Source organism: Salvelinus alpinus, chromosome 7, assembly GCF_045679555.1.
Source record: "Salvelinus alpinus chromosome 7, SLU_Salpinus.1, whole genome shotgun sequence".
NCBI lineage: Eukaryota > Metazoa > Chordata > Actinopteri > Salmoniformes > Salmonidae > Salvelinus > Salvelinus alpinus.
The window spans coordinates 74,586,626-74,730,804 of record NC_092092.1 but is presented as its reverse complement, the minus strand read 5'-3'; the positions used below and the strand labels follow the sequence as shown (position 1 = coordinate 74,730,804).

At 38.7% G+C, this 144,179-nt stretch overlaps 4 protein-coding genes across 12 annotated transcripts in view; 1 reads left to right on the top strand and 3 right to left on the bottom strand.

Moving 5' to 3' along the window:
* LOC139581658 (uncharacterized) overlaps nucleotides 1-2,961 on the bottom strand; it is a 16,764-nt gene extending 13,803 nt beyond the window's left edge. Inside the window, exon 1 of the mRNA XM_071411651.1 lies at nucleotides 1-2,961. This exon is cut by the window's left edge and continues 6,866 nt beyond it. The gene's annotated coding sequence lies outside the window, so the exon portion shown is untranslated.
* LOC139581656 (transcription factor COE1-A-like) overlaps nucleotides 1-19,140 on the bottom strand; it is a 123,907-nt gene extending 104,767 nt beyond the window's left edge. For all 3 annotated transcript variants that reach the window (XM_071411647.1, XM_071411648.1, XM_071411649.1), the window contains exons 1-6: nucleotides 18,202-19,140; nucleotides 17,231-17,387; nucleotides 16,428-16,491; nucleotides 15,503-15,558; nucleotides 14,511-14,584; nucleotides 2,969-3,037 (exon numbers count right to left, since the gene is read on the bottom strand). In XM_071411647.1, the coding sequence (XP_071267748.1) occupies nucleotides 2,969-3,037; nucleotides 14,511-14,584; nucleotides 15,503-15,558; nucleotides 16,428-16,491; nucleotides 17,231-17,387; nucleotides 18,202-18,335 (554 nt within the window). In that variant the 5' untranslated portion in view covers nucleotides 18,336-19,140. The remainder of the gene's footprint in view (nucleotides 1-2,968; nucleotides 3,038-14,510; nucleotides 14,585-15,502; nucleotides 15,559-16,427; nucleotides 16,492-17,230; nucleotides 17,388-18,201) is intronic.
* Nucleotides 19,141-26,914: 7,774 nt separating this feature from the next.
* LOC139581655 (C4b-binding protein alpha chain-like) lies at nucleotides 26,915-90,455 on the top strand. Of its 7 annotated transcripts, none has more exons than XM_071411645.1 (8): nucleotides 26,916-27,189; nucleotides 27,322-27,501; nucleotides 33,939-34,038; nucleotides 34,408-34,481; nucleotides 34,739-34,921; nucleotides 35,161-35,340; nucleotides 85,468-85,485; nucleotides 88,427-90,455. In XM_071411645.1, exons 1-8 carry the CDS (start codon nucleotides 27,114-27,116, stop codon nucleotides 88,519-88,521), a joined length of 906 nt encoding a protein of 301 aa, XP_071267746.1. In that variant the 5' UTR covers nucleotides 26,916-27,113; the 3' UTR covers nucleotides 88,522-90,455. The 7 variants fall into 7 exon arrangements, 4 of the variants coding, with proteins under 4 accessions (XP_071267743.1, XP_071267746.1, XP_071267745.1 ...); XR_011676263.1 differs by lacking the exons at nucleotides 85,468-85,485; nucleotides 88,427-90,455 and adding exons at nucleotides 83,773-84,086; nucleotides 84,928-85,119 and having other exon boundaries at nucleotides 26,917-27,189; XR_011676262.1 differs by lacking the exons at nucleotides 85,468-85,485; nucleotides 88,427-90,455 and adding exons at nucleotides 83,773-84,337; nucleotides 84,377-85,119 and having other exon boundaries at nucleotides 26,917-27,189.
* A 6,129-nt stretch (nucleotides 90,456-96,584) lies between these two features.
* On the bottom strand, nucleotides 96,585-104,384 carry LOC139581928 (interleukin-12 subunit beta-like). The gene is made up of 8 exons (XM_071412121.1): nucleotides 104,346-104,384; nucleotides 103,804-103,918; nucleotides 101,747-102,064; nucleotides 101,523-101,625; nucleotides 98,786-99,033; nucleotides 97,506-97,675; nucleotides 97,113-97,222; nucleotides 96,585-96,687 (listed from the first exon to the last, which is right to left on the bottom strand). Exons 1-8 carry the CDS (start codon nucleotides 104,382-104,384, stop codon nucleotides 96,585-96,587), a joined length of 1,206 nt encoding a protein of 401 aa, XP_071268222.1.
* Between the last annotated feature and the right edge of the window lie 39,795 nt (nucleotides 104,385-144,179).

The window sequence follows — 144,179 nt, the reverse complement described above, 5'->3', positions numbered from 1 at the left end:
AAATACGTTTGAGCCAATCAGTTGTGTTGTGACAAGGTAGGGGTGGTATACAGAAGATAGCTCTATTTGGTAAAAGACCAAGTCCATATTATGGCAAGAACAGCTCAAATAAGCAAGAGGTAACCACAGTTACGTATTCTGCAGAGGATAAGTTCATTAGAGTTACCAGCCTCAGAAATTGCAGCCCAAATAAATGCTTCACAGAGTTCAAGTAACAGACACATCTCAACATCAACTGTTCAGAGGCGACTGCGTGAATCAGGCATTTGTGGTTGAATTGCTACAAAGAAAGCACTACTAAAGGACACCAAAAAGAAGAAGAGACTTGCTTGGGCCAAGAAACACGAGCAATGGACATTAGACAGGTGGAAATCTGTACTTTGGTCTGATGAGTCCAAATATGAGATTTTTGTCTTTGTGAGACACAGAGTAGGTGAACGGATGATTTCCGTATGTGTGGTTCCCACCGTGAAGCATGGAGGAGGAGGTGTGATGGTGTGGTGGTGCTTTGCTGGTGAGACTGTCGGTGATTTATTTAGAATTCAAGGCACACTTAACCACCATGGCTACCACAGCATTCTGCAGCAATACACCATCCCATCTGGTTTGCGCTTAGTGTGACAATCATTTGTTTTTCAACAAGACAATGACCCAACACACCTCCAGGTGCTGCATCAGATGATCTGCCCTCCACAATCACCCAACCTCAAGATGGTTTGGGTTGAGTTGGACCGCAGAGTAAAGGAAAAGCAGCCAACAAGTGCCCAGCATATGTGGGAACTCCTTCAAGACTATTGGGAAATAATTCCAGAAGCTGGTTGAGAGAATACCAAGAGTGTGCAAAGCTGTCAACAAGGCAAAGGGTGGCTACTTTAAAGAATCTGAAATATAAAATATATTTTGATTTGTTTAACACCTTTTTGGTTACTACATGATTCTATATGTGTTATTTCATATAGTGTTGATGTCTTCACTATTATTCTACAATGTAGAAATATAAAATAATACAAAATAATCCTTGAATGAGTAGGGTAGTGAATGAGTAGTGTTCAAACTTTTGACTTGTACTGTACCATGGCAACTTCCCCTTTTTCAACTTCTTTAAGAAACAGTCTTATAACCACTTCTCCAATGCTGTACACCAGCCCCTCTCCTCTCACCTCTCTCCTCTCTCTCCCCTCCCCTCTCTCTCCTCTGCTCTCTTTCCTCTCTCTCTCTCCTCTCTCTCCACTCTTCTCTCTTCTCTCTCTGCTCTCTCCTTTCTCCTTTCTCCTCTCCTCTCCCCCCTCTCCTCTCTCTCCTCTGCTCTCTTTCCTCTCCTCTCTCCCCTCTCTCCTCTCTCCTCTCCTCTCCTCTCTCTCCACTCTTCTCTCATCTCTCTCCTCTCTCTCCTCTCTTCTCTTCTCTCTCCTCTTCTCTCTCCTCTCTCTCTCCTCTCTCTCTTCTCTCTCCTCTCTCTCCTCTCTTACTCTCCTCTCTCTCCTCTCTTCTCTCCTCTCTTCTTTCCTCACTCTCCTCTCTCTTCTCTCTCCTGTCTCTCCTCTCTCTCCTGTCTCTCTCTTCTCTCTATTCTCTCTCTCTTCTCTCTCCCCTCTCTTCTCTCTCCTCTCCCTTCTCTCTCCTATCCCTCCTCTCTCCTGTCTCTCCCCTCTCTCTCCTCTCTCTCTTCTCTCTCTCCTCTCTCCTATTTCTTCTATTTTCTCTCCTCTCTCTTCTCTCTCTCCAACTGTTCTTAAACGCTAGTAAAACTAAATGCATGCTTTTCAACTGATTGCTGCCCGCATCTGCCTGACTAGCATCACTACTCTGGACGGTTCTGACTTAGAATATGTGGACAACTACAAATACCTAGGTGTCTGGTTAGACTGTAAACTCTCCATCCAGACTCATATTAAACATCTCCAATCCAAAATTAAATCTAGAATCGGCTTCCTATTTCGAATCAGAGCCTCCTTCACTCACGCTGCCAAACATACCCTCGTAAAACTGACTATCCTACCGATCCTCGACATCGGCGATGTCATTTACAAAATAGCCCCCAACACTCTACTCAGCAAACTGGATGCAGTCTATCACAGTGCCATCCGTTTTGTCACCAAAGCCCCATATACCACCCACCACTGCGACCTGTATGCTCTCGTCGGCTGGCCCTCGCTACATATTCGTTATCAGACCTACTGGCTCCAGGTCATCTATAAGTCTTTGCTAGGTAAAGCTCCGCCTTATCTCAGCTCACTGGTCACCATAACAACACCCACCCGTAGCATGCGCTCCAGCAGGTATATCTCACTGGTCATCCCCAAAGCCAACACCTGCTTTGGCCACCTTTCCTTCCAGTTCTCTGCTGCCAATGACTGGAATGAATTGCAAAAATCGCTGCAGTTGGAGACTTATATCTCCCACACTAACTTTAAGCCTCATCTATCTGAGAAGCTAACCGATCGCTGCAGCTGTACACAACCCATCTGTAAATAGCCCATCCAACTACCTACCTCATCCCCATATTGTTTTTATTTACTTTTCTGCTCTTTTGCACACCAGTATTTCTACTTGCACATCATCCTCTGCCCATCTATCACTCCCGTGTTAATTTGCTAAATTGTAATTACTTCGCTACTATGGTCTATTTACTGCCTTACCTCCCTACTCTTCTACATTTGCACACACTGTATATAGACTTTTTACTGTACGTTTGTTTATTCAATTTGTAACTCTGTGTTGTTGTTTGTATTGCACTGCTTTGCTTTTTTTAAGTACAGTACAGGCTGGAGGTTCAACTTGTTTCACTGAGACAACTCCACATAACATCTAAGACTTGACAGAAGCAACGCTGAGCTGCTCAATGCTCATCACACACCCCACACATCTCACACCCTGGCACACCTTCCTCCTCTGTACAAATCACTGGCAGCACAGTGGTACATCACCATGACAACCTGGACCGGTGAAAGGGGTGGAGCCTGCTTACCTGTCAATGATGACGGGGTCAGAGGGCGTCTCGTTTCTGTTGCCACAGCTCTTCTTATCACAACACCGACTGAGAGAGGGATGGAAGGAGAGAGAGAGAGAGAGAGAGAGAGAGAGATGAGAGATGGGAGAGAGAGAGAGATGGGAGAGAGAGAGAGAGAGATGGGGAGAGGGAGAGAGAGAGGGGAGAGAGAGGGGAGAGAGAGAGATTACGGAGAGGAGAGAGAGAGATACAGAGAGGGGAGAGAAAGAGGGAGACAGAGAGAGAGAGAATTAATGAGAGGTGAGAGAGAGATAGGGAGAGGGGGATGAGAGAGATTGGAAGAGGGGAGAGAGAAATATAGACAGGGAGAGGGGAGGGAGAGAGATGGGGAGAGAGAGCGATAGGGAGAGGGGAGAGAGAGATAGGGAGAGGGGAGAGAGAGAGACAGAGAGATAGGAAGAGGAGAGAGAGTGTGTGTTCATTCAAAAAGGGTGACTGAGGTTATTAGGAGATGCTGGGACAGTGACAGCTTCAGGTTCAGAACTCTCTGAAGCCTCCGGGCTCTATTCTCAGTTAGCACCATGTCTCTATTCTCAGTTAGCACCATGTCTCTATTCTCAGTTAGCACCATGTCTCTATTCTCAGTTAGCACCATGTCTCTATTCTCAGTTAGCACCATGTCTCTATTCTGACATCATTAGAAAACCAGACATTCTATCTTCTCTATTTCTCACAAGGACTCTTTCTCCACCTCCCTCCTTTTCTCCCTCCCTTCCTACCTTTCTGTCTGCCCCTCTCTTTCTCTTTCTCTTTCTCAATTCAATTCAATTTAAGGGCTTTATTGGCATGGGAAACATAGGTTAACATTGTCAAAGCAAGTGAAGTAGATAATAAACAAAAGTGAAATAAACAATAAAAATAAACAGTTAACATTACACCCACAAAAGTTCCAGAAGAATAAAGACATATCAAATGTCACATTATGTACAAATAGTACAAACTGGAAAATAAATAAACATAAATATGGGTTGTATTTACAATGGTGTTTGTTCTTCACTGGTTGCCCTTTTCTTGTGGCAACAGGTCACACATCTTGCTGCTGTGATGGCACACTGTGGTATTTCACCCAATAGATATGGGAGTTTATCAAAATTGTGTTTGTTTTCGAATTCTTTGTGGGTCTGTGTAATCTGAGGGAAATATGTGTCTCTAATATGGACATACATTTGGCAGATTAGGAAGTGCAGCTCAGTTTCCACCTCATTTTGTGGGCAGTGTGCACATAGCCTGTCTTCTCTTGAGAGCCAGGTCTGCCTATGGAGGCCTTTCTCAATAGCAAGGTTTTGCTCACTGAGTCTGTACATAGTCAAAGCCTTCCTTCATTTTTAGTCAGTCACAATGGTCAGTTATTCTGCCACTGTATACTCACTGTTTTTTAAAAGTCTTCCCAGTGTGTCAAGTATTAAGTAAAAATGGCGCCAGAGAAGAAGGCAGACATTTTACGTGTCTCCAACCGATTGTAGTTTTTTGTTCGTTTTTTGCGTTGTTTGTAACTTATTTTTTAAACTTATTTTGTACATAATGTTGCTGCTACCATCCCTTATGACCGAAAATAACTTCTGGACATCAGGACTGTGATTACTCACCACGGACTGGCAGAATCCTTTTTTTCCTTTAACGAGTCTGACGAGCCCGAGGCGAACGATATACTGTTTTCTTGGGAACAGGCTCAGATCCCATTGATTTGTAGGGGATCAAATAAACCCCACTTCCTTCCATTTTGATAGCAAACGTGCAATCTTCAGAGAATAATATCGATGACCTACGTGCAAGATTAAACTGCCAACGGGGACATTCAAAACTGTAATATCTAATGCCTTTCGGAGTCGTGGGTGAACGACGGCACTATCAACATACAGCTGGCTGGTTATACGCTGTACCGGCAGGATAGAACAGCGGAGTCTGGTAAGACAAGGGGCGGTGGACTATGTATTTTTGTAAATAACAGCTGGTGCACAATATCTAAGGAAGTCTCGAGCTATTGGTCGCCTGAGGTAGAGTATCTCATGATAAGCTGTAGACCACACTATCTACCTAGAGAGTTTTCATCTGTATTTTTCATAGCTTTTTACATACCACCACAGTCAGAGGCTGGCACTAAGACAGCATTGAATGAGCTGTATTCCGCCATTTGCAAAAAAGAAAACGCTCACCCAGAGGCGGCGCTCCTAGTAGCTGGGGACTTTAATGCAGGTAAACTTAAATCAGTTTTACCAAAATTCTATCAACATGTTAAATGTGCAACCAGAGGGAAAAAACTCTGGACCACCTTTACTCCACACACAGAGACGGCTACAAAGCTCTCCCTCGCCCTCCATTTGGCAAATCTGACCATAATTCTATCCTCCTGATTCCTGCTTACAAGCTAAAATTAAAGCAGGAAGCACCAGTGACTAGATCAATAAAAAAGTGGTAAGATGAAGCAGATGCTAAGCTACAGGACTGTTTTGCTAACACAGACTGGAATATGTTCTGGGATTCTTCAGATTGCATTGAGGAGTAGACCACATCAGTCATTGGCTTCATCAATAAGTGCATCGATGACATCATCCCCACAGTGACCGTACGTACATACCCAAACCAGAAGCCATGGATTACAGGCAACATCCGCACTGAGCTAAAGGCTAGAGCTGCCGCTTTCAAGGAGTGGGACTCTAACCCGGAAGCTTATAATAAATCCCGCTATGCCCTCCAATGAACCATGAAACAGGCAAAGCATCAATACAGGACTAAGATCGACTAAGAATGAATCGTATTCTGATGCTCGTCGGATGTGGCAAACCATTACAGACTACAAAGGGACGCATAGACGAGGGTTGATGTTTGAAAAACTTAAACGCCGGCATGGAGTAAAGATTCCTGCTGCGGCAGGGTGTTCGGTGGAAGAATGTAGCTTAGCAGTTGGCGCTATCATTGGGTATGAGAGCATAAAATCAGCCTCAAGGACGAATAGCGCTGTGGTGATATTCTTAGATTCCATTGAAAAGGTGAATACGATAGTTGAGAATGGTGTTGTATTGCACGTTCGTTCTAGGGACAATAACGTACCAAACACACAGACGTCAGTATTTCCTCTTATGAATCCGGCAAAGAAAGTAATACTTTCTAAAGTGCCACCATTTGTTGGAGATGAAGTGTTGGAGGGAGAGTTCTCTCCTCATGGTCAACTTGTATCTATGAAGTGTTGGAGGGAGAGTTCTCTCCTCAGGGTCAACTTGTATCTATGAAGTGTTGGAGGGAGAGTTCTCTCCTCATGGTCAACTTGTATCTATGAAGTGTTGGAGGAAGAGTTCTCTCCTCAGGGTCAACTTGTATCTATGAAGTGTTGGAGGGAGAGTTCTCTCCTCAGGGTCAACTTGTATCTATGAAGTGTTGGAGGGAGAGTTCTCTCCTCAGGGTCAACTTGTATCTATGAAGTGTTGGAGGGAGAGTTCTCTCCTCAGGGTCAACTTGTATCTATGAAGTGTTGGAGGGAGAGTTCTCTCCTCATGGTCAACTTATATCTATGAAGTGTTGGAGGGAGAGTTCTCTCCTCATGGTCAACTTGTATCTATGAAGTGTTGGAGGGAGAGTTCTCTCCTCAGGGTCAACTTGTATCTATGAAGTGTTGAAGGGAGAGTTCTCTCCCCATGGTCAACTTGTATCTATGAAGTGTTGGAGAGAGAGTTCTCTCCTCATGGTCAACTTGTATCTATGAAGTGTTGGAGGGAGAGTTCTCTCCTCATGGTCAACTTGTATCTATGAAGTGTTGGAGGGAGAGTTATCTCCTCATGGTCAACTTGTATCTATGAAGTGTTGGACGGAGAGTTCTCTCCTCAGGGTCAACTTGTATCTATGAAGTGTTGGAGGGAGAGTTCTCTCCTCAGGGTCAACTTGTATCTATGAAGTGTTGGAGGGAGAGTTCTCTCCTCATGGTCAACTTGTATCTATGAAGTGTTGGAGAGAGAGTTCTCTCCTCATGGTCAACTTGTATCTATGAAGTGTTGGAGGGAGAGTTCTCTCCTCATGGTCAACTTGTATCTACAATAAAAAAGGTTATTTTTGGATGCAAATCTCCTTTCCTGAAACATGTCGTGTCTCATAAGTGCACATGATTTTAAAGAAGGATACTGACGAACTGAAGTTAGCATTCAGTTTTAAGATTGACGGATTTAATTGTGCTCTATGCTTTTACTGAATCAATTAAATACTTTGGCTGTGGGAAGAGAGGGACATTTGGTATGTTACTGTCCCGAGAACGAGCGTGCAGACCCCGGAAGCAGTTCTAGCGTTGGTGCAACTAATGCACCACCGCGAAGGGATGAACATGCTAAGGGTTCAGTGGAAGGGAGAAGGTGGGCAGATGTGGTTGGAAAAGTAGGAAAGGAGAGTTGTGTAGCTACAGGGGCTTTTACGGTGGATCAGAGCAAAGAGGGAGGGGAAACAGCCGGTGAGACTGGGGAAACAGCCGGTGAGACTGGGGAAACAGCCGGTGAGACTGGGGAAACAGCCGGTGAGACTGGGGAAACAGCCGGTGAGACTGGGGAAACAGCCAGTGAGACTGGGGAAACAGCCGGTGAGACTGGGGAAACAGCCGGTGAGACTGGGGAAACAGCCGGTGAGACTGGGGAAACAGCCGGTGAGACTGGGGAAACAGCCGGTGAGACTCGGGAAACAGCCGGTGAGACTGGGGAAACAGCCAGTGAGACTGGGGAAACAGCCGGTGAGACTGGGGAAACAGCCGGTGAGACTGGGGAAACAGCCGGTGAGACTGGGGAAACAGCCAGTGAGACTGGGGAAACAGCCAGTGAGACTGGGGAAACAGCCAGTGAGACTGGGGAAACAGCCGGTGAGACTGGGGAAACAGCCGGTGAGACTGGGGAAACAGCCGGTGAGACTGGGGAAACAGCCGGTGAGACTGGGGAAACAGCCGGTGAGACTGGGGAAACAGCCGGTGAGACTGGGGAAACAGCCGGTGAGACTGGGGAAACAGCCGGTGAGACTGGGGAAACAGCCGGTGAGACTGGGGAAACAGCCGGTGAGACTGGGGAAACAGCCGGTGAGACTGGGGAAACAGCCGGTGAGACTGGGGAAACAGCCGGTGAGACTGGGGAAACAGCCGGTGAGACTGGGGAAACAGCCGGTGAGACTGGGGAAACAGCCAGTGAGACTGGGGAAACAGCCAGTGAGACTGGGGAAACAGCCGGTGAGACTGGGGAAACAGCCGGTGAGACTGGGGAAACAGCCGGTGAGACTGGGGAAACAGCCGGTGAGACTGGGGAAACAGCCGGTGAGAATTGGAGTTCAACTGGAGATTGAAATTAAGGTTCTCATTCTAAGAGAGATTGATAAATCAGTTGAGGATAAACAGGAAGTAGAGATTGATAAATCAGTTGAGGATAAACAGGCTGAAGTGATGGTGCTATTTCCCTCTGGGGAGGACAGCGAGAGCGAGTCATCTGACGTATCATAACAAAATAGCGAGAGAAATGGGGTGGAAGGGAGGTATGGGATTGAGAAGGTACGTCAATTTCTAAAATTGACAAAAGGGAAGAAATATATGCAGGATTATGTAACAGATGTTTTTCCTGAAAGTGATTTGTTTATTGAATATGCAAAGGTTCTGATGTCAAAAATAACACGGGGAGGTTTGACAAGCCCTGAAATCGCTAGACTGAAGAAATTTGTCACGAGAGTAACAGGTGATTTAAATTCTAAAGGAAATTAAAGAGTTCAGTCACAGCCTGTAAAGTGAAGTGTTTTCTGTCTCTTACTCTGTATTTTTTTATTTGTAATATTGAAAATTAAGTTGTGGCAACAGGAGTGTGGGGGGGGGGGGGGGGGCAGTGGTGTGTAGTTCTCAAAAGGGTTTTTGCCTTTGTCATATAAGGTTGAAGAGGTAGTTGAGCATCAGAGCGAGATATGAAAACACCACTATGTGTTTAATACATGTATTTGCCCCAGGGTGGTAGTTGAGAGGGTATGTTTTTTACAGACATTATCAAATACCATTGAGAAATGTCACACTGAGGCTTATTTATTTATTGCTGGGGATTTTAACTGCACAGTCAGCGATTTATATAGAAACCACAAAGAACCTCATATAGCCTCAAGGACTTTTTAAAATGCCTTATTGTAACACATGAACTGTGTGATATTTGGCGGAGCCAACATTGAGGCACGAGACAGTACACACGGGCCCTTGTGAGAGAGAACACCATCTCTCTGACCAGGTTAGATAGGTTTCATTGTTTTGAGCATCAATCCTCAGTGGGATTTTCTGATCATTTTTTAATAACAGAGGTGGTGTTCATTAACGCTGTAGAACCCACAAGCGCATACTGGCATTATAATATAACTTTATTGAGTGATGCTCATTTCAGGAACTGTTTTAGTTTTCTCTGGGAGAGGTGAAGGTCTGAAAAGGCCAGTGTTGTATCCCTTCAACAGTGGTGGGATTTAGGGAAAATCCAGATTCAACAATTCTGTACACGATGAATGTCACCAGAGACATCACCAGATCAATAAACGCCCTAGAGTCTGAAATAGTGGAACTCCTGACGTTGGTTGAGACCACAGGAGACCGAGGCCATATTCAGGCCCTCAAGAGACCTGCTGGCTATCAGAGCACAGGGGGCATTGGCAGACCTGCTGGCTATCAGAGCACAGGGGGCGTTGGCAGACCTGCTGGCTATCAGAGCACAGGGGGCATTGACAGACCTGCTGGCTATCAGAGCACAGGGGGCATTGACAGACCTGCTGGCTATCAGAGCACATTTTTCTTTGGTTTAGAGAAAAAGAATGGACCAAGAATTATTAATTGCCTCAAATCAGCTGTTGGACAATAGCTCACTAGCCGTAGTGAAATTAGAAAGAGGGCACTATGCTGAGCTCTACAAGTGTGAGTACAAAGAGAATAAAACAGTGACACAGCAGTTCCTTGGTGGGCTCCCACAGGTGGCTGCAGAAGCTCAGGTTGAACTAGAGCAACCATTGTCTTTGCAGGAGCTATACACTGCATTAAACGGCATGGAAATGGAAGGGCACCAGGCATTGATGGGCTTCCCATTGACTTTTTAAAGTATTTTTGGGCCATGTTGGGAGAGGATTGGCTAGCAGTAGTTAACGATAGTTTGACCGGAGGGTTACTACCGATAAGCTGCAGGAGGGCTGTCCTCACCCTACTGCCAAAAAAGGGTGATCCTAGGGAGGTGAAGAACTGGAGGCCCGGTGGCTTTATTGTGCACTGATTATAATATCCTGTCCAAGGCTTGTCCAACAGGCTGAGGGAGGTGATGGGGCAAATCATACACATGGACCAGTCCTACTGTGTTCCCAGTAGGCAGATAGGGAATAACATTTTCCTGATTGTGGATTTTTTGGGTTGGATGCTGGTTTAATTTCAATTGATCAGGAAAAGGCATTTGACCGAGTCGAGCATCAATACTCAATACTCATCAATACTTGAGGAATTTGGTTTTAGCTCTGGTTTTATTGCCATGATCAGGGTGATATATGGTGACATTGAAAGTGTACTGAAAGTTAAAGGTGGCTTGAGTGCTCCCTTTAACTTCTTCAGGATTGGTGGGTAAATATCAGACATAGACATATCTGATATTGGCAGAAAGATGAAATTCGTGTTAATCTAACTGCACTGTCTAATTTACAGTAGCTATTACAGTGAAATAATACCATGCTATTGTTTGAGGAGAGTGCACAGTTTTGAACATGAAAAGTTATTAATAAACAAATTAGGCACATTTGGGCAGTCTTGATACAATGTTTTGAACAGAAATGCAATGGTTCATTGGATCAGTCTAAAACTTTGCACATACATTGCTGCCATCTAGTGGCCAAAATCTAAATTGCACCTGGGCTGGAATAATACATTATGCATTGCATTTCAAAGATGATGGTACAAAAAATATATATATATTATCTTTTACCAGATCTAATGTGTTATATTCTTCTACATTCCTTCCATTCCTTCCACATTTCCACAAACTAAAAGTGAGGTATTTGGCAGGGGTGTTCTTTGCCTGGAATGTTATATGCCATCGCTATAGAGCCACTACTAAATAGCATTAGAAGTCGCATTGAAGGGGTGTACATTTCTGAGGATATTCCTCCTATTCGTCTCTCAGCCTATGCTGATGATATAGTAATTTCTGTGAAAAATAAAGCAGAGGTGGATAGTTTGAGTCTCATGGTTAAGCGGTTTAGGGGAATATCCTCTGCAAAGGTAAATTGGGAAATGTCTTGTACTTTACAGATTGGAAAATGGTCTGGAGGGATCATGGCTTTGCCAGGGGGGCTGTAATGGCGTAAGGGAGGAAGATTCTGGTGAAGGGAAAAATCATCACCCTAAAACAGTTAAGGGCCATGGCTGGGCCCACCTTAATGGATGGAGGACGGGGGGCTGAACATTTGGGGTTGAGGTCAGAAAGGATTGTCGGACAACTGCTGTAAAGCTGCAGGAAGGCTCTGTCAGTAGAGGAGTGGTTTATGCTTAATAATCACAAGAAGGTACAAAATGAAAATGTCCCATTTCCAAGACTACGGATTTCACCAAATATCCCAAAGTCAGAAAGAAAGGCGTTATTACTGTATTTGAGAGGGTTGGAAGAGGTGGGTTTGGATGAGGTGAATGGGAAAGACTTATATATGGGGTGTGTCAAGGTTTTGAATAAAGATAAATTGAAGAATAGAAAATACACTCCTTGGAGGGTAAAACTGGGCCTTGGTGACAAGGTAAAGCCAGCATGGAGAGCATTGTACAAGCCACAGTTACAAAAGGGCACTGGTGACATGCAATGGAGGGTTTTGCATGGCATCATTGCGGTTAATGCTTTTGTATCTGTTATTAAATCAGATGTTGGAGATGGATGTCTTTTTTGCAACATAAGGGAAACCATTTTTCACTGTTTTATGGCGTGTGAGAGGATAAAGCCTCTTCGAAATACTTGAGTCTATATTTACAGCTGTAGGGGAGATTGTCAATAACACTGTTTAATTTTGGGGTTTCAATATAGTAAGCAACAGAAAATAAAATGTCAACTGTTACATTTTATTTTGGGACAAGCTAAGATGTCATCACACCCTGATCTGTTTCACATGTCCTCGTTACTGTCTCCACCCCCTCCAGGTGTTGCTTGTTTTCCCCAGTGTATTTATCCCTGTGTTTCCTGTCTCTCTGTACCAGTGTATTTATCCCTGTGTTTCCTGTCTCTCTGTACCTGTGTATTTATCCCTGTGTTTCCTGTCTCTCTGTGCCAGTGTATTTATCCCTGTGTTTCCTGTCTCTCTGTGACAGTTCGTCTTGTCTGTTTCCAAGTCAACCTGCGGTTTTCCCGTTCTCCTGCTTTTTGCATTCTCCTTTTTCTTTTTTTTGACCCTTGCCTGTTTCTGGACTTTGTACCCGCCTGCCTGACCATTCTGCCTGCCTTGACCACGAGCCTGTCTGCCACTCTGTACCTCCTGGACTCTGATCTGGTTTTGACCTTTTTGCCTGTCCACGACCATTCTCTTGCCTACCCCTTTGGATTAATAAACATTGTAAGACTCCAACCATCTGCCTCCTGTGTCTGCATTTGGGTCTCGCCTTGTGCCTTGATAGATGTCATTGTGTTCTGAGTAGGAAACATAAGATAGATACTGGATATGGACAGGATGTAAGATGTGTTTTTAAAGGATTAGTCAAATCCAGAATAATAGTGAATTTTGAGTTCTTCTCGGCTGTAAAAGATCTCCCATTGTTGAGGAGAAGTGGGTTTATGAAGGAGCGGTTTGTTTTGTGAAAGAGAGGAAACTATTTTTTGTTGATGAAATGAGTTGAAATGTTGAAATGTATATATATATATGTTTTTTTATTTAATTTAACACATTTTTATTTAGGAATGACACATTTGTTGTTCAATTTCTGAAAAGGCACAGTGTGCCATTATTTGTGTTAATAATTAAGTATAAAATAAAGGTTTTATAAAAACTCAACTCTCTCTCTATACACTAGATGACCAAAAGTATGTGGTCACCTGCTTGTCGAACATCTCATTCCAAAATCATGGGCATTAATATGGAGTTGAAGTTGGTCCCCCATTTGCTGCTATAAAAGCCTCCACTCTTCTGGGAAGGCTTTCCACTAGATGTTGGAACATTGCTGCGAGGCCTTGCTTCCGTTCAGCCACAAGAGTATTAGTGAAGTCAATCACTGATGTTGGGCAATGAGGCCTGGCTCACAGTCGTTGTTCCAACTCATCCCAAAGGTGTTCGATGGGGTTGTGTAGGCCAATCAAGTTCTTCTACGGCAATCTCAACAAACCATTTCTGTATGGATCTCATTTTGTGCACAGGGGCATTGTTATGCTGAAACAGGAAAGGGCCTTTCCCAAACTGTTGCAACAAAGTTGTAAGCACAGAATTGTCTAGAATGTAATTGTATGCTTTAGCGTTAAGATTTCCCTTCACTGGAACTAAGGGACATAGCCCGAAACATATAAAAAAAGTCCCAGACCATTATTCCTCCTCCACTAAACATTACAGTCGGCACTATGCATTGGGGCAGGTGGCATGGCATCTGCCAAACCCAGATTTGTCCATCGGGCTGCCAGATAGTGAAGCGTGGTTCATCACTCCACTGCTCCAGAGTCCAATGACGGTGAGCTTTACACCACTCCAGCCGACGCTTGGCATTCCGCGTGTTGATCTTACGCGCTTGAGCACTTAGCGGTCCTGTTCTGTGAGCTTCTGTGGCGGTTGAGCCGCTGTTGCTCCTAGACGTTTCCACTTCGGTCCTGTTCTGTGAGCTTGTGTGGCAGTTGAGCCGCTGTTGCTCCTAGACGTTTCCACTTCGGTCCTGTTCTGTGAGCTTGTGTGGCAGTTGAGCCGCTGTTGCTCCTAGACGTTTCCACTTCGGTCCTGTTCTGTGAGCTTGTGTGGCAGTTGAGCCGCTGTTGCTCCTAGACGTTTCCACTTCACAATAACAGCACCAGCAGGACAGAAATTTGATGCACTGACTCATTGGAAAGGTGACATCCTATGACAGTGCCACGTTGAAAGTCACTGAGCTCTTCAGTAAAGCCATTCTATTGCCAATGTTTGTCTATGGAGATTGCATGGCTGTGTGCTTGAAATAGGCGAATAAACTAATTTGAAGGGGTGTCAATATACTTTTGTATATCTCATTCTCTCTCGCTCCTCTCCTCCTCCCATCCTCTGACTCTCCCTAACCCCAATCTCTCCCTCTCTCTCTCAGAACTGGGTCATGCTGTGGTCCCACTATACCTGGGGAGAGTTGCATTTTGGGTAGAGGGGGAGGGGGAAGCAGACTGACGAGCCGTTTCTGAATAAACCGATCATCTGACTGTACCCAGGGGAGGCAAACACACACTGAGAATATATGTTTGCATAATCCCTCTCTCTCTCTCTTTCTCTCTCTCTCTCTCTCTCCCTTTCTTTCTCTCTCTCTTTCTTTCCCTCTTTCTTTTGTCTCCCTCTCTCTCTCAACATATATTATCCGTCTTACCTGCACATTATCTCGTGAGTCAGTAGAACCCGACACATCTCAGGGTTCTTATCCTGTCCCTCATAGATGATCGCCTGGAGAGAGAGAGAGGGAGAGGGAGAGGGAGAGGGAGAGGGAGAGGGAGAGGGAGAGGGAGAGGGAGAAGGAGAAGGAGAGGGAGAGGGAGAGGGAGAGGGAGAGGGAGAGGGAGAAGGAGAAGGAGAGGGAGAGGGAGAGGGAGAGGGAGACAGAGAGGGAGAGAGAGATAGAGAGATAGAGACGGAGAGTGAGATAGAGAGAGAGGGGGGGGGGGGGGAGAGGGAGAGGGAGAGGGAGAGGGAGAGGGAGAAGGAGAAGGAGAGGGAGAGGGGGAGGGAGAGGGAGAGGGAGAGGGAGAGGGAGAAGGAGAGGGAGAGGGGGAGGGGGAGGGAGAGGGAGAGGGAGAGGGAGAGGGAGAGGGAGAGGGAGAGGGAGAAGGAGAAGGAGAGGGAGAGGGGGAGGGGGAGGGAGAGGGAGACGGAGAGGGAGAGAGAGATAGAGAGATAGAGACGGAGAGTGAGATAGAGAGAGAGAGGGGGGGGGCAGAGATGTTTGTTAGTAAAACAGTTTGCCTCGTGGTGATTCTTCTTTACAACCTCACACAAAATGGTTTTCATCTGGTAGCATGAGATATATAACGTGTGTGAGCAGTTGGTCTGCCAGACTGTAGTATAGTGCACCTTCTGGCCCTTTCAGCACCTCTTCCAACATCCACAGTCCAGTTTCACCTCTCGCCAACCACACCTGTGAGTCACTTACAAACACACACACACACACACACACACACACACACACACACACACACACACACACACACACACACACACACACACACACACACACACACACACACACACACACACACACACACACACACACACACACACACACACACACACACACACACACACACACACACACACACAAACACACACACACACACACACTATCACATTTCATGAAAGAGATGGTACCTGTTTGGTCATGGAATCGATGAGGCGCACGTAAAAGTCCTGTTCTGTCCTGATACCTATAGACAGAGAGAGAGAGAGATACCGTAAAGAGAGAGATATACAGTAAAGAGCGAGAGATACCGTAAAGAGAGAGATAAACAGTAAAGAGAGAGATATACCGTAAAGAGAGAGATATACAGTAAAGAGAGAGATATACAGTAAAGAGAGAGATATACCGTAAAGAGAGAGATATACCGTAAAGAGAGATATATACAGTAAAGAGAGAGATATACCGTAAAGAGAGAGATATACCGTAAAGAGAGAGATATACAGTAAAGAGAGAGATATACAGTAAAGAGAGATGTTGGAGAGACAAAGATAGTTAGCCTATACACTGAGTATACCAAACATTAGGAAAATCCTTCTTTAACCTGTCTCCTCCCGTTCATCTACACTGATTGAAGTGGATTTAACAATTGACATCAATAAGGGATCATAGCTTTCCTCTGGATTGACCTGGTCAGTCTGTCATGGAAAAATCAGGTGTTCTGAATATTTTGTACTCACTCTATGTACTGTATGCTGTTAGTGTTTGCGATGTGCTCAGAAACATAGACCTAGTTTCAGTTTCAATTCAAATACAATATTCTGGATTGGTTCATGTTAAAACAGATAGAAGGCCATTGTTCGTAGAGCCACATACGTAAGGTCCAACTATACATGACATAGGCTGTTGAATAAACTATTTGTAAAAAGTAGATATTCAAAAATTATAGCATTACTAGGCTAATACTATTACTTACATTAAATTAATGATTTGAATAATAATAACAATCTGTGTTATTTTCATATATCAATAAAACATTTACTGTCATTTTTTTAATCCCATATATTTTATTCAAATTAATTGTGTGTGTGTGTGTGTGTGTGTGTATGCTGACCGTACCATTGCTGTATAGGAGCTGTAACCTGTACTGTATCCCATTGTTGGTCTTTTCCCCTGGCGTTTCCTGCCAACACACACACACACACTCAGTCAAGTCACGAAGAGCAAAACCCACAACACACACAGATTTACAAAAGGCCAAAACATTATCTTTAAATGTAACAAATATAAATTTCAATATCAATATCAGAAACGATATAATAACTTTAAAAAACGATATGTCAATAATTTTCAAAAAACGTCCCATGATAAACAGAACTGATGGGAATGACTTCAGTGCCTTAGTGCCATATAAAGTGAAATTACTATTGGTAGGCTAGAGAACTGCCTTATAATACTATACTAATACATTATATTTGTTTTTAACCAAATACATTATATTTTAATACTGCAACAATAGCCTACTAGAAGAAAAGTGCATGTCTAAAGAGTTGACTGGTGACACTTGCAAACTTGCATAAATAATTAAAAACAGTTAGTGCTGTAATATTGTCAATAGCTATAAATTATGCTACAATTTCGCTTTAAAACGATGGAATATGAGCACATGATCGACGCGCCCAGGGATTTGAATAATAAATACAACATAAAGTATCGAATATAACAGCTTGGACAGCGGATTCCTTCCATGTGGTCCAAACTAATATAAGAAAACCTCTAATCCATATCTATATAAATTATTGTAAGACAACATTTGTATTGTTAATGTAGTAGTAAATTAAGCAATATATTAATAAGGCTCATGTATGTAAATAAACTGCTGCAGATTTCTAAGCAATGTATAATGTTTTGGGAAATCTCACTTTTTCCTTTTCAACAAATCCAACGAAGCTGGTTCTCTCTATCTCCACCGGCTGCCCTTGTCTGTCGTACAGAGCCAGCACGAAGTGGAAGAAGTTGGATTTGCGGAGGTTGGAGGGCGGTTGCTTCTCGAAATGTGCCCGGGCCAGAGCCATGCCGCTGCGGATACAAGTAGCACCAAGCCCCGTTAGCACAACTTTCACATGGATGCCACTGAATTCGTTCACAAATGACAAATTATTTAAAAAAATTGAAGTAAAAGAGTAAAACACTAATGTTCTGGTCACCGAAATCGTCAATATATCTTGATTTTTATTTTACATTTTAACCAATTTTTAAAATAAATTCACACTGAAATGTCATATTTGAAGTCATTTGCAAATTTCTGAAAACAGTTATGGGTCAAAACATATATTTACATATTGTCAAAGTATAACGTTAGCCTATATGAATAGTTTGGATTTGGTCGCTAACGTTACATGGATAGCCTGTGCTAGATGGGGGAACGTTTTGTCGACTGTAATAATCAACCTGTCTCAAAAATAGTGGTTGTATTATTGTTTTACTGCGTTATAATTATTGACGTTTCATTATAAATAACTCAGTGCTAATAACTATGCTGTACAACTAGGCCTGTGTCTGACATGTTTAAATCCTTTGGATATAGTGTTTATTTTGATTGATTTAATGAATAGGCTAATAGCCTACAGAAAACAGAAATAAAAACATTATGTAGGCTATGCTATAGCATAGCTTCAATCACAGACATAAAGCCTGCATGCAAAAGCTATAATAAAATATCCCAAGTCAACATTAGGCTATATGCCTAGAAAAGAAAACCAGCAGTCCATTGAGAGCGCAATCCTGTCCCTAAACACATGTGGTCCGTCTCAGATAACAGGGCTGGGGTAGAGATCCATCTCCTCTCCATTCCCCGGGGCCAGTTCTGACCGGCTAGCCACGTCGGGCTTACCTCTGGGCGGCTGTGTTGACGTCCAGCAGCCCGGCGCCCTGCATCCAGCTCCGCACCGCGTTCATCCCGGCCACCATGGGCTCTTCCTTCATAATACTTCCGCTCCTCTGGATGTTCTCCTGGATCCCAAACATCAAAACTCACGGTTCCTCTCCCCGTCACTCACTATTTCCCTCTCGCTCCCTCTCTCTATCGTTTCCTTTTCCTTCCTTCCCCGTGGCTTTTGATCACACCGAAGGCGATAGAGATGGTTAGGCGTAATGTTTATCACTTATTTTTTACTTTTCTCTCAGTAACGAGAGAAAGAGAGAAATATGAAGGATATGAGGGTCTGCTCGTGGACGGGAAAGGAGCTGTCAACATCCAGAGGTTAGTGACCTGTGCGTCAACAACTCTTGTGATGAAGATAAGTGCTCCTGGACCATCAGGTGAAAGTGACGAGGGGGCGCCAAGAGGATGAGAGACGCTGGCTGTCTTCTGGTTCAAGGAGCGCTGCCAGAAATCATTAAACGTCACTTCAAGAAAGAGACAATATTTTAGAGAAGACAAACAGGCATCAACCAATCAAACAAGTGTTCTTTCTTCCTCTAGCCTACTGTTGTTTATTTTTTTCAGTGATCTCTCTAGTTCTCAGATAAAAGGAGCGCGCGAAGAGACGGAAGCAAGGAAGTCCCACCGAAGAGGCAAAACCTCCACCAGGCGATTGATCCGTTCGTTGCTCCTGTCCTTTCGGGAGTGATTTGCGGTATATCGGTATTTTCTTGTCAACGGAATCACTTCTGAAGGTCTCCGGCAAAACGAATACCAGTGAACTCAGCTCAAAGGGAAGCGGGCGTGTCCGGTGAAGTGGAGGGTAACGCCCCCAAACACAGTGCGTGCAGGGTCGTTGATCATCATCTATCGATGGTCCTCAACTCAGCCATGTTGCATCCCCAGCCTAATACGCACACACAGTCCCGCCCCAACCACTTAACCAGAGTGTGTGTGTGTGTGTGTGGGTGCGTGATCAATGGGCATGCCTTGTGATTTAACGTCTCTCTCTCGCTCTCTCTCAGACACACACACACACACACACACACACACACGCACACTTTTTTAATGCAATACTGCCATCTAATGTCTCATTCCCAACCAGAGAAAATCACTACCTCTACTTTGTCTATAGACAGATACTCTACTCCTCTCACCATAGCCGGGGGAAGCACCCACTGATACATGGAAATACTTTGGCCAAAATTAGGCAAAAAAAAACAACTTATTCCCTTAAACGTTTTACTTCTGTCTAAACATGTAGCTCCCGAGTGGCGCAGCAGTTTAAGGAACTGCATCTCAGTGCAAGAGGTGTCACTACAGTCCCTGGTTCGAATCCTGGCTGTATCACATCTGGCCGTGCTTGGGAGTCCCATAGGGCGGTGCACAATAGGCCCAGCGTCGTTCGGGTTTGGCTGGGGTAGGCAGTCATTGTAAGTAAGAAATTGTTCTTAACTGGCTTGCCTAGTTAAAATACAGAAGATCAGTAGCTTCTAGATTAAGTTTTATCACAAGCACTTACAGTTGGGAAGACCAACATTTGGGCATCACGCACGCCAAAAATAGCTTGTTGTGTTGTGGACATATATACAATCCAACCTCTAACCCCAGCTCTTTTACTGTTAAAATGGGTACCCCAGCAATCAATCAATCAATCAATCAATCAATTTTATTTTATATAGCCCTTCGTACATCAGCTAATATCTCGAAGTGCTGTACAGACACCCAGCCTAAAACCCCAAACAGCTAGTAATGCAGGTGTAGAAGCACGGTGGCTAGGAAAAACTCCCTAGAAAGGCCAAAACCTAGGAAGAAACCTAGAGAGGAACCAGGCTATGAGGGGTGGCCAGTCCTCTTCTGGCTGTGCCGGGTGGAGATTATAACAGAACTATGCCAAGATGTTCAAAAATGTTCATAAGTGACAAGCATGGTCAAATAATAATCATGAATAATTTTCAGTTGGCTTTTCATAGCCGATCATCAAGAGTTGAAAAACAACAGGTCTGGGACAGGTGGCGGTTCCATAACCGCAGGCAGAACAGCTGAAACTGGAATAGCAGCAAGGCCAGGCGGACTGGGGACAGCAAGGAGTCACCACGGCCGGTAGTCCCGACGTATGGTCCTAGGGCTCAGGTCCTCCGAGAGAAAGAAAGAGAGAAGGAGAAAATTAGAGAGAGCCAAGATTTTCAAAATGTTCATAAATGACAAGCATGGTCAAATAATAATCAGGAATAAATCTCAGTTGGCTTTTCATAGCCGATCATTAAGAGTTGAAAACAGCAGGTCTGGGACAGGTAGGGGTTCCGTAACCACAGGCAGAACAGTTGAAACTGGAATAGCAGCAAGGCCAGGCATCTCAGTGCAATGTCTGCCAGTCCTGACTTGAATGCCATCTATGGATTATATTTCTATGGTTGGTTGTGGCAGTCAGTTTGCCTTCCACAAATTGCTGCATTTTCATCATTGGGTTAGTCAGTGTCACTGGAAAGTTTATTGTGTAGCCTACTATAGCCTACACTCTATGTACAGTGCATTCGGGAAAGTATTTAGACCCCTTTAATTTTTCAACATTTTGTTACGTTACAGCCTTATTCTACAATGTATTAAATGTTTTTTTTCCCGCCTCATCAATCAACACTCAATACCCCATAATGACAAAGTAAAAACAGATTATTTTTTTTTGCAAATTTATTCAAAAGAAAAAAAGGAAATATCACATTTACATAATTATTCAGACGCTTTACTCAGTACTTTGATGAAGCACCTTTGGCATCGATTACAGCCTCTTCGTGGGTATGACACTAAAAGCTTGGCACACATGTACTTGGGGATTTTCTCCCATTCTTCTCTGCAGATCCTCTCAAGCTCTGTCAGGTTGGATGGGGAGCATTGCTGCACAGATATTTTCAGGTCTCTCCAGAGATGTTCGATCGGGTTCAAGTCCGGGCTCTGGCTGGGCCACTCAAGGACATGCAGAGACTGGTCCCGAAGCCACTTCTGCGTTGTCTTGGCTGTGTGCTTAGCGTCGTTGTCCTGCTGAAAGGTAAAACCTTCGCCCCAGTCTGAGGTCCTGAGCGCTCTGGAGCAAGTTTTCATCAAAGATCTCTACATACTTTGCTCTGTTCATCTTTCCCTCGATCCTGATTAGTCTACCAGTCCCTGCCGCTGCAAAGTATACCCACAGCTTGATGCTGCCACCACCATGCTTCACCGTAGGGATGGTGCCAGCTTTTCTCCAGAGGTGACGCTTGATATTCAGGCCAAAAAGTTCAATCTTGGTTTCATCAGACCAGAGAATATTGTTTCTCATGGTGTGAGAGTCCTTTAGGTGCCTTTTGGCAAACTCCTAGCGGGCTGTCATGTGTCTTTTAGGAGTGGCTTACGTCTGGCCACTCTACCATAAAGGCCTGATTGGTGGAGTGCTGCATAGATGGTTGTCCTTCTGGAAGCTTCTCCCATCTCCACAGAGAAACTCTGGAGCTCTGTCAGAGTGACCACCGGGTTCTTGGTCAGCTCCCTGACAAATTATCTTCTTCCACGATTGCTCAGTTTGGCCGGGCGGCTAGCTCTAGAAAGAGTCTTGATGGTTCCAAACTTCTTCCATTTAAGAATGATGGAGGCTGCAGGCATTTTTTGGAACCCTTCCCCAATCCCGTGTCTCAACACAATCCTGTCTCAGAGCTCTACAGACAATTCCTTCAACCTCATGGCTTGGTTTTTTCTATGACATGCACTGTCAACTGTGGGACCTTACATAGGTAGGTGTGTGCTTTTCCAAATTATATATATATATTTTTAACCTTTATTTAACTAGGCAAGTCAGTTAAGAACAAATTCTTATTTATAATGACAGCCTATCCTGGACAGACACGGACGATGCTGGGCCAATTGTGCGCCGCCCTATGGGACTCCCAATCATGTGATACAGCCTGGATTTGAGATGCAGTGCCTTAGAACGCTGCACCACTCGGGAGCTTCAAATAATGTCCAATCAATTGCATTCATCACAGGTTGATTCCAATCAAGTTGTAGAAACATCTCAAGGATGATCAATGGAAACAGGATGCACCTGAGCTCAATTTAGAGTCTCATAGCAAAGGGTCTGAATACTTATGTAAATAAGGTATTTCTGTGTTTTATTTTTAATGCATTTGCAAACATTGCTAAAAACCAGTTTTTCGCTTTGTCATTATGGGATATTGTGTGTAGATTGATGAGGAGGAACATGTATTTAATACATCTTACAACAAGGTTGTAACGTATCAAAATGTGGAAAAGTAAAGGGGTCTGAATACTTTCCAAATGCACACCAAACACATATATATATATACACTATTGGCAAGAGTTTTCCTTTGGAAAACATATACCAAATATCAGGGTTTCCGTTCTGAAAATTTGGACTGGACAAGGGACTGGGAGAAAATGTTAATATCATCAGGCATTTGAGAAATGTACCTGTCATCCATTTTCATTTGGTGCAAAACCCATTAGGGCGTCCAACCACGCGGCCAGAGCGTCAATAAATTAGGGATATTGGCGAAATGAGACACATTTATTCATTGTGTTTCGATGTGTAGGATATGCAAAACTGTATAGCCTATTGTTCTATTGGTTTTTACTTTACTTAAACAACACATGTCCACCTCACGGCCCAGCTGTCAGAGATTTAAGCACTAAATGCAACAGGGCATTTAGGCGTCCACTGTATGATATAAATATTAAACAAATAAATATAAATGAAGAGAAGATTAGCTTAAGCCGAGGCCCAGAGTGAGCGCGAGATAGAGATATGCCTGCGGCATGCTATGACACCAACATGCATTTCTTCATGTCAGATGGCTACTGCGTCTGCTATACAAATATAGGGGACAGAAGGAGGCTAATTCGTTATTTTTTCGATCAGAATATTTTTAATAAAGATAAGCATTATATTGTTAGATTATAGGAGTAACTATGGTAGGCCTAAAACATTCTTCCTCACCTCAAATTAAACTGTAAGAGTCAGTGGGAGCACTGGTGGGCCCTGCCTTCATATCACAGGCAAGCGGTATAATAGGGTACTAGCCACACCCCACCTTCACAACATGTTCTAAACTTTATTAGGGTAATATCAAAGTAAGTCAATCCATTGTTAATATGGAAAATACAAGCATTTTATTATATCGTGGCAAACACAACAATACAGTTGTATGAAACAATGAAAATTAAACAAAACACTTGCGAACTGGTTTAAACCTTCACAGAAGTTTGAACAGGCTGTATTGCGGCAATTACCAAGAAAAACGAGTGCCTACCATACCAAACAAATGACAGCAATAGACTCATTACATTTATTTGACAAAAGGCCTACTTATAACCTATCTTAAACTAAATATGGAGCACACAATTAAAGGCCGATCAAACTTAATTTAGCCAACAAAAATGTCTCAACAGAATTAAATGAAACACATTTAGCAGATTTAAAGAATTGGTTTAGATCAATAAATAGGCCTACAATACTAACAATGATATACAATAATTGTAGAACAGATAATTATAAATACGAAAAAAAAAAAAGAAAAAAAAAAAAATGCATCCTATCTGAATAGTAAGTTGCCCAGAAGCATTTTGCCATTTTTTGCTATTAAAAAATATTCTGCTAATGTCTTCTATGGTATAAATGACGGAGAATTGCATGAAATGCATTTATAAAAGGCACATTTTCTTACCCAGACCCTGCTAAACGTGTCTGCTCAACTGTATGCCACTGCGTAAAAGCGAATATAGATACATGCAATGCTTTATTATATATATTTTTTTTTTTACCAAAGTGAATGTTGAGCAACAAATTCTCTTTTAGCCCAATCCCATTTAGCCCAATGTTCCAAACCCAAAGGAGGGAGCCACATGAGCCTGTGAGGAGACTACATTAACCAAGAGTCTTTCCTGGCAGTTGCTGAAGATCGTGATTGAGTGTGACGTTGGTTATGTCGGTCATGCGATGACTATCACTTGTCTCGGTGACACGTGGAGCAATGTGGAATACACCTGCCAGAGTATGTCATTTACATGACTATCCATTCCATGTGTCACTAAGACTGTGTTTACTCAAGCAGCCCACATTTGATCTTATGCCCAATTATTGGCAAAAGAGCTGATCTGCATTAGGCTGCCTGTGTAAATGCAGCCATATTATGAAAATGACTCGATGTGACAATTGAGGTTTTACACATTGTCCAGGGATATCCTGTGGCTCCCCTGGAGAAGTGCCTAATGGCAGGTATGACCTCACAGAGGGGGTGGAGTTTGGAGCCAGAGTAACAGCCCAGTGTGACAAAGCGTCAGTAGTACACACTGACAGGACAGGACCTTCTCTCCAGTAGATTTACTAATAGAGTTGTCCTACACTCACAGGACAGGACCTTCTCTCCAGTAGATTTACTAATAGAGTTGTCCTACATTCACAGGACAGGACCTTCTCTCCACTAGATTTACTAATAGAGTTGTCCTACATTCACAGGACAGGACCTTCTCTCCACTAGATTTACTAATAGAGTTGTCCTACACTGACAGGACAGGACCTTCTCTCCAGTAGATTTACTAATAGAGTTGTCCTACACTCACAGGACAGGACCTTCTCTCCAGTAGATTTACTAATAGAGTTGTCCTACACTCACAGGACAGGACCTTCTCTCCACTAGATTTACTAATAGAGTTGTCCTACACTCACAGGACAGGACCTTCTCTCCAGTAGATTTACTAATAGAGTTGTCCTACACTCACAGGACAGGACCTTCTCTCCACTAGATTTACTAATAGAGTTGTCCTACACTCACAGGACAGGACCTTCTCTCCACTAGATTTACTAATAGAGTTGTCCTACATTCACAGGACAGGACCTTCTCTCCACTAGATTTACTAATAGAGTTGTCCTACACTCACAGGACAGGACCTTCTCTCCACTAGATTTACTAATAGAGTTGTCCTACACTCACAGGACAGGACCTTCTCTCCACTAGATTTACTAATAGAGTTGTCCTACACTCACAGGACAGGACCTTATCTCCAGTAGATTTACTAATAGAGTTGTCCTACACTCACAGGACAGGACCTCTCCAGTAGATTTACTAATAGAGTTGTCCTACAGTCACAGGACAGGACCTTCTCTCCAGTAGGTTTGTTGCATCATATTATAGCACAGTTAAATAAAGGTTAAATAAAAAATAAATATAAATATATATTATAGCACAGCTAAAGGTCTTATATAGAACCCCAATGAACCTTTATTGTAAAAAAAAGACTTGCTTCTTAAATGGCACCGCTAAATGTTCTATATAAAACTCGTAATTTACATTTTTTCAAAAAGAGGGGGGCAATAAATTAAGTGATAGAACCTGTTTTGGTTATGTAGGACCTTTTTTCTGTTTTCTGTCATCTATTTGAGTTTAATATTCTGTCCTTGTTTTCAGACATTACATTGTCAATTCCAAAGTACGGAATTGCATGGCATCAGGGTGGTCTGCCAGACTCGCTATCTGTGAAGGTCAGTGACTGATGTGAAAGGGCACATGCGCACACACACACACATTCAGGGCTGTCCTTCAGCACACTTGTTTGATGTTTGATTTTTGCCCAGCTCTGCCTGGCTCTTCAAGCCGCCAATGCAAGCATGCGGACTGGGTGAAGAACACTGTAGGTGAAGTCCCTTGGGCTGCTATATTTATGTCCTCCAGCAGCTACACGATCTCCAAGCATCCAGAAATAGAGATGTCTATGAACAGTTGGAGGATTGATGATCCAACTTGTTTTATATTGTGGATTTAACTCTAAATACCTTTATGATTTAGACCCATGACACAAAGATCACGTCACCTTACTTAACACGTCATTTGACATCCAGACGGGGGGGTTTCCACCATGTGTGTGTCTGTGTCTGTTTGTGTGTGTGAGAAAGAGACCGTCTCCCTATTATCTGTCTACACCAAACATATTGGATCCTTATTTGAATGACTTTGTATTTAATCACCCTGTTTTAATTAATCGTTATCTGAATGGTTGTAACATCAGTCATTTGTTCAACGGACAGATGTTCTATCAATCAGCAGGTCGTGTTGACGATAATATCTGGGAAATTTAATAGTCTGCGACCTGTGTAGCAATATGTTCACCAAGTAAATTAGAACATTACTAGCTAACAGAAGGCTATAGGTCTACATGCTTCCATCCACGGATGTCCTAGCCTACTTTATTGTCTTCAAAATGTTGTGAAAATGGCCCATTTGTTGGGCTCCTGCAGAGTAAAATATACATTTTACATCAAGACATGTGGTCAGAGTATAAGGGATCGGAGAAGTTCATGACGGTGCAAATCTCTAGTCTCTCTGTTTCTAATGCAACGCTGTCATCTACTGTCTCATTCGCAGCCATAGAGGATCTCTACCTCTACTTTATCTCTGGACAGACGCTCTTCTCCCCCTCACCCACTGAGGTCAGCAGACTATTCACTTGATCTTTACTGGCACAGAGTGGGAGTTAGCTCTCAACAAATAATGTGTGTGTGTGTGTGTGTGTGTGTGTGTGTGTGTGTGTGTGTGCGTGTGCGTGTGCGTATGTATGTGGGTTTGTTTGTTGTTCTCAGTTGTGTTTGTCATATTGAGTCATGGCCAGTGAGTGAGGACAAAACAACTATATATATACAGTGCTTCAGTATCTCACTGTTTCAGGTTGGTTTCACTCAGGAGAAGAAGGTATAACCACACATATATAGGAAAAGAAGGTATTTCCACACATATATAGGAAAATAAGGTATTTCCACACATATATAGGAAAATAAGGTATTTCCACACATATATAGGAAAATAAGGTATTTCCACACATATATAGGAAAAAAAGGTATTACCGGTATGCAGATCTGCAGGGATGCATGTTTATTTACAATATGGCTCGTTTACCTTACGTTTGAGGTTGAAACTACTCAAGGTAAAGTCACTATTCCATATTTTGCCAGTCATGTTCTTACTGTGAAATGGAATGTTTATGTTTCTTTGACCAAAAGGTCGTAATTTTCAAAACATACAAATATTGACCAACAAATTCTCTTGTCCCATTCAGCGCAATGTTCCAAACCCAAAGGAGGGAGCCACATGAGCCTGTCAGGAGACTACATTACCCAAGAGACTTTCCCGGCGGGGTCGAAAGTCGTTTTCAAGTGTGACGTTGGTTATGTCGGATTTGCGATGACCATCACCTGTCTCGGTGAAACCTGGAAAAATGTGACATCTACCTGCCGGAGTATGTCATTTACATAACTATTCATTTCATGTGACACGAAGGCTGCGTTTACACAGGCAGCCTAAAATACCTGACCTGATTTGTCAAAATACCAATAATAGTAAACAAGTATCTGCATTAGGCTGCCTGTGTAAACAGAGTCGTAAAATGTGATGTGACTATTGTCACTTTACACATTGTCTATTTGAATCTCCTAATGTACTTTATATTTAACACACTGTCTATGAGAATCTCCTAATGTACATTAAATTTAACACATTGTCTATGACAGTGGTCACCAACCGTTCGATCGCGATCAACTGGTTAATCTCCAAGGCATTCCCAGTCGATCACCAAACATTTCTGTAAAAACCCAACGAATAAGCCTTGTGTTCCTATTTTTTGTCGGTAGCTGCACTTGATTCAGCAGCCTTAGCGCCAGGAAGGCAAAGTGTTTCCATTTAAACAATGGCATGTGTCTGAAGTTGATATCCACCTACCTGGCAGACCCAGCTAGCCAATCAAGTGCACCTATAGGCCAACCGCTGGCCAATCAGATAGCTCAGATCACCTTGTCTGCACTGTTTCTTCGAGCCAGACTGTCAAAATAAGCACTAAACGCACAGCAAAGTTGATACTGTGAGATTTAAAAACCTTTAAACCATTACAACAAGAGAGACTGTCACGGCTGTTGAAGGATGAGGACCAAGGTGCAGCGTGGTGAGCGTACATTTTACATTATTTAAGAATGACGCCGACAAAAAACAATAAACCATACAAAAACAAACCGTAAAGCTCAAGGCTATAGTGCCAACAAACAAAGACAACTTCCCACAAAGAACGGTGGGGAAAAAAGCTACCTAAGTACGGTTCCCAATCAGAGACAACGATAGACAGCTGTCCCTGATAGAGAACCATACCCGGCCAAAACATAGAAATAGAAAATCATAGAAACACAAAACATAGAATGCCCACCCCAACTCACGCCCTGACCAAACCAAAATAGAGACATAAAAAGGATCTCTAAGGTCAGGGCGTGACAGTACCCCCCCCCCCCCCCCCCCAAAGGTGCGGACTCCAGCCGCAAAACCTGAACCTATAGGGGAGGGTATGGGTGGGCATCTATCCGCGGCGGCGGCTCAGGTGCGGGACGCAGACCCAGCTCCACCACTGGCTCACCCCACTTTGGTGGCACCTCTGGTGCGGGGACCCTCGCTGCGGGCCCCGGACGGGCACCCTCGTTGCGGGCCCCGGACTGGGCACCCTCGCTGCGGGCCACGGACTGGACACCCTCGCTGCGGGCCCCGGACCGGAGGCCGTCGCTGCGGGCCCCGGACCGGAGGCCGTCGCTGGAGGCTCCGGGCCGGAGGCCGTCTCTGGAGGCTCCGGCTGGGCGCCAGCACAGGACTCACCAGGCTGGGGAGACACACAGGAGACCTGGCTCTGGGAGCAGGCACAGGACTCACCAGGCTAGGGAGACATACAGGAGGCCTCTTCCTTGGCCGAGGCACCGGATACACTGGGCCATGGAGGCGCACTGGCGGTCTCGAGCGCAGAGCTGGCACCACCCGTTCTGGCTGGATGCCCACTTCCACCCGGCAAATGCGGGATGCTGGCACCGAGCACACCGGCCTGTGAATGCTCGGCCGAGACACAGTGCGCATCACCCCATAACACGGGGCCTGACCAGTCACATGCTCGCCACGGTAAGCACGGGGAGTTGGCTCAGGTCTCCAACCTGACTCTGCCAAACTCCCTGTGTGTCCCCAAAAATTTTTTGGGGGGGGCTGCCTCTCGGGCTTCCTTGCCAGCCGTGATCCCTCATAACGTTGCCGCTCCGCCTTAGCTGCCTCCAGTTCCTTCCGTGGACGGCGATACTCCCCAGCCTGCCCCCAGGGTCCCTTACCATCCAGGATCTCCTCCCATGTCCAGGAGTCCTCTTTACCACACTGCTTGGTCCTTTGGTGGTGGGAAGTTCTGTCACGGCTATTGAAGGATGAGGACCAAGGTGCAGCGTTGTGAGCGTACATTTTACTTTATTTAAGAATGACGCCGACAAAAAACAATAAAACATACAAAAACAAACCGTGAAGCTCAAGGCTATAGTGCTAACAAACAAGAACGGTGGGAAAAAAAGCTACCTAAGTATGGTTCCCAATCAGAGACAACGATAGACAGCTGGCCCTGATTGAGAACCATACCCGGCCAAAACATAGAAATAGAAAATCATAGAAACACAAAACATAGAATGCCCACCCCAACTCACGCCCTGACCAAACCAAAATAGAGACATAAAAAATAACCTCTAAGGTCAGGGCGTGACAGAGACTCAATGAATACAGCAAAGAGCTGCTGTTCTTATGAGTAAGTTCATGTTTCACTTGTTATTCAGCACTGTCAAAACTCTTTAAAAGCATTGCAGCTGCAATGAATGATAAGCTTGCGTTGTCATTATTAGCGGCTTGTGTCTTTTTTAATATCGAGGACTATTTCTCTTTCTCTGGTCATAGAAGTAACATGAATTGGTGAATGAGGCAGTAATAATGCAGTGAAACTTGAGTTTCACCATCAGCTGGAAGACTGTGTCCCTTTTTCTCAGCGGAGTTCGGGAGAGCGAAGGGGCGGTGAGTCGGGTGAGAGGCAGGCTCGTCGCTGCTACCTCCCTTCACTTAGACTGACCATCAGATACAGGCCATCAGTCCAGTAAAACATATATAAATAAATATATGCAGTACCAGTCAAAAGTTTGGACACATCTACTCATTCAAGGGTTTTTCGTTATTTTCACTATTTTCTACATGGTAGAATAATAGTGAAGACATCACAACTATGAAATAAGACATATGGAATCATGTAGTAACCAAAAACGTGTTAATAAACAAATCAAAATATATTTTATATCTGAGATTCTTTAAAGTAGCCACCATTGCCTTGATGACAGCTTTGCACACTCTTGGCCTTCTCTCAACCAGCTTCATGAGGAATGCTTTTCCAACAGTCTTGAAGGAATTCCCACATATGCTGAACACTTGTTGGCTGTTTTTCCTTCACTCTGCGATCCAACTCCTCCCAAACCATCTCAATTAGGTTGAGGTCGGGTGATTGTGCAGGGCAGGTCATCTGATGCAGCACTCCATCCCTCTCCTTCTTGGTCAATATGCAGTGATAATGTATTGGGCCAATCGCCTACTGCACAAACCTTATTGATAAATAACTATTTTTAAATATGCTTATGTTTTTAAGTCATGTTAAAAACAAATCGAGCTGTAGATTGCATTTTGATTGAGAAAAGGTTGTTGACCACTTAATGTACTTTATAATTAACACATTGACTATGAGAATATCTTAATGTACTTTATAATTAACACATTGACTATGAGAATATCTTAATGTACTTTATAATTAACACATTGACTATGAGAATATCTTAATGTACTTTATAATTAACACATTGACTATGAGAATATCTTAATGTACTTTATAATTAACACATTGACTATGAGAATATCTTAATGTACTTTATAATTAACACATTGACTATGAGAATATCTTAATTTACTTTATAATTAACACATTGACTATGAGAATATCTTAATTTACTTTATAATTAACACATTGACTATGAGAATATCTTAATGTACTTTATAATTAACACATTGACTATGAGAATATCTTAATGTACTTTATAATTAACACATTGACTATGAGAATATCTTAATGTACTTTATAATTAACACATTGACTATGAGAATATCTTAATGTACTTTATAATTAACACATTGACTATGAGAATATCTTAATGTACTTTATAATTAACACATTGACTATGAGAATATCTTAATGTACTTTATAATTAACACATTGACTATGAGAATATCTTAATGTACTTTATAATTAACACATTGACTATGAGAATATCTTAATGTACTTTATAATTAACACATTGACTATGAGAATATCTTAATGTACTTTATAATTAACACATTGACTATGAGAATATCTTAATGTACTTTATAATTAACACATTGACTATGAGAATATCTTAATGTACTTTATAATTAACACATTGACTATGAGAATATCTTAATGTACTTTATAATTAACACATTGACTATGAGAATATCTTAATGTACTTTATAATTAACACATTGACTATGAGAATATCTTAATGTACTTTATAATTAACACATTGACTATGAGAATATCTTAATGTACTTTATAATTAACACATTGACTATGAGAATATCTTAATGTACTTTATAATTAACACATTGACTATGAGAATATCTTAATGTACTTTATAATTAACACATTGACTATGAGAATATCTTAATGTACTTTATAATTAACACATTGACTATGAGAATATCTTAATGTACTTTATAATTAACACATTGACTATGAGAATATCTTAATGTACTTTATAATTAACACATTGACTATGAGAATATCTTAATGTACTTTATAATTAACACATTGACTATGAGAATATCTTAATATACTTTATAATTAACACATTGACTATGGGAATATCTTAATGTACTTTATAATTAACACATTGACTATGAGAATATCTTAATGTACTTTATAATTAACACATTGACTATGAGAATATCTTAATGTACTTTATAATTAACACATTGACTATGAGAATATCTTAATGTACTTTATAATTAACACATTGACTATGAGAATATCTTAATTTACATTACATTAAACACATAGTCTATGAGAATATCTTAATGTACTTTATAATTAACACATTGACTATGAGAATATCTTAATGTACTTTATAATTAACACATTGACTATGAGAATATCTTAATGTACTTTATAATTAACACATTGACTATGAGAATATCTTAATTTACATTACATTAAACACATAGTCTATGAGAATATCTTAATGTACTTTATAATTAACACATTGACTATGAGAATATCTTAATGTACTTTATAATTAACACATTGACTATGAGAATATCTTAATGTACTTTATAATTAACACATTGACTATGAGAATATCTTAATGTACTTTATAATTAACACATTGACTATGAGAATATCTTAATGTACTTTATAATTAACACATTGACTATGAGAATATCTTAATGTACTTTATAATTAACACATTGACTATGAGAATATCTTAATGTACTTTATAATTAACACATTGACTATGAGAATATCTTAATTTACTTTATAATTAACACATTGACTATGAGAATATCTTAATTTACTTTATAATTAACACATTGACTATGAGAATATCTTAATGTACTTTATAATTAACACATTGACTATGAGAATATCTTAATGTACTTTATAATTAACACATTGACTATGAGAATATCTTAATGTACTTTATAATTAACACATTGACTATGAGAATATCTTAATGTACTTTATAATTAACACATTGACTATGAGAATATCTTAATGTACTTTATAATTAACACATTGACTATGAGAATATCTTAATGTACTTTATAATTAACACATTGACTATGAGAATATCTTAATATACTTTATAATTAACACATTGACTATGAGAATATCTTAATGTACTTTATAATTAACACATTGACTATGAGAATATCTTAATGTACTTTATAATTAACACATTGACTATGAGAATATCTTAATATACTTTATAATTAACACATTGACTATGAGAATATCTTAATGTACTTTATAATTAACACATTGACTATGAGAATATCTTAATTTACATTATAATTAACACATTGACTATGAGAATATCTTAATTTACTTTATAATTAACACATTGACTATGAGAATATCTTAATTTACTTTATAATTAACACATTGACTATGAGAATATCTTAATTTACTTTATAATTAACACATTGACTATGAGAATATCTTAATGTACTTTATAATTAACACATTGACTATGAGAATATCTTAATATACTTTATAATTAACACATAGTCTATGAGAATATCTTAATGTACTTTATAATTAACACATTGACAATGAGAATATCTTAATGTACTTTATAATTAACACATTGACTATGAGAATATCTTAATGTACTTTATAATTAACACATAGTCTATGAGAATATCTTAATGTACTTTATAATTAACACATTGACTATGAGAATATCTTAATGTACTTTATAATTAACACATTGACTATGAGAATATCTTAATGTACTTTATAATTAACACATAGCCAGTGAGAATATCTTAATGTACTTTACATTAAACACATAGTCTGTGAGAATTTCTTAATGTACTTTACATTAAACACATTGTCTATGAGAATATCTTAATGTATTTTACATTAAACACATTGTCTATGAGAATCTTTATAATGCATAACAATCTCTAATCCTAACTTCCGTATGAGCTGAGTTATGTATTTGTTATCATTTATAATTTATCAATCTAAACTTATGATTCTGTTATCGTGTTATCATGTCTGTCCAGGGATATCCTGTGGCTCCCCTGGAGAAGTGATGAATGGCAGGTATGACCTCACAGAGGGGGTGGAGTTTGGAGCCAGAGTAACAGCCCAGTGTGACAAAGGGTCAGTAGTACACACTCACAGGACAAGACCTTCTCTCCAGTAGATTTACTAATAGAGTTGTCCTACATTCACAGGACAGGACCTTCTCTCTACTAGATTTGTTGCATCATATTATAGCACAGTTAAATAAAGGTTAAATAAAAAATAAATATAAATATATGTTATAGCACAGCTAAAGGTCTTATATAGAACCCCAATGAACCTTTATTGTAAAAAAAAGGCTTGCTTCTTAAATGGCACCGCTAAATGTTCTATATAGAACTCGTAATTTACATTTTTGTTCAATAATAGGCGGAAGGAAGTGGTTAGCTACTGTATAACCTGTTTTCCGTTTTCTATTTGAGTTGAATATTCTGTCCTTGTTTTCAGACATTACATTGTGGGTTCCAAAGTACGGAATTGCATGGTAGCAGGCTGGTCTGGCAGAGTCCCTATCTGTGAAGGTCAGACACACACATGTGCACGCGCACGCGCACACGCACACGCACACGCACACACACACACACACACACACACACACACACACACACACACACACACACACACACACACACACACACACACACACACACACACACACACACACACACACACACACACACACACACACACACACACACACAATACCAATAACTGATTGATAAAAAAATGAATGTGAACACACCATTATTTATTCATTCATGTATTTTTGATGTTGCAGTGGTGAAGTGTGGAGCGCCTCCTGCTGTTGCCAATGGAAATCTGTTGCACCGAGCTGAAGAGTCGTATGCCTACGGAGAGGTGGTGGAGTATCAGTGTGACAGGCAACTGACTCTGGATGGACCCAGGTTCTTACACTGCTCTGAAACAGGGCAGTTTGAGCCATATCCACCTAAATGTATCGGTATGTTTCAGAACATAGAAGGTGTTACTAAATAAATAATAAACTATTCCATTATGCTTAAAAAAAAAATCACAGATTGACCAGTTGATTGATTGATCAATTTTTAATTGGCTGATTGGTTGACTAATGGGTATATTCCTATTGGTTCATCATCAAAGACCTACATGTAATTGTAGGTAAAACATTAATGGGATATGTTACACATGGTGATGTTGTTGGTTCTATTTCTTGTATCCTAGACATAACTTGTCCAACACCTAAAATCGATAAAGCTTTCCGCGTAGAGGGACATATACCTCCATACAAATACAAGTCTTTCGTCAGATATGAATGTGAAAAAGGATATGAAATGGAAGGTGAATCAGGTCTTACCTGTGAAAAAGACAGCCGCTGGTCACCATCATACCCAACATGCAAAGGTAAGATGCATTGTGCACACACCATTCAATAGGTCTGTCTTGTCTAACTTGGATTGGTTCATAGATAAGTGTTTTATTATGAAACAAGTATTGCGATCCATGTAGATTGTTTATTTTAAATGTCATTGTCTTAGAAAACTATCACATAAGCCCTTGTCTTAGTAATTAGAACATCATCACATAATGGACGTGTCTAAGTTATTAGAACACTATGACATGATGGACTTGTCCTAGTTATTAGAACACTATGACATAATGGACTTGTCTTAGTTATTAGAACACTATGACATGATGGACTTGTCCTAGTTATTAGAACACTATGACATAATGGACTTGTCTTAGTTATTAGAACACTATGACATGATGGACGTGTCTTAGTTATTAGAACATCATCACATTTTTATTTATTTATTTATTTAACCTTTATTTAACCAGGTAGGCAAATTGAGAACACGTTCTCATTTACAATTGCGACCTGGCCAAGATAAAGCAAAGCAGTTCGACACATACAACAACACATAGTTACACATGGAGTAAAACAACATATAGTCAATAATACAGTGAAAAAAATAAAAAATAAGTCTATATACAATGTGAGCAAGTGAGGTGAGATAAGGGAGGTGAAGGCAAACAAATATATGTATAAATAAATAAAATATAAAAGGCCATGGAGGCGAAGTGAGTACAACACAGCACGTAAAATAAAAACTAAAAAAACAATGGAATGGTTGGTTTGCGGTGGAAGAAAGTGCAAAGTAGAGACAGAAATAAAGGGGTGCAAAGGAGCAAAATAAATTAATAAATAAATACAGTAGGTAAAGAGGTAGTTGTTTGGGCTAAATTGTAGATGGGTTATATACAGGTGCAGTAATCTATGAGCTGCTCTGACAGCTGGTGCTTAAAGCTAGTGAGGGAGATAGGTGTTTCCAGTTTCAGAGATTTTTGTAGTTCGTTCCAGTCATTGGCAGCAGAGAACTGGAAGGAGAGGCGTCCAAAGGAAGAATTGGTTTTGGGGGTGACTAGAGAGATATACCTGCTGGAGCGCGTGCTACAGGTAGGTGCTGCTATGGTGACCAGCGAGCTGAGATAAGGGGGGACTTTACCTAGCAGGGTCTTGTAGATGACCTGGAACCAGTGGGTTTGGCGACGAGTATGAAGCGAGGGCCAGCCAACGAGAGTGTACAGGTCGCAGTGGTGGGTAGTATATGGGGCTTTGGTGACAAAACGGATGGCACTGTGATAGACTGCATCCAATTTATTGAGTAGGGTTTTGGAGGCTATTTTGTAAATGACATCACCGAAGTCGAGGATTGGTAGGATGGTCAGTTTTACAAGGGTATGTTTGGCAGCATGAGTAAAGGATGCTTTGTTGCGGAATAGGAAGCCAATTCTAGATTTGACTTTGGATTGGAGATGTTTGATGTGAGTCTGGAAGGAGAGTTTGCAGTCTAACCAGACACCTAGGTATTTGTAGGTGTCCACATATTCTAAGTCAGAGCCGTCCAAAGTAGTGATGTTGGACAGGCGGGCAGGAGCAGGCAGCGATCGGTTGAAGAGCATGCATTTGGTTTTACTTGTATTTAAGAGCAGTTGGAGGCCACGGAAGGAGAGTTGTATGGCATTGAAGCTCGCCTGGAGGGTTGTTAACACAGTGTCAAAAGAAGGGCCAGAAGTATACAGAATAGTGTCGTCTGCGTAGAGGTGGATCAGAGAATCACCAGCAGCAAGAGCGACATCATTGATGTAAACAGAGAAGAGAGTCGGTCCAAGAATTGAACCCTGTGGCACCCCCATAGAGACTGCCAGAGGCCCGGACAACAGACCCTCCGATTTGACACACTGAACTCGATCAGAGAAGTAGTTGGTGAACCAGGCGAGGCAATCATTAGAGAAACCAAGGCTGTCGAGTCTGCCAATGAGGATGTGGTGATTGACAGAGTCAAAGGCCTTGGCCAGGTCAATGAATACGGCTGCACAGTATTGTTTCCTATCGATGGCGGTTACGATATCGTTTATGACCTTGAGCGTGGCTGAGGTGCACCCATGACCAGCTCTGAAACCAGATTGCATTGCGGAGAAGGTGTGGTGGGATTCGAAATGGTCGGTAATCTGTTTGTTGACTTGGCTTTCGAAGACCTTAGAAAGGCAGGGTAGGATAGATATAGGTCTGTAGCAGTTAGGGTCAAGGGTGTCCCCCCCTTTGAAGAGGGGGATAACATAATGGACATAATGGACTTGTCTTAGTTATTAGAACACTATGACATGATGGACTTGTCTTAGTTATTAGAACATCATCACATAATGGACTTGTCTTAGTTATTAGAACATCATCACATAATGGACTTGTCTTAGTTATTAGAACATCATCACATAATGGACTTGTCTTAGTTATTAGAACATCATCACATAATGGACTTGTCTTAGTTATTAGAACACTATGACATGATGGACTTGTCTTAGTTATTAGAACATCATCACATAATGGACTTGTCTTAGTTATTAGAACACATGACATAATGGACTTGTCTTAGTTATTAGAACATCATCACATAATGGACTTGTCTTAGTTATTAGAACACATGACATAATGGACGTGTCTTAGTTATTAGAACACTATGACATGATGGACTTGTCTTAGTTATTAGAACATCATCACATAATGGACTTGTCTTAGTTATTAGAACACATGACATAATGGACTTGTCTTAGTTATTAGAACACATTACATGATGGACGTGTCTTAGTTATTAGAACACTATGACATAATGGACGTGTCCTAGTTATTAGAACACTATGACATAATGGACTTGTCTTAGTTATTAGAACACTATGACATAATGGACTTGTCTTAGTTATTAGAACACTATGACATAATGGACTTGTCCTAGTTATTAGAACACTATGACATAATGGACTTGTCTTAGTTATTAGAACACTATGACATAATGGACTTGTCTTAGTTATTAGAACACATGACATGGTGGACTTGTCTTAGTTATTAGAACACTATGACATAATGGACTTGTCTTAGTTATTAGAACACTATGACATAATGGACTTGTCTTAGTTATTAGAACACTATGACATAATGGACTTGTCTTAGTTATTAGAACACTATGACATGATGGACTTGTCCTAGTTATTAGAACACTATGACATAATGGACTTGTCCTAGTTATTAGAACACTATGACATAATGGACTTGTCTTAGTTATTAGAACACTATGACATGATGGACTTGTCTTAGTTATTAGAACACTATGACATAATGGACTTGTCTTAGTTATTAGAACACTATGACATAATGGACTTGTCTTAGTTATTAGAACACTATGACATAATGGACGTGTCTTAGTTATTAGAACACTATGACATAATGGACTTGTCTTAGTTATTAGAACACTATGACATGATGGACTTGTCTTAGTTATTAGAACACTATGACATAATGGACGTGTCTTAGTTATTAGAACAATATGACATGATGGACTTGTCTTAGTTATTAGAACACTATGACATGATGGACTTGTCTTAGTTATTAGAACACTATGACATAATGGACGTGTCTTAGTTATTAGAACACTATGACATGATGGACTTGTCTTAGTTATTAGAACACTATGACATAATGGACGTGTCTTAGTTATTAGAACACTATGACATAATGGACTTGTCTTAGTTATTAGAACACTATGACATAATGGACGTGTCTTAGTTATTAGAACACTATGACATGATGGACTTGTCTTAGTTATTAGAACACTATGACATAATGGATGTGTCTTAGTTATTAGAACACTATGACATAATGGACTTGTCTTAGTTATTAGAACACTATGACATAATGGACTTGTCTTAGTTATTAGAACACTATGACATGATGGACTTGTCTTAGTTATTAGAACACTATGACATAATGGATGTGTCTTAGTTATTAGAACACTATGACATAATGGACTTGTCCTAGTTATTAGAACACTATGACATAATGGACTTGTCTTAGTTATTAGAACACTATGACATGATGGACTTGTCTTAGTTATTAGAACACTATGACATAATGGACGTGTCTTAGTTATTAGAACACTATGACATGATGGACTTGTCTTAGTTATTAGAACACTATGACATAATGGACTTGTCTTAGTTATTAGAACACTATGACATAATGGACGTGTCTTAGTTATTAGAACACTATGGCATAATGGACTTGTCCTAGTTATTAGAACACTATGACATAATGGACGTGTCTTAGTTATTAGAACACTATGACATAATGGATGTGTCTTAGTTATTAGAACACTATGACATAATGGACTTGTCTTAGTTATTAGAACACTATGACATAATGGACTTGTCTTAGTTATTAGAACACTATGACATGATGGACTTGTGTAAGTTATTAGAACACTATGACATAATGGATGTGTCTTAGTTATTAGAACACTATGACATAATGGACTTGTCCTAGTTATTAGAACACTATGACATAAAGGACTTGTCCTAGTTATTAGAACACTATGACATAATGGACTTGTCTTAGTTATTAGAACACTATGACATAATGGACGAGTCCTAGTTATTAGAACACTATGACAAAATGGACTTGTCCTAGTTATTAGAACACTATGACATAATGGACGTGTCTTAGTTATTAGAACACTATGACATAATGGACTTGTCTTAGTTATTAGAACACTATGACATAATGGACGTGTCTTAGTTATTAGAACACTATGACATAATGGACTTGTCCTAGTTATTAGAACACTATGACATAATGGACTTGTCTTAGTTGTTAGAACACTATGACATATTGGACGTGTCTTAGTTATTAGAACACTTTGACATAATGGACTTGTCCTAGTTATTAGAACACTATGACATAATGGACTTGACTTAGTTATTAGAACACTATGACATAATGGACTTGTCTTAGTTATTAGAACACTATGACATAATGGACGTGTCTTAGTTATTAGAACACTATGACATAATGGACTTGTCTTAGTTATTAGAACACTATGACATAATGGACTTGTCCTAGTTATTAGAACACTATGACATAATGGACGTGTCTTAGTTATTAGAACACTATGACATAATGGACTTGTCCTAGTTATTAGAACACTATGACATAATGGACGTGTCTTAGTTATTAGAACACTATGACATAATGGACTTGTCCTAGTTATTAGAACACTATGACATAATTGACTTGTCCTAGTTATTAGAACACTATGACATAATGGACGTGTCTTAGTTATTAGAACACTATGACATAATGGACTTGTCCTAGATATTAGATCACTATGACATGATGGACTTGTCTTAGTTATTAGAACACTATGACATAATGGACGTGTCTTAGTTATTAGAACACTATGACATAATGGACGTGTCTTAGTTATTAGAACACTATGACATAATGGACTTGTCTTAGTTATTAGAACACTATGACATAATGGACTTGTCTTAGTTATTAGAACACTATGACATAATGGACGTGTCTTAGTTATTAGAACACTATGACATAAAGGACTTGTCTTAGTTATTAGAACACTATGACATGATGGACTTGTCTTAGTTATTAGAACACTATGACATGATGGACGTGTCTTAGTTATTAGAACACTATGACATAATGGACTTGTCTTAGTTATTAGAACACTATGACATAATGGACTTGTCTTAGTTATTAGAACACTATGACATAAAGGACTTGTCTTAGTTATTAGAACACTATGACATGATGGACTTGTCTTAGTTATTAGAACACTATGACATGATGGACTTGTCTTAGTTATTAGAACACTATGACATAATGGACTTGTCCTAGTTATTAGAACACTATGACATAATGGACTTGTCTTAGTTATTAGAACACTATGACATAATGGACTTGTCTTAGTTATTAGAACACTATGACATGATGGACGTGTCTTAGTTATTAGAACACTATGACATAATGGACTTGTCTTAGTTATTAGAACACTATGACATAATGGACGTGTCTTAGTTATTAGAACACTATGACATAAAGGACTTGTCTTAGTTATTAGAACACTATGACATGATGGACTTGTCTTAGTTATTAGAACACTATGACATGATGGACTTGTCTTAGTTATTAGAACACTATGACATAATGGACTTGTCCTAGTTATTAGAACACTATGACATAATGGACTTGTCTTAGTTATTAGAACACTATGACATAATGGACTTGTCTTAGTTATTAGAACACATGACATGGTGGACTTGTCTTAGTTATTAGAACACTATGACATAATGGACTTGTCTTAGTTATTAGAACACTATGACATATTGGACGTGTCTTAGTTATTAGAACACTTTGACATAATGGACTTGTCCTAGTTATTAGAACACTATGACATAATGGACTTGACTTAGTTATTAGAACACTATGACATAATGGACTTGTCTTAGTTATTAGAACACTATGACATAATGGACGTGTCTTAGTTATTAGAACACTATGACATAATGGACTTGTCTTAGTTATTAGAACACTATGACATAATGGACTTGTCCTAGTTATTAGAACACTATGACATAATGGACGTGTCTTAGTTATTAGAACACTATGACATAATGGACTTGTCCTAGTTATTAGAACACTATGACATAATGGACGTGTCTTAGTTATTAGAACACTATGACATAATGGACTTGTCCTAGTTATTAGAACACTATGACATAATTGACTTGTCCTAGTTATTAGAACACTATGACATAATGGACGTGTCTTAGTTATTAGAACACTATGACATAATGGACTTGTCCTAGATATTAGATCACTATGACATGATGGACTTGTCTTAGTTATTAGAACACTATGACATAATGGACGTGTCTTAGTTATTAGAACACTATGACATAATGGACGTGTCTTAGTTATTAGAACACTATGACATAATGGACTTGTCTTAGTTATTAGAACACTATGACATAATGGACTTGTCTTAGTTATTAGAACACTATGACATAATGGACGTGTCTTAGTTATTAGAACACTATGACATAAAGGACTTGTCTTAGTTATTAGAACACTATGACATGATGGACTTGTCTTAGTTATTAGAACACTATGACATGATGGACGTGTCTTAGTTATTAGAACACTATGACATAATGGACTTGTCTTAGTTATTAGAACACTATGACATAATGGACTTGTCTTAGTTATTAGAACACTATGACATAAAGGACTTGTCTTAGTTATTAGAACACTATGACATGATGGACTTGTCTTAGTTATTAGAACACTATGACATGATGGACTTGTCTTAGTTATTAGAACACTATGACATAATGGACTTGTCCTAGTTATTAGAACACTATGACATAATGGACTTGTCTTAGTTATTAGAACACTATGACATAATGGACTTGTCTTAGTTATTAGAACACTATGACATGATGGACGTGTCTTAGTTATTAGAACACTATGACATAATGGACTTGTCTTAGTTATTAGAACACTATGACATAATGGACGTGTCTTAGTTATTAGAACACTATGACATAAAGGACTTGTCTTAGTTATTAGAACACTATGACATGATGGACTTGTCTTAGTTATTAGAACACTATGACATGATGGACTTGTCTTAGTTATTAGAACACTATGACATAATGGACTTGTCCTAGTTATTAGAACACTATGACATAATGGACTTGTCTTAGTTATTAGAACACTATGACATAATGGACTTGTCTTAGTTATTAGAACACATGACATGGTGGACTTGTCTTAGTTATTAGAACACTATGACATAATGGACTTGTCTTAGTTATTAGAACACTATGACATAATGGACTTGTCTTAGTTATTAGAACACTATGACATAATGGACTTGTCTTAGTTATTAGAACACTATGACATGATGGACTTGTCCTAGTTATTAGAACACTATGACATAATGGACTTGTCCTAGTTATTAGAACACTATGACATAATGGACTTGTCTTAGTTATTAGAACACTATGACATGATGGACTTGTCTTAGTTATTAGAACACTATGACATAATGGACTTGTCTTAGTTATTAGAACACTATGACATAATGGACTTGTCTTAGTTATTAGAACACTATGACATAATGGACGTGTCTTAGTTATTAGAACACTATGACATAATGGACTTGTCTTAGTTATTAGAACACTATGACATGATGGACTTGTCTTAGTTATTAGAACACTATGACATAATGGACGTGTCTTAGTTATTAGAACAATATGACATGATGGACTTGTCTTAGTTATTAGAACACTATGACATGATGGACTTGTCTTAGTTATTAGAACACTATGACATAATGGACGTGTCTTAGTTATTAGAACACTATGACATGATGGACTTGTCTTAGTTATTAGAACACTATGACATAATGGACGTGTCTTAGTTATTAGAACACTATGACATAATGGACTTGTCTTAGTTATTAGAACACTATGACATAATGGACGTGTCTTAGTTATTAGAACACTATGACATGATGGACTTGTCTTAGTTATTAGAACACTATGACATAATGGACGTGTCTTAGTTATTAGAACACTATGACATAATGGACGTGTCTTAGTTATTAGAACACTATGACATAATGGACGTGTCTTAGTTATTAGAACACTATGACATAATGGACGTGTCTTAGTTATTAGAACACTATGACATGATGGACTTGTCTTAGTTATTAGAACACTATGACATAATGGACGTGTCTTAGTTATTAGAACACTATGACATAATGGACTTGTCTTAGTTATTAGAACACTATGGCATAATGGACTTGTCTTAGTTATTAGAACACTATGACATAATGGACGTGTCTTAGTTATTAAAACACTATGACATAATGGACTTGTCTTAGTTATTAGAACACTATGACATAATGGACATGTCCTAGTTATTAGAACACTATGACATAATGGACATGTCCTAGTTATTAGAACACTATGACATAATGGACGTGTCTTAGTTATTAGAACACTATGACATAATGGACTTGTCTTAGTTATTAGAACACTATGACATAATGGACGTGTCTTAGTTATTAGAACACTATGACATAATGGACTTGTCCTAGTTATTAGAACACTATGACATAATGGACTTGTCTTAGTTGTTAGAACACTATGACATATTGGACGTGTCTTAGTTATTAGAACACTTTGACATAATGGACTTGTCCTAGTTATTAGAACACTATGACATAATGGACGTGTCTTAGTTATTAGAACACTATGACATAATGGACTTGTCTTAGTTATTAGAACACTATGACATAATGGACGTGTCTTAGTTATTAGAACACTATGACATAATGGACTTGTCTTAGTTATTAGAACACTATGACATAATGGACTTGTCCTAGTTATTAGAACACTATGACATAATGGACGTGTCTTAGTTATTAGAACACTATGACATAATGGACTTGTCCTAGTTATTAGAACACTTTGACATAATGGACGTGTCTTAGTTATTAGAACACTATGACATGATGGACGTGTCTTAGTTATTAGAACACTATGACATAATGGACTTGTCTTAGTTATTAGAACACTATGACATAATGGACTTGTCTTAGTTATTAGAACACTATGACATAATGGACTTGTCTTAGTTATTAGAACACTATGACATGATGGACGTGTCTTAGTTATTAGAACACTATGACATAATGGACTTGTCTAAGTTATTAGAACACTATGACATAATGGACTTGTCCTAGTTATTAGAACACTATGACATAATGGACTTGTCTTAGTTATTAGAACACTATGACATGATGGACGTGTCTTAGTTATTAGAACACTATGACATAATGGACTTGTCTTAGTTATTAGAACACTATGACATAATGGACGTGTCTTAGTTATTAGAACACTATGACATAAAGGACTTGTCTTAGTTATTAGAACACTATGACATAATGGACTTGTCCTAGTTATTAGAACACTATGACATAATGGACGTGTCTTAGTTATTAGAACACTATGACATAATGGACTTGTCCTAGTTATTAGAACACTTTGACATAATGGACGTGTCTTAGTTATTAGAACACTATGACATGATGGACGTGTCTTAGTTATTAGAACACTATGACATAATGGACTTGTCTTAGTTATTAGAACACTATGACATAATGGACTTGTCTTAGTTATTAGAACACTATGACATAATGGACTTGTCTTAGTTATTAGAACACTATGACATGATGGACGTGTCTTAGTTATTAGAACACTATGACATAATGGACTTGTCTAAGTTATTAGAACACTATGACATAATGGACTTGTCCTAGTTATTAGAACACTATGACATAATGGACTTGTCTTAGTTATTAGAACACTATGACATGATGGACGTGTCTTAGTTATTAGAACACTATGACATAATGGACTTGTCTTAGTTATTAGAACACTATGACATAATGGACGTGTCTTAGTTATTAGAACACTATGACATAAAGGACTTGTCTTAGTTATTAGAACACTATGACATGATGGACTTGTCTTAGTTATTAGAACACTATGACATAATGGACTTGTCTTAGTTATTAGAACACTATGACATAATGGACTTGTCTTAGTTATTAGAACACTATGACATAATGGACTTGTCTTAGTTATTAGAACACTATGACATGATGGACTTGTCCTAGTTATTAGAACACTATGACATAATGGACTTGTCCTAGTTATTAGAACACTATGACATAATGGACTTGTCTTAGTTATTAGAACACTATGACATGATGGACTTGTCTTAGTTATTAGAACACTATGACATAATGGACTTGTCTTAGTTATTAGAACACTATGACATAATGGACTTGTCTTAGTTATTAGAACACTATGACATAATGGACGTGTCTTAGTTATTAGAACACTATGACATAATGGACTTGTCTTAGTTATTAGAACACTATGACATGATGGACTTGTCTTAGTTATTAGAACACTATGACATAATGGACGTGTCTTAGTTATTAGAACAATATGACATGATGGACTTGTCTTAGTTATTAGAACACTATGACATGATGGACTTGTCTTAGTTATTAGAACACTATGACATAATGGACGTGTCTTAGTTATTAGAACACTATGACATGATGGACTTGTCTTAGTTATTAGAACACTATGACATAATGGACGTGTCTTAGTTATTAGAACACTATGACATAATGGACTTGTCTTAGTTATTAGAACACTATGACATAATGGACGTGTCTTAGTTATTAGAACACTATGACATGATGGACTTGTCTTAGTTATTAGAACACTATGACATAATGGACGTGTCTTAGTTATTAGAACACTATGACATAATGGACGTGTCTTAGTTATTAGAACACTATGACATAATGGACGTGTCTTAGTTATTAGAACACTATGACATAATGGACGTGTCTTAGTTATTAGAACACTATGACATGATGGACTTGTCTTAGTTATTAGAACACTATGACATAATGGACGTGTCTTAGTTATTAGAACACTATGACATAATGGACTTGTCTTAGTTATTAGAACACTATGGCATAATGGACTTGTCTTAGTTATTAGAACACTATGACATAATGGACGTGTCTTAGTTATTAAAACACTATGACATAATGGACTTGTCTTAGTTATTAGAACACTATGACATAATGGACATGTCCTAGTTATTAGAACACTATGACATAATGGACATGTCCTAGTTATTAGAACACTATGACATAATGGACGTGTCTTAGTTATTAGAACACTATGACATAATGGACTTGTCTTAGTTATTAGAACACTATGACATAATGGACGTGTCTTAGTTATTAGAACACTATGACATAATGGACTTGTCCTAGTTATTAGAACACTATGACATAATGGACTTGTCTTAGTTGTTAGAACACTATGACATATTGGACGTGTCTTAGTTATTAGAACACTTTGACATAATGGACTTGTCCTAGTTATTAGAACACTATGACATAATGGACGTGTCTTAGTTATTAGAACACTATGACATAATGGACTTGTCTTAGTTATTAGAACACTATGACATAATGGACGTGTCTTAGTTATTAGAACACTATGACATAATGGACTTGTCTTAGTTATTAGAACACTATGACATAATGGACTTGTCCTAGTTATTAGAACACTATGACATAATGGACGTGTCTTAGTTATTAGAACACTATGACATAATGGACTTGTCCTAGTTATTAGAACACTTTGACATAATGGACGTGTCTTAGTTATTAGAACACTATGACATGATGGACGTGTCTTAGTTATTAGAACACTATGACATAATGGACTTGTCTTAGTTATTAGAACACTATGACATAATGGACTTGTCTTAGTTATTAGAACACTATGACATAATGGACTTGTCTTAGTTATTAGAACACTATGACATGATGGACGTGTCTTAGTTATTAGAACACTATGACATAATGGACTTGTCTAAGTTATTAGAACACTATGACATAATGGACTTGTCCTAGTTATTAGAACACTATGACATAATGGACGTGTCTTAGTTATTAGAACACTATGACATAATGGACTTGTCCTAGTTATTAGAACACTATGACATAATGGACTTGTCTTAGTTATTAGAACACTATGACATAATGGACTTGTCTTAGTTATTAGAACACTATGACATAATGGACGTGTCTAAGTTATTAGAACACTATGACATAATGGACGGGTCTTAGTTATTAGAACACTATGACATAATGGACGTGTCTTAGTTATTAGAACACTATGACATAATGGACTTGTCCTAGTTATTAGAACACTATGACATAATGTACTTGTCCTAGTTATTAGAACACTATGACATAATGGACTTGTCCTAGTTATTAGAACACTATGACATAATGGACTTGTCCTAGTTATTAGAACAGTATGACATAATGGACTTGTCTTAGTTATTAGAACACTATGACATAATGGACTTGTCTTAGTTATTAGAACACTATGACATAATGGACTTGTCTTAGTTATTAGAACACTATGACATAATGGACGTGTCTTAGTTATTAGAACACTATGACATAATGGACTTGTCTTAGTTATTAGAACACTATGACATAATGGACTTGTCTTAGTTATTAGAACACTATGACATAATGGACGTGTCTTAGTTACTAGAACACTATGACATAATGGACGTGTCTTAGTTATTAGAACACTATGACATAATGGACTTGTCTTAGTTATTAGAACACATGACATAATGGACTTGTCCTAGTTATTAGAACACTATGACATAATGGACTTGTCTTAGTTATTAGAACACTATGACATGATGGACTTGTCCTAGTTATTAGAACACTATGCCATAATGGACTTGTCCTACTTATTAGAACACTATGACATAATGGACTTGTCTTAGTTATTAGAACACTATGACATAATGGACTTGTCCTAGGTATTAGAACATCATCACATACCTCTCATCTTAGTTATTAGAACACTATGACATAATGGACTTGTCTTAGTTATTAGAACACTATGACATAATGGACTTGTCTTAGTTATTAGAACACTATGACATAATGGACGTGTCTTAGTTATTAGAACACTATGACATAATGGACTTGTCTTAGTTATTAGAACACTATGACATAATGGACTTGTCTTAGTTATTAGAACACTATGACATAATGGACTTGTCTTAGTTATTAGAACACTATGACATAAAGGACTTGTCCTAGTTATTAGAACACTATGACATAATGGACTTGTCTTAGTTATTAGAACACTATGACATAAAGGACTTGTCTTAGTTATTAGAACACTATGACATAATGGACTTGTCTTAGTTGTTAGAACACTATGACATAATGGACTTGTCTTAGTTATTAGAACACTATGACATAATGGACGTGTCTTAGTTATTAGAACACTATGACATAATGGACATGTCTTAGTTATTAGAACACTATGACATAATGTACTTGTCCTAGTTATTAGAACACTATGACATAATGGACATGTCCTAGTTATTAGAACACTATGACATAATGTACTTGTCCTAGTTATTAGAACACTATGACATAATGGACATGTCCTAGTTATTAGAACACGATGACATAATGGACATGTCCTAGTTATTAGAACACTATGACATAATGGACGTGTCTTGGTTATTAGAACACTATGACATAATGGACTTGTCTTAGTTATTAGAACACTATGACATAATGGACGTGTCTTAGTTATTAGAACACTATGACATAATGGACTTGTCCTAGTTATTAGAACACTATGACATAATGGACTTGTCTTAGTTGTTAGAACACTATGACATATTGGACGTGTCTTAGTTATTAGAACACTTTGACATAATGGACTTGTCCTAGTTATTAGAACACTATGACATAATGGACTTGTCCTAGTTATTAGAACACTATGACATAATTGACTTGTCCTAGTTATTAGAACACTATGACATAATGGACGTGTCTTAGTTATTAGAACACTATGACATAATGGACTTGTCCTAGTTATTAGATCACTATGACATGATGGACTTGTCTTAGTTATTAGAACACTATGACATAATGGACGTGTCTTAGTTATTAGAACACTATGACATAATGGACGTGTCTTAGTTATTAGAACACTATGACATAATGGACTTGTCTTAGTTATTAGAACACTATGACATAATGGACTTGTCCTAGTTATTAGAACACTATGCCATAATGGACTTGTCCTAGTTATTAGAACACTATGACATAATGGACTTGTCTTAGTTATTAGAACACTATGACATAATGGACTTGTCTTAGTTATTAGAACACTATGACATAATGGACTTGTCTTAGTTATTAGAACACTATGACATGATGGACTTGTCTTAGTTATTAGAACACTATGACATGATGTACTTGTCTTAGTTATTAGAACATCATCAGATAACCTCTCATCTTAGTTATTAGAACACTATGACATAATGGACTTGTCCTAGGTATTAGAACATCATCACATACCTCTTGTCTTAGTTATTAGAACACTATGACATAATGGACTTGTCCTAGGTATTAGAACATCATCACATACCTCTCATCTTAGTTATTAGAACACTATGACATAATGGACTTGTCTTAGTTATTAGAACACTATGACATAATGGACTTGTCTTAGTTATTAGAACACTATGACATAATGGACGTGTCTTAGTTATTAGAACACTATGACATAATGGACTTGTCTTAGTTATTAGAACACTATGACATAATGGACTTGTCTTAGTTATTAGAACACTATGACATGATGGACTTGTCCTAGTTATTAGAACACTATGCCATAATGGACTTGTCCTAGTTATTAGAACACTATGACATAATGGACTTGTCTTAGTTATTAGAACACTATGACATAATGGACTTGTCCTAGGTATTAGAACATCATCACATACCTCTCATCTTAGTTATTAGAACACTATGACATAATGGACTTGTCTTAGTTATTAGAACACTATGACATAATGGACTTGTCTTAGTTATTAGAACACTATGACATAATGGACGTGTCTTAGTTATTAGAACACTATGACATAATGGACTTGTCTTAGTTATTAGAACACTATGACATAATGGACTTGTCTTAGTTATTAGAACACTATGACATAATGGACTTGTCTTAGTTATTAGAACACTATGACATAAAGGACTTGTCCTAGTTATTAGAACACTATGACATAATGGACTTGTCTTAGTTATTAGAACACTATGACATAAAGGACTTGTCTTAGTTATTAGAACACTATGACATAATGGACTTGTCTTAGTTATTAGAACACTATGACATAATGGACTTGTCTTAGTTATTAGAACACTATGACATAATGGACGTGTCTTAGTTATTAGAACACTATGACATAATGGACATGTCTTAGTTATTAGAACACTATGACATAATGTACTTGTCCTAGTTATTAGAACACTATGACATAATGTACATGTCCTAGTTATTAGAACACTATGACATAATGTACTTGTCTTAGTTATTAGAACACTATGACATAATGGACATGTCCTAGTTATTAGAACACGATGACATAATGGACATGTCCTAGTTATTAGAACACTATGACATAATGGACGTGTCTTAGTTATTAGAACACTATGACATAATGGACTTGTCTTAGTTATTAGAACACTATGACATAATGGACGTGTCTTAGTTATTAGAACACTATGACATAATGGACTTGTCCTAGTTATTAGAACACTATGACATAATGGACTTGTCTTAGTTGTTAGAACACTATGACATATTGGACGTGTCTTAGTTATTAGAACACTTTGACATAATGGACTTGTCCTAGTTATTAGAACACTATGACATAATGGACTTGACTTAGTTATTAGAACACTATGACATAATGGACTTGTCTTAGTTATTAGAACACTATGACATAATGGACGTGTCTTAGTTATTAGAACACTATGATATAATGGACTTGTCTTAGTTATTAGAACACTATGACATAATGGACTTGTCCTAGTTATTAGAACACTATGACATAATGGACTTGTCTTAGTTATTAGAACACTATGACATAATGGACTTGTCCTAGTTATTAGAACACTATGACATAATGGACGTGTCTTAGTTATTAGAACACTATGACATAATGGACTTGTCCTAGTTATTAGAACACTATGACATAATTGACTTGTCCTAGTTATTAGAACACTATGACATAATGGACGTGTCTTAGTTATTAGAACACTATGACATAATGGACTTGTCCTAGTTATTAGATCACTATGACATGATGGACTTGTCTTAGTTATTAGAACACTATGACATAATGGACGTGTCTTAGTTATTAGAACACTATGACATAATGGACGTGTCTTAGTTATTAGAACACTATGACATAATGGACTTGTCTTAGTTATTAGAACACTATGACATAATGGACTTGTCCTAGTTATTAGAACACTATGCCATAATGGACTTGTCCTAGTTATTAGAACACTATGACATAATGGACTTGTCTTAGTTATTAGAACACTATGACATAATGGACTTGTCTTAGTTATTAGAACACTATGACATAAAGGACTTGTCTTAGTTATTAGAACACTATGACATAATGGACTTGTCTTAGTTATTAGAACACTATGACATAATGGACTTGTCTTAGTTATTAGAACACTATGACATAATGGACGTGTCTTAGTTATTAGAACACTATGACATAATGGACATGTCTTAGTTATTAGAACACTATGACATAATGTACTTGTCCTAGTTATTAGAACACTATGACATAATGTACATGTCCTAGTTATTAGAACACTATGACATAATGTACTTGTCTTAGTTATTAGAACACTATGACATAATGGACATGTCCTAGTTATTAGAACACGATGACATAATGGACATGTCCTAGTTATTAGAACACTATGACATAATGGACGTGTCTTAGTTATTAGAACACTATGACATAATGGACTTGTCTTAGTTATTAGAACACTATGACATAATGGACGTGTCTTAGTTATTAGAACACTATGACATAATGGACTTGTCCTAGTTATTAGAACACTATGACATAATGGACTTGTCTTAGTTGTTAGAACACTAAGACATATTGGACGTGTCTTAGTTATTAGAACACTTTGACATAATGGACTTGTCCTAGTTATTAGAACACTATGACATAATGGACATGACTTAGTTATTAGAACACTATGACATAATGGACTTGTCTTAGTTATTAGAACACTATGACATAATGGACGTGTCTTAGTTATTAGAACACTATGATATAATGGACTTGTCTTAGTTATTAGAACACTATGACATAATGGACTTGTCCTAGTTATTAGAACACTATGACATAATGGACTTGTCTTAGTTATTAGAACACTATGACATAATGGACTTGTCCTAGTTATTAGAACACTATGACATAATGGACGTGTCTTAGTTATTAGAACACTATGACATAATGGACTTGTCCTAGTTATTAGAACACTATGACATAATTGACTTGTCCTAGTTATTAGAACACTATGACATAATGGACGTGTCTTAGTTATTAGAACACTATGACATAATGGACTTGTCCTAGTTATTAGATCACTATGACATGATGGACTTGTCTTAGTTATTAGAACACTATGACATAATGGACGTGTCTTAGTTATTAGAACACTATGACATAATGGACGTGTCTTAGTTATTAGAACACTATGACATAATGGACTTGTCTTAGTTATTAGAACACTATGACATAATGGACTTGTCCTAGTTATTAGAACACTATGCCATAATGGACTTGTCCTAGTTATTAGAACACTATGACATAATGGACTTGTCTTAGTTATTAGAACACTATGACATAATGGACTTGTCTTAGTTATTAGAACACTATGACATAATGGACTTGTCTTAGTTATTAGAACACTATGACATGATGGACTTGTCTTAGTTATTAGAACACTATGACATGATGTACTTGTCTTAGTTATTAGAACATCATCAGATAACCTCTCATCTTAGTTATTAGAACACTATGACATAATGGACTTGTCCTAGGTATTAGAACATCATCACATACCTCTTGTCTTAGTTATTAGAACACTATGACATAATGGACTTGTCCTAGGTATTAGAACATCATCACATACCTCTCATCTTAGTTATTAGAACACTATGAAATAATGGACTTGTCTTAGTTATTAGAACACTATGACATAATGGACTTGTCTTAGTTATTAGAACACTATGACATAATGGACGTGTCTTAGTTATTAGAACACTATGACATAATGGACTTGTCTTAGTTATTAGAACACTATGACATAATGGACTTGTCTTAGTTATTAGAACACTATGACATAATGGACTTGTCTTAGTTATTAGAACACTATGACATGAAGGACTTGTCCTAGTTATTAGAACACTATGACATAATGGACTTGTCTTAGTTATTAGAACACTATGACATAAAGGACTTGTCTTAGTTATTAGAACACTATGACATAATGGACTTGTCTTAGTTATTAGAACACTATGACATAATGGACTTGTCTTAGTTATTAGAACACTATGACATAATGGACGTGTCTTAGTTATTAGAACACTATGACATAATGGACATGTCTTAGTTATTAGAACACTATGACATAATGTACTTGTCCTAGTTATTAGAACACTATGACATAATGGACATGTCCTAGTTATTAGAACACTATGACATAATGTACTTGTCCTAGTTATTAGAACACTATGACATAATGGACATGTCCTAGTTATTAGAACACGATGACATAATGGACATGTCCTAGTTATTAGAACACTATGACATAATGGACGTGTCTTAGTTATTAGAACACTATGACATAATGGACTTGTCTTAGTTATTAGAACACTATGACATAATGGACGTGTCTTAGTTATTAGAACACTATGACATAATGGACTTGTCCTAGTTATTAGAACACTATGACATAATGGACTTGTCTTAGTTGTTAGAACACTATGACATATTGGACGTGTCTTAGTTATTAGAACACTTTGACATAATGGACTTGTCCTAGTTATTAGAACACTATGACATAATGGACTTGACTTAGTTATTAGAACACTATGACATAATGGACTTGTCTTAGTTATTAGAACACTATGACATAATGGACGTGTCTTAGTTATTAGAACACTATGATATAATGGACTTGTCTTAGTTATTAGAACACTATGACATAATGGACTTGTCCTAGTTATTAGAACACTATGACATAATGGACTTGTCTTAGTTATTAGAACACTATGACATAATGCACTTGTCCTAGTTATTAGAACACTATGACATAATGGACGTGTCTTAGTTATTAGAACACTATGACATAATGGACTTGTCCTAGTTATTAGAACACTATGACATAATTGACTTGTCCTAGTTATTAGAACACTATGACATAATGGACGTGTCTTAGTTATTAGAACACTATGACATAATGGACTTGTCCTAGTTATTAGATCACTATGACATGATGGACTTGTCTTAGTTATTAGAACACTATGACATAATGGACGTCTCTTAGTTATTAGAACACTATGACATAATGGACTTGTCTTAGTTATTAGAACACTATGACATGAAGGACTTGTCCTAGTTATTAGAACACTATGACATAATGGACTTGTCTTAGTTATTAGAACACTATGACATAATGGACGTGTCTTAGTTATTAGAACACTATGACATAAAGGACTTGTCTTAGTTATTAGAACACTATGACATGATGGACTTGTCTTAGTTATTAGAACACTATGACATGATGGACGTGTCTTAGTTATTAGAACACTATGACATAATGGACTTGTCTTAGTTATTAGAACACTATGACATAATGGACTTGTCCTAGTTATTAGATCACTATGACATGATGGACTTGTCTTAGTTATTAGAACACTATGACATAATGGACGTCTCTTAGTTATTAGAACACTATGACATAATGGACTTGTCTTAGTTATTAGAACACTATGACATGAAGGACTTGTCCTAGTTATTAGAACACTATGACATAATGGACTTGTCTTAGTTATTAGAACACTATGACATAATGGACGTGTCTTAGTTATTAGAACACTATGACATAAAGGACTTGTCTTAGTTATTAGAACACTATGACATGATGGACTTGTCTTAGTTATTAGAACACTATGACATGATGGACGTGTCTTAGTTATTAGAACACTATGACATAATGGACTTGTCTTAGTTATTAGAACACTATGACATAATGGACTTGTCTTAGTTATTAGAACACTATGACATAATGGACTTGTCCTAGGTATTAGAACATCATCACATACCTCTCATCTTAGTTATTAGAACACTATGACATAATGGACTTGTCTTAGTTATTAGAACACTATGACATAATGGACTTGTCTTAGTTATTAGAACACTATGACATAATGGACGTGTCTTAGTTATTAGAACACTATGACATAATGGACTTGTCTTAGTTATTAGAACACTATGACAAAATGGACTTGTCTTAGTTATTAGAACACTATGACATAATGGACTTGTCTTAGTTATTAGAACACTATGACATAAAGGACTTGTCCTAGTTATTAGAACACTATGACATAATGGACTTGTCTTAGTTATTAGAACACTATGACATAAAGGACTTGTCTTAGTTATTAGAACACTATGACATAATGGACTTGTCTTAGTTATTAGAACACTATGACATAATGGACTTGTCTTAGTTATTAGAACACTATGACATAATGGACGTGTCTTAGTTATTAGAACACTATGACATAATGGACATGTCTTAGTTATTAGAACACTATGACATAATGTACTTGTCCTAGTTATTAGAACACTATGACATAATGGACATATCCTAGTTATTAGAACACTATGACATAATGTACTTGTCCTAGTTATTAGAACACTATGACATAATGGACATGTCCTAGTTATTAGAACACGATGACATAATGGACATGTCCTAGTTATTAGAACACTATGACATAATGGACGTGTCTTAGTTATTAGAACACTATGACATAATGGACTTGTCTTAGTTATTAGAACACTATGACATAATGGACGTGTCTTAGTTATTAGAACACTATGACATAATGGACTTGTCCTAGTTATTAGAACACTATGACATAATGGACTTGTCTTAGTTGTTAGAACACTATGACATATTGGACGTGTCTTAGTTATTAGAACACTTTGACATAATGGAATTGTACTAGTTATTAGAACACTATGACATAATGGACTTGACTTAGTTATTAGAACACTATGACATAATGGACTTGTCTTAGTTATTAGAACACTATGACATAATGGACGTGTCTTAGTTATTAGAACACTATGATATAATGGACTTGTCTTAGTTATTAGAACACTATGACATAATGGACTTGTCCTAGTTATTAGAACACTATGACATAATGGACTTGTCTTAGTTATTAGAACACTATGACATAATTGACTTGTCCTAGTTATTAGAACACTATGACATAATGGACGTGTCTTAGTTATTAGAACACTATGACGTAATGGACTTGTCCTAGTTATTAGATCACTATGACATGATGGACTTGTCTTAGTTATTAGAACACTATGACATAATGGACGTGTCTTAGTTATTAGAACACTATGACATAATGGACGTGTCTTAGTTATTAGAACACTATGATATAATGGACTTGTCTTAGTTATTAGAACACTATGACATAATGGACTTGTCTTAGTTATTAGAACACTATGACATAATGGACGTGTCTTAGTTATTAGAACACTATGACATAATGGACTTGTCTTAGTTATTAGAACACTATGACATAATGGACGTGTCTTAGTTATTAGAACACTATGACATAAAGGACTTGTCTTAGTTATTAGAACACTATGACATGATGGACTTGTCTTAGTTATTAGAACACTATGACATGATGGACGTGTCTTAGTTATTAGAACACTATGACATAATGGACTTGTCTTAGTTATTAGAACACTATGACATAATGGACTTGTCTTAGTTATTAGAACACTATGACATAATGGACTTGTCTTAGTTATTAGAACACTATGACATGATGGACGTGTCTTAGTTATTAGAACACTATGACATAATGGACTTGTCTTAGTTATTAGAACACTATGACATAATGGACTTGTCCTAGTTATTAGAACACTATGACATAATGGACGTGTCTTAGTTATTAGAACACTATGACATAATGGACTTGTCCTAGTTATTAGAACACTATGACATAATGGACTTGTCTTAGTTATTAGAACACTATGACATAATGGACTTGTCTTAGTTATTAGAACACTATGACATAATGGACGTGTCTTAGTTATTAGAACACTATGACATAATGGACGGGTCTTAGTTATTAGAACACTATGACATAATGGACTTGTCTTAGTTATTAGAACACTATGACATAATGGACGTGTCTTAGTTATTAGAACACTATGACATAATGGACATGTCTTAGTTATTAGAACACTATGACATAATGTACTTGTCCTAGTTATTAGAACACTATGACATAATGGACATGTCCTAGTTATTAGAACACTATGACATAATGTACTTGTCCTAGTTATTAGAACACTATGACATAATGGACATGTCCTAGTTATTAGAACACGATGACATAATGGACATGTCCTAGTTATTAGAACACTATGACATAATGGACGTGTCTTAGTTATTAGAACACTATGACATAATGTACTTGTCCTAGTTATTAGAACACTATGACATAATGGACATGTCCTAGTTATTAGAACACTATGACATAATGTACTTGTCCTAGTTATTAGAACACTATGACATAATGGACATGTCCTAGTTATTAGAACACGATGACATAATGGACATGTCCTAGTTATTAGAACACTATGACATAATGGACGTGTTTTAGTTATTAGAACACTATGACATAATGGACTTGTCTTAGTTATTAGAACACTATGACATAATGGACGTGTCTTAGTTATTAGAACACTATGACATAATGGACTTGTCCTAGTTATTAGAACACTATGACATAATGGACTTGTCTTAGTTGTTAGAACACTATGACATATTGGACGTGTCTTAGTTATTAGAACACTTTGACATAATGGACTTGTCCTAGTTATTAGAACACTATGACATAATGGACTTGACTTAGTTATTAGAACACTATGACATAATGGACTTGTCTTAGTTATTAGAACACTATGACATAATGGACGTGTCTTAGTTATTAGAACACTATGATATAATGGACTTGTCTTAGTTATTAGAACACTATGACATAATGGACTTGTCCTAGTTATTAGAACACTATGACATAATGGACTTGTCTTAGTTATTAGAACACTATGACATAATGGACTTGTCCTAGTTATTAGAACACTATGACATAATGGACGTGTCTTAGTTATTAGAACACTATGACATAATGGACTTGTCCTAGTTATTAGAACACTATGACATAATGGACATGTCCTAGTTATTAGAACACTATGACATAATGGACGTGTCTTAGTTATTAGAACACTATGACATAATGGACTTGTCTTAGTTATTAGAACACTATGACATAATGTACTTGTCCTAGTTATTAGAACACTATGACATAATGGACATGTCCTAGTTATTAGAACACTATGACATAATGTACTTGTCCTAGTTATTAGAACACTATGACATAATGGACATGTCCTAGTTATTAGAACACGATGACATAATGGACATGTCCTAGTTATTAGAACACTATGACATAATGGACGTGTCTTAGTTATTAGAACACTATGACATAATGGACTTGTCTTAGTTATTAGAACACTATGACATAATGGACGTGTCTTAGTTATTAGAACACTATGACATAATGGACTTGTCCTAGTTATTAGAACACTATGACATAATGGACTTGTCTTAGTTGTTAGAACACTATGACATATTGGACGTGTCTTAGTTATTAGAACACTTTGACATAATGGACTTGTCCTAGTTATTAGAACACTATGACATAATGGACTTGACTTAGTTATTAGAACACTATGACATAATGGACTTGTCTTAGTTATTAGAACACTATGACATAATGGACGTGTCTTAGTTATTAGAACACTATGATATAATGGACTTGTCCTAGTTATTAGAACACTATGACATAATGGACTTGTCTTAGTTATTAGAACACTATGACATAATGGACTTGTCCTAGTTATTAGAACACTATGACATAATGGACGTGTCTTAGTTATTAGAACACTATGACATAATGGACTTGTCCTAGTTATTAGAACACTATGACATAATGGACTTGTCTTAGTTATTAGAACACTATGACATAATGGACTTGTCTTAGTTATTAGAACACTATGACATAATGGACGTGTCTTAGTTATTAGAACACTATGACATAATGGACGGGTCTTAGTTATTAGAACACTATGACATAATGGACTTGTCTTAGTTATTAGAACACTATGACATAATGGACGTGTCTTAGTTATTAGAACACTATGACATAATGGACGTGTCTTAGTTATTAGAACACTATGACATAATGGACGTGTCTTAGTTATTAGAACACTATGACATAAAGGACTTGTCTTAGTTATTAGAACACTATGACATGATGGACTTGTCTTAGTTATTAGAACACTATGACATGATGGACGTGTCTTAGTTATTAGAACACTATGACATAATGGACTTGTCTTAGTTATTAGAACACTATGACATAATGGACTTGTCCTAGTTATTAGATCACTATGACATGATGGACTTGTCTTAGTTATTAGAACACTATGACATAATGGACGTCTCTTAGTTATTAGAACACTATGACATAATGGACTTGTCTTAGTTATTAGAACACTATGACATGAAGGACTTGTCCTAGTTATTAGAACACTATGACATAATGGACTTGTCTTAGTTATTAGAACACTATGACATAATGGACGTGTCTTAGTTATTAGAACACTATGACATAAAGGACTTGTCTTAGTTATTAGAACACTATGACATGATGGACTTGTCTTAGTTATTAGAACACTATGACATGATGGACGTGTCTTAGTTATTAGAACACTATGACATAATGGACTTGTCTTAGTTATTAGAACACTATGACATAATGGACTTGTCTTAGTTATTAGAACACTATGACATAATGGACTTGTCCTAGGTATTAGAACATCATCACATACCTCTCATCTTAGTTATTAGAACACTATGACATAATGGACTTGTCTTAGTTATTAGAACACTATGACATAATGGACTTGTCTTAGTTATTAGAACACTATGACATAATGGACGTGTCTTAGTTATTAGAACACTATGACATAATGGACTTGTCTTAGTTATTAGAACACTATGACAAAATGGACTTGTCTTAGTTATTAGAACACTATGACATAATGGACTTGTCTTAGTTATTAGAACACTATGACATAAAGGACTTGTCCTAGTTATTAGAACACTATGACATAATGGACTTGTCTTAGTTATTAGAACACTATGACATAAAGGACTTGTCTTAGTTATTAGAACACTATGACATAATGGACTTGTCTTAGTTATTAGAACACTATGACATAATGGACTTGTCTTAGTTATTAGAACACTATGACATAATGGACGTGTCTTAGTTATTAGAACACTATGACATAATGGACATGTCTTAGTTATTAGAACACTATGACATAATGTACTTGTCCTAGTTATTAGAACACTATGACATAATGGACATATCCTAGTTATTAGAACACTATGACATAATGTACTTGTCCTAGTTATTAGAACACTATGACATAATGGACATGTCCTAGTTATTAGAACACGATGACATAATGGACATGTCCTAGTTATTAGAACACTATGACATAATGGACGTGTCTTAGTTATTAGAACACTATGACATAATGGACTTGTCTTAGTTATTAGAACACTATGACATAATGGACGTGTCTTAGTTATTAGAACACTATGACATAATGGACTTGTCCTAGTTATTAGAACACTATGACATAATGGACTTGTCTTAGTTGTTAGAACACTATGACATATTGGACGTGTCTTAGTTATTAGAACACTTTGACATAATGGAATTGTACTAGTTATTAGAACACTATGACATAATGGACTTGACTTAGTTATTAGAACACTATGACATAATGGACTTGTCTTAGTTATTAGAACACTATGACATAATGGACGTGTCTTAGTTATTAGAACACTATGATATAATGGACTTGTCTTAGTTATTAGAACACTATGACATAATGGACTTGTCCTAGTTATTAGAACACTATGACATAATGGACTTGTCTTAGTTATTAGAACACTATGACATAATTGACTTGTCCTAGTTATTAGAACACTATGACATAATGGACGTGTCTTAGTTATTAGAACACTATGACGTAATGGACTTGTCCTAGTTATTAGATCACTATGACATGATGGACTTGTCTTAGTTATTAGAACACTATGACATAATGGACGTGTCTTAGTTATTAGAACACTATGACATAATGGACGTGTCTTAGTTATTAGAACACTATGATATAATGGACTTGTCTTAGTTATTAGAACACTATGACATAATGGACTTGTCTTAGTTATTAGAACACTATGACATAATGGACGTGTCTTAGTTATTAGAACACTATGACATAATGGACTTGTCTTAGTTATTAGAACACTATGACATAATGGACGTGTCTTAGTTATTAGAACACTATGACATAAAGGACTTGTCTTAGTTATTAGAACACTATGACATGATGGACTTGTCTTAGTTATTAGAACACTATGACATGATGGACGTGTCTTAGTTATTAGAACACTATGACATAATGGACTTGTCTTAGTTATTAGAACACTATGACATAATGGACTTGTCTTAGTTATTAGAACACTATGACATAATGGACTTGTCTTAGTTATTAGAACACTATGACATGATGGACGTGTCTTAGTTATTAGAACACTATGACATAATGGACTTGTCTTAGTTATTAGAACACTATGACATAATGGACTTGTCCTAGTTATTAGAACACTATGACATAATGGACGTGTCTTAGTTATTAGAACACTATGACATAATGGACTTGTCCTAGTTATTAGAACACTATGACATAATGGACTTGTCTTAGTTATTAGAACACTATGACATAATGGACTTGTCTTAGTTATTAGAACACTATGACATAATGGACGTGTCTTAGTTATTAGAACACTATGACATAATGGACGGGTCTTAGTTATTAGAACACTATGACATAATGGACTTGTCTTAGTTATTAGAACACTATGACATAATGGACGTGTCTTAGTTATTAGAACACTATGACATAATGGACATGTCTTAGTTATTAGAACACTATGACATAATGTACTTGTCCTAGTTATTAGAACACTATGACATAATGGACATGTCCTAGTTATTAGAACACTATGACATAATGTACTTGTCCTAGTTATTAGAACACTATGACATAATGGACATGTCCTAGTTATTAGAACACGATGACATAATGGACATGTCCTAGTTATTAGAACACTATGACATAATGGACGTGTCTTAGTTATTAGAACACTATGACATAATGTACTTGTCCTAGTTATTAGAACACTATGACATAATGGACATGTCCTAGTTATTAGAACACTATGACATAATGTACTTGTCCTAGTTATTAGAACACTATGACATAATGGACATGTCCTAGTTATTAGAACACTATGACATAATGGACGTGTCTTAGTTATTAGAACACTATGACATAATGGACTTGTCTTAGTTATTAGAACACTATGACATAATGTACTTGTCCTAGTTATTAGAACACTATGACATAATGGACATGTCCTAGTTATTAGAACACTATGACATAATGTACTTGTCCTAGTTATTAGAACACTATGACATAATGGACATGTCCTAGTTATTAGAACACGATGACATAATGGACATGTCCTAGTTATTAGAACACTATGACATAATGGACGTGTCTTAGTTATTAGAACACTATGACATAATGGACTTGTCTTAGTTATTAGAACACTATGACATAATGGACGTGTCTTAGTTATTAGAACACTATGACATAATGGACTTGTCCTAGTTATTAGAACACTATGACATAATGGACTTGTCTTAGTTGTTAGAACACTATGACATATTGGACGTGTCTTAGTTATTAGAACACTTTGACATAATGGACTTGTCCTAGTTATTAGAACACTATGACATAATGGACTTGACTTAGTTATTAGAACACTATGACATAATGGACTTGTCTTAGTTATTAGAACACTATGACATAATGGACGTGTCTTAGTTATTAGAACACTATGATATAATGGACTTGTCCTAGTTATTAGAACACTATGACATAATGGACTTGTCTTAGTTATTAGAACACTATGACATAATGGACTTGTCCTAGTTATTAGAACACTATGACATAATGGACGTGTCTTAGTTATTAGAACACTATGACATAATGGACTTGTCCTAGTTATTAGAACACTATGACATAATGGACTTGTCTTAGTTATTAGAACACTATGACATAATGGACTTGTCTTAGTTATTAGAACACTATGACATAATGGACGTGTCTTAGTTATTAGAACACTATGACATAATGGACGGGTCTTAGTTATTAGAACACTATGACATAATGGACTTGTCTTAGTTATTAGAACACTATGACATAATGGACGTGTCTTAGTTATTAGAACACTATGACATAATGGACATGTCTTAGTTATTAGAACACTATGACATAATGTACTTGTCCTAGTTATTAGAACACTATGACATAATGGACATGTCCTAGTTATTAGAACACTATGACATAATGTACTTGTCCTAGTTATTAGAACACTATGACATAATGGACATGTCCTAGTTATTAGAACACGATGACATAATGGACATGTCCTAGTTATTAGAACACTATGACATAATGGACGTGTCTTAGTTATTAGAACACTATGACATAATGGACTTGTCTTAGTTATTAGAACACTATGACATAATGGACTTGTCTTAGTTATTAGAACACTATGACATAATGGACTTGTCCTAGTTATTAGAACACTATGACATAATGGACGTGTCTTAGTTATTAGAACACTATGACATAATGGACTTGTCCTAGTTATTAGAACACTATGACATAATGGACTTGTCTTAGTTATTAGAACACTATGACATAATGGACTTGTCTTAGTTATTAGAACACTATGACATAATGGACGTGTCTTAGTTATTAGAACACTATGACATAATGGACGGGTCTTAGTTATTAGAACACTATGACATAATGGACTTGTCTTAGTTATTAGAACACTATGACATAATGGACGTGTCTTAGTTATTAGAACACTATGACATAATGGACATGTCTTAGTTATTAGAACACTATGACATAATGTACTTGTCCTAGTTATTAGAACACTATGACATAATGGACATGTCCTAGTTATTAGAACACTATGACATAATGTACTTGTCCTAGTTATTAGAACACTATGACATAATGGACATGTCCTAGTTATTAGAACACGATGACATAATGGACATGTCCTAGTTATTAGAACACTATGACATAATGGACGTGTCTTAGTTATTAGAACACTATGACATAATGTACTTGTCCTAGTTATTAGAACACTATGACATAATGGACATGTCCTAGTTATTAGAACACTATGACATAATGTACTTGTCCTAGTTATTAGAACACTATGACATAATGGACATGTCCTAGTTATTAGAACACGATGACATAATGGACATGTCCTAGTTATTAGAACACTATGACATAATGGACGTGTTTTAGTTATTAGAACACTATGACATAATGGACTTGTCTTAGTTATTAGAACACTATGACATAATGGACGTGTCTTAGTTATTAGAACACTATGACATAATGGACTTGTCCTAGTTATTAGAACACTATGACATAATGGACTTGTCTTAGTTGTTAGAACACTATGACATATTGGACGTGTCTTAGTTATTAGAACACTTTGACATAATGGACTTGTCCTAGTTATTAGAACACTATGACATAATGGACTTGACTTAGTTATTAGAACACTATGACATAATGGACTTGTCTTAGTTATTAGAACACTATGACATAATGGACGTGTCTTAGTTATTAGAACACTATGATATAATGGACTTGTCTTAGTTATTAGAACACTATGACATAATGGACTTGTCCTAGTTATTAGAACACTATGACATAATGGACTTGTCTTAGTTATTAGAACACTATGACATAATGGACTTGTCCTAGTTATTAGAACACTATGACATAATGGACGTGTCTTAGTTATTAGAACACTATGACATAATGGACTTGTCCTAGTTATTAGAACACTATGACATAATGGACATGTCCTAGTTATTAGAACACTATGACATAATGGACGTGTCTTAGTTATTAGAACACTATGACATAATGGACTTGTCTTAGTTATTAGAACACTATGACATAATGTACTTGTCCTAGTTATTAGAACACTATGACATAATGGACATGTCCTAGTTATTAGAACACTATGACATAATGTACTTGTCCTAGTTATTAGAACACTATGACATAATGGACATGTCCTAGTTATTAGAACACGATGACATAATGGACATGTCCTAGTTATTAGAACACTATGACATAATGGACGTGTCTTAGTTATTAGAACACTATGACATAATGGACTTGTCTTAGTTATTAGAACACTATGACATAATGGACGTGTCTTAGTTATTAGAACACTATGACATAATGGACTTGTCCTAGTTATTAGAACACTATGACATAATGGACTTGTCTTAGTTGTTAGAACACTATGACATATTGGACGTGTCTTAGTTATTAGAACACTTTGACATAATGGACTTGTCCTAGTTATTAGAACACTATGACATAATGGACTTGACTTAGTTATTAGAACACTATGACATAATGGACTTGTCTTAGTTATTAGAACACTATGACATAATGGACGTGTCTTAGTTATTAGAACACTATGATATAATGGACTTGTCCTAGTTATTAGAACACTATGACATAATGGACTTGTCTTAGTTATTAGAACACTATGACATAATGGACTTGTCCTAGTTATTAGAACACTATGACATAATGGACGTGTCTTAGTTATTAGAACACTATGACATAATGGACTTGTCCTAGTTATTAGAACACTATGACATAATGGACTTGTCTTAGTTATTAGAACACTATGACATAATGGACTTGTCTTAGTTATTAGAACACTATGACATAATGGACGTGTCTTAGTTATTAGAACACTATGACATAATGGACGGGTCTTAGTTATTAGAACACTATGACATAATGGACTTGTCTTAGTTATTAGAACACTATGACATAATGGACGTGTCTTAGTTATTAGAACACTATGACATAATGGACATGTCTTAGTTATTAGAACACTATGACATAATGTACTTGTCCTAGTTATTAGAACACTATGACATAATGGACATGTCCTAGTTATTAGAACACTATGACATAATGTACTTGTCCTAGTTATTAGAACACTATGACATAATGGACATGTCCTAGTTATTAGAACACGATGACATAATGGACATGTCCTAGTTATTAGAACACTATGACATAATGGACGTGTCTTAGTTATTAGAACACTATGACATAATGGACTTGTCTTAGTTATTAGAACACTATGACATAATGTACTTGTCCTAGTTATTAGAACACTATGACATAATGGACATGTCCTAGTTATTAGAACACTATGACATAATGTACTTGTCCTAGTTATTAGAACACTATGACATAATGGACATGTCCTAGTTATTAGAACACGATGACATAATGGACATGTCCTAGTTATTAGAACACTATGACATAATGGACGTGTCTTAGTTATTAGAACACTATGACATAATGGACTTGTCTTAGTTATTAGAACACTATGACATAATGGACGTGTCTTAGTTATTAGAACACTATGACATAATGGACTTGTCCTAGTTATTAGAACACTATGACATAATGGACTTGTCTTAGTTGTTAGAACACTATGACATATTGGACGTGTCTTAGTTATTAGAACACTTTGACATAATGGACTTGTCCTAGTTATTAGAACACTATGACATAATGGACTTGACTTAGTTATTAGAACACTATGACATAATGGACTTGTCTTAGTTATTAGAACACTATGACATAATGGACGTGTCTTAGTTATTAGAACACTATGATATAATGGACTTGTCTTAGTTATTAGAACACTATGACATAATGGACTTGTCCTAGTTATTAGAACACTATGACATAATGGACTTGTCTTAGTTATTAGAACACTATGACATAATGGACTTGTCCTAGTTATTAGAACACTATGACATAATGGACGTGTCTTAGTTATTAGAACACTATGACATAATGGACTTGTCCTAGTTATTAGAACACTATGACATAATTGACTTGTCCTAGTTATTAGAACACTATGACATAATGGACGTGTCTTAGTTATTAGAACACTATGACATAATGGACTTGTCCTAGTTATTAGATCACTATGACATGATGGACTTGTCTTAGTTATTAGAACACTATGACATAATGGACGTCTCTTAGTTATTAGAACACTATGACATAATGGACGTGTCTTAGTTATTAGAACACTATGACATGAAGGACTTGTCCTAGTTATTAGAACACTATGACATAATGGACTTGTCTTAGTTATTAGAACACTATGACATAAAGGACTTGTCTTAGTTATTAGAACACTATGACATAATGGACTTGTCTTAGTTATTAGAACACTATGACATAATGGACTTGTCTTAGTTATTAGAACACTATGACATAATGGACGTGTCTTAGTTATTAGAACACTATGACATAAAGGACTTGTCTTAGTTATTAGAACACTATGACATGATGGACTTGTCTTAGTTATTAGAACACTATGACATGATGGACGTGTCTTAGTTATTAGAACACTATGACATAATGGACTTGTCTTAGTTATTAGAACACTATGACATAATGGACTTGTCTTAGTTATTAGAACACTATGACATAATGGACTTGTCCTAGGTATTAGAACATCATCACATACCTCTCATCTTAGTTATTAGAACACTATGACATAATGGACTTGTCTTAGTTATTAGAACACTATGACATAATGGACTTGTCTTAGTTATTAGAACACTATGACATAATGGACGTGTCTTAGTTATTAGAACACTTTGACATAATGGACTTGTCTTAGTTATTAGAACACTATGACATAATGGACTTGTCTTAGTTATTAGAACACTATGACATAATGGACTTGTCTTAGTTATTAGAACACTATGACATAAAGGACTTGTCCTAGTTATTAGAACACTATGACATAATGGACTTGTCTTAGTTATTAGAACACTATGACATAAAGGACTTGTCTTAGTTATTAGAACACTATGACATAATGGACTTGTCTTAGTTATTAGAACACTATGACATAATGGACTTGTCTTAGTTATTAGAACACTATGACATAATGGATGTGTCTTAGTTATTAGAACACTATGACATAATGGACATGTCTTAGTTATTAGAACACTATGACATAATGTACTTGTCCTAGTTATTAGAACACTATGACATAATGGACATGTCCTAGTTATTAGAACACTATGACATAATGTACTTGTCCTAGTTATTAGAACACTATGACATAATGGACATGTCCTAGTTATTAGAACACTATGACATAATGGACTTGTCTTAGTTATTAGAACACTATGACATAATGGACGTGTCTTAGTTATTAGAACACTATGACATAATGGACTTGTCCTAGTTATTAGAACACTATGACATAATGGACTTGTCTTAGTTGTTAGAACACTATGACATATTGGACGTGTCTTAGTTATTAGAACACTTTGACATAATGGAATTGTACTAGTTATTAGAACACTATGACATAATGGACTTGACTTAGTTATTAGAACACTATGACATAATGGACTTGTCTTAGTTATTAGAACACTACGACATAATGGACGTGTCTTAGTTATTAGAACACTATGATATAATGGACTTGTCTTAGTTATTAGAACACTATGACATAATGGACTTGTCCTAGTTATTAGAACACTATGACATAATGGACTTGTCTTAGTTATTAGAACACTATGACATAATGGACTTGTCCTAGTTATTAGAACACTATGACATAATGGACGTGTCTTAGTTATTAGAACACTATGACATAATGGACTTGTCCTAGTTATTAGAACACTATGACATAATTGACTTGTCCTAGTTATTAGAACACTATGACATAATGGACGTGTCTTAGTTATTAGAACACTATGACGTAATGGACTTGTCCTAGTTATTAGATCACTATGACATGATGGACTTGTCTTAGTTATTAGAACACTATGACATAATGGACGTGTCTTAGTTATTAGAACACTATGACATAATGGACGTGTCTTAGTTATTAGAACACTATGATATAATGGACTTGTCTTAGTTATTAGAACACTATGACATAATGGACTTGTCTTAGTTATTAGAACACTATGACATAATGGACGTGTCTTAGTTATTAGAACACTATGACATAATGGACTTGTCTTAGTTATTAGAACACTATGACATAATGGACGTGTCTTAGTTATTAGAACACTATGACATAAAGGACTTGTCTTAGTTATTAGAACACTATGACATGATGGACTTGTCTTAGTTATTAGAACACTATGACATGATGGACGTGTCTTAGTTATTAGAACACTATGACATAATGGACTTGTCTTAGTTATTAGAACACTATGACATAATGGACTTGTCTTAGTTATTAGAACACTATGACATAATGGACTTGTCTTAGTTATTAGAACACTATGACATGATGGACGTGTCTTAGTTATTAGAACACTATGACATAATGGACTTGTCTTAGTTATTAGAACACTATGACATAATGGACTTGTCCGAGTTATTAGAACACTATGACATAATGGACGTGTCTTAGTTATTAGAACACTATGACATAATGGACTTGTCCTAGTTATTAGAACACTATGACATAATGGACTTGTCTTAGTTATTAGAACACTATGACATAATGGACTTGTCTTAGTTATTAGAACACTATGACATAATGGACGTGTCTTAGTTATTAGAACACTATGACATAATGGACGGGTCTTAGTTATTAGAACACTATGACATAATGGACTTGTCTTAGTTATTAGAACACTATGACATAATGGACGTGTCTTAGTTATTAGAACACTATGACATAATGGACATGTCTTAGTTATTAGAACACTATGACATAATGTACTTGTCCTAGTTATTAGAACACTATGACATAATGGACATGTCCTAGTTATTAGAACACTATGACATAATGGACATGTCCTAGTTATTAGAACACTATGACATAATGGACGTGTCTTAGTTATTAGAACACTATGACATAATGGACTTGTCTTAGTTATTAGAACACTATGACATAATGGACGTGTCTTAGTTATTAGAACACTATGACATAATGGACTTGTCCTAGTTATTAGAACACTATGACATAATGGACTTGTCTTAGTTGTTAGAACACTATGACATATTGGACGTGTCTTAGTTATTAGAACACTTTGACATAATGGAATTGTCCTAGTTATTAGAACACTATGACATAATGGACTTGACTTAGTTATTAGAACACTATGACATAATGGACTTGTCTTAGTTATTAGAACACTATGACATAATGGACGTGTCTTAGTTATTAGAACACTATGATATAATGGACTTGTCTTAGTTATTAGAACACTATGACATAATGGACTTGTCCTAGTTATTAGAACACTATGACATAATGGACTTGTCTTAGTTATTAGAACACTATGACATAATGGACTTGTCCTAGTTATTAGAACACTATGACATAATGGACGTGTCTTAGTTATTAGAACACTATGACATAATGGACTTGTCCTAGTTATTAGAACACTATGACATAATGGACGTGTCTTAGTTATTAGAACACTATGACGTAATGGACTTGTCCTAGTTATTAGATCACTATGACATGATGGACTTGTCTTAGTTATTAGAACACTATGACATAATGGACGTGTCTTAGTTATTAGAACACTATGACATAATGGACGTGTCTTAGTTATTAGAACACTATGACATAATGGACGTGTCTTAGTTATTAGAACACTATGACATAATTGACTTGTCCTAGTTATTAGAACACTATGACATAATGGACGTGTCTTAGTTATTAGAACACTATGACGTAATGGACTTGTCCTAGTTATTAGATCACTATGACATGATGGACTTGTCTTAGTTATTAGAACACTATGACATAATGGACGTGTCTTAGTTATTAGAACACTATGACATAATGGACTTGTCTTAGTTATTAGAACACTATGACATAATGGACTTGTCTTAGTTATTAGAACACTATGACATAATGGACGTGTCTTAGTTATTAGAACACTATGACATAATGGACTTGTCTTAGTTATTAGAACACTATGACATAATGGACGTGTCTTAGTTATTAGAACACTATGACATAAAGGACTTGTCTTAGTTATTAGAACACTATGACATGATGGACTTGTCTTAGTTATTAGAACACTATGACATGATGGACGTGTCTTAGTTATTAGAACACTATGACATAATGGACTTGTCTTAGTTATTAGAACACTATGACATAATGGACTTGTCTTAGTTATTAGAACACTATGACATAATGGACTTGTCTTAGTTATTAGAACACTATGACATGATGGACGTGTCTTAGTTATTAGAACACTATGACATAATGGACTTGTCTTAGTTATTAGAACACTATGATATAATGGACTTGTCTTAGTTATTAGAACACTATGACATAATGGACTTGTCCTAGTTATTAGAACACTATGACATAATGGACTTGTCTTAGTTATTAGAACACTATGACATAATGGACTTGTCCTAGTTATTAGAACACTATGACATAATGGACGTGTCTTAGTTATTAGAACACTATGACATAATGGACTTGTCCTAGTTATTAGAACACTATGACATAATGGACGTGTCTTAGTTATTAGAACACTATGACGTAATGGACTTGTCCTAGTTATTAGATCACTATGACATGATGGACTTGTCTTAGTTATTAGAACACTATGACATAATGGACGTGTCTTAGTTATTAGAACACTATGACATAATGGACGTGTCTTAGTTATTAGAACACTATGACATAATGGACGTGTCTTAGTTATTAGAACACTATGACATAATTGACTTGTCCTAGTTATTAGAACACTATGACATAATGGACGTGTCTTAGTTATTAGAACACTATGACGTAATGGACTTGTCCTAGTTATTAGATCACTATGACATGATGGACTTGTCTTAGTTATTAGAACACTATGACATAATGGACGTGTCTTAGTTATTAGAACACTATGACATAATGGACTTGTCTTAGTTATTAGAACACTATGACATAATGGACTTGTCTTAGTTATTAGAACACTATGACATAATGGACGTGTCTTAGTTATTAGAACACTATGACATAATGGACTTGTCTTAGTTATTAGAACACTATGACATAATGGACGTGTCTTAGTTATTAGAACACTATGACATAAAGGACTTGTCTTAGTTATTAGAACACTATGACATGATGGACTTGTCTTAGTTATTAGAACACTATGACATGATGGACGTGTCTTAGTTATTAGAACACTATGACATAATGGACTTGTCTTAGTTATTAGAACACTATGACATAATGGACTTGTCTTAGTTATTAGAACACTATGACATAATGGACTTGTCTTAGTTATTAGAACACTATGACATGATGGACGTGTCTTAGTTATTAGAACACTATGACATAATGGACTTGTCTTAGTTATTAGAACACTATGACATAATGGACTTGTCCTAGTTATTAGAACACTATGACATAATGGACGTGTCTTAGTTATTAGAACACTATGACATAATGGACTTGTCCTAGTTATTAGAACACTATGACATAATGGACGTGTCTTAGTTATTAGAACACTATGACATAATTGACTTGTCCTAGTTATTAGAACACTATGACATAATGGACGTGTCTTAGTTATTAGAACACTATGACGTAATGGACTTGTCCTAGTTATTAGATCACTATGACATGATGGACTTGTCTTAGTTATTAGAACACTATGACATAATGGACGTGTCTTAGTTATTAGAACACTATGACATAATGGACGTGTCTTAGTTATTAGAACACTATGACATAATGGACTTGTCTTAGTTATTAGAACACTATGACATAATGGACTTGTCTTAGTTATTAGAACACTATGACATAATGGACGTGTCTTAGTTATTAGAACACTATGACATAATGGACTTGTCTTAGTTATTAGAACACTATGACATAATGGACGTGTCTTAGTTATTAGAACACTATGACATAAAGGACTTGTCTTAGTTATTAGAACACTATGACATGATGGACTTGTCTTAGTTATTAGAACACTATGACATGATGGACGTGTCTTAGTTATTAGAACACTATGACATAATGGACTTGTCTTAGTTATTAGAACACTATGACATAATGGACTTGTCTTAGTTATTAGAACACTATGACATAATGGACTTGTCTTAGTTATTAGAACACTATGACATGATGGACGTGTCTTAGTTATTAGAACACTATGACATAATGGACTTGTCTTAGTTATTAGAACACTATGACATAATGGACTTGTCCTAGTTATTAGAACACTATGACATAATGGACGTGTCTTAGTTATTAGAACACTATGACATAATGGACTTGTCCTAGTTATTAGAAAACTATGACATAATGGACTTGTCTTAGTTATTAGAACACTATGACATAATGGACTTGTCTTAGTTATTAGAACACTATGACATAATGGACGTGTCTTAGTTATTAGAACACTATGACATAATGGACGGGTCTTAGTTATTAGAACACTATGACATAATGGACGTGTCTTAGTTATTAGAACACTATGACATAATGGACTTGTCTTAGTTATTAGAACACTATGACATAATGGACTTGTCTTAGTTATTAGAACACTATGACATAATGGACTTGTCTTAGTTATTAGAACACTATGACATGATGGACGTGTCTTAGTTATTAGAACACTATGACATAATGGACTTGTCTTAGTTATTAGAACACTATGACATAATGGACTTGTCCTAGTTATTAGAACACTATGACATAATGGACGTGTCTTAGTTATTAGAACACTATGACATAATGGACTTGTCCTAGTTATTAGAACACTATGACATAATGGACGTGTCTTAGTTATTAGAACACTATGACATAATTGACTTGTCCTAGTTATTAGAACACTATGACATAATGGACGTGTCTTAGTTATTAGAACACTATGACGTAATGGACTTGTCCTAGTTATTAGATCACTATGACATGATGGACTTGTCTTAGTTATTAGAACACTATGACATAATGGACGTGTCTTAGTTATTAGAACACTATGACATAATGGATGTGTCTTAGTTATTAGAACACTATGACATAATGGACTTGTCTTAGTTATTAGAACACTATGACATAATGGACTTGTCTTAGTTATTAGAACACTATGACATAATGGACGTGTCTTAGTTATTAGAACACTATGACATAATGGACTTGTCTTAGTTATTAGAACACTATGACATAATGGACGTGTCTTAGTTATTAGAACACTATGACATAAAGGACTTGTCTTAGTTATTAGAACACTATGACATGATGGACTTGTCTTAGTTATTAGAACACTATGACATGATGGACGTGTCTTAGTTATTAGAACACTATGACATAATGGACTTGTCTTAGTTATTAGAACACTATGACATAATGGACTTGTCTTAGTTATTAGAACACTATGACATAATGGACTTGTCTTAGTTATTAGAACACTATGACATGATGGACGTGTCTTAGTTATTAGAACACTATGACATAATGGACTTGTCTTAGTTATTAGAACACTATGACATAATGGACTTGTCCTAGTTATTAGAACACTATGACATAATGGACGTGTCTTAGTTATTAGAACACTATGACATAATGGACTTGTCCTAGTTATTAGAACACTATGACATAATGGACTTGTCTTAGTTATTAGAACACTATGACATAATGGACTTGTCTTAGTTATTAGAACACTATGACATAATGGACGTGTCTTAGTTATTAGAACACTATGACATAATGGACGGGTCTTAGTTATTAGAACACTATGACATAATGGACGTGTCTTAGTTATTAGAACACTATGACATAATGGACTTGTCCTAAGTATTAGAACACTATGACATAATGGATTTGTCTTAGTTGTTAGAACACTATGACATATTGGACGTGTCTTAGTTATTAGAACACTTTGACATAATGGAATTGTCCTAGTTATTAGAACACTATGACATAATGGACTTGACTTAGTTATTAGAACACTATGACATAATGGACGTGTCTTAGTTATTAGAACACTATGACGTAATGGACTTGTCCTAGTTATTAGAACACTATGACATAATGGACGTGTCTTAGTTATTAGAACACTATGACATAATGGACTTGTCCTAGTTATTAGAACACTATGACATAATTGACTTGTCCTAGTTATTAGAACACTATGACATAATGGACGTGTCTTAGTTATTAGAACACTATGACGTAATGGACTTGTCCTAGTTATTAGATCACTATGACATGATGGACTTGTCTTAGTTATTAGAACACTATGACATAATGGACGTGTCTTAGTTATTAGAACACTATGACATAATGGACGTGTCTTAGTTATTAGAACACTATGACATAATGGACTTGTCTTAGTTATTAGAACACTATGACATAATGGACTTGTCTTAGTTATTAGAACACTATGACATAATGGACGTGTCTTAGTTATTAGAACACTATGACATAATGGACTTGTCTTAGTTATTAGAACACTATGACATAATGGACTTGTCTTAGTTATTAGAACACTATGACATAATGGACTTGTCTTAGTTATTAGAACACTATGACATAATGGACGTGTCTTAGTTATTAGAACACTATGACATAATGGACTTGTCTTAGTTATTAGAACACTATGACATGATGGACTTGTCTTAGTTATTAGAACACTATGACATGATGGACGTGTCTTAGTTATTAGAACACTATGACATAATGGACTTGTCTTAGTTATTAGAACACTATGACATAATGGACTTGTCTTAGTTATTAGAACACTATGACATAATGGACTTGTCTTAGTTATTAGAACACTATGACATAATGGACGTGTCTTAGTTATTAGAACACTATGACATAATGGACTTGTCTTAGTTATTAGAACACTATGACATAATGGACGTGTCTTAGTTATTAGAACACTATGACATAAAGGACTTGTCTTAGTTATTAGAACACTATGACATGATGGACTTGTCTTAGTTATTAGAACACTATGACATGATGGACGTGTCTTAGTTATTAGAACACTATGACATAATGGACTTGTCTTAGTTATTAGAACACTATGACATAATGGACTTGTCTTAGTTATTAGAACACTATGACATAATGGACTTGTCTTAGTTATTAGAACACTATGACATGATGGACGTGTCTTAGTTATTAGAACACTATGACATAATGGACTTGTCTTAGTTATTAGAACACTATGACATAATGGACTTGTCCTAGTTATTAGAACACTATGACATAATGGACGTGTCTTAGTTATTAGAACACTATGACATAATGGACTTGTCCTAGTTATTAGAACACTATGACATAATGGACTTGTCTTAGTTATTAGAACACTATGACATAATGGACTTGTCTTAGTTATTAGAACACTATGACATAATGGACGTGTCTTAGTTATTAGAACACTATGACATAATGGACGGGTCTTAGTTATTAGAACACTATGACATAATGGACGTGTCTTAGTTATTAGAACACTATGACATAATGGACTTGTCCTAAGTATTAGAACACTATGACATAATGGATTTGTCTTAGTTGTTAGAACACTATGACATATTGGACGTGTCTTAGTTATTAGAACACTTTGACATAATGGAATTGTCCTAGTTATTAGAACACTATGACATAATGGACTTGACTTAGTTATTAGAACACTATGACATAATGGACGTGTCTTAGTTATTAGAACACTATGACATGATGGACGTGTCTTAGTTATTAGAACACTATGACATAATGGACTTGTCTTAGTTATTAGAACACTATGACATAATGGACTTGTCCTAGTTATTAGAACACTATGACATAATGGACGTGTCTTAGTTATTAGAACACTATGACATAATGGACTTGTCCTAGTTATTAGAACACTATGACATAATGGACTTGTCTTAGTTATTAGAACACTATGACATAATGGACTTGTCTTAGTTATTAGAACACTATGACATAATGGACGTGTCTTAGTTATTAGAACACTATGACATAATGGACGGGTCTTAGTTATTAGAACACTATGACATAATGGACGTGTCTTAGTTATTAGAACACTATGACATAATGGACTTGTCCTAAGTATTAGAACACTATGACATAATGGATTTGTCTTAGTTGTTAGAACACTATGACATATTGGACGTGTCTTAGTTATTAGAACACTTTGACATAATGGAATTGTCCTAGTTATTAGAACACTATGACATAATGGACTTGACTTAGTTATTAGAACACTATGACATAATGGACGTGTCTTAGTTATTAGAACACTATGACGTAATGGACTTGTCCTAGTTATTAGAACACTATGACATAATGGACGTGTCTTAGTTATTAGAACACTATGACATAATGGACTTGTCCTAGTTATTAGAACACTATGACATAATTGACTTGTCCTAGTTATTAGAACACTATGACATAATGGACGTGTCTTAGTTATTAGAACACTATGACGTAATGGACTTGTCCTAGTTATTAGATCACTATGACATGATGGACTTGTCTTAGTTATTAGAACACTATGACATAATGGACGTGTCTTAGTTATTAGAACACTATGACATAATGGACGTGTCTTAGTTATTAGAACACTATGACATAATGGACTTGTCTTAGTTATTAGAACACTATGACATAATGGACTTGTCTTAGTTATTAGAACACTATGACATAATGGACGTGTCTTAGTTATTAGAACACTATGACATAATGGACTTGTCTTAGTTATTAGAACACTATGACATAATGGACTTGTCTTAGTTATTAGAACACTATGACATAATGGACTTGTCTTAGTTATTAGAACACTATGACATAATGGACGTGTCTTAGTTATTAGAACACTATGACATAATGGACTTGTCTTAGTTATTAGAACACTATGACATGATGGACTTGTCTTAGTTATTAGAACACTATGACATGATGGACGTGTCTTAGTTATTAGAACACTATGACATAATGGACTTGTCTTAGTTATTAGAACACTATGACATAATGGACTTGTCTTAGTTATTAGAACACTATGACATAATGGACTTGTCTTAGTTATTAGAACACTATGACATAATGGACGTGTCTTAGTTATTAGAACACTATGACATAATGGACTTGTCTTAGTTATTAGAACACTATGACATAATGGACGTGTCTTAGTTATTAGAACACTATGACATAAAGGACTTGTCTTAGTTATTAGAACACTATGACATGATGGACTTGTCTTAGTTATTAGAACACTATGACATGATGGACGTGTCTTAGTTATTAGAACACTATGACATAATGGACTTGTCTTAGTTATTAGAACACTATGACATAATGGACTTGTCTTAGTTATTAGAACACTATGACATAATGGACTTGTCTTAGTTATTAGAACACTATGACATGATGGACGTGTCTTAGTTATTAGAACACTATGACATAATGGACTTGTCTTAGTTATTAGAACACTATGACATAATGGACTTGTCCTAGTTATTAGAACACTATGACATAATGGACGTGTCTTAGTTATTAGAACACTATGACATAATGGACTTGTCCTAGTTATTAGAACACTATGACATAATGGACTTGTCTTAGTTATTAGAACACTATGACATAATGGACTTGTCTTAGTTATTAGAACACTATGACATAATGGACGTGTCTTAGTTATTAGAACACTATGACATAATGGACGGGTCTTAGTTATTAGAACACTATGACATAATGGACGTGTCTTAGTTATTAGAACACTATGACATAATGGACTTGTCCTAAGTATTAGAACACTATGACATAATGGATTTGTCTTAGTTGTTAGAACACTATGACATATTGGACGTGTCTTAGTTATTAGAACACTTTGACATAATGGAATTGTCCTAGTTATTAGAACACTATGACATAATGGACTTGACTTAGTTATTAGAACACTATGACATAATGGACGTGTCTTAGTTATTAGAACACTATGACGTAATGGACTTGTCCTAGTTATTAGAACACTATGACATAATGGACGTGTCTTAGTTATTAGAACACTATGATATAATGGACTTGTCCTAGTTATTAGAACACTATGACATAATTGACTTGTCCTAGTTATTAGAACACTATGACATAATGGACGTGTCTTAGTTATTAGAACACTATGACGTAATGGACTTGTCCTAGTTATTAGATCACTATGACATGATGGACTTGTCTTAGTTATTAGAACACTATGACATAATGGACGTGTCTTAGTTATTAGAACACTATGACATAATGGACGTGTCTTAGTTATTAGAACACTATGACATAATGGACTTGTCTTAGTTATTAGAACACTATGACATAATGGACTTGTCTTAGTTATTAGAACACTATGACATAATGGACGTGTCTTAGTTATTAGAACACTATGACATAATGGACTTGTCTTAGTTATTAGAACACTATGACATAATGGACTTGTCTTAGTTATTAGAACACTATGACATAATGGACTTGTCTTAGTTATTAGAACACTATGACATAATGGACGTGTCTTAGTTATTAGAACACTATGACATAATGGACTTGTCTTAGTTATTAGAACACTATGACATAATGGACTTGTCCTAGTTATTAGAACACTATGACATAATGGACGTGTCTTAGTTATTAGAACACTATGACATAATGGACTTGTCCTAGTTATTAGAACACTATGACATAATGGACTTGTCTTAGTTATTAGAACACTATGACATAATGGACTTGTCTTAGTTATTAGAACACTATGACATAATGGACGTGTCTTAGTTATTAGAACACTATGACATAATGGACGGGTCTTAGTTATTAGAACACTATGACATAATGGACGTGTCTTAGTTATTAGAACACTATGACATAATGGACTTGTCCTAGTTATTAGAACACTATGACATAATGTACTTGTCCTAGTTATTAGAACACTATGACATAATGGACTTGTCCTAGTTATTAGAACACTATGACATAATGGACTTGTCCTAGTTATTAGAACAGTATGACATAATGGACTTGTCTTAGTTATTAGAACACTATGACATAATGGACTTGTCTTAGTTATTAGAACACTATGACATAATGGACTTGTCTTAGTTATTAGAACACTATGACATAATGGACGTGTCTTAGTTATTAGAACACTATGACATAATGGACTTGTCTTAGTTATTAGAACACTATGACATAATGGACTTGTCTTAGTTATTAGAACACTATGACATAATGGACTTGTCTTAGTTATTAGAACACTATGACATAAAGGACTTGTCCTAGTTATTAGAACACTATGACATAATGGACTTGTCTTAGTTATTAGAACACTATGACATAAAGGACTTGTCTTAGTTATTAGAACACTATGACATAATGGACTTGTCTTAGTTATTAGAATACTATGACATAATGGACTTGTCTTAGTTATTAGAACACTATGACATAATGGACGTGTCTTAGTTATTAGAACACTATGACATAATGGACGTGTCTTAGTTATTAGAACACTATGACATAATGGACTTGTCTTAGTTATTAGAACACTATGACATAATGGACGTGTCCTAGTTATTAGAACACTATGACATAATGTACTTGTCCTAGTTATTAGAACACTATGACATAATGGACTTGTCTTAGTTATTAGAACACTATGACATAATGGATGTGTCTTAGTTATTAGAACACTATGACATAATGGACGTGTCTTAGTTATTAGAACACTATGACATAATGGACTTGTCTTAGTTATTAGAACACTATGACATAATGGACTTGTCTTAGTTATTAGAACACTATGACATAATGGACTTGTCTTAGTTATTAGAACACTATGACATAAAGGACTTGTCCTAGTTATTAGAACACTATGACATAATGGACTTGTCTTAGTTATTAGAACACTATGACATAAAGGACTTGTCTTAGTTATTAGAACACTATGACATAATGGACGTGTCTTAGTTATTAGAACACTATGACATAATGGACGTGTCTTAGTTATTAGAACACTATGACATAATGGACTTGTCTTAGTTATTAGAACACTATGACATAAAGGACTTGTCCTAGTTATTAGAACACTATGACATAATGGACTTGTCTTAGTTATTAGAACACTATGACATAATGGGCGTGTCTTAGTTATTAGAACACTATGACATAATGGACTTGTCTTAGTTATTAGAACACTACGACATAATGGACTTGTCTTAGTTATTAGAACACTATGACATGATGGACTTGTCTTAGTTATTAGAACACTATGACATAATGGACTTGTCTTAGTTATTAGAACACTATGACATAAAGGACTTGTCTTAGTTATTAGAACACTATGACATGATGGACTTGTCTTAGTTATTAGAACACTATGACATAATGGACTTGTCTTAGTTATTAGAACACGATGACATGATGGACTTGTCTTAGTTATTAGAACACTATGACATGATGGACTTGTCTTAGTTATTAGAACACTATGACATAATGGACTTGTCTTAGTTATTAGAACACTATGACATAAAGGACTTGTCCTAGTTATTAGAACACTATGACATAATGGACTTGTCTTAGTTATTAGAACACTATGACATAATGGACGTGTCTTAGTTATTAGAACACTATGACATAATGGACTTGTCTTAGTTATTAGAACACTATGGCATAATGGACTTGTCTTAGTTATTAGAACACTATGGCATAATGGACTTGTCTTAGTTATTAGAACACTATGGCATAATGGACTTGTCTTAGTTATTAGAACACTATGACATAATGGACGTGTCTTAGTTATTAGAACACTATGACATAATGGACTTGTCTTAGTTATTAGAACACTATGGCATAATGGACTTGTCTTAGTTATTAGAACACTATGGCATAATGGACTTGTCTTAGTTATTAGAACACTATGACATGATGGACTTGTCTTAGTTATTAGAACACTATGACATAATGGACTTGTCTTAGTTATTAGAACACTATGACATAATGGACTTGTCTTAGTTATTAGAACACTATGACATAATGGACTTGTCTTAGTTATTAGAACACTATGGCATAATGGACTTGTCTTAGTTATTAGAACACTATGACATAATGGACGTGTCCTAGTTATTAGAACATCATCACATAACCTCTTGTCTAGGTATTAGAACACTGTTACATAATTGTAACCCTATTTTAAGATGATCTTCTTGTGTTTATGTTTCAGCATTTGCTGACCGGATGTTCGACCTAATGGTTTCATATTTTATCATTTTGTCAAGAATGGTGGATATTAATTCAGAATTAGCATCGTCTTACAATGAAAGCAGAGAGTACAGGACCTTGAACTAGTTACCTGTTCCAAGACATGGTAGGAGGAGATGCGGTCTGCTCTGCTGTTACAGCAAGACACCCGACGAAGATCTGAAAAACTAATTTCTATGACAACTTCTGTTTGCGTTATAGTGTCGGAAGACACCAACCCTGAAGCTGAAAATAGTTTATTTTCCCAGATTAAAGATGCAGTCGAAGGTGTACTCAGTAAGTCATTGGGGGGTTTATAAGTAATTATTTGCATTGCTGTATGCACAACTGTTTTCATGTGTTCCTTTCCATTATACTGCATCACTTTTTGTAAGTTCTCTGTACGTTATCACTGTAGGTTATCACTGTAGGTTATCACTGTAGGTATTCTCTGTAGGTTATCACTGTAGGTTATCACTGTAGGTTATCACTGTAGGTTATCACTGTAGGTTATCACTGTAGGTATTCTCTGTAGGTTATCACTGTAGGTATTCTCTGTACGTTATCACTGTAGGTTATCACTGTAGGTTATCACTGTAGGTATTCTCTGTAGGTATTCTCTGTAGGTTATCACTGTAGGTTATCACTGTAGGTATTCTCTGTAGGTTATCACTGTAGGTTATCACTGTAGGTTATCACTGTAGGTATTCTCTGTAGGTTATCACTGTAGGTTATCACTGTAGGTATTCTCTGTAGGTTATCTCTGTAGGTATTCTCTGTAGGTTATCACTGTAGGTTATCTCTGTAGGTTATCGCTGTAGGTTATCTCTGTAGGTATTCTCTGTAGGTTATCACTGTAGGTTATCACTGTAGGTATTCTCTGTAGGTTATCACTGCAGGTTATCTCTGTAGGTTATCTCCATAGGTTATCTCTGTAGGTTCTCTCTTTACGTTATATACTGTATGTAGGTTATCTCTGTAGTCTGCAGTTATATTGTGCTGTGAAGCCTAGGGTGGTTCATTCAGCTCATTCTATTGTTTTGTATTGTATTGTTTTTCATTCTATTGAGGTGTACTTTTTATGGTGTCAATCCAACTTTTGTACGTCCCGCAATTTCATAACTTGTCCTTTTTTCAGAGAATTTTTTTAACAGGGTTTACAACTCAATCCCGGAGGTAGAACTCAAGTTCCCCTGCATGAGGAAATGACAGATTTAGACTTTAAAAAACTATTAAATTCATCACATTCGGAAGGACATTCAGGACATCAAAATGAACCTTTACACATGTAGCTTTTACAGTAGTAAAAATAAATGTCTTCTAAAAAGTAGCTTGACTTCTGGTATAATTCCATATATCTTTAGCCAGACACTTTTCTCCCTCTCTACCACTAGAGGTCAGCAAAGTATTCACTTGAGCTTTACATACCCACATAATATATCGACTTGAGCTGTGGTACTCTTGAGTGGTATTTGTGTGTGAGAGAGCGTGAGAGTGTGCATGTGTCTAACCCCTATGTATGTGTGTGTGTGTGTGTGTGTGTGTGTGTGTGTGTGTGTGTGTGTGTGTGTGTGTGTGTGTGTGTGTGTGTGTGTGTGTGTGTGTGTGTGTGTGTGTGTGTGTGTGTGTGTGTGTGTGTGTGTGTGTGTGTGTGTGTGTGTGTGTGTGTGTGTTTCAGAATTTCCATCAATCCTAGGTAGGTACATGATTTCGTCCACGTTGTCATTCCAGAACATTTTTCTTGTCTGTTTTGAGCCTATTGATAGTTGTATAGTGAGTCTGCCAGAAAAAGCTTACAACATTGTGGCATCTTCTGCTTTCATATGAAGGAACTGAACCAACCACTGCTGACATAGGCTACATCCCTAATGACACCATATTCCCTTTATAGTGCACTACTTTTGACCAGGGTCCATATGGCTATGATTAACAGTAGCACGGTACTGTATATAGGGAACAGGGTGCCATTTGGGATGCACCCTTACAGACTGCACATGGCAATGTTGGACAGCAGGTTACTTTGGGATGCACCCCTTGTCTATGGGCTAGGCTGGCTGGGGTTTCCATTCATGTGACATGGAATTCCTGGCTGAAATTCACAAAATAGATTCCCAAGTCATGTTGATCTATTGTAGTGGCATCCTTTCCTCTTTACCATAGCCACTGCCCTAGCCTGAAGCGGGGTTGTTTCGAACGCATACAGTCCACACTTGTACTGTGGTAAGTGTGTTAGGATAAAGGCAGGAAGTTGGGCCTTCGGTGGGAGGAGTCCTTGCTAGACGCGGGAGTGGTATAGTTTTTTGACCATACAGACAGACAGACAGGTCATATTATGTATTTTCCATGTCAAGTAATCTATGCTTTAAGTTGATTGGAGAATCATTGTTTTGTTAGATATAAGAAGAATAAACCTTTTTTTGCACCATATCCCTGGATCTCATCGAATGTTTTGGCCATTTGGAAACCTTGAGTGTGAACTGTATGCGTACGAAACAACCCCACTTCAGGCTAGGGCAGTGGCTATGGTAAAGAGGAAAGGAAGCCACTACAATCAAGTTTACCAGTTTATAGGTACATGGCCAGATTGTACCACTTTATAGGTACAGTTGAAGTCAGAAGTTTACATACACCTTAGCCAAATACATTTAAACTCAGTTTTCCACAATTCCTGACATTTAATCCTTGTAAAAATTCCCTGTCTTAGGTCAGTTAGGATCACCACTTTATTTTAAGAATGTGAAATGTCAGAATAATAGTACAGAGAATGATTTATTTCAGCTTTTATTTCTTTCATCACATTCCCAGTGAGTCAGAAGTTTACATACACTCAAGAAGTATTTGGTAGCATTCCCTTTAAATTGTTTAACTTGGGTCAAATGTTTCGGGTAGCCTTCCACAAGCTTCCCACAATAAGTTGAGTGAATTTTGGCCCATTCCTCCTGACAGAGCTGGTGTAACTGAGTAAGGTTTGTAGGCCTCCTTGCTCGCACACGCTCTTTCAGTTCTGCCAACACATTTTCTATGGGATTGAGGTCAGGGCTTTGTGATGGCCACTCCAATACCTTGACTTTCCTGTCCTTAAGCCATTTTGCCACAACTTTGGAAGTATGCTCTTGGTCATTGTCCATATGTATGACCCATTTGCGATCAAGCTATAACTTCATGATTGATGTCTTGAGATGTTGCTTCAATATATTTACATAATTTCCCTGCCCCATGATGCTATCTATTTTGTGAAGTGCACCAATCCCTCCTGCAGTAAAGCACCCCACAGCATGATGCTGCCACCCCCGTGCTTCACCGTTGGGATGGTGTTCTTCGGCTTGCAAGCCTCTCCCTTTTTCCTCCAAACATAACGATGGTCATTATGGCCAAAAAGTTCTATTTTTGTTTCATCAGACCAGAGGACATTTCTCCAAAAAGTACGATCTTTGTCCCCATGTGCAGTTGCAAACCGTAGTCTGGCTTTTTTTATGGCGGTTTTAGAGCAGTGGCTTCTTCCTTGCTGAGCGGCCTTTCAGGTTATGTTGATACTGGACTCGTTTTACTGTGGATATAGATACTTTTGTACCTGTTTCCTCCATCATCTTCACAAGATCCTTTGCTGTTGTTCTGGGATTGATTTGCACTTCGCACCAAAGTACGTTCATCTGTAGGAGACAGAACGTGTCTCCTTCCTGAGCGGTATGGCGGCTGTGTGGTCCCATGGTGTTTATACTTGCATACTATTGTTTGTACAGATAAATATGGTACCTTCATGCATTTGGAAATTGCTCCCAAGGATGATCCAGACTTGTGGAGGTCTACAATAATTTTTTGAGGTCTTGGCTGATTTATTTTGATTTTCCCATGATATCAAGCAAAGAGGCACTGAGTTTGAAGGTAGGCCATGAAATACATTCACAGGTACACCTCCAATTGACTCAAATTATGTCAATTAGCCTATCAGAAGCTTCTAAAGGCATGTCATACTTTTCTGGAATTTTCCAAGCTGTAAGGTACAGTCAACTTAGTGTATGTAAATTTCTGACCCACTGGAATTGTGATACTGTCTGTAAACAATTTTTGGGAAAATTACTTGTGTCATGCACAAAGTAGGTGTCCTAACCGACTTTACAAAACTATAGTTTGTTAACAAGAAATTTGTGGAGTGGTTGAAAAACACGTTTTAATGACTCCAACCTAAGTGTATGTAAACTTCCGACTTCAACTGTACATGGCCACTACTACTGAAATCGTTTTTTGGGGTATCTGTACTTTACACTACTATTCATATTTTTTTACAACTTTTACTTCACTACATTCCTTAAGAAAATAATATTATTTTTACTCCATACATTTACTCCATAAAGAATTTAAAGATTTTTTAATAGCGCTTGATGGTTTTTGCGACTGCACTTGAAGAAACTTTCATTGACTGACCTTAATGTCTTTAAGTAATTATGGACTGTCGTTTCTCTTTGCTTATTAGAGCTGTTCTTGCAATAATATGGACTTGGTCTTTTACCAAATAGGGCTATCTTCTGTATACCACCCCTACCTTGTCACAACTAATTGGCTTCAATGTATTTAGAAGGAAAGAAATTCCACAAATTAACTTTTAACAAGGCACACCTGTTAATTGAAATGCATTCCAGGTGACTACCTCATGAAGCTGGTTGAGAGAATGCCAAGAGTGTGCAAAGCTGTCATCAAGGCAAAGGGTGGCTACTTTGAAGAATCTCAAATATAAATATATATTTTGATTTGTTTAACACTTTTTTGGTTACTACATGATTCCATTTGTGTTATTTCATAGTTTTGATGTCTTCACTATTATTCTACAATGTAGAAAATAGTGAAAATAAAGAAAAACCCTTGAATGAGTAGGTGTGTCCAAGCTTTTGACTGGTACTGTATATATATATGTCACGAATACTACCGAAGGTGACTCCCCTTCCCGTTCGGGTGGCGCTCGGCGGTCGTCGTCGCCGGTCTACTAGCTGCCACCGATCCCTTTTTCCTTTTCGTTTATGTCTGTCTAATTGTTTTCACCTGTTTCTTGTTGGGGTTTTGGGAGGTGTACTATTTAGGTTAGTTTCGCCCGCTAGTGTTTGTGCGGGCTTATTTTGTGTGTTCATGTTACGTCGGGAGTGGATTATTTGATTGTGGGTTTTTCGCTGTCCAGCTTATTTTAAACAGTGGTCTGTGGGTTGTGTTTGCGCCTTTGTTTTGGCGTCACCCCTTTTGTACCTGTTCCTGTTTTCACTGTGGACATTAAAGCGTTTTGTTCCCGTAAAACTTTTGCTCTCTCTGCGCCTGACTCTACACCCATCATTCACCTGACGTTACAATATATATATATATATATATATTTATTTTATTTTATTTTATTTATTTTACAATCACAAGAGGGCTTTTTGACCAATCACAAGTGGGGCGCCGCCCCTAACACCCTAATAGGCAGGCAGTTCTCTAACCCCCGGCTGTCCCCCCTTCCTCCCCTTCCTCATCCAACTTGGACACGTCCGTCTCTAATCGCTGGTAACCGGGCTAGTCGCATGGACAGCTCCATCACATTGAATGAGGATTGTTCTGGCAGTGAAGATGAATGGTCTCATCAGGGAGTGATCTCTCATGTTTGCAAAATATATCCTGTTTCCACCCAGGTAATCATCATCCCTAGCAGCCCTGTCACTATTACAACTGCTTGAGAAGTGTTACTGGTGTTACTACTGTCTGTCTGTCAGTCAGTCTGTCAGTCAGTCTGTCAGTCAGTCTGTCAGTCAGTCTGTCAGTCAGTCTGTCAGTCTAATCGCTGCTCCTCCTGGTGCGACCACAACAGTGCCCAAGACATCATCCACAGAGTGAGTGCACTGGCAACACTGCTATTTCCATTGCTATTGACTAGTGGGTTAATTCATTCATTAACTATGGAGCATGAAATACAGGCCTGTTGAACATTTATATATTATTGCAAATGCATTGACACTTCTTTATATGACAGAGTTACCCCTGACTGAGTCTTATACCCAGCCCTTTTCTCCAATAATTATACATAGGTTTTGAAAATGGGCCTTGGAATAAATCAATTAGGCTTCCCAATTTGCTATTGACATTAGTCTACTTGCTCAATGGCTAAGTTGCATAGAGATATGGCTTGCATGATAAATGTCACTCAGCTCCATTGCATCTGCCATGACACCTACACACCTATACCACAGTGCAATGCAGACCAGCGATGATTCAATAAGACTAAAACAAGACTTTGTAAGGTGCGTTGCATCGTGGTACAGGTGTGGAGACGTCATGACAGACACAGTAAAGCTGAATGAATCATGCAAGCCAGACCTTTATTGCAGCTCGGCCATTGCCCCTGCATAGAAACCATTAAAACACCAGACTTCAGGGCTTTACTTGACGACAGTTAGACAATTTCACATTAATGAGTAAATAATGAAATCACAGTTAATGTCTAAAACACATTTTTGCAACCCTTTCCCAACAACATTTCTGTTTCAATGTCTGTGTTGCGTTGCAGTCTCATCATCTCAGCCTGATAGGTGTGGCCCACCCGGGGGTATGCGAGGCAGGTCATTAGGAAATGTAAAATTAGAGAACATATGTTATTTATATTTGCTTGTTTGTTTGAACGTGTTAATAAATATGTATACATTTTATAATACATTTCATATTTGGCTTTTTCTTGTATGTTGCAAGTGTTGATATGTAATCTGGTGTCACGACTCCCGCCGAAGGTGGCTCCCCCGCCTGTTCGGGCGTTGCTCGGCGGTCGTCGTCACCGGCCTACTAGCCGCCACCGATCCCTTTTCCCTTTTCTGTTAGTTTTGTCTTATTAGTTGCACCTGTTCCGATTTGTGTTTTCTTGATTTGCTTCCCTATGTAAGCGTGTGGAACACGCCCTTTGTTGTGCAGGATTATTGTTGTGTTCACGTTTGTGTCGTAGGTGTTGTTGTGCTCCGGACTGTGTTGACCCTGTGTTTGGGTTGGTCAGTGTTTTGCGCCCTGTGTTTTGGGCATTACTATTTTCGGTGCCGGAATAAAGTGCATTTTCCCCCTGAAACTCTCTGCACCTGATTCCTACCAACACACCTAGTCAGTCGTGACATCTGGTAGAAGAGAACATATCTTGACTGGTGAGCTTCATCATCAGCACCGGATTCTGGATAAGGGGCAGGGCTTGATCATAGAGATAGATAGAGGTCTCTAGTGCCCAAAAGCCTGTTTTAACAAGAAGTTAACTGGGTGGGGGTGGGTAACTATGGGTTAAGGAAGGATCACATAATTCCATCCAGGTCATCAGGAGGGATCAGCCAATGAATTATAGTCATAAAAAAACATATAACATCAGGTGGCAGTAAATGGCCAACTTTGGCTTTATACCTGTTCAGATTTCATTTGGTTGTCATGGCAGGGGTCAGAGACAGTCAGTAGAGAGAGGGAGAGCACTGCCCATGTGGAGGCACAGAGAGAGGACAAACAGGTCATCAGGTGAGAATTTGGAATTTGAGTTATAAGGCAGTCTGGTAAAGCATGTTGCAAAGAAATTTACATCGCCCACAGATTGGAACTATCAGTTCAACTCCTCATCTTTGCTGTCTGTAGACGAAGCGTTAAAACACATGTTGTTGCCTGCATTCTGATTTAATATGGTTGTCATGGAGGTTGAAGACAATGACACAAGGCAGATTGAACCATGTCTGTTTTATCCACTAGGACAGGTATTCCCAAACTGGTGTACGCGCAATGCTGCCGGTGGTACGCCAAATAAAAATGTGATTGATACATTTTTTTTCTTCTATAAAATATATATATTTTTCTTCACATTTTCAAAGAGTCCATTTATATTTTCCAACGGGGCTATACGTTTTTTTCTCGCCTTAGTAGCCTCGTTTCACTGCCAAAAATAAAATTAAACCATCTAGTATTCAGAGAAATAACAACATAATGTCAAATACAGGTAGCCTAGTCAAATAATTAACATCCAATCACGTTAACCGTTACTCTCTCGCTGGAATTCCACTAACGGTCCAAATGTAGCCTAATGTAGCTGCAGCTCATTCCGTTTGCTCGAAAATTGATAAATGGTTAAAAAAAAGTAAGGCCTGCATCCATAGAGACAAATACCAGCTCTACTGGTAGTACTGCTACTACCAGCAGTACTACACCTGCACCTGTCGATGACACAAGTTGTTCTGCTTCAATGAGCACATCCAATGCTAGCATCAGTAATTCTACATTTGTTGTTAGCCAGCTAGCATGGACACAGACAATTGTGAATCTGATGCAGCCGAGGAGCTACTGCCCCCTTACCCGGGAAAGCACCGAACAACAGACAGGGACGTTGGACCATCGAAGAGGTGCAAATATGAGGAGAACTACGTTGATTTGGATTCACTTATATTGGGAGTAGTGCCTTTCCTCAGCCACAGTGTGTTATATGTGCAAAAGTACTATCTCACAACTTGACGAAACCTTCACTCTTGCGCAGACATTTAGAAACAAAACATAACAATTGGAAAAATAAGCCACAGGAGTCTTTGGTGCGAGACTTAAGATGACTTTCGAGTAGTAAGGCATGTATAAAAGCAACAGATACTATTAAAAAGAAGGGGATAGAAGCGTCTTATATGGTGAGCTACCGAGTGGCTAGGACAGGCAAGCCCAATACTATTGTGGATGACTTAATTCTTCCTGCTGCTGTGGATATGGCTCGGACAATACTAGAGGAAAAGGCCAAAAAAACTATACAGACAATGCCTTCATCAAACAACACTGTTTCACGGTGCATCAGTGACATGGCAGGAGATGTTTTGAAACAATTACTGCATGGCATACAAGCCAGTGAATTCTATGCATTACAGCTGGATGAGTCAACAAATGTGGCGGGCCTGGCACAGCTCCTGGTATATGTACTTTACGTTTATGGGGGGTCAATTAAGGAAAACATCATCTTCTGCAAACCATTGGAAACCAGGAAAACAGGAGAGGATATTTTTGAAGTACTGGACAGCTTTGTGACATCACATGGACTTTGGTGGTCAAGATGTGTTGGCATCTGTACTGATGGCGCAAAAAGCCATTACAGTGAGACATAGTGGAGTGGTAACTCGCGTGCAAGCAGTTGCTCCCGACGCCACTTGGGTACACTGCAGCATCCACCAAGAGGCTCTTGCTGCCAAAGAATTGACAAATGCCTGACAGCTTGAAATACATTTTGGACACTACAGTGAAAGTGGTTAACTTTGTTAATGCAAGGCCCCTGAACTCGTGTATTTTCTGAACGATGCAATGATATGGGCAGCGACCATGTCACGCTTTTACAACATACAGAAATGCGCTGGTTATCAAGGGGCAAAGTATTGACACAGGTTTTTTTAAATTGAGAGACGAGCTTAAACTTTTCTTTACTGACCATCATTTTCACTTGTCTGACTGCTTGCATGATGACGAGTTTCTCACACGACTGGCCTATCTGGGTGATGTTTTTTCTCGCCTGAATGAAGGATTACAGGGACTCTCCGCAACTATATTCAATGTGCGGGACAAAATTGAGGCTATGATTAAGAAGTTGAAGCTCTTCTCTGTCTGTATTAACAAGGACAAAACACTGGTCTTTCCATCATTGTATGATTTTTTGTGTGCAAATGAACTCAAGCTTACAGACAATTTCAAATGTGATATAGCGAAGCAGCTGAGTGAGTTGGTTGCGCAATTACGCAGGTACTTTCCCAAAACGGATGACACAAACAACTGGATTCGTTATCCCTTTCTTGCCCTGCCTCCAGTCCACTTACCGATATCTGAACAAGGAAGCCTCATTGAAATTGCAACAAGCGGTTGTGGGAAAATTGAATCAGAAGCCAGTGCCAGATTTCTGGATTGGGCTGTGCTCAGAATATCCTGCCTTGGCAAATTTGGCTGTTAAGACACTGATGCCCTTTGCAACCACATACCTATGTGAGAGTGGATTCTCGGCCCTCACTGGCATGAAAACTAAATACAGCCACAGACTGTGTGTGGGAAATGATTTAAGACTGAGATTCTCTCCAATACAACCCAACATTGCAGAGTTATGTGCATCCTTTGAAGCATACCCTTCTCATTAACCTGTAGTGAGTTATTCACAATTTTCTTCGAACAAATAAAGTTTTTTATGTAAGATGGCTAAATAAAGAGCAAAATGATTGATTTTTATTATATTATTATTTGTGCCCTGGTCCTATAAGAGCTCTATGTCACTTCCCACAAGCTGGGTTGTGAAGACAACTCACTGTCACACTCGTCTGAAGAAGAGGACCAAAGCGCAGCGTGGTACATGTTCATGATAATTTATTCAAACTGAACACTGAAACAAAATAACAAAGTGAGAACAAGACGAAACAGATATGGTGACAGTGGACACCCTTGATTAACTCCTCTTGACAATTAAAAACTCTGAGAAGTAGCCATTATTTACTATTTTACATCTGGGGTTGATATACATTAATTTTACCCATTTAATAAGATAATTACTGAAAATTAAAAAATCCAGGCATTTATAAATAAAATCCAGTCTTTATCAAATGCCTTCTCAAAATCCGCTATAAATACCAGGCCTGGCTTCTTAGATGTTTCACGATGTTCTATTATTTCTAGTAGTTGTCGTATATTATCTCCAATGTATCGTCCATGTAAAAAACCTGTCTGATCAGGATGAACAATACCTGGTAAAACCCTTAGAATTCTGAGTGCTATGCATTTTGCTAGTATTTTTGCATCACAACATTGAAGTGTAAGGGGCCTCTAGTTTTTCAGATAGACTGGGACTTTATATTTGCCATCTGGGTCTTGTTTTAATCAGACCTTCCTGCTGAGTACTTGACAGACTATCATTTCTATAGGAGTAGTTAAAACAATCTAACAATGGAGCTTTTAGGATATCAAAAAACGCTTGATATACCTCTGCCGGTACGCCATCAAGCCCTGGGGTTTTTCCAGAATGAAAGGATTCGCGCTGATCTTTCTGTGCATTTGTTCATTTTGTATTTTTTATAGTATTTCGAAATAATTCCTTACCGTAATCTTCATTCAGTGGGAGAGGATGAGACGGAAAAGAGAACATCTGCCTACAATAATTACCTTCCTCTTTTAAAATATCATTCAGAGAATCATAGATGACTCCGAGTTTCTGGAAATTGTTTTTGTTAGCGTTCCTGTATTGGAGATTCAGGAAAAAAATTGTGAATTTTTCTCCATATTCCATCCAGTTTGCTAAATTTTTGTAATAGATGACATTAGATCGTTCTTCAATAAATTCCTCAAGTTCTTTTTGTTTTTCCTCTAACTTATTTTGTATCTCTGTAGTATCGTTTTTATTGCCATCTACCTGTACTACTAGTTCATGGATTTCCCTTGTTAGTCTTGTTTCTTTAGCCAGAAATGTTTTTTTTATTATTGATGAATATTGAACTGAATGACCTCTGAAGGTACATTTTAAGGTATCCCAAACAATAAGGGGATTTGCTGAACCTATATTATACTGGAAAAATTCAGTTATAAATTATTTTGTTTAGTTAAAAATAAGTTGTCCTCCAGTAAACTTTGATAACATTTCCAATATCCCCGTCTACATGGAAAATCTATAAGTTATGTGATGATGATCCGATCGCATTCTCTCCTATTCAAACTTTTTTAACCTTTGATGCAAGAGAGAAAGAGACAAGAAAGTAGTCAAGACGACTAGCGTGATTAAGTCTCCTCCATGTATATCTCACTAGGTCGGGGTTTTTTAGTCTCCAAATATCCACTATTTCTAATGTGTCCATAATATTTGTGATTTCCATAAGGGCACGGTGATGATAGTTTGTAGAGTGATTACCTAACGGTCCATTGATGTACTTAACACTGTGTTATAGTCTCCTACCATAATGATTTAATAATTTGTTGCCTGTAAGTTCAATAAATACGTTTAAATGTTTTCAAAGAAGTATGGATCATCCTGATTTGGACCATACAGATTAATGAGTCAGTGCACCTCATGCACAGTCTTTAAAAATAACTTCCATCCCACCCTGCAACCTCAAAACCCTAAATTGGATAAATAGAGAGGAAAGCAACAGCCACCGTGATCTAGAACCCTCAAGTGTCACGCCATTGGTCTAAGCCTTCCAACCAGTTTCCTGGACATCCTGTTGTGGTTTGTCAGAGTCAAAGAAAGTGTATTAGCGTAGGTATTTATATTGTATAGTCATACATGACTTCCTTTTTATTGATGCTTGATTTCACTTTCTTTTTTTAAATCCTGAAATTCATTAAAGATTGTGAGCACAGAGTAGTGGAAAGAACTGCAACACATCTACTGTAAGTGCAGGTCTGTACGTTTATTTTGATTTATAGTATTAAAGTCACAAAAATATCAGTTCAGTTTATGTTAGTGCATGTCATGTCATACTCTATGAGATAAAAAGCAACATTAATAAATAAATAATCATAAATATTACTAAATACATTTCATAACAAGTATAAAGATTGTAAAAGTGAAGTTTGTGTCAGTAAATTATCTTGGCAACAAAGTTACCTTTGTCATAATGGATGTTTTAGAGTGTAAATGAAGTCACCTTTGTCATAATGGATGTTTTAGAATGTCAAATAAGTCATCTTTGTCATAGTGGATGTTTTAGAGTGTCAATCAAGTCACCTTTGTCATAGTGGATGTTTTAGAGTGTAAATTAAGACACCTTTGTCATAGTGGATGTTTTAGAGTGTGAATGCCTACAAACTAGAGTGAATAAATAGGTTCATATTTGATGGCCATCAGTATGGTAAAGATCTACTATTGAGGCACATTCTTTTCTTCTTCTTCTGCTTCTTCTTCTGCTTTTCCTGCCTCCCCCTCTTGTTTCCCTTGTTGCTGAGTCTGAAAAATCGCATCATATTGTAAAACGTGTTGTTCTGCAATGTCTTCACAGAAATTAAATTCTTGAATTGATAAACAAAGGCGCATTTTCCATTTATGAAATGTAATTTCAATCCACTTACTGAATGTACTGAATGGAAAACCAAATTGATCCTAACCCTGGTAGTGTAGATGGAGCACAATGTCTCCGTAATGAAACAGTAGACTAGAGGAGGGTTTTAACCCTCTACTCCGAGAGCTGTTTCACTATGCTGTTGTAGCCCTGAACTAGCACACCTGATTCAGTGGTATTCAAGGGCTTGATGATTGGTTGACAAATTGAATCAGGTGTGTTAACTCTTCAATAGTTCAACTACATGGAACAGCTGGGGGTCCTCGAGGAGAGGTTCTCCTGAATACAGTAGACTAGAGAGTGTGGTACTGACCTGTACTCTGTCCAGTCGCTCCAGGGGGAGTCACAGAGGGCATCCTGTGCCCTGACACACACCGTCATCTTGGCCTTGACTGACCACTGGCTGCTCTCTGTGGTGTGGACCTGAGGAACACAGGGATTTAATTCATTAAGCACCAAATGGAGGAAAATGGCCTGACGCAGGGACTACATGAACTTGTCCAATAAGAAAGGCTCCTTTTCGTTGCAAAACGTTTTGCTAAGGTGTGCTCTAATGAATTGAACCAGGGACCAGAGTGACCACGTCTATTAGTTGAAGAGTATGAGCCTATTAGTACAGGGTCTGGATCTCTTGGTGTAATGGCCCTCATCAAGCTCTGGAGACAAGGGCTAGTAGTATGTACAGAATGTAGATAGTAGTCCTCACCTCTGTGTAGGGAGAATCACACGTGCACCCGTTCTTGCACTTTCTGCCTTCGATCTCTTTGACCTGGAAGGAGAGGGGGAAGTAGGAGATGGGTCTGTTCCAGGAGACAGGATAGCTCCACTCTATAGTACTGCTGTTCACCTCCTTAATGTATACATTGTCTGGCTTCACTGGAGAGAGGGAGAGAGGTGGGATAGATAATATTACCATAACTTCTACTAACACTCTGCACTATCAAACTAACTTTCAGTAGCACTTAAACCAACAAACTCTCAGCATATAATCTTCTGATAGGCCTACATATATGTGCAAGATATTTGTATACTGAACAAAAATATGAATGCAACATATTCCAAGATTTTACTGAGTAACAATTCATATAAGGAAATCAGTTAATTGAAATAAATGTATTAGGCCCTAATCACAACCCAGGCCCATCCACGTGGTCTGCAGTTATGAGGTAGGTTTGACGTACTGCCAAATTCTCTACTACGACGGTGGAGGCAGCTTATGCTAGAGAAATTAACATTAAATTCTCTGGCAACAGCTCTGGTGGACATTCCGGCAGGCAGCATGCCAATTGCACGCTTCCTCAAAACTTGAGACATCTGTGGCATTGTGTTGTGTGAAAAAACTGCATATTTTAAAGTGGCCTTTATTGTCCCCAGCACAAGGTGCACCTGTGTAATGTTCATGCTGTTTAATCAGCTTCTTGATATGCCACACCTTTCAGGTGGGTGGATTATTTTGCCAAAGGACAAATACTCACCAGTAGGGATGTAAACAAATTTGTGAACAGAATTTGAGAGAAATAAGCTTTTTGTGCATCTGGAAAATTTCAGGGATTTTTACACTTCACATGTTGCGTTTATATTTTTATTCAGTGTATATGGAGGTGGTGACGAAGACTTTAGTGGTGCGTCTCTGCACTAGTGCTCTACAAACTCCTGCCATCTTAGAGAGCTTTGTTTCTGCATTCTTAATGTTTGTTACGGGATAGACAGGTTTACCAGCTCCAAAGCATTTTCTTTTCAGAGACCACTTACATTGTGAAGGTTGTAAATATAATTGTTTTATTAGTTGGTAAATATAGTGAAGTGCACACCTAGACCATTATTGTCACCTTTAAGTAGCCTAAAATCACAACTTGTGCACCTGATCCTGCCAGCCTCTTGCAACATGTCTGCCCTTATGACTGCAACAAGGTCCCTATTTAACACTCACCTATGTCTGATAAGTAGAAGTGTTGTGTGTGTGTGTCTGTGTGTGTGTGTCCTCACCTATCTCTGATAAGTAGAAGCGTTGGGAGTATTCCTCCAGCAGGTAGTTAGTCCTCATGTAGATGGTCAGGGTGATCCGGTCAGTCTCCTCAGCATAGGGACAATACTGTCTGTCCACACAGGACACCCCCAGTCCACTACTGTTCACAGAACACATGATGTCACTCTGGCCAGACGAAGAGGAGCAAGTCCACTGCTGTCCACTGGTGTCCACAGAACAGCTGATGTTCTCCGCATCAGACAGGCCACTATAGAAAATACAAGAAATGGATGACTAAAAGTAGAGTAACATTGCAGTAGTCCATTCAGTAATATTTAATTTGAAGTCAAGTCAATACTGTAAGTTATTATGCACATGTTATAGTCTATACAGCACGGTAGCACTATACAATAGTCACATGTTATAGGCTAAACAGCACTATACAATAGTCACATGTTATAGTCTATACAGCACTATAGCACTATACAATAGTCACATGTTATAGGCTAAACAGCACTATACAATAGTCACATGTTATAGTCTATACAGCACTATAGCACTATACAATAGTCACATGTTATAGTCTATACAGCACTATAGCACAATACAATAGTCACATCTTATAGTCTACACAGCACTATAGCACTATACAATAGTCACATCTTATAGTCTATACAGCACTATACAATAGTCACATGTTATAGTCTATACAGCACTGTAGCACTATACAACAGTCACATGTTATTATAGGCCATACCGCACTATAGCACTATACAATAGTCACATGGTATAGTCTATACAGCACTATAGCACTATACAATAGTCACATGTTATAGTCTATACAGCACTATAGCACTATACAATAGTCACATCTTATAGTCTATACAGCACTATAGCACTATACAATAGTCACATGTTATAGTCTATACAGCACTGTAGCACTATACAACAGTCACATGTTATTATAGGCCATACCGCACTATAGCACTATACAATAGTCACATGGTATAGTCTATACAGCACTATAGCACTATACAATAGTCACATGTTATAGTCTATACAGCACTATAGCACTATACAATAGTCACATGTTATAGTCTATACAGCACTATAGCACTATACAATAGTCACATGTTATAGTCTATACAGCACTGTAGCACTATACAATAGTCACATGTTATAGGCCATACAGCACTATAGCACTATACAATAGTCACCTGTTATAGGCCATACAGCACTATACAATAGTCACATGTTATAGGCCATACAGCACTGTAGCACTATACAACAGTCAGACCCATAGAATGTTTACACTCTTAGAACAAAGGGTTCCAAACGGGTTCTGTGAGGAGGGAAAGGATTCTACCAAGAACCACTTCAATCAGAAGAACCCTTTTTGGAAGACAGGAGTTCTTTGTAAGACAAAGGGTTCTACCTAGACCATTTAACATCCTAAGAACCATTTTTGGAAGAAAGGGTTCTTTGATGATTCTTCGGAAGGCAAGAATGATTCTTTGGAAGGCAAGAAGGGTTCTACATAGAACCATATATACTATTCCCCAGCATGCTCTTTTGCAGGGAGAGAATTATTAATCTTTTTTTGTATTTGACCCCCTTTTCTCAATTTCGATCTTGTCTCATCGCCGCAACTCCCCAACGGGCTCAGGAGGCGTCCTCCGAAACATGAAGCATCAAACCACGCTTCTTAACAGCCACCCGCTTAACCCGGAAGGCAGTTGCACCAATGTGTCGGAGGAAACACAGTTCACCTGACGACCGAGGTCGGCCTGCAGGCGCCCGACCCGCCACAAGGAGTTGCTACAGCGCGATGAGCCAAATCCCCCCTGGCCAAACCCTCCCCTAACCCGGACGACGCTGGGCTGATTGTGCACCGCCTTATGTGACTCCCGATCACGGCCGGTCATGTTACAGCCCGGGATCAAACGTGGGTCTGTAGTGACGCCTCTAGCTCTGCGATGCAGTGCCTTAGACCACTCAGGAGGCTGCAGGGAGATTTACTTAATTGTTTGTTTTACTGATATATCTGTGTTTTTGCATGTTCTATACATTGATTGATTGATTAATTTTATGCTACATAAAGATAAATAACATAGTTTTATAAACGTATCCAATCTGTTAGTAATTGGATTTATAGCACCTGTTACTGAGATGGTGGTTCCAGTTTAGATGATTGAGCTCAGTATTCAATCTTCTCTACCCTGGCAGTTATTCTGAATGCAGGTTGCAGGTCATAACATATTCCACTTGTTGGATATCCTAGCTCTGGCTGGATTTCAATAAGAGTTTAAAGTCAATAAGACTTTGCAAGCCAGCATAATGTGATTTGCAGTCCTGATGTGGCCTGTGAACCAGGAGTTTCCAAACGCCACTTTATTAGGCTACAACTAGGCCCTCAAAGACAGGCCTTATGATATATGTAATTTAATAATGCAATTATGAAGGCTGGTGGAACCATTCATAAAGGGTTCTAGGAAGAACACTTCATAGATAAAAGGGTTCTCGGTAGAACCCATTATAGACGGTTCTAGGCAGAACCCTTCATAGAGGCTTCCAGGTAGAACCATAGTATATTTTACAGGGGGTTCTTTAAAGAACCCTACATAGAGGGTTTTAGATAGAATCCTCTGCAAAGGGTTCTATCCAGAACCAAAAATGGTTCAAATGGAAGACCCCTGCATGGTTCTACTTTCCAATAGTGTAGTAGTAATACATTGAAAAGGTTGGTGGTGATCGTACCGTGCCACTTTGACAAACATAACAGTCCCAACACGTGTAGGGGTGAATTTCCAGGAGCAGTGGAATTCTCCTTGGTAGTTCCGTGTTGAACATTTCATATAACCTTAGAATAGAAACAAACAAACAGAAGAGAGACAGAAGATGTAATGTTACAATTGGATAATGAATGGAAAAACAATATTTTACTTGATTTCGGATGACAGACAGACAGACATCCTGTATACCTGTTCTGGTGGATCCTTCTAGAATGCGTTTCTGTTCGTCCAAGTGTTTGACCAGCACTGTAGTTTTCTTCAGGAGGGTTCTATCCAGGCGGTGACATGTAAATATCCCCCCTCCAGTTCTCTCTTCCAGGTTGACAAGGAAGCTATTCCCCCTCTTCTCCTGTTCACCCATCATCCATAGGATCTCCTCATCCTCCTCTCCATCTCTCCGCCACACCCAGTCATTGTCTCTCCTCCAACCCTCCTCCTCTCGGTCGAAGGAACCCAGGCAGGTTAGAGGATGCTGAACCAGCGAGCCGTCTACGTTCACCACAACAACTGGTGACAACACACACTTCAATCAACACCAACATATACAGTCAGGTCAAACATTATTGCCACCCTTGATAAAGATGAGCAACAAATACTGTATAAAATATATCATAAAAATACTGAACTATATTGTATGCTCAAATTCTTTTGAGAATTAAATGTAAATGTAAAATGTAATGTAATGTAAAATGTATATTATTTTATACTAATACAGTTGCTCAGAGATCTCGTGTAACAAGTAACATTTTTTTTTTTCAAATAGATTGGTAAAAATAATTGGCAACCCTGTTGTCAATACCTTTCAATACCTCCCCTTGCAAGGCACTGAGCCTTTTTCTAAATTGACCACAAAATCAAGATTTTGCAATGGCCTTCTCAGTCTATGGACTAGAACCCCATCGGGAACCTGTGGTTTGAATTGAAGAGGCCAGCCCATAAGCGCAGACAAAGGATATCAAGTATCTGGACAGGTTCTGTATGGAGGAATGGAAAGGTCTAGTATCCTTTCCAATGTGGTTTCCAATCTCAAAACATTTTAGATAAAAGCTCAGTGCCGTTACCCTATTAAAAACAGGGGTGCAAATAATTTTGATCCCCAGCTTTTTGAGAGAAAAAAATCATATTTGTTGAACAAAATCTCTTTCTCTGACTAATTGTATTGGTATAAAAGAATATAATTATTCCGTCTGTTTGAGCGTACAAGATACAGTAGTTCAGTATTTGTATTATGTATTTTATACATTATTTTTTGCTCATCTTTTTCAAGGGTGCCAATATTTTTGGATCTGACTGTAGCTCATCAACATAAACATATAAAGTACCTCAACTGTATATGGCCTTATGATGAACTGACATAAACATACCTTTATACACCGGACTGGCAAAACCAAAATAGAACTACAGTAAGTGATCTTTATATACAGTGACTTCAGAAGTGTTAACACCCCTTGACTTTTTCCACATTTTGTTGTGTTACAGCCTGAATTTAAAATTGATTAAACTGAGATTTTGTGTAACTGGCCTACACACAATACCCTATAATATAAAAGTATAATTTTGTTTTTAGAACGTTTTACAACTTAATTAAAATTGAAACGCTGAAATTTCTTGAGTCAATAAGTATTCAATCCCTTTGTTATGGCAAGCCTAAATAAAGAAACGGAATAGAGCTAAGCACAGGCAAAATACTAGCGGAAAACCTGATTCATTCTGCTTTTCAACAGACACTGGGAGACAAATTCACCTTTTAGCAGGAGTTGCTTACCAAGATTATATTGAATGTTCCTGAGTGGCCTAGTTACAGTTTTGAATTAAATCGGCTTGAAAATCCATGGAAAGACTTGAAAATGGCTGTCTAACAGTGATCAACAACCAACTTGACAGAGCTTGAAGAATTCTTTAAAGAATAATGTGCAAATATTGTACAATCCAGGTGTGCAAAACTCGTAGAGACTTACCTAGAAAGACTCACATCTGTAATCCTTTCCAAAGGTGATTATAACAAGTATTGACTCAATGTGTGAATACTTATGTATAATATGTGGTATTGTGCATGGAATCAGTCAAGGGGTATGAATACTTTCTGAAAGCACTGTACTATATCAGACTGGAAACGCATATACTACACTTAATAATGAGTTGACAACATACTGACAAGTGTACAGGCTGACATTATTGTGACAAACTGTACTGATCTAACAGATGACAGTAATATACATGTACTGGTAAGAGATGATGATTCCTACCGTTGGGTAGAAGATTCCAGCTGCTCTGAGTGAACTTGGGGCTTTGGCTTTTTGCCTGGTGTAGGATTAGAACGCCCAGTAAAATAGGCAGGATGCTTAGTAAAGTAAACCTCATCTGGGAGACAGAGTATGAGGCAAGGAGAGAGAGAGAGAATAATGTTTAGTCAAATCAATTTAAATATACAAATCTAAGATTCTACCCATGCATGTGTTCATAACGAATAAAATATGAAGTACAAAATGAATAATTGATCTGCATAATAAATTCATAGGCCAACAAGTTAATTTAAAAGTAAATTGTTCATACCTTTAGACAGCAATCAAACATCTTCTGATCAACACGTCCTCTGAATAACGCTGAAGTCTAAACAGTGGCTTTTTAATATGTGTCAATGTCGATGACATTTAGCATCCAATAGAATTTCCCCGTTGAGAAAAGTACAGACAGTCAGAACGAGGAACTCAACCACTTTCTAATCTAACCTAAACAAGGCATGATAATAGAGGACTGTTCAGACATGGTCTAACCTTATTTGTCTTACTTCCATGGGCTGCGTACACATCCCAAGACTTTCATTCATTCTTTGAAAGGTTTTTTATAGTTGCCAACAGTTTTTCTTAATATAATCTGTATCTTGTAGCCTCAACCATCCCCTTTCAAAATCAATCTCTTCACTTTGATTGCAATTATTATCCTTCTTATCCATAACTTTATAAATGTAAACATGGTAGGTAATTGCGCAATAAACGGCAGTGAAATGAAAATGGTTTCATATAAGCCTTTACTAGTTTTATGTTATTATTCAGCAATACTTTGGGAATGGGCTACAGATGATGTGACCGAGTAGGGACTGAGGAAATGAAGTGATGTAACGCAGGTGAGCGAGAAACACGTCTTTCACTTTCACTTCCTTTGAGACTTGTTTGTCTGTGATGATGGACCTTTGCAGGTATGTGAAAGGTAGTGAGGTAATGAGGTAATGTAGCTAATATTGGAATTCCCTGACAGTGTGCAGTACAGTTTTAGACCTATGAATTAATCAAGTGAATTGCTGTCTTTTCAGTGTAGTGACATAAATGCACAGGTTTTATGGAAAAGACTGGTAAGTTGTCATCTACTGTTAACATAGTATGTAATGATCACTCAATTAAAACGCTACTAAATGAGTTAATAATTAATGTCAGAATTCTATCAATAGAATGTAGAATCTGTAATAGAACACTCAATTCCATGGTGAACCATTGTGATGTCAGTGTCAGGTACAGCTGAGAAGGACAGCACTTCTGCAGTGGTCAGTCAGTGTCAGGTAGAGCTGAGAAGGACAGCAGTTCTGCAGTGGTCAGTCAGTGTCAGGTACAGCTGAGAAGGACAGCACTTCTGCAGTGGTCAGTCAGTGTCAGGTACAGCTGAGAAGGACAGCAGTTCTGCAGTGGTCAGTCAGTGTCAGGTACAGCTGAGAAGGACAGCAGTTCTGCAGTGGTCAGTCAGTGTCAGGTAGAGCTGAGAAGGACAGCACTTCTGCAGTGGTCAGTCAGTGTCAGGTAGAGCTGAGAAGGACAGTACTTCTGCAGTGGTCAGTCAGTGTCAGGTAGAGCTGAGAAGGACAGCACTTCTGCAGTGGTCAGTCAGTGTCAGGTAGAGCTGAGAAGGACAGCAGTTCTGCGGTGGTCAGTCAGTGTCAGGTACAGCTGAGAAGGACAGCACTTCTGCAGTGGACAGTCAGTGTCAGGTACTGCTGAGAAGGACAGAACTTCTGCAGTGGTCAGTCAGTGTCAGGTACAGCTGAGAAGGACAGCACTTCTGCAGTGGTCAGTCAGTGTCAGGTACAGCTGGGAAGGACAGCAGTTCTGCAGTGGTCAGTCAGTGTCAGGTAGAGCTGAGAAGGACAGCACTTCTGCAGTGGTCAGTCAGTGTCAGGTAGAGCTGAGAAGGACAGCACTTCTGCAGTGGTCAGTCAGTGTCAGGTAGAGCTGAGAAGGACAGCACTTCTGCAGTGGTCAGTCAGTGTCAGGTACAGCTGGGAAGGACAGCAGTTCTGCAGTGGTCAGTCAGTGTCAGGTAGAGCTGAGAAGGACAGCACTTCTGCAGTGGTCAGTCAGTGTCAGGTAGAGCTGAGAAGGACAGCAGTTCTGCAGTGGTCAGTCAGTGTCAGGTACAGCTGAGAAGGACAGCACTTCTGCAGTGGTCAGTCAGTGTCAGGTACTGCTGAGAAGGACAGAACTTCTGCAGTGGTCAGTCAGTGTCAGGTACAGCTGAGAAGGACAGCACTTCTGCAGTGGTCAGTCAGTGTCAGGTACAGCTGGGAAGGACAGCAGTTCTGCAGTGGTCAGTCAGTGTCAGGTAGAGCTGAGAAGGACAGCACTTCTGCAGTGGTCAGTCAGTGTCAGGTAGAGCTGAGAAGGACAGCACTTCTGCAGTGGTCAGTCAGTGTCAGGTAGAGCTGAGAAGGACAGCACTTCTGCAGTGGTCAGTCAGTGTCAGGTACAGCTGGGAAGGACAGCAGTTCTGCAGTGGTCAGTCAGTGTCAGGTAGAGCTGAGAAGGACAGCACTTCTGCAGTGGTCAGTCAGTGTCAGATACAGCTGAGAAGGACAGCACTTCTGCAGTGGTCAGTCAGTGAGCCAAGATGAAGCTAAAAAAATGAGCTGTTTTACAGTTTTTTTCAATTGCTAAAAAGCATCTTTCAACTTAAGCCACTTTTTCAAAACTCTTCACACAGTCTGCATTACCAACATGCATCTTGGCCAAACAGTTCATCTCACCTCCAAAACTCACTCAAACCACCAAAACACTTCATACATGTTTCAAAATAAGCTCATTTGACCATAACACTGGCAACAATTCTCACTCAGAAAGCATACGGTCACTCATAACACACTGACATCAAAACAATAACAGGGAGCATTACATCAATGATGAACTTTTCATAAATCACTATTTCATTATAGAAAAATAATCACACTTTTTCACTTTATTTACTGTACTAAAGTATATGTAACAAGAATGAACCAGAACTGCAGCAATTTGCTTCAATAGCCTTTTTTTTTATATATCTTTGCATATAGTAATTTACTTGTGAAAAATAAAAAGTGTCAACAAAAAACAAATTCCTGATATTCCAGGGCTGCAATAATTATTACAAAAAAAACATCAACATGTATAATCACTCATACTGTACAGTACTGTGAAGGATCTAGTTCTCATCAACATGTATAGTATAATCACTCATACTGTACAGTACTGTGAGGGTTCTAGTTCTCATCAACATGTATAATCACTCATACTGTACAGTACTGTGAGGGTTCTAGTTCTCATCAACATGTATAATCACTCATACTGTACAGTACTGTGAAGGTTCTAGTTCTCATCAACATGTATAATCACTCATACTGTACAGTACTGTGAGGGTTCTAGTTCTCATCAACATGTATAATCACTCATACTGTACAGTACTGTGAGGGTTCTAGTTCTCATCAACATGTATAATCACTCATACTGTACAGTACTGTGAAGGTTCTAGTTCTCATCAACATGTATAGTATAATCACTCATACTGTACAGTACTGTGAGGGTTCTAGTTCTCATCAACATGTATAGTATAATCACTCATACTGTACAGTACTGTGAGGGTTCTAGTTCTCATCAACATGTATAATCACTCAAACTGTACAGTACTGTGAGGGTTCTAGTTCTCATCAACATGTATAATCACTCATACTGTACAGTACTGTGAGCGTTCTAGTTCTCATCAACATGTATAGTATAATCACTCATACTGTACAGTACTGTGAGGGTTCTAGTTCTCATCAACATGTATAATCACTCATACTGTACTGTACTGTGAGGGTTCTAGTTCTCATCAACATGTATAGTTTAACACTCATGCTGTACAGTAATGTGAGGGTTCTAGTTCTCATCAACATGTGTAGTATAATCACTCATACTGTACAGTACTGTGAGGGTTCTAGTTCTCATCAAAATGTATAGTATAATCACTCATACTGTACAGTACTGTGAGGGTCCTAGTTCTCATCAACATGTATAGTATAATCACTCATACTGTACAGTACTGTGAAGTCCTAGTTCTCATCAACATGTATAATCACTCATACTGTACAGTACTGTGAGGGTTCTAGTTCTCATCAACATGTATAGTATAATCACTGATACTGTACAGTACTGTGAGGGTCCTAGTTCTCATCAACATGTGTAGTATAACACTCATACTGTACAGTACTGTGAGGTCCTAGTTCTCATCAACATGTATAGTATAACACTCATACTGTACAGTACTGTGAAGTCCTAGTTCTCATCAACATGTGTAGTATAACACTCATACTGTACAGTACTGTGAAGTCCTAGTTCTCATCAACATGTATAATCACTCATACTGTACAGTACTGTGAGGGTTCTAGTTCTCATCAACATGTATAGTATAACACTCATACTGTACAGTACTGTGAAGTCCTAGTTCTCATCAACATGTATAATCACTCATACTGTACAGTACTGTGAGGGTTCTAGTTCTCATCAACATGTATAGTATAATCACTCATACTGTACAGTACTGTGAAGTCCTAGTTCTCATCAACATGTATAATCACTCATACTGTACAGTACTGTGAGGGTTCTAGTTCTCATCAACATGTATAGTATAATCACTCATACTGTACAGTACTGTGAGGGTCCTAGTTCTCATCAACATGTGTAGTATAACACTCATACTGTACAGTACTGTGAGGTCCTAGTTCTCATCAACATGTATAGTATAACACTCATACTGTACAGTACTGTGAGGGTTCTAGTTCTCATCAACATGTATAGTATAATCACTCATACTGTACAGTACTGTGAGGGTCCTAGTTCTCATCAACATGTATAGTATAATCACTCATACTGTACAGTACTGTGAGGGTTCTAGTTCTCATCAACATGTATAATCACTCATACTGTACAGTACTGTGAGGGTTCTAGTTCTCATCAACATGTATAATCACTCATACTGTACAGTACTGTGAGGGTTCTAGTTCTCATCAACATGTATAGTATAATCACTCATACTGTACAGTACTGTGAGGGTTCTAGTTCTCATCAACATGTATAATCACTCATACTGTACAGTACTGTGAGGGTTCTAGTTCTCATCAACATGTATAGTATAATCACTCATACTGTACAGTACTGTGAGGGTTCTAGTTATCATCAACATGTATAATCACTCATACTGTACAGTACTGTGAGGGTTCTAGTTCTCATCAACATGTATAATCACTCATACTGTACAGTACTGTGAGGGTTCTAGTTCTCATCAACATGTATAGTATAATCACTCATAGTGTACAGTACTGTGAAGGTTCTAGTTCTCATCAACATGTATAATCACTCATACTGTACAGTACTGTGAGGGTTCTAGTTCTCATCAACATGTATATTCACTCATACTGTACAGTACTGTGAGGGTTCTAGTTCTCATCAACATGTATAATCACTCATACTGTACAGTACTGTGAAGGTTCTAGTTCTCATCAACATGTATAGTATAATCACTCATACTGTACAGTACTGTGAGGGTTCTAGTTCTCATCAACATGTATAGTATAATCACTCATACTGTACAGTACTGTGAGGGTTCTAGTTCTCATCAACATGTATAATCACTCAAACTGTACAGTACTGTGAGGGTTCTAGTTCTCATCAACATGTATAATCACTCATACTGTACAGTACTGTGAGCGTTCTAGTTCTCATCAACATGTATAGTATAATCACTCATACTGTACAGTACTGTGAGGGTTCTAGTTCTCATCAACATGTATAATCACTCATACTGTACTGTACTGTGAGGGTTCTAGTTCTCATCAACATGTATAGTTTAACACTCATACTGTACAGTACTGTGAGGGTTCTAGTTCTCATCAACATGTGTAGTATAATCACTCATACTGTACAGTACTGTGAGGGTTCTAGTTCTCATCAAAATGTATAGTATAATCACTCATACTGTACAGTACTGTGAGGGTCCTAGTTCTCATCAACATGTATAGTATAATCACTCATACTGTACAGTACTGTGAAGTCCTAGTTCTCATCAACATGTATAATCACTCATACTGTACAGTACTGTGAGGGTTCTAGTTCTCATCAACATGTATAGTATAATCACTGATACTGTACAGTACTGTGAGGGTCCTAGTTCTCATCAACATGTGTAGTATAACACTCATACTGTACAGTACTGTGAGGTCCTAGTTCTCATCAACATGTATAGTATAACACTCATACTGTACAGTACTGTGAAGTCCTAGTTCTCATCAACATGTGTAGTATAACACTCATACTGTACAGTACTGTGAAGTCCTAGTTCTCATCAACATGTATAATCACTCATACTGTACAGTACTGTGAGGGTTCTAGTTCTCATCAACATGTATAGTATAACACTCATACTGTACAGTACTGTGAAGTCCTAGTTCTCATCAACATGTATAATCACTCATACTGTACAGTACTGTGAGTGTTCTAGTTCTCATCAACATGTATAGTATAATCACTCATACTGTACAGTACTGTGAAGTCCTAGTTCTCATCAACATGTATAATCACTCATACTGTACAGTACTGTGAGGGTTCTAGTTCTCATCAACATGTATAGTATAATCACTCATACTGTACAGTACTGTGAGGGTCCTAGTTCTCATCAACATGTGTAGTATAACACTCATACTGTACAGTACTGTGAGGTCCTAGTTCTCATCAACATGTATAGTATAACACTCATACTGTACAGTACTGTGAGGGTTCTAGTTCTCATCAACATGTATAGTATAATCACTCATACTGTACAGTACTGTGAGGGTCCTAGTTCTCATCAACATGTATAGTATAATCACTCATACTGTACAGTACTGTGAGGGTTCTAGTTCTCATCAACATGTATAATCACTCATACTGTACAGTACTGTGAGGGTTCTAGTTCTCATCAACATGTATAATCACTCATACTGTACAGTACTGTGAGGGTTCTAGTTCTCATCAACATGTATAATCACTCATACTGTACAGTACTGTGAGGGTTCTAGTTCTCATCAACATGTATAGTATAATCACTCATACTGTACAGTACTGTGAGGGTTCTAGTTCTCATCAACATGTATAATCACTCATACTGTACAGTACTGTGAGGGTTCTAGTTCTCATCAACATGTATAGTATAATCACTCATACTGTACAGTACTGTGAGGGTTCTAGTTATCATCAACATGTATAATCACTCATACTGTACAGTACTGTGAGGGTTCTAGTTCTCATCAACATGTATAATCACTCATACTGTACAGTACTGTGAGGGTTCTAGTTCTCATCAACATGTATAGTATAATCACTCATACTGTACAGTACTGTGAGGGTTCTAGTTCTCATCAACATGTATAGTATAACACTCATACTGTACAGTACTGTGAGGGTTCTAGTTCTCATCAACAGGTATAGTATAATCACTCATACTGTACAGTACTGTGAGGGTTCTAGTTCTCATCAACATGTATAATCACTCATACTGTACAGTACTGTGATGGTTCTAGTGCTCATCAACATGTATAGTATAATCACTCATACTGTACTGTACTGTGAGGGTTCTAGTTCTCATCAACATGTATAATCACTCATACTGTACAGTACTGTGAGGGTTCTAGTTCTCATCAACATGTATAGTATAATCACTCATACTGTACAGTACTGTGAGGGTTCTAGTTCTCATCAACATGTATAGTATAATCACTCATACTGTACAGTACTGTGAAGTCCTAGTTCTCATCAACATGTATAATCACTCATACTGTACAGTACTGTGAGGGTTCTAGTTCTCATCAACATGTATAGTATAATCACTCATACTGTACAGTACTGTGAGGGTCCTAGTTCTCATCAACATGTGTAGTATAACACTCATACTGTACAGTACTGTGAGGTCCTAGTTCTCATCAACATGTATAGTATAACACTCATACTGTACAGTACTGTGAGGGTTCTAGTTCTCATCAACATGTATAGTATAATCACTCATACTGTACAGTACTGTGAGGGTCCTAGGTCTCATCAACATGTATAGTATAATCACTCATACTGTACAGTACTGTGAGGGTTCTAGTTCTCATCAACATGTATAATCACTCATACTGTACAGTACTGTGAGGGTTCTAGTTCTCATCAACATGTATAGTATAATCACTCATACTGTACAGTACTGTGAGGGTTCTAGTTCTCATCAACATGTATAATCACTCATACTGTACAGTACTGTGAGGGTTCTAGTTCTCATCAACATGTATAGTATAATCACTCATACTGTACAGTACTGTGAGGGTTCTAGTTATCATCAACATGTATAATCACTCATACTGTACAGTACTGTGAGGGTTCTAGTTCTCATCAACATGTATAATCACTCATACTGTACAGTACTGTGAGGGTTCTAGTTCTCATCAACATGTATAGTATAATCACTCATACTGTACAGTACTGTGAGGGTTCTAGTTCTCATCAACATGTATAGTATAATCACTCATACTGTACAGTACTGTGAGGGTTCTAGTTCTCATCAACATGTATAGTATAACACTCATACTGTACAGTACTGTGAGGGTTCTAGTTCTCATCAACATGTATAGTATAATCACTCATACTGTACAGTACTGTGAGGGTTCTAGTTCTCATCAACATGTATAATCACTCATACTGTACAGTACTGTGATGGTTCTAGTGCTCATCAACATGTATAGTATAATCACTCATACTGTACTGTACTGTGAGGGTTCTAGTTCTCATCAACATGTATAGTATAATCACTCATACTGTACTGTACTGTGAGGGTTCTAGTTCTCATCAACATGTATAATCACTCATACTGTACAGTACTGTGAGGGTTCTAGTTCTCATCAACATGTATAGTATAATCACTCATACTGTACAGTACTGTGAGGGTTCTAATTCTCATCAAAATGTATAATCACTCATACTGTACAGTACTGTGAGGGTTCTAGTTCTCATCAACATGTATAATCACTCATACTGTACAGTACTGTGAGGGTTCTAGTTCTCATCAACATGTATAATCACTCATACTGTACAGTACTGTGAGGGTTCTAGTTCTCATCAACATGTATAATCACTCATACTGTACAGTACTGTGAAGGTTCTAGTTCTCATCAACATGTATAGTATAATCACTCATACTGTACAGTACTGTGAGGGTTCTAGTTCTCATCAACATGTGTAGTATAATCACTCATACTGTACAGTACTGTGAGGGTTCTAGTTCTCATCAACATGTATAGTATAATCACTCATACTGTACAGTACTGTGAGGGTTCTAGTTATCATCAACATGTATAATCACTCATACTGTACAGTACTGTGAGGGTTCTAGTTCTCATCAACATGTATAATCACTCATACTGTACAGTACTGTGAAGGTTCTAGTTCTCATCAACATGTATAGTATAATCACTCATACTGTACAGTACTGTGAGGGTTCTAGTTCTCATCAACATGTATAGTATAATCACTCATACTGTACAGTACTGTGAGGGTTCTAGTTCTCATCAACATGTATAGTATAATCACTCATACTGTACAGTACTGTGAAGGTTCTAGTTCTCCCTCTCTCCTGCATTTACCCACACGTTCTCATCAACATCACATCTATCTTCTCTGGTGATGCATCTTGGAAAGTATCTTCTGGAATGTCTAATCCAACCCTGCCACTCTTTTTCCCCACCAACCGGTCTTCCTTGATCCAAGTATCCAAACTAAATCATTCCGAAGCCGTCCTCTTTTGTCTGTTTGGTAACGAGACTAAAAACAGGACACTTGTGTAGGCTTTCAGCTGAAATTGCAATCAGCTGTGTTTAGAATGATTCAATATTCTGCTGAGATTTTCTATATGTTTCAATCTGCTTAATGCAGAAATGCACGACATTTGCCATCATTCTGTTTTGAATGTGTTTAACAGTTTTGGAAACAGTGTGTTGCATTTGACAACATGTGCTGCAAATATATAGTTTTGCAGGTGGTGGAGTATGAATGAGAAAAGAGTTCATGGATTTTGGAGAATGTGGTCATTGGATGCATTTTGTGTGAAGGCAATGAAACATGATTCACAGTTTGGTCCACCTACACTTCTGTTTCACTGACTGTGTGAAGAGGTTTGACAACGTGACTTCAGTTTTGACCAATGGAAACAACTGTAAATTATCTGGACTTTAACAGTGTCTACCATCGTCTCTCCCTGCGCAACGCCTAAATAACGTCGGATTACTTCAGACTACTGAGTTCATCCCGAGTTCATTCGTGTACTTAGAAGTGGACAACTGGACAAGAGGAATACCCATGTGAGAATGCTGTTCATCGATTACAGCTCAGCATTTAACACCATAGTACCCTCCAAACTCGTCATCAAGCTCGAGACCCTGGGTCTCGACCCCGCCCTGTGCAACTGGGTCCTGGACTTCCTGACGGGCCGCCCCCAGGTGGTGAGGGTAGGTAACAACATCTCCACCCCGCTGATCCTCAACACTGGGGCCCCACAAGGGTGCGTTCTGAGCCCTCTCCTGTACTCCCTGTTCACCCACGACTGCGTGGCCATGCACGCCTCCAACTCAATCATCAAGTTTGCGGATGACACTACAGTGGTAGGCTTGATCACCAACAACGACGAGACGGCCTACAGGGAGGAGGTGAGGGCCCTCGGAGTGTGGTGTCAGGAAAATAACCTCATACTCAACGTCAACAAAACAAAGGAGATGATTGTGGACTTCAGGAAACAGCAGAGGGAGCACCCCCCTATCCACATCGACGGGTCAGTAGTGGAGAAGGTGGAAAGTTTTAAGTTCCTCGGTGTACACATCACGGACAAACTGAACTGGTCCACCCACACAGACAGCGTTGTGAAGAAGGCGCAGCAGCGCCTCTTCAACCTCAGGAGGCTGAAGAAATTCGGCTTGTCACCAAAAGCACTCACAAACTTCTACAGATGCACAATCGAGAGCATCCTGTCGGGCTGTATCACCGCCTGGTACGGCAACTGCTCCGCCCACAACCGTAAGGCTCTCCAGAGGGTAGTGAGGTCTGCAGAACGCATCACCAGGGGCAAACTACCTGCCCTCCAGGACACCTACACCACCCGATGTCACAGGAAGGCCATAAAGATCATCAAGGACAACAACCACCCAAGCCACTGCCTGTTCACCCCGCTATCATCCAGAAGGCGAGGTCAGTACAGGTGCATCAAAGCAGGGACCGAGAGACTGAAAAACAGCTTCTATCTCAAGGCCATCAGACTGTTAAACAGCCACCACTAACATTTAGCGGCCGCTGCCAACATACTGACTCAACTCCAGCCACTTTAAAAATGGGAATTGATGGAAATTATGTAAAAATGTACCACTAGCCACTTTAAGCAATGCCACTTAATACAATGTTTACATACCCTACATTACCCATCTCATATGTATATATACTGTACTCTATATCATCTACTGCATCTTGCCATCTTTATGCAATACATGTACCACTAGCCACTTTAAACTATGCCACTTTATGTTTACATACCCTACAGTACTCATCTCATATGTATATACCGTACTCTATACCATCTACTGCATCTGCCATGCCGTTCTGTACCACCACTCATCCATATATCTTTATGTACATATTCTTTATCCCTTTACACTTGTGTGTGTGTGTAAGGTAGTAGTGTGGAATTGTTAGGTTAGATTACTGTTGGTTATTACTGCATTGTCGGAACTAGAAGCACAAGCATTTCGCTACACTCGCATTAACATCTGCTAACCATGTGTATGTGACTAATAAAATTTGATTTGATTTGATTTGATTTGAAGTGTGTGGGTAACGTGGAGGCAGTAACATGACAGAAAAAGCATTTGTGAAAAGGTAAATAGGTTTGTCAGTGTATTCATAGACATCCAGGCCGTTTGTGTCCTCCTGTACGTGTCTGGTTGTACCTCATGTGTAATCAGTAACTCATGTTGGTTATTAAAACTATTTCCCACAACATTATTGAAGATCAGTGTCGGAAGCAGCAAACAGTCGTCCATTTGCCCATTTCTCTTCTTCTTGCAGACATCCAGTTCTACCACTTCCTGCACCATGTGACTCACCTGAAGAAGGAGATCATGATGACCTTTGACCTGCTAGACTGGAACGACAGCGGAGAGATCGGCTTCCAACAGTTCTACATGCTGGTCTGCAGTGAGGTAGTGTTCCTCTCTGTGTGTGTGTGTGTGTGTGTGTGTGTGTGTGTGTGTGTGTGCGGAGCATGTATTTTTGACTTGTCTGACAGCATTGAAGTTCAGATAAGCAATTAATTCATTGAACTGTATTACGTATTGACTGTTACTACACAACCGTGCAGTCAGGAGAATAGATCTTGTATATCAGAACCGTTCGGTCAGGAGAATAGATCTCGTATATCAGAACCGTTCGGTCAGGAGAATAGATCTTGTATATCAGAACCGTTCGGTCAGGAGAATAGATCTTGTATATCAGAACCGTTCGGTCAGGAGAATAGATCTTGTATATCAGAACCATGCAGTCAGGAGAATAGATCTTGTATATCAGAACCGTTCGGTCAAGAGAATAGAGCTTGTATATCAGAACCGTTCGGTCAGGAGAATAGAGCTTGTATATCAGAACCGTTCGGTCAGGAGAATAGAGCTTGTTTGTCACAACCGTTCGGTCAAACTGAAGGCCATTATCTGTTAACCTTGTGTATCATGAGAAAACCACTTCTCATATCTGGCTGTTTGACAAAGAGATGAAAACCCCTTGAACACAACCCACTTCCTATTTCATATCTCATGAACACATTGCAGTCATGTTTACAGAGACAACAAAAGGCTTTTCACTGCCATGATTCAAAGTTGACCAGAAAACAGAGGTTTCGTAGAAATGTAATAATCATAGCTGGAGCCGTAATGAGAAATGCACAGGGTAACGTACGTTACAGAACCTTCTGACACAGTGTGTCTTATTTTCATGTGTGTGAATGCATCACGTGTGTGTGTGTGCGTGCGAATGTGCATGAGTGAGTGAGTGTTCAATCTCTTCCAGCACCACGTGGAGAAGTACATCTTCTTCGTCACTCCAGGCCGGTGTTTGAGTTGTTGGACATGGATGGAGGTCGTAACATCAGCCCTGCCGAGTTCCAGGCCTCTGGCTTCCTGTTCAACCTCAAGGGACACGCCCTCGATAAGATCTTCTTCGAGTTCAATGTCTCCGGAGACGAGGTACACTGACTGACTCTCTGGGTTTGAAATGGCACCCTATGTAATATAGTGCACTACCTTTGACAAGGGCTCAGGGATCTTTTTGCTAACAAGATCTTCTAGTCTGATGTCTCTTGTTAGAGACGTGTCCAGAGACAGCAATGTCTCTCCTGTCCAGCTTAAGGTTGGCATCTATGTGTTTCTACATAGTGTACTCTTACACCTCTGTGTACCTTAGCACCTGAGCTACAAAGAGTTGAAGATGTTCACTATCGGTGATCAAGCCATTGGTGATTTTAGCATGTCAATCTTGGTAGGGCCAAAACATTTAAGGTGGGATGCATGCCAGCAAAGCCACTACACATAAAAACATAGCTGATATGGCAGACTTGCTTTCAAAAATGGGGTTTCTACTGGCAATTGACGGCATAAGGGGACGACAAGCGGATAACAGGCAATCCATAATTTCCATTAAGACATTAATGAACAAGCGATGACGGACGTAGTCAATATACTATTTGTTCAGTACTTTTGAAAATGTACAGCGACAGAATTCAGAACATGGCCCGTTATTACAGTGTATTCCCTGTACACCAAGTCAGAACCATAAGATAAATAAAGGGGGCATATAAAACAGACAATGAAAGCTCTTACAATATTCAATGATTACATTTCTCTAAAACAGGTTATAGGCTATTTGTGCACCACCAAGTTAAGAGGTGAAATTAGACCAAATTATTAGGGTGAGGCACATAAAACGACGTTTGGGTCTTTGCGTGTCAAAAAAGATACACGTAATGTAACACTATTTGACTCATTAAATAAGCTTTTAATTTGACACGTCAAATAACACAATTATATTATAGAATGTTGTGTGTTCTGAATTTGCACGTGCAAGCCAAGCGCCACCACTCTATCAGTAGCACTGTCAAAGCTGTACAAAAAGGTAGTCAAACAAGCACACACCATGCCACGAACGATGTATTTACAATACCGCGTTGGTGAAAAGAGACTCAATTATTAGGGTGAGGCACATAGGCTACTAGCAGCTTACTACACAACATACACTTAGCATTACTTTATTAGCTATGGTGTACATTTCTCCCTTATGCAGCAGCATACAAGACATTTCTGGACTCACCTTGTGAAGGTGGCGCAGCGGTCCTGAGTTGGAAAATTTGGTCATCAAACCTTGTCATCAAAGTCTGGCATTCTCGGGATAAAAAAAAAAGCCACTCCATCGCATAGCAGGCTAATATTTGCAATGCTTGCAGTTAGCTACTGACTCCTTCCAAACCACTAATTGTTGAATTTGCGATTTCCAACTGGTTGTGTAATCTGTATGTGCAATGGGCCAATGAGCACCAATACATTTTATCTATAATTTCTCTTCATATGACAGGGACTGAAAAGGATTTGCCAGTAGCTTGTCGACTTGATGACAACTGATGATGACTGCTAGCTAAGACTTTGAAAGTAAGATGTTGACATGATCATTCCAATCAAAGCTACTGTAGATATCACATCATTTGATGTCATTCAATCTGTGGCCAATGACCATGAGCCTTCATGGATGGGCAGTTCTAATATAACTCTATGGCAGAACCCAAGGGTACATTTGTTTTGAGCTCTGACCTTAGTACGTCAGCCCCAATTCTGTCCCATGAGTGACGGAAAACTGAGCTAATCAGGCACAACGCTGAAAAGAGACCATGTTTGTATGCAGCTTTTTTAACTCTGACTTTTATTTTTTTATTTTATTTTTTTTACATTGTTTGCAAACTGATATGTGACACATATTAATGCCAAAATAACTAAAAAAGTATGTTGCTCAAAACAGGTGCGGCCCTACCCCACCTGCCCCGGAAGACCGGCTGCCACCGATCGCCTGTATCGACATGCAGGAAGAGCCCAAGAAGAAGCAAGGATTTAGTCTGAGTTTCTCACTTTAATACTTTCTGGAGTTTGTATGTCATGATTGCTTGTAACTTATTTATGAACACTTTTCTTAATTCAAAACGTATTTCGTTTCATTGCTTGGGCTTTATACTTGTTTTAGAAGAACGTATTGATATGTTTTAAATAAAGTTGGATGTGTTTTGATCCCAGGTTGCAGATGAGAAGAGCCAGCACCCCCAGACAGGAGAGAGGTGTGACCAATGCAGGGGTCACACACACCTCCCGACTGACACAGCGGACGCAGCTACCACACTGACTGAGATAGGGAGAGAGGGAGAAAGAGGAGAATAGGAGTGAAGTTGTTTAGGAAGTACTGTGCTTCTTGTCGATACCTGGCAGAGGTGTTTGTAGTGTGTGTGTGTGTAAGTGTGTGAATGTGTGTGTGTCTGACGAAACGCAACAGCTATACCAACATGAGCCATTGAAACTGGTTAGCCACCACTGCCAAAGAAACTACCAGGTTACAGTGCCATGCTATGCAGCTAAATCTACTCCTATACCTCAAAACATTTCCCTTTCGGTTCCAGGACTCTCGTTGAGTGACCCTGTGAGGTTTATTGCTACCACGAGTCTCTTCCAGGTTCCTATAACTCCTCTGTGCCTCTGACTATGTGTGGCCAGGTATTTCTGGATGACTCTGGGCAGACAAAAACAAAAGTAGCTTCTAAGAAGCCGTAGTCTCACTAACCTTTCACTCCGATACCACTCTTGTCAATGGGCAGACTCTCTGTCCCCTCACATACACACCCACTTGCTCAGAATGAAGTGTGCTGCCTGACTCAGAGGTATGACATCATCCACACTTTCATCAGAGAGAGCGAAAACAACAACAATGATGATGTAATGCAAGTATCTATCTTTGCCCATTGGAGGATTGACAGTTTGATGCACCATAGTGAACGTCTGTCAGGAGCTTTCAAGGGGCAGTCCTGTTAGATCTCTTATAGAGTGCATTCGGAAAGTATTCAGTCCTCTTAACTTTTTCCACATTTTGTTACGTTACAACCTCATTCTAAAATGTATTTAAAAAAATAAAAAATAAAAAAAACTCAGCAATCTACACACAATACCCAATAATGACAAAGTGAAAACAGGTTTTAAGAAATGTTTACAAATGTATTGAAAATAAAAAACAAATACCTTATTTACATAATTATTCAGACCCTTTGCTATGAGACTCAACATTGAGCTCAGGTGCATCCTGTTTCCATTGTACTGAGTAAAGGCCCTGAATACCTATGCAAATTTAATATTTCAGTTATACATTTTTTATAAAATAGCATACATTTATAAAAACCTGCTTTTGCTTTGTCATTATTGGGTATTGTGTAGATTGATGAGGGGAAAAAAACAAATGAATCAATTTTAGAATAAGGCTGTAACGTAACAAAACGTGGAAAAGTCAAGGGGTCTGAATACTTCACGAATGCACTGTAAACTGGTTAAAGAAACGTTAAATAAACATAGTTCATAGGGTTGGTTCCAGCATGTGTCTGGCATCGTCTTCTTTCTGGGCGTTCTGCCAGATGGTCCTAAGGAGGGGGTCATGTTGCACCCCCTCATATCTGTACCAAGCACCAGCAGGAACCAACGATTATTTATGACACTAAAACAAGATTAACATTTTCAAAGCTGTCTCTTCACAAGATAAAATGTTGTCTTCTCAGTCTTTCACACCTCCATCTCTCCCTCACACCCTACTCAGTTTAAATGTCATGGCCAGTTCATGACCCTTGGGCCCTATAGATCACCCAGAGTTCATCCTGGTGACCTCCCTAGCTACCTGTGTACCACTTAGCCAACAAAGCCTTCCTCCACTTAACCTGCTCATTAGAGGAACACTGCCTCATTCTCCAATTGTTGTCATGAGGCACTAGGAGGACAATAGAGACCTGTTGCACAGCTTTGTCACTGTGTCATTTGCATCCCTGTGTGTGTGTGTGTCTGTCCTTCGCGTGCGGCAGCGTTGCGAGGTCTAGGCTGAGGCTCCTTCCTCTCTGTATTCAGGTGTTTCAGGTTTGACCAGCTGCACAGCTGTGACACAGTTCAGGTTCAGCTGGAAAGATACTTTTGTATATATAGTGTATGTTGACACCCCTTCAAATTGGTAGATGTGCCCATTTCAGCCACACCCATTGCAGACAGGTGCATAAAATCGAGCACACAGCCATGTAATCTCCATAGACAAACATTGACAGTAGAATGGCCTTACTGAAGAGCTCAATTACTTTCAATGTGGCACCATCACAGGATGCTACCTTACCAACAAGTCACTTCGTCAAATTTCTGCCCTGCTAGAACTGCTCAGGTCAACTGTAAGTGGTAGGCCACACAAGCTCACAGAATGGTACCACCAAGTGCTGAAGCGCGTAAAAATCTTCTGTCCTCGGTTGCAACACTCACTACCGAGTTCCAAACTGCCTCTGGAAGCAACATCAGGCAATTACTGTTCGCCGGAAGCTTCATGAAGTGGGTTTCCATAGCCGAGCAGCCGCACACAAGCCTAAGATCACCATGCGCAATGTCAAGCGTCGGCTGGAGTAGAGTAAAGCTCGCCGCCATTGGACTCTCATGCTTCACCATCTGATAGTCCGACGGACTAATCTGGGTTTGGCAGATACCAGGAGAACGCTACCTGCCCCAATGCATAGTCTCAACTGTACATTTTGGTGGAGGAGGAATAATGGTCTGGGGCTATTTTTTTTTTATCGTTCAGGGTAGGCCCCTTAGTTCCAGTGAAGGGAAATCTTAACGCTACAGCATACAATTACATTCTTGATGATTCTGTGCTTCCAACTTGGTGGCAACAGTTTGGGGAAGGCCCTTTCCTTTTTCAGAATGACAATGCCCCCTTGCACAAAGCGAAGTCCATACAGAAATGGTTTGTCGAGATTGGTGTGGAAGAACTTGACTGGCCTGCGCAGAGCCCTAACCTCAACCCCATCGAGCACCTTTGGGATAATTTGGAACGCCGACTGCGAGCCAGGCCTAATTGCCCAACATCAGTGCCCGACCTTACTAATACTCTTGTGGCTAAATGGAAGCAGGTCCCCGCAGAAATGTTCCAACATCTAGTGGAAAGTCTTACCCAGAAGAGTGGAGGCTGTTATAGAAGCAAAGGGGGATCAACTCCATATTAATGCCCATGATTTTGGAATGAGATGTTAGACGAGTAGATGTTCACATACTGCTGGTCATGTAGTGTATCTGAAGAACACACCTGCTCATGTTTGAAATCAGAACCCAACACAATCTGAAGATTAAAACGTGTCATGAGGTCGTTTTTGCAGACCAGAGAAAACACGCAGACTGTATGTACCTAGCCTCACCAGCCACCCTGATCTCACGAGCTTACATTAATGGTTCACTAGTAGCGTTCTGGATGGCTCGTGAGGCTAGCATCTACTTAAATACCGCCGCAGAACCACATCAACATATGAAACGTGGGGTCAAAATGACTGGTGATTTTGGGCTGGTTATCAGTATCACTCTTCCTCTATACATGACCATTCTGTAATGGAACGCAGATCTTATGCATATAAGATCTGCGAAGGGAAGAGCATGTGGATTAGAGGAAAGGAGATGAAGGACAGGTAAAGTGAGTGTCACAAAGCATATCTGTTTGAGTAACAAAAGTGGAAATGAGAGTAGGAGTGAAAGTCTTGGGGATAAACATGTGCAACAGTGAAACTATTAGTCCCGTCCCCGTCAGTCTAATCCCTGTCTGACAGGAAGTACCTATTGTGTTAAAAAAAAGAAGAAGAGGCCCACATCTTATAATTCCACTTCCCCTTAACGGGTAATAAAACTACAGTCCTGTGATAGTGTGTATTTTATGTCACCGTGGCCCCAGATCACACAATTCAAAGATGGTGGATAAATGAAGATATCCAGTAAAGGCTGTTTACCATAAAAAAATGCATCACAGTTCCTGTCCACTTCAGGCAGGAGTGGGCAATTCCAGTCCTCGAGGGCATGATTAGTGTCAGTTTTGCCCCAGCCCCATTTAACTTCTCTAGGATATGTGGGAAGCTAACGTCCCACTTGGCCAAAAGCCAGTAAAAATGCATAGCGCCAAATTCAAATATATTACTCTACATTTTCAAGCTTTCATGAAATCACACATGAAAGACACCAAATTAAAGCTACACTTGTTGTGAATCCAGCCAACATGTCGGATTTCAAAAAGGATTTACGGCAAAAGCACACCAAACGATTATGTTAGGTCAGTAGATAGCCACAGAAAACACAGCCATTTTTCCAGCCACAGAAAACACAGCCATTTTTCCACCCAAAGAGAGTAGTAACAAAAAGCAGAAATAGAGATCAAATTAATCACTAACCTTCGATAATCTTCATCAGATGACACTCATAGGACTTCATGTATGTTTTGTTCAGTAAAGTTCATATTTATATCCAAAAATCGGAGTTTAGGCGGGACGCTACTGTCTCACTTGGCAAAAAGCCAGAGAAAATGCAGAGCGCCAAATTCAAATTAATTACTATGAAAATTACTATAAAAATTAAACTTTCATTAAATCACACATGAAAGTTACCAAATTAAAGCTACACTGGTTGTGAATCCAGCCAACATGTCAGAATTCAAATAGGCTTTTCGGCGAAAGCAAACAATGCTATTATCTGTGGATAGCACCATTGTAAACAAAGAGAGAGAAGCATATTTCAACCCTGCAGGCGCGACACAGAACGCAGAAATAAAAATATAATTCATGCCTTACCTTTGACGAGCTTCTGTTGTTGGCACTCCAATATGTCCCATAAACATCACAAATGGTCCTTTTGTTCGATTAATTCCGTCGATATCCAAAATGTAATTTTTTTGGCGCGTTTGATCCAGATCCTTCCAAATTGCTCAAACGTGACTACAAAATATCTCAAAGGTTACGTATAAACTTTGCCAAAAAATGTCAAACTACTTTTGTAATACAACTTTAGGTATTTAACGTTAATAATCGATAAAATTGAAGACGGGATGATCTGGTTCAATACAGGATTAAAACCAACTATAGCCAGCGTTCTGCTCACGCGCTTCTATCTAACAGAACACTTAATGTGACTCTCATTCAAGATGGCCGTACTTCTTCATTACACAAAGGAATAACCTCAACCAATTTCTCAAGACTGTTGACATCCGGTGGAAGCGGTAGGGACTGCAAGCAGGTCGATTCGAAATCTGGTTTCCCAATGAAAATCCATTGAAAAGAGTGAAAAAAATTCTGAATGGTTTGTCCTCGGGGTTTCGCCTACTAAATAAGTTCTGTTATACTCACAGACATGATTCAAACAGTTTTAGAAACTTCAGTGTTTTCTATCCAAATCTACTAACAATATGCATATCTTATCTTCTGGGGATGAGTAGCTGGCAGTTGAATTTGGGTATGCTTTTCATCCAAACGTGAAAATGCTGCCCCCTATCCTAGAGAAGTTAAGGGGTGGTTCTAACATAGGCACCAATGCGATAGAAACTGGGTCTGGTCTACTTAGTTTATTGACTATATATGTTCCAGACAAAAGGAACCAATTAAATGCCTCCCTTTCGCTTCTTTCTCTGACATATGTTCCCCAAGACTGCTGCCGGCAGATGTGAGATAGAGCACCTGCAACACTTATATTTCACCACTAGATGGTGGCAGTAGCTTAGGGATGTTTGAGCAAATATTCTTCACTTTACAGTCTGAGTATGTGAAGGTATCAAACACACTTCAAGCTATTCGGGTATGAGACATTTCAGTGTCCTTATTTAGACCTGGCTTGATTTAGGATTCTTAGTAAACATGTTCAAATAAGGCTTGTGTTGTTCCATTGTCTTGTGAGTTATGGATGTGGAGTTGAAAAGCTTTTTGTGTGTGGTCTTGTGGTCCTTCTGAGAGGTCGAAGCTCATGATTGTTAAATTAGTTCTGTACTCCAGTGGCCAGATTGTGAAGCGGATTATGTATTTCAGATGCAGTTGGGGGTATATTTACATTTGATATTTTAGTCATTTACTAGACACTTATCCAGAGAGACTTGCAGGTTAGGCGTGGGGGGGGGGGGGGGGGGGCTGTGGGATTATTTAAGATACTATTGAAGAGGTAGGGTTTCAGTTGTTTTCTGAAGATGGGCAGGGACTCTGCTGTCCTAGCTTCAGGGGGAAGATAGTTCTACCATTGGGGTGCCAGGACAGAGAAGAGCTTGGACTGGGCTGAGAGCTTGGACTGGGAGCGGGGTGACATGGGAGAAGCTGGGAAGGTTGAACACCAGGCAGGTTGTAGCATTCTGGATAAATTGCAGGGGTTTGATGGCACAAGTGGGGAGCCCAGCCAACAGTGAATTGCACTAGTCAAGACGGGAGATGACAAGTGCCTGGATTAGGACCTGCGCCGCTTCCTGTGTGAGGTAGGGTCGTACTCTACGGATGTTGCAGAGCATGAACCTGCAGGAGCGATGCACTGCTTTAATGTTTGCAGAGAATGACAGGGTATTGTTCAGGGTTACGACAAGCTTCTTTGCACTCTGGAAGGGGGACACCATGGAGTTGTCAACCGTGATGGAGAGGTCTTGTAGCAGGTAGGCCTTCCCTAGGAGGCAGAGAGGCTCCATCTTGTCGAGTTTGAGCTTAAAGTGGTGGGCCGACATCCAAGCTGAGATATCTGCCACCTGGGTGTCAGAAGAGAAAAGTAGTTGAGTGTCATCCGCATAGCAATAATAGGAGACCACGTGAAGATATGATGGAGCCGAGTGACTTGGTGTATAGAGAGAAGAGGAGAGGGCCTAGAACCCTGGGTGACACCAGTAGTGAGAGTACATGGTGCAGACACAGATGCTGTCCACATCACCTGGTAGGAGCGGTCTGGCAGGTATGACGCAATCCATGAGTGTGCAGAGCCTGAGACACCTAGCCTTGAGAAGGTGGAGAGGAGGCGAGCCTGAGACGCCTAGCCCTGAGAGGGTGGAGAGGAGGCAGAGCCTGAGACGCCCAGCCCTGAGAGGGTAGAGAGGAGGCAGAGCCTGAGATGCCCAGTCCTGAGAAGGTGGAGAGGAGGCAGAGCCTGAGACGCCCAGCCCTGAGAGGGTGGAGAGGAGGCAGAGCCTGAGATGCCCAGCCTTGAGAAGGTGGAGAGGAGGCAGAGCCTGAGACGCCTAGCCTTGAGAAGGTGGAGAGGAGGCAGAGCCTGAGACGCCCAGCCCTGAGAGGGTGGAGAGGAGGCAGAGCCTGAGACGCCCAGCCCTGAGAGGGTGGAGAGGAGGCAGAGCCTGAGACGCCTAGCCCTGAGAGGGTGGAGAGGAGGCAGAGCCTGAGACGCCTAGCCCTGAGAGGGTGGAGAGGAGGCAGAGCCTGAGACGCCCAGCCCTGAGAGGATGGAGAGGAGGCAGAGCCTGAGATGCCCAGCCCTGAGAGGATGGAGAGGAGGCAGAGCCTGAGATGCCCAGCCCTGAGAGGGTGGAGAGGAGGCAGAGCCTGAGACACCTAGCCCTGAGAGGGTGGAGAGGAGGCAGAGCCTGAGACGCCTAGCCTTGAGAGGGTGGAGAGGAGGCAGAGCCTGAGACGCCCAGCCCTGAGAGGGTGGAGAGGAGGCAGAGCCTGAGACGCCTAGCCTTGAGAGGGTGGAGAGGAGGCAGAGCCTGAGACACCCAGCCCTGAGAGGGTGGAGAGGAGGCAGAGCCTGAGACACCTAGCCCTGAGAGGGTGGAGAGGAGGCAGAGCCTGAGACACCTAGCCCTGAGAGGGTGGAGAGGAGGCAGAGCCTGAGACACCTAGCCCTGAGAGGGTGGAGAGGAGGCAGAGCCTGAGATGCCCAGCCCTGAGAGGGTGGAGAGGAGGCAGAGCCTGAGACGCCTAGCCCTGAGAGGGTGGAGAGGAGGCAGAGCCTGAGATGCCTAGCCCTGAGAGGGTGGAGAGGAGGCAGAGCCTGAGACGCCCAGCCCTGAGAGGGTGGAGAGGAGGAACTGATGGATCACAGTGTTGAAGGCAGCAGATAGATCTAGGAGGATGAGAACAGAGGAGAGAGAGTCGGCTTTGGCTGTGCAGAGAGCATCCGTGACAGAGAAGAGCAGTCTCATTTGAGTGACCCGTCTTGAAGCCTGACTGGTTAGGTTCAAGAAGATTGTTCGAAGACAGATAGCGAGAGAGTTGGTCAGAGACAACACGCTGAAGTGTTTTGAAAATAAAAGATAGAAGGGATATTGGTCTGTAGTTTATGATGTCAGATGGGTTGAGTGTTGGATTCTTGAGGAGGGGAGCGACTCTAGCCATTTTGAAGTCAGAGGGAACTCATCCAGCGGTCAGGGATGATTTGATGAGGGAAGGTTTCCAGAGATGGTCTGGACAAGGGAGGAGGGGATGTGGTTGAGTGAGCAGGTTGTCGAGAAGCTGGACCTCAACAGTTGCAAGATTTCATCTGGAGAGAGAGGGGAGAAAGAGGTCAAGGCATAGGATAGTTCTGTGTGAGTGGGACCAGTGGACTCAATAGGCTCATTGAATGAGGAGCAGATGTCAACATTCTTTTCAAAGTGGTTGACAAAGTGGAGATGTAGCACAAATCTGCATCCCAATGGCACACTATTGCTTACATAGTGCACTACTTTTGACCACAGCCTAATGAGCCCTAGTGAAAAAGAGTGCAATATAATGTGTTCTAGTCAAAAGTAGTGCACTATAATGTTCCCTAGTCACTATAATGAGCCCTGGTCAAAAGTAGTGCACTCTAAAGGGAATAGGGTGACATTTGGGACCATAACAATGCCATATGGAATATCGTGCGATAAGCTCTCTATTGCAAATACAGTTGAAGTCGGAAGTTTACATACACTTAGGTTGGAGTCATTAAAACTCGTTTTTCAACCACTCCACAAATTTCTTGTTAACTTCTCTGCGCTACGGATACCGGTACCGGGTTTAAATTCGACAACATACGGTGATCGCCACAAATAGTCATATTAAACATTCCTGAAAATACAAGTGTCTCACATGCTTCAAAAGCCTAGAATCTTGCTAATCCAACTGCGTTGTCAGATTTAAAAAAGGATTTACTGCGAAAGAATACGATGCGATTATCTGAGCACAGATCCCCATACCAAAATACTATTTCAACCAGCACAGGCGTAACAAAATCACAGATTGCAATGAAATAAATCGTTTACCTTTGAAGATCTTGCTCTGTTTGCAATCCCAAGGCTCATTGTTACACAATGAATGGTCTTTTGTTCGGTTAAACATTTTGTGAACGCTTATCTCGTTGAATTTCGTGTCATTCAATTTGACGAAACATTCGACGTAAATACACAGACTAAACCTGACTTTATCGAGTCATGTTTGGTTTCCTTGCAATCAACTGTTTGTTTGTAACACAACCAAACTTGATGGGTCATTTCGCGGGACGTATTGACCCAAAGAAACCGATTGGAAGACAAGTAACGACCTCATTGTGCAGCAATTATATGACCGCTGTTTCGTTGATTGACTGTATTTTAACCCAATGACCCCTGGTCGTCTTGAAATCTAGCTGGGTAGATAGCCAATGAGCAGAGGTAAACGGCAATATGTAATGTTTCTGTGTTGGAAGACCAACCCATGTAGTAAACTCCGGCGTAAAGACGGTCATTCGCCATTGAAGATTCATACTGGAAGGAGCCAAGCTCGTTACGCACAGCACTATTCCGGTAACACGCATCTTCAGCTGTTTATATCAAACATCATGGCGAATAAGTCAGGGAAAGCTAAATCTAAGACTAGATATACGAATGTAGACAAAATTATAGAGGAAATTGATCGTGAAAGTGAAACATATGCTTTTGGAAGACGACTCAGTTAGCAACCATGACTCAAATGGAAGCATATTTTTTGAACGGAGAGGACATTGTTTTGGACTGGTAAGTTCTTCTCATGCTAATGCCGTTGTTTGAAATTAATAATATAAAATATTATTTGTGATTGTTTTTACATTTTATATGCAATATATAAAAATTTAATGAAATGTGTAAAGTACACTGTTCATATTTACTCTTGAGGTGCTGTCCTGTTGCACCCTCTACAACCACTGTGATTATTAGTGCGTTAGAAAATCTGTTCTGTTATAATCTCCACCCGGCACAGCCAGAAGAGGACTGGCCACCCCTCATAGCCTGGTTCCTCTCTAGGTTTCATCCTAGGTTTTTGCCTTTCTAGGGAGTTTTTCCTAGCCACCGTGCTTCTACACCTGCATTGCTTGCTGTTTGGGGTTTTAGGCTGGGTTTCTGTACAGCACTTTGAGATATCAGCTAAAGTACGAAGGGCTATATAAATAGATTTGATAGAGGACTGAGGGTCTTCCAAATATTGAAAGTGTGTAAATAGTTACCCATGTTATTTTGTAAATGTATATATCTTTTTTCTTCATATTTTGTTTAATATTTTTTTCCCTCCATTTTTTTGGGGGGGTGTGTTAGAATATTTTGTATATAGTTATTTGTTTCAAAATGTATACCTTCACCAAGTTGGCCACTTGGGTACATTTGGGCTACTTGTGTGGGACACCTGGGTGACTTCATGATAAATGTCATGTAGCACACTCATTTTGGAAGTTATCATTCTGAAACTTTGCACAAGTACTGTTTCCGTGTAATGTTTTCCACTGAAATTGTCCCCATATTCGTATCTGAATGTTTGTTTTATCTTGTTCATTTTAAAGATACAACAATAAAAAATAAAAAAAACGTATGTTTTTTTCATTGTATTATCTAAACCAGATCTATTGTGTTATATTCTCCTACATTCAATTCACATTCACACAAACTTCAGAGTGTTTTCTTTCAAATGGTACCAAGAATATGCATATCCTTGCTTCTGGGCCTGAGCCAGAGGCAGTTAGATTTGGGTATGTCTTCAGGTGGAAATTGAAAGAAGGGGTAGCTGTAAGAGGTTTTAACAAGCCATCGTTTTGGTGAGGACATCAACTTTGAGCAAAAGTAATTTTTCCCAAAAATTGTTTACAGACAGATTATTTCACTTTATTTCAATGTTTCATAATTTCAGTGGGTCAGTAGTTTACATACACTAAGTTGACTGGGCCTTTAAACAGCTTGGAAAATTCCAGAAAATGATGTCATGGCTTTAGAAGCTTCTGATAGATGATTTCAATTAGCCTGAGTCAATTGGAGGTGTACCTGTGGCTGTATTTCAAGGCCTACCTTCAAACTCAGTGCCTCTTTGCTTGATATCATGAGAAAATCAAAAGAAATCAGCCAAGATCTCAGAAAATAAATTGTAGACCTCCACAAGTCTGGTTCATCCTTGGGAACAATTTTCAAATGCCTGAAGGTACCACGTTCATCTGTACAAACAATAGTACGCAAGTATAATCACCATGGGACCAGCAGCCCCCATACCACTCAAGAAGGAGACGCGTTCTGTCTCCTAAAGATGAACGTACTTTGGTGCGAAAAGTGCAAATCAGTCCCAGAACACTGCTCCAAAACCGCCATAAAAAAGCCAGACTACGGTTTGCAACAGCACATGGGGACAAAGATTGTACTTTTGAGAAATGTCCTCTAGTCTGATGAAACAAAATAGAACTGTTCGGCTTTAATGACCATCGCTATGTTTGGAGGAAAAAGCGGGATGCTTGCAAGCCGAAGAACACCATCCCAACCGTGAATCACGGGGGTTCATCTCAAGACATCCGTCAGGAAGTTAAAGCTTTGTCGCAAATGGGTCTTCCAAATGAACAATGACCCCAAGCATACTTCCAAAGTTGTGGCAAAATGGCTTAAGGACAACAAAGTCAAGGTATTGGAATGGCCAGCACAAAGCCTTGACCTCAATCCTATAGAACATTTGTGGGCAGAACTGAAAAAGCATGTACGAGCAAGGAGGCCTACAAACCTGACTCAGTTACACCAGCTCTGTCTGTCACGTTCCTGACCTATTTTCTGTTGTTTTGTATGTGTTAGTCGGTCAGGGCGTGAGTGTGGGTGGGCATTTCAATGTTTTCTGTTTCTATGTTGGTTTAAAGGGTGACCTAATATGGCTCTCAATTAGAGGCAGGTGTTTTTCATTTCCTCTGATTGAGAGTCATATTAAGGTAGGTGTTTTCACACTGTTTGTTTGTGGGTGGTTGTCTTCCGTGTCTGTGTCTGTGTCTGTGCACCACACGGGACTGTTTTCGGTTTGTTTGTTTTATGTAGTCTGTTCCTGTTCATGCGTTCTTCACGTTATATGTAAGTTCGTGTTCAGGTCTGTCTGCATCGTTTATTTGTTTTGTTAGTTTGTTCAAGTATAGTTTGTTTTTTCGTCGTGTTCTAATAAATTCATTATGTATTCACAACCCGCTGCGCCTTGGTCGAATCACTACTCCTCCTCTTCGTATGAAGAGAGAGAGGAACACCGTTACACTGTCAGGAGTAATGGGCCAAAATTCACCCAAATTATTGTGGGAAGCTTGTGGAAGGCTACCCAAAACGTTTGACTCAAGTTAAACAATTTAAAGGCAATGCTACCAAATATGAATTGAGTGTATGTAAACTTCTGACCCACTGGTAATGTGATGAAAGACATTAAAGCTGAAATAAATAATTCTCTATTATTATTCTGACATTTCACATTCTTAAAATAAAGTGGTGATCCTAACGATCTAAGGCAGGGAATTTTTACTTGGATTAAATGTCAGGAATTGTGAAAAACTGAGTTAATGTATTTGGCTAAGGTGTACGTTAACTTCCGACTTCAACGGTATCGTTCAAACCTCTTCTCTATGAAGAAAGGTTGAGTCATCTAAAATACATTACATTTATTATTAAGAAACACTCCCCTTCCTGAAGTGTGTTAGACATGCCTGCACCTGCCAGATTATCTCAGAGATGTCATACTCTCTGATATATTGCCACAGTTCATCCATACTGTCAAGTCTACTACAGTGTCCAAGGCCCTACATCACATCATGTACTGGAGAAGATGAATACAGCTTTAGTGAGTGTTTGTACATGCGTTATATTTTTTCACTGTCCTGATTGATTTTTTGTGTATTCTTCCGTGTTTGTGTGCGTCTACGGGTGTGAGGATGTGTGATATGTTGTGTTACTGTGACCAATCCCCATACACATACCATCTCTATTGATTCGTCCATGTGTTCTTACCATTTATTTGAAGTGTGATTGGATGTCTACTGAAATGACACATGTTATTCCAAACAGTCATACTGGTCAGACAGAGGATTCATGTAGGACACATCACCAATACAGTGAGACATTGACTGTAAAAATCTATTCTAAAGTGTAGGCAGGGTAAATGATGATGAATGCGACATCTAATAATAATAATTATGTATTCAACTTCTACAGCACTTTTCCTTACTGAAAGAATCTCAAAGTGCTTGAAAAAGCAAAACAAACAAGAATCAAATAAAACATCTTCATGATAGTCTGGACTACAATTTTCAGGAAGAGTTTAACGTTTTAGGGTTTTAAGAGTCAAGAGGAGTGAGAAAGTCTGTGGAGCATCTCAGAGTTCACAAATTTCCAGAATCCTACTTTGATTGACAGGTAGAGTCATTAGCTATGTCGTACCCTGATGTCACGCTGGGTGACAGAGGCTGGTGTCACGCTGTTTATCTTCCCTTCACAGGGTGACAGAGGCTGGTGTCACACTGTTTATCTTAGGGATAGCCTGCTGGAGAGGAGGGAGTACAGAGGAGCTGAGGGATAGCCTGCTGGAGAGGAGGGAGTACAGAGGAGCTGAGGGATAGCCTGCTGGAGAGGAGGGAGTACAGAGGAGCTGAGGGATAGCCTGCTGGAGAGGAGGGAGTACAGAGGAGCTGAGGGATAGCCTGCTGGAGAGGAGGGCGTACCATTATATCACATCCTCGCAGACAGAAACACACAGTACCAGAAAGTTCACTTACCTGTACGGGAAACTTATAAACAGTATTTAGACTCTTCTTGCATCATAAATTTCACCTTATTTTTTTATTACATTTTACCTTTTTATATATATATATTATGATTTTTGTTGTCCCTTTTGTTGGTTGTTGGCGCATTTTTTTTTAAATAGAATTTTAAAACATGCAATCTCCCTCAATGCGCCAACAACCAACAAAAATAACAAGAGAAAAAAGACAAAGAAAAACAGAAAACGCAAAAAACAAAAGACATTAAGGACAACAAAAATCATAAGAGGAAGGCCAACTGAATATGTTTTAGGGCATGTATGGCACTATTTTCTTGAGTGTATGTGTGCGTATGTCCATGTGTGTGCGTTTGAATGCGAGTGTGTGTGTACGCATGTACAAGAACTTGCGTGGCATCAGCCTTAGGCAAACAGGCAATGGATGTAACAGTGGAATACTTATCACCAGGGCCTAAATGTCAAAAGTAGTGTACTTTGTAGGGAATAGCACACAGGGATGCACATTATATCGTAGAAGGTTCAACTACGACAGTGGTGCTCAACTCGAGGGCCACAGTGTCTTTGGACTTTGGTTCCATCTAACAAACCTGCTTTAAATAATATGCTATGAATTTGCCACAAAGCACTCACACGTTTTGTGATTTTTGGCACAGAAGATTTTGCTTCAACAAGACAAACAGATTGTTTAAATAGAGTGAAAGAAAGAAGTGAAAGATGGTTATGTTGTTAGGGATTGACTGGAAGTATTCAGATGTGTGGTCAGGTGTGCCAGGCAATGAGTCTGACATTGATTGGCTCTATTGTGTATTCAGCTGGCATCTGAAATGAGTATTGAGCCTGACTGCCCGAACAATGACATCACAGCAGCCTTGAGAGAGAGAGAGAGGGGAGGGGGGGGGGCGATCTAGAGAGAGACAGACCACGCAACACAGAACTGCCCTCCAGATAACAGCAAGCTAACACCAAGCCTTGAACGAGAGAGCGATTATCTACTTCACTTGATTTGGCAATGTAAACATACTATGCATTCAGAAAGTATTCCGAGCCCTTGACTTTTCCATAGCCTTATTCTAAAATGGATTAAACAAAAATAAATCCTCATCAATGTACATACAATACCCCAAAATGACAAAGCGAAAACAGGTTTAGAAAGTTTTGCAAATTTATGACAAAGAAAAAACAGTAATACCTTATTTACATACGTATTCAGACCCTTTGCTATAAGACTCAAAATTGAGCAAAGGTGCATCCTGTTTCCATTGATCATCCTTGAGCTGTTTCAACAACTTGATATGAGTCCACCTGTGGTAAATTCAATTGATTGGACATGATTTGGAAAAGTACACACCTGTCTATATAAGGTCCCACGGTTGACAGTGCATGTCAGAGCAAAAACCAAGCCATGAGGTTGAAGGAATTGTCCATAAAGCTCCGAGACAGGATTATGTCGCGGCACAGATCTGGGGAAGGGTACCAAAACATTTCTGCAGCGTTGAAGGTCCCCAAGAACACAGTGGCCTCCATCATTCTTAAAACTTTTTAGGGATAGGGGGCAGTATTCGGAAGTTTAATGACTGAGGTGCCCAAAGTAAACTGCCTGTTACTCAGGCCCAGAAGCTAGGATATGCATGGTAGAATTGGTTAGAAAACACATTAAAGTTTCTAAAACTGTTAAAATAATGTCTGTGTATAACAGAACTGATTTGGCAGGCAAAACCGAGGACAATCCATCCAATAACATTTTGAGGTCATTCAACTTTCCAATACTTTTCTATTGGAAAGCCGAATTATTTGGACCCAGATTACAGTTCCTATGGCTTCCACTAGATGTCAACAGTCTTAAGAAATTGTTCTTTTTTTTTGAAAAATGAAGTATTCGTATTCTTTCTAAGTGTCACTCAGAAGGACTCGTATTTTGGTGCGCGTGAATGACTGCGCGGTCCTTTGTTTTTCTCCGGTATTGGAAAGAGTTTATTCCGTCTTAAATTTTATCGATTATTTACATATTAGGGTACCTGAGGTTGGATTACAAATGTTGTTTGAAATGTTTGGACCAAGTTTACAGGTTACTTTTTCCATTCCTTTGTAGGCATGTTGGACATTTTTGGGATAAGGACTTTATCGAACAAATTTCTTTTATTGTGTAACTGGGACATTTGGGATTGCAAAAAGATGAAGATCGTCAAAAGGTAAGCGATTTATTTTAAGAGCTATTTCTGACTTTCGTGATGCATCTGCTTGGTTGGAAAATGATTGTGACCCGCTCTGGTGAGGGCGCGCAGTCTCCGGTATTGAATATACTATTTTCCGTCTTAAATTTTATTGTTTATTTACATTAGGGTACCTGAGGATTGATTAGGAACGTTGTTTGACATGTTTGGACCAAGTTCATTGGTAACATTTGGGATTAGTTTTGTATGCATTTTGAACGAGGGGAAACTGGTGAATTAAATAAACATACTTTTTTGGGATATAAAGGACTTTATCGAACAAAAGGACCATTTGTTATGTAACAGAGATCCCTGTGATTGCAACCAGATGAAGATCTTCAAAGATCGCTATTTCTGACTTTTGTGATGCATCTGCTTGGTTGGAAAATGTATTTAATGCGTTTGTATGCGGGACGCTGTCCTCAGATAATCGCATGGTGTGCTTTCGCCGTAAAGCCTTTTTGAAATCTGACAACGCGGCTGGATTAACAAGAAGTTTCTTTTAAATGATGTATGACACTAATTTATGAAAGTTTATTACGATCTCTGTCATTCGAATTTGGCGCTCTGCAATTTCACCGGATGTTGTTGAGGTGGGTCGCTTGAGGTACGCCTAGCCCAAAGTTAAATGGAAGAAGTTTGGAACCACCAAGACTCTTCCTAGAGCTGACCGCCTGTCCGAACTGAGCATTCGAGGGAGAAGGGCCTTGGTCAGAGAGGTGACCAAGAACCCAATGGTCACTCTGACAGAGCTCAAGATTTCCTCTGAGGAGATAGGATAACTTTTCAGAAGGACAACCGTCTCTGCAGCACCACCAATCAAGCCACTAGATGGACGCGACTCTTCAGTAAAAAGTACATGACAGCTCGATTGGAGTTTGCCAAAAGGCACCTAAAGGACTCCCAGACCATAAGAAACAAGCTTTTCTGGTCTGATGAAACCAAGATTGAACTCTTTGGCCTGAATGTCAAGCGTCACATCTGGAGGAAACCTAGCACCATCCCTACGGTGAAGAATGGTGCTGGCAGCATCATGCTGTGGGTATGGTTTTTAGCAGCAGGGACTTGGAGACTAGTCAGGATCGAGGGAAAGATGAACAGAGCAAGGTACAGAGAGATCTTTGATGAAAGCCTGCTCCAGAGTGCTCAGAACCTCAGACTGGGGTGAAGGTTCACCTTCCAACAATACAATGTCTGTTTCGCTAACTCAGCATCTTGACTTCAATCTGAAACTACTGTAGAGTGTAACTTAGGTCCCTGAGACTAACATTAGAAAGTCAGATAGTTATGAGAATAACTAGTTAATGTAACCTCTTAGAACTAGGGGGCGCAGTTTTCACTTTTGGCTAAAAAGGCGTAACCATTTGAAACTGCCTATTTCTCAGCCCCCGAAACTAGAATATAAATTATTCCTCGTTTGGAAAGAAACCGTAGGAAGTGAAAACCCATCCATATCTCTGTATTTTCAATGAGAGCTTGGTTGAAAATATGGCACACCCAGAAAAAAAAATCCAAACAAGAAGTGGAACTTCAGGTTTTTGCCTGCCATATGAGTTCTGTTAATCTCACAGATTTAATTAATCTCACAGACTTAACTTGTGTTTTCTATCCAATACTAATAATAATATGCATATATTAGCAACTGAGACTGAGGAGCTGGCTGTTTACAATGGGCACCTTTCATCCAAGCTACTCAATACTCAAAGGGGGGGATGGTAACGAGACCCGTAACATAACTCATGCAAATTATAATAGTGAAAACGTAAGAGAACAAAAAACCAGACAACTAAATTACCATCACACTCAGTTTATTTGGTAAACACACAGTAAGGGGGGGGGGGGGGGGAGGCAGGAAAAGGGGCTGAGCTGGACCCAAGGAAAGAAACAAATATCCAAAAACACCCCTAAGCTAGACTAGCCTACTGCAATACAGCTAACTAACTAACCAAAAATACAGTGGGTGGTCCACCCAGTTCTAACTAGTGTTCTTAGACAAAGTATTCCTACGGGTAGTGTATGCCCATGGGCGACTTATCTTGGTACCCCCTTTTCCCACCATCAAACAAACAGTCAAACACCATAACAAAACAATACTCACAGGGTAACGGACAAAGTGACATGTAGTCGCAAACCTCAAGAGAGAGATTGCATGACAGAGCAATTGAGCTCCAGAGAAAACAACTGACAGGGTTTTTAAACCAAGGGAAAGGGAATGTGATTGGGTAATGGAAAAGGAGCAGGTGTCTTCTGATTAGCGACTGATTGGTGACTGATTGGGGAATGATGATTGTCACCTGTGAGAGGAGAAGGAGAGAAAATAAATACACACACAGGATACCTGTATCCGTAACATCTATGCATAGTCACTTCACCCCTACTTACATGTACAAATACCTCTAACCTGTACCCCCGCACACTGACTCGGTACTGGTACCCCCTGTATATAGCCTCGTTATTGTTATGTTATTGTGTTACTTTTCATTATTATTACATTTTTTACTTTAATTTATCTGGTAAATCATTTCTTAACTCTATTTCTTGAACTACACTGCTGGTTAAGGGCTTGTAAGTAAGCATTTCACGGTAAGGAATAAACTTGTTGTATTCAGCGCATGTGACAAATAAAGTTTGATTTGATTAAAGGGTCTGAATACTTGATATTTCAGTTTTACATTTTTAATATATTTGCTAAAAATGTATTGTGTAGATTGATGAAGGAAAAAAACCAATTCAATTCATTTTAGAATAAGGCTGTAACGTAACAAAATGTGGAAAAATTAAAAGGGTTTGAATACCTTCCAAATGCACTGTGTGTGTGTGTGTGTGCGTGTGTGTGTGGCTGCATGTACTGTATGTATGTCACCCTCCCTGCTTCTCTGTTTTCAGAACAGACACCTTCTGGACATCTTCTCTCCTGACCTGCAGCGTCATAAATCCTCTGGCTATGACACATTTGTCCACCTCCCTGGGTGTTACTGAAAACCACTGGTATGTCATTCCCTGTCTGTGTCTGTGTGTATAGTACAATGCGTCCATATGCAGAGAAACCGTCTCTCAGCCCACATGATGTGTGTGGAACGGTGCCAGAAAATATAGCAGCGAAAAGACGACTCCTATTAAAAATTCTATATCAAATCAAATATAGCCCTTCTTACATCAGCTGATATCTCAAAGTGCTGTACAGAAACCCAGCCTAAAACCGCAAACAGCAAGCAATGCAGGTGTAGAAGCACGGTGGCTTGGAAAAACTCCCTAGAAAGGCCAAAACCTAGGATGAAACCTAGAGAGGAACCAGGCTATGAGGGGTGGCCAGTCCTCTTCTGGCTGTGCCGGGTGGAGATTAGAACAGAACATGGCCAAGATGTTCAAATGTTCATAAATGACCAGCATGGTCAAATAATAATAATCACAGTAGTTGTCGAGGGTGCAACAAGTCAGCACCTCAGGAGTAAATGTCAGTTGGCTTTTCAAAGCCGATCATTAAGACTATCTCTACCGTTCCTGCTGTCTCTACCGTTCCTGCTGAGTTGAAAACAGCAGGTCTGGGACAGGTAGCACGTCCGGTGAACAGGTCAGGGTTCCATAGCCGCAGGCAGAACAGTTGAAACTGGAGCAGCAGCACGGCCAGGTGGACTGGGGACAGCAAGGAGTCATCATGCCAGGTAGTCCTGAGGCATGGTCCTAGCGCTCAGGTCCTCCAAGAGAGAGAAAGAAAGAGAGAATTAGAGAGAATTAGAGAGAACATACTTAAATTCACACAGGACACTGGATAAGACAAGAGAAGTACTCCTGATACAACAGACTGACCCTAGCCCCCCGACACGTAAACTACTGGAGCATAAATACTGGAGGCTGAGACAGGAGGGGTCAGGAGACACTGTGGCCCCATGCGATGATACCCCCAGACAGGGCCAAACAGGCAGGATATAACCCCACCCACTTTGCCAAAGCACAGCCCCCACACCACTAGAGGGATATCTTCAACCACCAACTTATACCATCCTGAGACAAGGCCGAGTATAGCACACAAAGATACAGGCAATGTCTCTGTAAATTCTTAACAGGCATCCTCTAGCCCACATATTAGGTGGTTTGAGTTGACCCAATCAGAGGTGTTGAGTGATGTGTCAACAGTAGAGAATTCCAAAACCATCCAGTCTCTCCATCCACTGTGTGTGTGTGTGTGTGTGTGTGTGTGTGTGTGTGTGTGTGTGTGTGTGTGTGTGTGTGTGTGTGTGTGTGTGTGTGTGTGTGTGTGTGTGTGTGTGTGTTTTGTTTCTCTCAGGGCAGTGAGAGTTCGGAAGTGGAAGGGAGAAGCACAAAAGGTCAAAAGTCAGGCCTAATGGACCCTTCCCACTGGATATTGTGTTGAAACGGAAGACATGAAGATATTGTGGTGAAACAGAAGACATGAAGATATTGTGGTGAAACAGAAGACATGAAGATATTGTGGTGAAACAGAAGACATGAAGATATTGTGGTGAAACAGAAGACATGAAGATATTGTGGTGAAACAGAAGACATGAAGATATTGTGGTGAAACAGAAGACATGAAGATATTGTGGTGAAACAGAAGACATGAAGATATTGTCGTGCGAATGAAGACCTCATCTTCCCTCATACAGTCATACAGTCATACGCAGGTTCCAGAAATAAAATATGCCATGTAAAAACCCAAGCATTGAGAGTCATTTGAGAGTCAAAATGAATAGTTTTCATTAAAGACCATCTGATAGAAGTTATACTGACACGCAGTACACCTAATATGTTTCCAAAATGACAGAGATGGTGAATAAATCCCTTATGGACAGAAAGAAAGAGAGAGATAACAACCTCTTTCCGCTTTCCTTTTCTCCTCCATCTCCCTCTATTCTCCCTCATGCAGATGAAAAACAGGATGTAAAATGTATTCTACAAGGTAATCCATCCACTAACCCCTCCACTTCTCAATACCAGAATACACCCCTTAGTACTCTCTTCTCTATAGGACCAAGTGTAGAGGTGGTTAAACACACCCCCCAGGACTCTCTTCTCTATAGGACCAAGTGTAGAGGTGGTTAAACACCCCCCAGTACTCTCTTCTCTATAGGACCAAGTGTAGAGGTGGTTAAACACCCCTCAGGACTCTCTTCTCTATAGGACCAAGTGTAGAGGTGGTTAAACACCCCTCAGGACTCTCTTCTCTATAGGACCAAGTGTAGAGGTGGTTAAACACACCCCCCAGGACTCTCTTCTCTATAGGACCAAGTGTAGAGGTGGTTAAACACCCCCCAGTACTCTCTTCTCTATAGGACCAAGTGTAGAGGTGGTTAAACACACCCCTCAGGACTCTCTTCTCTATAGGACCAAGTGTAGAGGTGGTTAAACACACTCCTCAGGACTCTCTTCTCTATAGGACCAAGTGTAGAGGTGGTTAAACACCCCCCCAGTACTCTCTTCTCTATAGGACCAAGTGTAGAGGTGGTTAAACACCCCCCAGTACTCTCTTCTCTATAGGACCAAGTGTAGAGGTGGTTAAACACCCCTCAGGACTCTCTTCTCTATAGGACCAAGTGTAGAGGTGGTTAAACACCCCCCAGTACTCTCTTCTCTATAGGACCAAGTGTAGAGGTGGTTAAACACACCCCTCAGGACTCTCTTCTCTATAGGACCAAGTGTAGAGGTGGTTAAACACACTCCTCAGGACTCTCTTCTCTATAGGACCAAGTGTAGAGGTGGTTAAACACCCCCCAGTACTCTCTTCTCTATAGGACCAAGTGTAGAGGTGGTTAAACACCCCTCAGTACTCTCTTCTCTATAGGACCAAGTGTAGAGGTGGTTAAACACCCCCCAGTACAATCTTCTCTATAGGACCAAGTGTAGAGGTGGTTAAACACACCCCTCAGGACTCTCTTCTCTATAGGACCAAGTGTAGAGGTGGTTAAACACACTCCTCAGGACTCTCTTCTCTATAGGACCAAGTGTAGAGGTGGTTAAACACCCCCCAGTACTCTCTTCTCTATAGGACCAAGTGTAGAGGTGGTTAAACACCCCTCAGGACTCTCTTCTCTATAGGACCAAGTGTAGAGGTGGTTAAACACACTCCTCAGGACTCTCTTCTCTATAGGACCAAGTGTAGAGGTGGTTAAACACCCCTCAGGACTCTCTTCTCTATAGGACCAAGTGTAGAGGTGGTTAAACACACCCCTCAGGACTCTCTTCTCTATAGGACCAAGTGTAGAGGTGGTTAAACACCCCCCAGTACTCTCTTCTCTATAGGACCAAGTGTAGAGGTGGTTAAACACACCCCTCAGGACTCTCTTCTCTATAGGACCAAGTGTAGAGGTGGTTAAACACCCCCCCCAGGACTCTCTTCTCTATAGGACCAAGTGTAGAGGTGGTTAAACACCCCTCAGGACTCTCTTCTCTATAGGACCAAGTGGAGAGGTGGTTAAACACACCCCTCAGGACTCTCTTCTCTATAGGACCAAGTGTAGAGGTGGTTAAACACCCCCCAGTACTCTCTTCTCTATAGGACCAAGTGTAGAGGTGGTTAAACACACCCCTCAGGACTCTCTTCTCTATAGGACCAAGTGTAGAGGTGGTTAAACACACCCCTCAGGACTCTCTTCTCTATAGGACCAAGTGTAGAGGTGGTTAAACACCCCCCAGTACTCTCTTCTCTATAGGACCAAGTGTAGAGGTGGTTAAACACACCCCTCAGGACTCTCTTCTCTATAGGACCAAGTGGAGAGGTGGAGGTTGTTTAAACCTGTTGTAGCTGTTCTATTGAGACGAGGATTCCAAAGACTGTTGTTGTATCTGTGGGTGGAAGTTGTCTGATACAAGGGTACAGCTTCTCCTTCCTCTGGCCTTCTCTGTGTGTGTGTGCCCGGGGGGGTGTATGTGGGTGTCTTTGCCTGTTTGTGTGTGTTTGTATATGTGTGTGTGTGTCAGATATCTGCTCTCCCCCCGGCTACCAGGTGGAGTAATGGTCAAGGTGAGTAACATCCAACAGAAACCAATTGGCATAGTGAACGCTCAAATCCAATTTAAAAGCGGAGAAGAAATTTCCATTCCCACGGACTCTTCCACTGACGCACACACAGAACGCATTCTTTATCAAATATCCAAGGCCCTCACGACAAAGTTGAAGATGCATATAAGGTGCACATAGTATTTATACTGAACCTCTTAAAACCTCTTAAGGATCGTACCCTTTTTTTTCAATTTCTGCCTTAAATGCACATCCACATCTAACTGCCTGTAGCTCAGGACCTGAAGCAAGGATATGCATATTCTTGATACCATTTGAAAGGAAACACTTTGAAGTTTGTGGAAATGCTAAATGAATGTAGGAGAATATAACACATTAGATCTGGTAAAAGATAATAAAAATTGGGGGGGGGGTTCCATCATCTTTGAAATGCTAGAGGAAGGCCATACAGTCAGATAGGACTATCGGTGTAAATGTTGGCCACCAGATGGCAGCGGTGTGTGTGAAAGGTTTCAGACTGATCCAGTTAATAATAACATCACCACACAATATTTTGTATCAAGTCTGCCAGGACTTTGCCCAAATGTGCCGAATCGTTCAATTGATACATTTTCAAGTACATAACTATACAGAACATACAAAAATGCTATGGTAATGAGACATTTAAGTTTACACACTCCCTGGAATGTCTTACATGATGGATAATTAGCTTCCCCACAGAAAATACACTAACCACACTAACCTTCTAGATGGTTGTGGATGTGGGGCCAGAGACAGCAGGGGTTCAAACTGTAGAACCCAGTTCCTACATTTGAATATAAAAAGGTATTTTATCAAACAAAACTATGCTACCTTTTATCTCTGGGACCCTCAGGATGACAAATCAGGGCAAGATTACTGAATGTAAGTACATTATTTACCTTCAGAGGTGAATGTATCAAACCAGTTGCCGTGATAAAAGTGTTTTGTTGTTGTGCACTCTCCTCAAACAATAGCATGGTATTTTTCACTGTAAACTGGACACTGCAGTTAGATTAGCAAGCATGTAAGCGTTCTGCCTATATACTACATGTCTATGTCCCAGAAAGTTGTAGTCCATTATCACTAGCGCACGTTAGCAACAACCGTCCCGGTTTATAGAGACCGATCCCATAGAGGTAAAAATATTTATTTGGGTGGATTTAAGAAAAAACTCTGAAAGCGTCTGAGGTTTTCTAGCCAAGCCTCGTCACACACCTGCCCTCTATTAGTGGCATTAGTGGTTGTGTGTGTGTGTGGATGTGTATGTGTGGGGGTCCTCAGACTAACAGGACTAATGTTCACTTGAGGACGATGTGTTATCTGGACATGTCTGCTACAAGCTGTTAACTATTAACACCATTTAATGTTAATTACACACTCTATTGTGTGTGTGTGTGTGTTTGTAACTGTGTGTGGGTGTGTGTGTGGGTGTGAACCAATATGAACCTGTGCCAGGTGAGACATTAAACTGTGTGTGTGTGTGTGTGTGTGTGTGTGACGTGTGTGACGTGTGTGTGTGACGTGTGTGTGTGTGTGTGTGTGTGTGTGTGTGTGTGTGTGTGTGTGTGTGTGTGTGTTTGACGTGTGTGCGCCTGCATTCGGGCATTAGCTGTAATTTGTGTCTGAAGTGTCTGAAAGCATCTGTTAACTAAGGAAATAAACATCTCTGTCATCTGTTTATTTTGTTCCGTGTCCCAAATGACGCTACCTCTTCATTGTACAATTCTTTAACCAGGACTCATAGGACTAGTCTAAAGTAGTGCACTATTTAGTCAACAGGGAGTCATCTGGGATGCACCACTAGTGTTGTGAATTAGTTCCGCTGTGTTTTTGTTCTGCAGATCAGAATACAGTAAGAGCCCCAGGAACATTATGCCTACCTGTTACATTGAGTGTAATTTGAGATTTGCACACAAATATTGTGTTCTGCCAAACGCATAACAGTCACTTGTTCGGTCCGCGTAGATGTTTTCCGTGTGGGGTGGGGTGGGGTGGGCACGGGGGTGGGCACGGGGGTGGGCACGGGGGTGGGGTGGGGTGGGGTGGG

Bases quoted from the DNA above. Each gene is read 5' to 3' on its own strand.
- LOC139581655 (XM_071411642.1), top strand. From the start codon at position 27,114: ATGCAGATCTGCAGGGATGCATGTTTATTTACAATATGGCTCGTTTAC. The intron at 34,039-34,407 runs GTCAGTAGTACA...CCTTGTTTTCAG, and splicing joins ACAGCCCAGTGTGACAAAGG to ACATTACATTGTGGGTTCCA. The intron at 35,341-85,467 runs GTAAGATGCATT...TGTGTGTTTCAG, and splicing joins ATCATACCCAACATGCAAAG to AATTTCCATCAATCCTAGGT.
- LOC139581928 (XM_071412121.1), bottom strand. From the start codon at position 104,384: ATGAATGAAAGTCTTGGGATGTGTACGCAGCCCATGGAA. The intron at 103,919-104,345 runs GTAAGACAAATA...TCTGTCTCCCAG, and splicing joins TGTGTACGCAGCCCATGGAA to ATGAGGTTTACTTTACTAAG. The intron at 97,223-97,505 runs GTGAGGACTACT...TGTGTTCCTCAG, and splicing joins GTGATTCTCCCTACACAGAG to GTCCACACCACAGAGAGCAG.